This window comes from Diabrotica virgifera, chromosome 1 (genome assembly GCF_917563875.1).
Source record: "Diabrotica virgifera virgifera chromosome 1, PGI_DIABVI_V3a".
Lineage (NCBI taxonomy): Eukaryota > Metazoa > Arthropoda > Insecta > Coleoptera > Chrysomelidae > Diabrotica > Diabrotica virgifera.
The window spans coordinates 291,989,565-292,133,743 of record NC_065443.1 but is presented as its reverse complement, the minus strand read 5'-3'; the positions used below and the strand labels follow the sequence as shown (position 1 = coordinate 292,133,743).

General features: G+C 33.1%; 2 protein-coding genes across 2 annotated transcripts; one reads left to right on the top strand and one right to left on the bottom strand.

The window, feature by feature from the left end:
* The first annotated feature begins 38,478 nt into the window (after window positions 1–38,478).
* LOC114328935 (uncharacterized) lies at window positions 38,479–43,535 on the top strand. The gene is made up of 2 exons (XM_028277921.2): window positions 38,479–38,740; window positions 43,314–43,535. The coding sequence occupies exons 1-2, from the start codon at window positions 38,518–38,520 to the stop codon at window positions 43,529–43,531; spliced, it is 441 nt and encodes a 146-aa protein (XP_028133722.2). The 5' UTR covers window positions 38,479–38,517; the 3' UTR covers window positions 43,532–43,535.
* A 13,232-nt stretch (window positions 43,536–56,767) lies between these two features.
* LOC114328957 (uncharacterized) lies at window positions 56,768–141,180 on the bottom strand. Its single transcript, XM_028277952.2, has 7 exons — window positions 140,908–141,180; window positions 91,762–92,210; window positions 87,127–87,746; window positions 86,333–86,600; window positions 73,209–73,507; window positions 70,366–70,690; window positions 56,768–57,217 (listed from the first exon to the last, which is right to left on the bottom strand). The coding sequence occupies exons 1-7, from the start codon at window positions 140,920–140,922 to the stop codon at window positions 57,091–57,093; spliced, it is 2,103 nt and encodes a 700-aa protein (XP_028133753.2). The 5' UTR covers window positions 140,923–141,180; the 3' UTR covers window positions 56,768–57,090.
* Window positions 141,181–144,179: the final 2,999 nt, after the last annotated feature.

Genomic DNA, 144,179 nt, shown 5'->3' with positions numbered 1-144,179 from the left:
ATGTTTTTGAAAAGCACTATTGATGAAGCATATGCCCATATGGATTAAAAAGCAAAAAACAAAAAAAAATTTTAACCCCCCATTTTATTTATTGTTTTTGGCTACAGGGGTTGCACTAGGAAATCGCTTTTAGTGTCCATGCATGGGTAATAATAACTTGCACAAAATGATATAAGAAGCATATTAATGAAGGGAATTGTGTGTGAAGGATTCCAAGAAAATCACTTTATTTATTAATTCTTCTTTTTTTTTGGGTGGTTCCGGGGAAAAAATGGGGGTGCATTATACAAATTTGTAAATAACACCAGTACATGGGTAATCGCTGAAAGTCTTTTTACTCTAGCATAAACGGTTCAGATGGTATAAAAAGGGGTTTTTTAAAATGTAACACCCTGTAATTAAAAAAAGGGCAATTACCCTTAAGTGAAACCTTTACCAAAAAATCAATCATCTATTTGTGAATAATTTTCGCAGCATTTCTTTTTAATTTCCGTTACAGTTAGGGAAACATATATATTTTTTAAAAACATCTTTTTTAAAAACTTGTCAACTTTGGGGCGCCACTCTTGCTAAAGGGTGGATGATAGAGAGATGCTGTTGGAAATAAATCGTAGAAAATATAGTCCTCTTCATATTTCCATAAAAGAAATTTTTTGTAAAAGGTACAGGAAGGGCTACATTCTGCAAAAACCATAAATTACCTCCTTTAAAGGGGTGAAAAGGGGGGTTCCGGGGCGAAATTTTTTCAGAAAAAGTTAGTCGTATAATAAGCACCCCTTGATATGCCAGAAAAAAAATAAAACCGGACTTGTGTCCATTTTGCAAGGTTCAACCTCTGTTTCCTACACTAATTCAGAATATATGTTGTATAGTTACGGTGATAGTATGAAGACGGTGATAGTATGCAGCTCTGTATAGTAGAGTAGTCAGATTTACGGTTCCTAAATCTTAAAGTCATAAAAACGTAAACGACGTTATTTCTATACTGCAGGAATTTTACTATGGGGTGCTATGGTTTTTTTTCTTTTCTTTTTCTTTTATGTCCTTTGGGAACTGCGCCCATTTAGCCAGCAACACTTCTTGGCCTCACCATTCACCAAGACCATTACGAATCCATCTCCGAATCCATTACAAAAACAATCCAGGGTAGGTAAGGGAAAAAAAACTTTTCGCACCCAGATCGTTCAGTGTGACTAACCACATACTAAGTAGGGATACGGGGTATTATTAATTTACACGACTAATTTTATAGTGCTATCGGTTACTGGTTAGGTCTTTTGATTTTAATAACATACTTCTCGTAGGGGAGTCCAAATTGGGATTTTGCGCGTTACTCGACCGCGTCAGAAAATCATACTTGAAGAAACCTTTTACCCTGTAAATGTACCCTACCATGTATGGGCTCTTAATACAGAGGCGTGCGTTGGGGGCAGCCGTAAAAAATATATCTTTAAAAAATTCGAAAACTTCAGATTAGGACAAGTAGAGTTGCACAAGTTTGACTTGAATGTTTGAACTTGACTTGAGTTTGACTTAATTTCAAGTCAAACTCAAGTCAATCCTTCTCACAAATATTTCAAGTCAAGTCAAACTGGTTAATCGTACAGGTTTAAAAATTCAAACTGTTTGTCAAACTAGTTTGAAAGAGTTTGAAAAATAATTTATTTAGTATTAGATATACTTTTTTGTCGAGATAGACATGTTAGTTGCCAATTAAGATAAGAAAATTAATAATACAATGAGTGCCACATAAAATTCAAAATTTTCAATGTGTTTTAATTTAAAACTTTTAAATGTAGATATTTATTTTTTTCGAATGCTGAGAAAACTAATAAATATTTTTGAACAATTTAAACGCAGAATGAAAGATTGCGTTATTAGCGAGGGCCGAAAGTCTCTTAGAATAAATAAAAAGTTTCTTTTGAATGAAATATTTGCAGTTAATTATAACACTAAAATTTCCTATTTATGTTCACCCCTGTAACTTATTAAAATAAACATTATAGAAGTTTTCAGGGATGTTCGTCCCTCAGAAATAATGTAATATTTCATGCAGCGTTTATTTTTTTTAAATTCTTATTAGTTTTCTCAGGATTTGAAAAAAATTAATACATTTAAAACACATTGAACATTTTGATAAGCGACATGTTACGCCTATGCCCTTAAAGGTTACAATAAAATAAGACTATTTGGTTTTTCAATGGACAGCTCAAAATAAAATGATTTGGAATTTTTATGACTTTCTTTTATTAAAAAAGGCATTTATTTATCTTAGGGCCAGTTCAAAAAAACATGTGGTACCAAGCTGCTAGTTCACTCGAAAATATGTACCACAATACAAAAGTTAGTGTTGCTGTATATTCTTTGGTATTTCTTTAAAATTCAAAACTAACCATAGGGTTATTAGACCTGGATCCCGCGTACCAAAAAAAATTTAATAATTACAAGCTGAAAATGTGTTAATAGCTTAACGGTGTCTAGTCGGACAAACTTTGGTGTACGGGAACACTGGAACAGGGAAAGTTTTAATTGTGGAACAGTTTAAAAATTCTGAGCGTCGGATTACGAAAACGTCCCATATATTTTGTCGGTCAGAACATCCAATTGATTTGTTACCCTTTCATTAAAATCTCATGCAAAAATCAGACTGCTATTACTAACCAACATGATTACTGTCATTTGACATGTTCTTCGTGTTCCACTAATTAAAATGCCCAGTTGGTGATAAACACCAGTCTGATTTTTGCATGAGAGTTTAATGAAATTGTAACAAATTAATTGGAAGTTCTGTCCGACAAAATACATGGAACGTTTACGTGGTCTAACGTTCCAAATTTTTAACCTTTTCCACAATTAAAACTTCTTCTGTTCCAGTGTTCCCATACATCAAAGTTTGTCTGACTAGACACCGTTAAGCTATTAACAAATTTTCAGCTTGCTATTAATCAACTTTTTTTTTGGTACGCGGGATCCAGGTCTATTTGTTTTATATCTACAATTTAAATTTTTTTCAGATACAAATGTTGGGTTTAAATTTAAAAAAACTTAATGTCTAAATATGCATTAAGCTTTCTTAGGTCAATAACTGGGAAAACACTGAGAGACAGAATACCGAACGACAGAATAAGAGATATCTGTAACATACAAGATATAGTACGGTGGGGAAGACAGAGACGACGAGAGTGGAATCAGCATATGACGAGAATGGACAGCGAGAGAATAGCCCGTATAGCCAGGGATTCGAAGCTAACAGGCAAGAGACCAATAGGAAGGCCCTTTAAAAGGTGACGAGATAACTGGCAGTCAACATCACAGCTACGAATACAAGCTCAAAATCGGTAAGTAACAGGCCAAGAGGCCTATTATAAGAAGAAGAAGAAGCTTTCTTAATAATTATCCCAACTGGCGCGTTTATTGGGTTTTATTTGTCTGTCTGCGGTTTAAATATCGTATCAGCCAATACATTTCTATGTTTATTGAAATTTGCCAAAAACATTTTTTTTACCTTGTTGGAAGAGGGGTTTTTCAAACTTTTTTATACAAAAAGTTTGATTTTCAAGTCAAGTCAAGTTTGTTGAGTAAAATCAAACTAGTTTGACTTGATGCATCTCTAAGGACAAGATAAATGAAGAACAGTGCATATTTCAAAAATCTCACGATTTGAGCGGGGCGGGCGTAAAGAAATGGGTGAGCCACAAAGTTTCACAAAAAAAGCGAATATTTCGCGAAATGAACATCAGATCGAAAAACTGAAAAATACTTGTGCAATATTTTTCAAAGATCTATCGAATGATACCAAAAATGACCCCCACGGAGGTAGGGTGGGGGTTACTTTTAAAATCTTAAACGGGAACCTCCATTTTTTTAATACATATTTGGATTCCTTATGTAAAAATAAGTAACTTTTATTCGAGACATTTTTTCGAATTACGGATAGATAGCGCTATAATCGAAAAAAAAATGATTTTTGGAAATGGAAAATTAAATTAACAAATGGAAAATCCCCACTGAAATGGAAAACTTAACTTAACCTTTTTTTTTGGGTTTAGGACCTAATCTTCACAACCCAATAGGTCCCCATGAGACTTAACTGCAAATTTAGTTTGTACTTAAATAACTTACAAAATGACAAAATGTTAAAATTATTGTTAAATACGAATAAAACGTGAAATATATATTATCTGCGTTCAAGTGGGAATAAATTGATATCAGAAACAAAAAGGCAGAAAAAATTGATTAACTCGGAAGACAAGCAAAGCGGATGTGACGATATCAAATATCTCTCAATCTTTCACTTGATCAGACGCAAAAACTAATTGTTCCAAGTTTTCATTGCCATGGCGTGTAATTCCATTTCGGCCCGAAAAGAAAATTACAACGATTGGAGATTGGAGGAGGCTGCAGAGCTGGAGCTGCTGGTGGCGGTGGTGGATACATATCAGCGTTTCCTCATCTCGATTGTTTCACTTTGAGCGAATCAGGGATGTAAGGCACTCAACCGGGATAGCTTGGAGGCGGTGTTGCCAAAGATATATATCTTTCGCCGAAAGCTTTATCAAACACCGAATAAGGTAAAATTTTTTTTCATTTATTAAATTTACAGGACTGCCTCATTTCATGATAATAATAGATATCATAACCAAAAATTTTTACTTAAAAATTATTATAAATTTAAAATTTTGAGTTATGTCACATTTCTTTTTTTAATATTGGTCGCTTCTCACAATAACTAAAAATAGCTAGGTCACTTTTTGAAATACAACGGTTTCCTTGACGATAGATTCTCAAACGTCAAACGTCAGAGCATAACCTTAAAAGTGTCATTGTTCCAAAATAAAAACATTCCACATTTAACATGTATAAACATTTTCAATTCAATTTCTTTGCAACACGAAAATGCAGCAGCTGCATAATACTCTGGTTAAATCGGAGAGTGCAGGGAGAGTCTATACCGGTTTCGGAGGTTTTTTCCTCCTCATCAGTAGTCCCATATCCTCTTCTCTCCGATTTCCCCAGGCATCATACTTTGGGCCTTTCCGAATTGCAAAGAACGAAATGTCACGGATGTACTAGAGCCATGTACCGAAAAACAAAGTAAGTTATCAATCGAAGTAGTTCTAGTACATCCGTGACATTTCGTTCTTTGCAATTCGAAAAGGCCCAAAGTATGATGCCTGGGGAAATCGGAGAGAAGAGGATATGGGACTACGGATGAGGAGGAAAAACCTTCGAAACCGGTATAGACTCTTCCTGAGTATTATGTAGCTGCTGCATTTTCGTGTTGCAAAGAAATTGAAAATGTTTATACATTTTAATTCATTTACTCTTTTGTTGAGTACTAAGGAATATTTCTTGTTGGAACTTTTACCACGCTGAGCAGATGGATTGTGAATTATTTAAAATTCTCTCATCTTAATTTCCTCGGCATCCTGTATGATTTATAATTTTAAAAATCTCAGGAGGTGTAACCAAAGAAAGTATTCCAGCTGTTGTCAATCTGGTGGTATGGGAAATGGGAACGATATTTATTGTCGTTTTCTGTGCTACTTCGATTGATAACTTACTTTGTCATTCCGCATTTGTTTACCGCCAAGTTAATAATGACACTACCGCCTTCTTACGAATTTGGAAGTAAACATCTATGTGAACCTTTTCTGGTACAAGTATGGGATTTATGGAGTTAATTTAACAAGATGCATAACTAAAATTATGCATTTTTGAGTTATGCCACTTTTCTTCCAGACGAGCGAATTGCTATTTTCATTGCCATGACGTGTAATTCCATTTCGGCCTGAAAAGATTGGAGGCGGCTGCAGAGATGGTGCTGCTGGTCGTGGTGGTGGATACATATCAGCGTTTCCTCATCTCGACTGTTTCACTTTGAACGAATCAGGGATGTAAGGCACTCAACCGGGATAGCTTGGAGGCGCTGCGCTGTTGCCAGAGTTATACGTCTTTCACCAAAAGCTTAATAAAAACAGAGGAGTAGGTAAAATTGAAATTTTATTTTATTTATTAAATTTACGGAATCTCATTTCATGACAATAATATCATATCAAAAATATAAATAAATAGTCTGAGCAGACTTAACGTGGCTCAATGCAGACGTAATAAAAAAGTATGTAAAGATAGAGCATTTACATGTTGATGGAAGCAATATATTGCCATCGACTTTAAGTTACACTATTTTATTGTATTTACTATGTAGTTCGAACATTTAACCCAACCAGTGTTTGGTATTGTGGTTATTTTTCAAGGTTACGAAGTTCACTGATGATGGACTGATAAGTCCGAAAACGTTCTGAGCAATAAATGTAATCTTTTTGGATTTTTTAGAATTTTAATTCTTCATTAAAAATTTAACGTTATGTTATTTAACTAGATGGTATCATATGGTATACAGACAACTTTTGGGAACAATCCCGTTTTATTTAAATAATTTGTTATTAAAATTTTGGAGCTTATCTATGATATTTGTTGCCAAAAGACAAATGTTTGTAAATCATATCGATTTTACATTGATGTTCGGTTAAATACAAGCCTTTTTAATTTCCTCACTTGTAAATATTTAGTGTAATTTGACATAATTTTTTTATATCTAGTAGAAGAGCCTATAATACTTTACATATAAATTTTTAATATATTTTTTCCATAATCAACGGAAAAAATAAACCGATGGCAATGCTGAAATAGCAGACATTAGCCCATTATATCTCATGCGCAATAATAATTTCTATGCTTCTGTTTCAAATCGATGTTTTCATGTTTCAGGCAGTTAATGCTGAAAATTTGTTTTTTTTTTGGTAAACGATACTTTGTACTCCACAAGTGATCTGGAAAATGGCTTTTCAAATTAGCAGCCGAATTTCCATCAGCACTGGATCATATGATATGCTGTTTGATGAATGATACATGATGAAAATTATTTCTTTTTGGCGGATATGTGATAGCGCTATCGTAGCGTTTATCGCAATTTGTGGGTCATTTTTCGAGCTTTATATAATAATATTTAAAAAATGCTAGATCCCTTGTATTTAGAAATGCTCAAGGAACCAGAGAAGCATTATTTGCAGTAAATGTACTAATACAGAGATGTTTAGATGTAAACCAGGACATCTATGTCTGCTTCCTAGATTATAACAAGGCATTCGATACGGTGAAACATAATCCGTTAATAAAACTACTGAGAACAAAAATATCGACACACGAGATATAAGAATAATAAATAATTTGTATTATGAACAAGAAGCTGTCATAAGAATAAATAATTTAAACACCAATAAAATAAAAATCAAAAGAGGCGTTAGACAGGGATGTGTCTTGTCGCCATCACTGTTTAATGCATACTCAGAAGAAATGTTCAAAAAATGATTAAAAGATGAAGTAGCAGGCATAAAAAAAATGGACTACCCATATGTGAAATTAGATACGCCGATGACACGATACTAATAGCAGAAACTATTACAGATCTAAAAAGAATTTTAGATAAGGTTGTTGCAACGAGTGAAGAATTTAGTCTGTCACTAAACACAAAGAAAACGAAATTCATGGTTATATCAAAGAAAAATAGAAACATCAATCTACACGTAAATAATAAGACGATAGAACGAGTTCAGAATTAAAACTAAGTATTTAGGGACAAACATTAGTGAAACAAACGATTATACCAAAGAAATCCGAATTAGAATAGAAAAGGCTAGAAGTGCATTCACTAATATGAAACAAATATTATGTAGTAGAAACCTCAGCCTAAATCTTAGAAAGCGAGTACTAAAATGTTAGGTATTTTCTGTTCTTTTGTATGGTGTGGAGACATGGACTCTCAATAAACAATGCCTCAATAGAAGGAAGCATTTGAGATGTGGACGTATCGAAGAATGCTGAGAATCTCCTGGACAGACAGAATAACCAATGAGGAAGTACTAAGGAGAATACAGAACAGGAGAGAGATACTGGATTCCATCAAAATAAGAAAACTTCAATACTTGGGTCATATAACACGTGGTGACAGATATGAACTCCTAAAATTAATTATGCAGGGAAAGATTCAAGGAAGGCGCAGCATAGGTAGGAGAAAAATGTCCTGGCTGAGAAATCTCAGAGAATGGTTTGAATGCAGCTCAACTGAATTCCTTCGGGCTGTGGTGTCAAAAGTGAGAATAGCAATGATGATTGCCAACCTTCGTCGCGGAGATGGCACGTAAAGAAGAAGATTCCTTGTAAAAGGTATACTTAAAAGTCCCTAAGTGAGGGTTATATTACATCACAGAACATTTTCAGATTAAAAAATCCATTATCAGATTTTTATATTTAAAAGTCCTTAAATAATGTTTACATTACACCACGTGAACAACGTTCTGTGATATGTAACCTTTATTTAGTGACTTTTAAATATACATTTTACAAAGGATCTAATATCTTTGTGGTTTATGGTATACACCCAGCTACAAGAATTTTATTTTCCTCATTAGTCCAGCGAAATAAGATTTTTCTCGTGACACATCAACCTCCAGGCCGAAACCAAATTTTTTTAGTAGTATTGACATCTATATTAATAACCTATATGTTTCCTGTAGCCGATTTTGATGATATACATAGTTATAAACAAATGAAAATCAAAAAACGGTAAATTTTCGCTTTTTTTGTCTATTACTAAAAAGTGAATCATTCTAAACAAATTTGAGAATAAGAAACTCATAAATCGTATAAAATACTTCAATACGGCGTTCGCTGAATATGTCTATCCTTATTTGTTGCTTAGAAAATTGCAAAATAAGTCATAAATTTTGAGATTTTATAAATGTCCATAACTTATGTAAAAATTAAGTTAGAACTTTATTATTACACGGAATGGTGAGATTTCTTGTGATTACATTATATTTTAAATTTTAAAACAATTGGTCACATAGTTTAAAAGTTATTTAAATTTTTTATCACAAATTCATTTTTTTTGCAACACTATAAGTCAGAAAATTGTGAGGTTACAATAATACTTCGGACAGTTTATGAAAGAAGAAAATTTATACTATTAACTTAATTAAAAAAATGACAAAAAGTAATTTTAAACAGTGTAAAATTATTTTGCAAAAATGTCGATTTTTTACTTACTTATAAACAATTAGAATAACTTTTTAACCGTTACCCGTAGAAAAATTATTTTTTATATTTAGAAAGACTGAATTTTTATACACATTTAGAAAGAAAAACAATTGTCCTAGGACAATTAGGGACGAAGTTAGCCCTCTTTTTTTAATTCACATGTTCTTGCAAAATAATTTTGCAATATTTAAAATGATTTATTGTAATTTTTTTAAATTAAATTAATAGTGTAAAATTTCTTCTTTCATGAATTATCCAAAGTATTACTGTAACTTCATCATTTTCTGACTTATAATGTTGCAGAAAAATTAATTTGGGATAAACAAATTAAATAACTTTTAAACTATTTGACCAATTGCTTTGAAATTTAGGTTATGATTTAAGCACCAGAAGTCTCATCATTCCGTGTAATATGAAGGTTCTAAGTTAATTTTTACATAAGTTATGAATATTTATAAAAACCCAAAATTTATGATTTATTTTGCAATTTTCTAAACAACCAATAAGGATAGATATATTCAGCGAACGCCATATTGAAGTTCTTTATACAATTTATGAGTTTCTTGCTCTCAAATTTGTTTAAAATGCTTAACTTTTTGGTAATAGACGAAAACAGCGAAAATTTACCGTTTCTTGATCTTCATTTGTTTATAACTATGTATATCATCAAAATCGGCTGCAGGAAACATATAGGTTATTATTATAGATGTAGATGTCCATACTATTCAAAAAATTTAGTTTCGGCCTGGAGGGGGTTGTGTCACGAACATGATATTTTTTTCCTTATTTCTCTGAACTACATGGATTTTTTAAAAAAATATTTAATCTTAAATTATTATATCGGGTATGCCAAAAGAAGCGGAACAGTCGAATCTTTTGCAAAATTAAAATCAGATTGAAAAATTGGAAAACAAGTGTTCAATATTTTTCAAAAATCTATCAAATAGCACCAAGCATTACCCCCACTCCCACTTGCTGGGGGTGGGGCTGGCATCAACTTTGAAATCTTACATTAGAAAACTGTATCATCACTGAAAGAATTCTGTGATGTCAAAGGTTTTTGAAAAACTACTACTTGACAGTCTACAGCCAATTATTGTGGAACCACCAAGTACCAGTTCCAACCGGTGAATTCAACCACAAGTTTGGATTTAGACAGCAGCATGCTGTTCACATGACCACTAGTGATGTTGATTATAGTTACTTTCGAGTAATCGTTACACATCGTTACTTTTGTATAAAGTAATCATAAAAAGTATTCGTTACTTTGATTACTTTGATTACTTTTGTATTTGAGTACCGGTAATCATATCGAAAATCGTATTTCTCGGTCGATAGGTATTTTGTATAGCTATTCGGATATAACAAGTAATCATTTACACTTTACAGTATTCGTTACTTTGATTACTATGATTACTTTTGTATTTAAGTACCGGTAATCATATCGAAAATCGTATTTCTCGGTAGATAGGTATTTTTTATAGGTATTCGAATATAACGAGTAATAATTTACACTTTACAGTATTCGTTACTTTGATTACTATGATTACTTTTGTATTTGAGTACCGGTAATCATATCGAGAATCGTATTTCTCAGTAGGTAGGTATTTTGTATAGATATTCCGATATAACAAAAGTAATCATTTACAGTATTCGTTACTTTCATTACTATGATAACTTTTGTTACTACGTTTGTATTTGATTACCGGTAATCATATCGAGAATCGTATTTCTCAGTAGGTAGGTATTTTGTATAGGTATTCCTATATAACAATGACCTTCACCGATCTGTTTAATGGATAAAAATGATTTGATATATAAAATAGGAGATGGAATATTTGAAATTTATGGAAATAAAAGGCAGATATCAGATATCAGCTAGTTGCTCGATATTTGCCTTTTATTTCCATAAATTTGATATGTAATTTATAATTTTAAAAATTACAAATAACAACGGGCGCCTGATATAATTTTGACCAAACTTAATTAGTTATCTAATAATTAAAAAATGAGTTTGTTTATAAATTCTAATTAACTTTTTTCGGTCCGTGCAGGTATCTATTAGTAGAGGAACTGGTCCGAATATGGGCTATGTATTTAATATGGGCCACCACACTACCTAGGAAACAAGTAGTGCTATCTGTTAGAAAATGCCCAAATATACTAAAGGGCCCCTCTCTTGTCATATATTTACAGATTCCTCCACCAGTGCATATGTTGTTGTTACACAGTGTAGACCGTTTGATTTTGACTCATAAAAAAATTTTATTGGGTAAGTTTATATAAAGTAATATTTGTGTTTATGGACATTATTTCGGAATTGATATATTTTGCTTGTGCGACAGAAAGAGGGAAGAAAAGGGTGTTAATGTAGATTATGACCAAAAAGTAATTACAAAATCATAAGCTAATATTTTTCTTGAACGTACATATTTTTAAATATGGGCCCCTTGTGTGACGTAAATATGGGCTAGGGGCTCATATTCAGACCGCCCGCATTGATCTAGAAGAACTATTGGAAAAAGCCTTTCTGAAATACCAGACGGCAGAAATAGCTAAGAATGGGTTTAAAGTAACAGGACTAGGGCCAATAAATATAACCATTTTTTTCTGATGCTGATTTCGGTGCTGAGAAACTTGAATCTGAGAAAACTTGTAACTCGACTGGAATTTATTTGGAAGGATTGACAGGTCACCTTGTAGAAACGATTTCTTTAGAAAATATAACAGTTCGTTCAGAAGATCAAGGACCAAGTTATTCTAAAGACCCAGATCGACGATTAAGGAACACAGCGAACGCAACAACTAAGTATGCCAGAACATTTTTCAAAAATATTCATCAGTCCATTCGTTCATTCACCTGTCCCATCAGTTACGAACCAAGCGTTTTTAAGAGAAATTAAAACTTCTCGGTTCTCAAGTTATAACTTTATCTCCGTATAAATTGGTTCTTAAATTATCAATTGAGAATATAAGAAAATCAAAAGAAGGGAAGGAAAAAAGAACAGTATTTTCAGTTGAATTAAAAGAAAATATAACGATAAAGGAAGGAAAGGGGAAGCGAATAGGGAAAAAATATAAAGAAATCCAAGAGAAAAAACAAAACCAAATTTAGTTCGGATGAAGAAGATAAAGAGGAATTTTTGCCCGCCGATGAAGACCTTGACATAGCGCAGATAGGACAGTAATCTCCTGAAAGCAGTGGAGCCACATATCTATTATGTATGTAAAGAAGAGTTTTCTGATGATACTAGATAATGGAGAAGAAACTGGTTCAATGTTTAATGTGCAATCTCTGGGCACATAAACAGTGTTCCGGAGCTGAAAGAGACTCTTATCTACGTTTGCGATTTTTGTAGATAATTTTATTTTATTTTTCAGAGATATTTATTATTCCTTAAGCATGAATTGTTGGCTAAGTTATGTCGTATTTTTATTGTCAAAAGAAAATTTTGATAGTTTTTTAATGGGGCCCATATTTCAGACAGCCTGGCCTGGTTAGAAAAATATGCCCCACTTCATATTATTACCTGTAAAATAAATAAGCTTTATAATAAAAAATACATAGTTAGCAGTTTTATTTCTAAGGTCTTATAGCATGTAGACATGACATTTAAACAGTATTATCAAAATATAATAAGCAAGTTTCAATAAAAAAACAAATGAGGGGCCCATATTCGGACCAGTTCCTCTACCTATTTTAGATTTTTGAATCATTCGAAACAAAAAAGGTGTTTTGTAATTTTTCACACTTTTCTCTTAAGTTTATCATTTTCAAGTTATAAACAAATTAAAACCAAAAAAAAAGAAAAATGACAATTTTTAAGGCTAAAAAACATAGTTAAAATAACATTTTTGAAATTACGAAATACACCCCCTTCCTTCTATCTAGAGAGAAAGTTAAACCCTTTATCCTTTTGTCCATTGAATTTCGATGGTCAAAAAGCACACATATTCATTCGTAGCAACTTATCTCGAACTTCGAAATAATACACAATTGACAAGACAAGACAAATTATTTTATCTATCACACTCACACTACACAATTCAAAAAAAAATACTTCACTTCCTTTGTAAAAAGAAAGGGTACAACTAGATCTGTCGCTCAGTTGAAGTCCATATGTTGTAAGAGAAATTTATGAGTGGCTTTTGAATTTTCAAAATCCGTGTCTTTTGTTAATGCGTAAGAATTGCCATTAAAAGTAGATATAACTCAACACAAGAACCTGTCAAGGAAGTGAAATAAAGCGGTTCGGCAAACTTAATGTCTCGCAATTTCGCGGTACCAAAGTATTTTAACACGTTAACTGCCGATATATTCTGACCGACTTTCACCAAGAGCTGCCTTCTTACTTTTTTTGATTCATAGACTGACATGGATGACATAATATATGAGTCATATATTATGTCATCCAATAAATTCTGTCATATAATATGACAGAATTTATTAATTTTTGGAGAAGTTAGAATAAGGTAATTATTTTAAAACTAAACGTACATAGAGGTATAGAAGAAGGGTTGGTGGTGAATAAGGGTTTTATCTATGGTGAGTGAATCCATACATAAAAATTATAAACAGGTTTTTTTGTTTGTACAAAAGGGTGTACCTATGTATAAATTTGGATTTGTTATCCAGTGATAACAAAAACTCCAATAGTCTCTTAGATTATAGAAATGTGCCTTTAACGCTATTCACTGCACTTCACTTCACTGCTGCTTAGGACCTAAGTACCTATATGGTAGCTCCAATGGTTTTTGGCTCTTCAGTCTCCGAGTCTGCTCATTGCTCACTATTATCTATCAAGATTAGTGCAAGATTGTTTTGGTGGTTTTTCAATTTCACCAAAAATAGTGGCTGCTGTATTCACTTACTACATATTTCCTTAAATGTGCCTACTTGGTATCGTATCGGATTTCCCTGTTTGGTATAAACCAAGGTGCATTTGTTATGGTCCGTAGTACCTTCGACTAAAAGCGTATGAATATGTTTATGAATATATCATAAACTTGACATAGACATTAATGATACGCAATTTGGGTTTCGCGAAGGCCTGGGAACTCATGAAGCTATTTTTCACTTAACATACTTATACAAAGGTGCCTGGACGTCAATCAAGATATATATGCGTGTTTTATTGACTATAGTAAAGCATTCGACAAAGTATGACATTAACAATTAATGCATGTCCTGGAATCAAAGAACATAGACTAAAATGAGCTCAGGATTAGATCAAATTTATACTATAAGCAACGAGCAAAAGTAAGTGTTAACGATCAGCTGTCAGAGAAAATTTAAATCAGACGTGGAGTGAGACAGGGATGCGTGTTGTCGCCAATTCTTTTTAATGCATACTCGGAAGAGTATGCAATACGGGCTAACAATGAATGTTAAGAAGACAAAGTTTATGAGAATATCGAAAACTCAAAGAAATAACGAAAATCTCTTCATAAACGGATCCAATATCGAACGAGTCGACCAATATGCATACCTTGAAACAATTATCAACTCCACAGGAGATTACTTACAGGAAATCAAAGTCAGAATAGAAAAGGTTAGAGCAAATTTTAACAAAATGCGAAAAGTGCTCTGCACAAGACATTTGAAGTTGAAGCTAAAAGTTAGGTTGGATAGGTGCTACGTTTTCTCGACTTTGCTTTATGGAATGGAAGCTTGGACCATGAATACTGCATCAATGAAAAACTAGAACCATTCGATCTGTGAGTGTACAGAAGAATTCTGAAAATATCGTGGACAGAACACGTCACAAACAAAGAGGTTCTGAGAAAGATGAATAAAGACATGGAAATCCTAAATACCATCAAAATAAGAAAATTTGAATATCTCGGACATATTTCACGTGGAGAGAGATACAGCTTGCTTAAATTTATTTTGCAGGGAAAGATTCAAGGAAAGAGAAGCATAGGGAGACGCAGAATATCATGGCTGCGCAACCTGAGAGAGTGGTACGGATGTACACCAAATGAACTTTTCAGAGCAACCGTCTCTAAAATACGAATAGCTATGATGATTGCCGACCTCCGCAGCGGAGATGGCACTTAAAGAAGAAGAAGATCCTAAAAACCCTCGAGTAATCTGTTCGCATCAATTAAGTGGCAAAAGCCCTCTAAACTTTAGATTACGTGTCTTTGAATAACCCTGGGTAACAGAGGTGCTTCGGAGGTCGGTTCTGATTGCATATTCGTGTTCAGTAACCCCAAAAACCCCCTGAATAACAAAATCTGACCGTATAGTGATCTTGACATGTTTATGCACTTTTGGATGCATTTTATACATTTTAAAATGCACTTATGAATTTCTATCCATTTTTCTATTGTAACCTTTTTTTGAGTTCATCCTGAACACAGTGAAAAAAGTTGCAAGTCTCTAGGTGCTCTATTTAAAAATCTATTTATTCCGGTGCTTTTAGTGCTAAATGCCGTGGTCTAATTCTAATAAAACCAATGCAACACATACATAATTAAAGTTGTTGATCATACTGTAGAAACATTATCATTATCATTTCCACATTTTTACGGCCTGTCTAGAAAGTAATCAAGTGTAATGGTTGTAGATACAATATTCGTTACTCTCTCTGATACGATTGGTACGAAGTAATCAGAGTAATCAAAGTAGATACAATAGTCGTTACTCGCTCTGATACGATTGGTACGAAGTAACGAAGTAATCAAAGTAATCAAAGTAGATACAATAGTCGTTACTCGCTCTGATACGATCAAGTAACGAAGTAATCAGAGTAATCAAAGTAATCAGAGTAATCAGAGTAATCAGAGTAATCAAAGTAATCAGAGTAATCAAAGTAATCAGAGTAATCAAAGTAATCAGAGTAATCAAAGTAATCAGAGTAATCAAAGTAATCAGAGTATTCAAAGTAATCAGAGTAATCAAAGTAATCAACGATTGGTACGAAGTAACGAAGTAATCAGAGTAATCAAAGTAACGATTTGTTTCTCTGAATAGTAATCGTTACTTTCGGTATTCGCAAGTAACGAGTACTTTGTAACGAATAGTTACTTTTTCAACATCACTAATGACCACTGAGCAAATTAAACTGCATTTCCATAAACAAAGCCTCCGAAGAGAAGAAATACTGTTCTGCAGCCTTTTTGGATGTCTCGCAGACATTTGCTAAACACTGGCCTAATATACAAAATAAAACAAGTCCTTCTTTTAGCTACTATCTAATCCTTAAGTCCTATCTTTCCGACTGCTGTTTCCTTGTAAAGTAGGAAAGGAATCAGTGCACTGGGTTATATCCAATTAAAGCTGGAGTACCTCAGGGTCGTGTCCTTGGACCTGTTTTTTTACCTACTCTACAATGCAAATCTTGCTACAAGTAACAAAATCATCACAGCCACATATACAGACGACAGAGCAATCCATGCAGTTCACTTAAATCAATAAAACGCCTGGTTAATACTCCAGACCAATCTCGATAAAATAAAGAATTGGTTACAAACATGGCGAATTAAAGTAAACGAAAGCAAGTCAGTACATATTATAACGTTCACTAATCAAAAAGAGACATGCCCAACCGTTTCATTAAATATCCAAGTAATACAACAAAAGGATTATGTAGTATACCTAGGTATACAGATTAAAATGGAAGAAACGCATATTCACAAAATTCGCATATCACAGTTGAGTCTAAAACTCAGTAAAATGTACTAGTTAATAGCAAAAAGGTCACAACTGAATTTGCACAATAAAATTCTAGTACATATACAAGTCAGTGGTAAAGTCAGTATGGAGATACGCAGGGCCCCCGTAACCGGTGCAACGCGTGCGACGCACGCGGGCGCAACCCCGAATGGGCTCCAAACCGAAGGTTTGGCAAATAAGAAATATTTATTTTAATCCTTTTTTTATACAATTTTGATTTTAATTTTTTTATTGACTTCCAGAGAAATCTCAAAAATGCAATATTGTGTTAGGTATTACGGAAAAAATAATTAATATCTTATTTTATTTTTAGTGTTAATAAACAATAATTACTACTATTATTGTATTTAAAAAAACAATATAATATCCGAATATCTGTTTTTCAGTGTTAATGATTTCTAAAGTAAAAAATAATATTTAGGGTATGGTGCATAGTTCCAAATATTATTCAATAATTATGGACTGTATCCCAGATTCAAGTCGTACAAAGCAAATAAACCTAATTTTGCGTTATGTTGCATTAAACGATAATTCTAAAAAAAAAGTTAGAATACAAGAGAGTTTTTTAGCTTCTCGAATAATATTTGACACTATAGGGGAAAAGTTATTTAATTTTGTAGTTGAACTATTACAAAATTTAAATATAAAAACATGAGAGTTCAAGGGTATGATAACGGTTCCAATATGCGTGTATGTAAGGGTAGGATAATCCTCGAGCTTTTTTTGTTCCACGCGCTGCACATAGCTTAAATTTAGTCATGAACGCTGCTGCTAAAGTGTCAAATAAAATAGTAAACTTGTTTAATATAGTACAAGAACTTTACGTATTTTTCTCTTTCTCCACAAAAAGATATTATAAAACTACATGTTCCTGAGTTAAATCTAAAACCCCTAAGTGATGGTCAAGTTGGATAGAAGCTATAAAGCCATATAAATTACATATACCTAAAATTTGTGAAAATCTTACAAATATAACAGATAAGGCCATGGGTACATAATTCGCAAATATTTTACGTGTATCCCTACTTTTTCTGTCTTTACACGGCAAATTACGTGTAGTAAAATTCACACTGGTATGGATATGTAAACATTACTAGAATGTCATTCTACTTGAAAATGTCATCATTAATTTAAAGAGATGGGTTTTGAATGTTCTTAGATAACTGTTATTTTTATAATTGCAAATTATTAATTCAGTTAATAAATGTGATAATTTTTTCACCAACTATGTATTCAGTAATTGTAATAATTTATTTGTACAACAAAGACTAATACTCAATCGAGAAAAGAGGAAAAGTGTTAAAGTGATTCTTTAATAATATATTGTTATGGAACGCTTACAATTTTGAACATCTTTAACAACAAAATACTTGGATCACAGAATATATTATCCTGATGTATTCTCTGCTTGGATCTTTCACAAATAATACACAATAAATAACTTTTTATTAAGTTCACGTCTTAAATCAATTATTTATCAAATATTTCAATAATATTTAATCAATAACTCAACATATATTTCCGATGCAATGTCAAATATTTAAAATTGTCACTGATTGTCAGTGTCTGACTGACAATATATGCTGACAATATTATATTCGGCTGAGTGCGTTGTAAGACAAAGATAGATTTGGAAAATATTGCCACGCATTGTGTTCATTTTTTTCGAATCCTGAAAAAACCAATAAATATTTTTGAAAAATTTAAACGCAGAATGAAAGACTAAATTATGACCGAGGGCCGAAAGTCCCTTAGAATAAATAAAAAGTTTATTTTGAATGATATATTTGAAATTAAAAATCACACTAAATTTTCTCTTAGTTTTTCACCCCTGTAACTTATTAAAATAAACATTATAGAAGTTATCAGGGACTTTCGGCCCTCGCTAATAACGTAATCTTTTATTCTGCGTTTAAATTTTTCAAAAATACTTATTAGTTTTCTCAGGATTCGAAAAAAATGAATCCCCATTTGAATAGCATTGCAGCCGAAAATACGTACCGATCCTCATATATTTATAGTATCATGCTTTAACATATAAATTAGATAGTATTAGAATAATTGATCAAGTCCTAAGTTCGTTAAATAGTAGATTTGATATGATGTTTATTTATGATCATTTTTTGGTTTTTTAGTGATATTATTACACTAAGTGATGATGATATTTAAAAAAAAACTGTCTTGCTCTTCAACAAAAGCTAACTGAACTAAAGTTAAAACTGTACTTACTACTAAAAACTCTTAATAATAAAAATATATTCAAAAATATCTAACTACATCTATACTAAATATCACTTTTTCATTAAGAATCCTCCTCACTTTAACTGTGTCTGTTGCTTCTGGTGGTGAGAGATCATTTTCAAAATTAAAGTTATTAAAAATTACTTGAGTTCTACTGTGGTAGATTAATATTATCTGGTTTGGCAATATTATCTATATAGCAAGAGCTCGTCCATAAAATTTACTTTGAAGATAATCTAAAAGAATTTTCTGCAGTCAAATCTAGAAAAACACCCATTTAATTCAATTTAGATTTTAGCTATCGCTTTCTAGATTTAAGAGCACAGACGCAAAATTTCGGACCAATGTTTTTTAAATGTACTCATTTTTTTCGAATTCTGAGGAAACTAATAAATATTTTTGAAAATTTTAAAAGCAGAATGAAAGATTACATTATTACCAAGGGCTGAAAGTCCATTATAATAAACAAAAAGTTTTTTTTGAATGAAATATTTAAAATTAAAAATCATACTAAATTTTCTCTTTTTTTCAGCCCTGTAACTTATTAAAATAAACATTATAGAAGTTTTCAGGGACTTTCGGCCCTCGGTAATAATGTAATCTTTCATTCTACTTTTAAATTTTTGAAAAATACTTAAGTACGTACATATTAGTTTTCTCGGGATTCTAAAAAATGAATACATTTAAAAAGCATTGGCCCGGAATTTTGCGCTTACGCTCTTAACTAATATATTAATGTTTTATTTGCTTTTTGCTATCATAAGCAAATCAGTTACAAGAAAAATAAAATTTGAGTTCTTGCAATTTCTGTTGTTTTATTACAAGTAAAAAATAAAAATATATAGATTTGTTTCATAAGTGGATATAGTAGATTTAAGGGCGCTAAAATATATGCCGCACGAGGGCGCCGCTCAGCCTTGCGGGGCCCTGGTATTATATTAAGTTTTATTTCAATATCCATCTTTTTCTCTGTAATTATCTTCCTTTTCTTTTGCGACAGCAACATTATTCCAAATATTTTAAGGTTAACATCCTTTATTTCACTTTTTTCTTCTTTCTTTGGACATGTCAAGTCCCTCATAATTTCGCCCTGTCAATTATTATTCCATACTGGAAGACAAGAAAATCCATATACAGATTTTGTTTTCAACACCTTCTTATAGGGCTTTTCATTCACAGTCATTTGTTTCAAGCTTCTGTCATGTGTCACATAATATTACTATATCTACGTCATACGTTATTGGTATATACCAATGATACAAACCAAAGACGTACGACGTAGATATATTAAAATTATGTGACATATGACAGAAGCTCGAAAAAAATGACAATCGATGAAAAGCCCTATTGCCAAATTGTGGTTTTTGCTGATAAGTAAGCACTTTTTTGTTTCTTTAACTTTTCGATGAACGCTCATGTCGTATTGTTTATTTCATTGTGGCTTGATAAGTTTCTTCATCTTAACCCTTTTCCTGAGTTAATGTTGACGAAGAATCCCTCGATACATTGACATACAAATACAATGTAATAAAATTTCAATTTTCTTTTTGTACGGCGTGGCCCCAGCAGCGGGCGAGTGCCCCAGGGAGAGTCATTAGCGATTTGATAACATCTCTGGTTACAGATAGAGGGCGTGCTGCTCCATATGTGCATCCAGAGTGTCGGCCTCAAGTGTTCGCCACTCTCAAAAAAGGGGACACACTCACTGATGATCGGAAATTGAATGCTCTAATGGGGTGGTAGAATAAGCTATTCATGAGGGGCGATGTAACACCTGTTATGTATAATGAATCCTTTAATCGCGTTTTTGATGGACTTGTTATTTGCACATCTATTCTTTTTAGTCCTGGTGACTTTTTGGAAGACTCGAAGAGATGATAAAGTGAACAACAGATAGGCAATATAATATATTATGCAATATATTATGCAATATAAAGCAAAACATTTTTGATATAAAAGTTTTTATTACATATTTAATATAAACAGCTGGTTCCTAAAAAAGCTGATACGACTCTTATACCTGGCTGCACCAACAGATCTTAAGCTCCAGCTTAGCTAAGCTCTACTTATAAATAGGGCCTCCTTGAGTATCACTTACGTTGCACCATAATTTTAGATTATTACCTTATTATCAATATCTATTATTATATTATGGTATTCTTATTATAATATATTATAATTATACTATATTAATTCTTATGATATTCTCGACTTAAGCTTAAGGCCATCGGTACATAGTTCGCAATAATTTTACGGGTATCCCTACTTTTTCTGCCTTTACACGGCAAATTACGTGGAGTAAAATTCACACTGGTATGGATATGTAAACATTACCGTTGATTGAGGTATTAGGGACCCTCCAATACCTTAATCAATGACATTACTAGAATGTCATTCTACTTGAAAATGTCATCATTAATTTAAAGAGATGGCTTTTGAATGTTCTTGGATAACTGTTATTTTTATAATTGCAAATTATTAATTCAGTTAATAAATGTGATAATAATTTTTTCACTAACTATGTAGGTATTCAGTGATTGTAATAATTTATATGTACAACAAAAACTAATACTCAATCTAGAAAAGAGGAAAAGTGTTAAAGTGATTTTTTAATAATATATTGTTACTATGGAACGCTTACAATTTTGAACATCTTTAACTACAAAATACTTGGATCACAGAATATATTATCCTGATGTATTCTCTGCTTGGATCTTCCACAAATAATGCACAATAAATACCTTTTTATTAAGTTCACGTCTTAAATCAATTATTTATCAAATACACTATATATCAATATTATTTAATCAACAACCCAAAATATTCCCGATGCCATGTCAAATATTTAAAATTGTCACTGATTGTCACTGTCTGACTGACAGTATGCTGATAAAATTCTATTCCATTCTATTCGACTGAGTGCGTTGTATGACAAGGATAGATTTGGAAATATTACCACGGACTGTGTGTTTATTTTTTTCGAATCCTGAAAAAACCAATAAATATTTTTGAAAAATGTAAACGCAGAATGAAAGACTATATTATTACCGAGGGCCGAAAGTCCCTTAAAATAAATAAAAAGTTTATTTTGAATGAGATATTTTAAATTAAATATCACACTAAATTTTCTCTTAGTTTTTCACCCCTGCAACTTATTAAAATAAACATTATAGAAGTTCTCAGGGACTTTCGGCATACTCCAACAAGGCAATCTTTCATTCTGCTTTTAAATTTTTAAAAAATACTTATTAGTTTTCTCAGGATTCGAAAAAAATGGACACCCTGTCCGTGGTAATATTTTTTAAATCTATCTTTGTCTTACAACGCACTCAGTCGAATAGAATATTGTCAGCATATTGTCAGTCAGACACTGACAATCAGTGACAATTTTAAATATTTGACATGGCATCGGGAATATTTTGAGTTGTTTATTAAATAATATTGATATATAGTGTATTTGATAAATAATTGATTTAAGACGTGAACTTAATAAAAAGTTATTTATTGTGTATTATTTGTGGAAGATCCAAGCAGAGAATACATCAGGATAATATATTATGTGATCCAAGTATTTTGTTGTTAAAGATGTTCAAAATTGTTAGCGTTCCTTAGTATATTATTAAAAAATCACTTTAACACTTTTCCTCTTTTCTCGATTGAGTATTAGTTTTTGTTGTACATATAAATTATTACAATCACTGAATACATAGTAGTTGGTGAAAAAATTATCACATTTATTAACTGAATTAATAATTTGCAATTATACAAATAACGGTTATCAAAGAACATTAAAAAGCCATCTCTTTAAGTTAATGATGACATTTTCAAGTAGAATGACATTCTAGTAATGTTTACATATCCATACTAGTGAGAATTTTACTACACGTAATTTGCCGTGTAAAGACAGAAAAAGTATAGATAGCCGTAAAATATTTTGCGAATTATGTACCCATAGCCTTAATTCAAAAATTGTAATAATTTTTGAGGTCTAAATTTTGATATTATTTTTAATTCCTGCATTTTATAAAGAGTATATAAATGATAGTTGCATAAAATAGGGTTGTTGTTATTATTTTTATTATTATTAAGGAAAAAAACAAACGACTTAACTCAATGTAACCAAATTAAGAGATAACTGGGCACTATCAGAGGCAGCAAAACATTTTAACATATAAAGAGAACCACAGTTTTTCTATTAATAAAAAATGAAGGGAACAAGAAACTCTCAAAAGAAAGCTAGGGTCTGGAAGACCAAAACTATACTAAATTTAGGAATGTAAAAATAAAATTTTAAAAAAATGAATAACCATCTTCAATTTCGTTGCAAAACGAAAATACAGCCGAACCATATTCTAGTCCAATCAGAGAGTGCAGCAAGCACCTCTACCGGTTTCGAAACTTACTAGTCTCTCATCAGGAGGCACATATGCTGCTCTCCCTGATCCAACTAAAACAAACCCCAGCGTGCAGTCCCGGATTGCAACGAACGAAATGGTATAGATGCCCTAGCGGCAACTGCTAGCAAAAAGACTAAGTGTTCACTCTAATGGCATATAAAACAACATAATGTTATTCTACATTCCACCAGAATGAAAACAATGGGAACGTTCTCTGGTTACACCTCCGAGGCTTCTACAATTTGCAAGCCATACGGATGCTGAGACTAAGGAAGATGAGGGAATTCTACAATTTACAATTCACGTCCCATGTGCTCAGCGCGGTAAAGTTCCAACGAGAATGGTTCTCTTCGTACTCATCCCTCCCTCATCTTCCTTAGTCCCAGCATCCGTATGGCTTGCAAATTGTAGAAGCCTCGGAGTGTAACCAGAGAAGGTTCCCATTGTTTTCATTCTGGTGGGATGTAGAATAGCATTATGTTGTTTTATATGCCATTAGAGTGAAAACTTAGTCTTTTTGGTAGCAGTTGCCGCTAGGGCATCTATGCCATTTCGTTCGTTGCAATCCGGGACTGCACGCTGGGGTTTGTTTTGGTTGGATCAGGGAGAGCAGTATATGTGCCTCCTGATGAGAGACTAATAAGTTTCGAAACCGGTAGAGGTGCTTGCTGCACTCTCTGATTGGACTAGAATATGGTTCGGCTGTATTTTTGTTTTGCAACGAAATTGAAAACGGTTATTCATTTTTGATTTACATTTACTCTGATTAGAGTACGAAGGGAACCATTCTCGTTGGAACTTTACTGCGCTGAGCGGATGGGACGTGAATTGTAAATTGTAGAATTCCCTCATCTTCCTTAGTCTCAGCATCCGTATGGCTTGCAAATTGTAGAAGCCTCGGAGGTGTAACCAGAGAAGGTTCCCATTGTTTTCATTCTGGTGGGATGTAAAATAGCAATGTGTTGTTTTATATGCCATTAGAGTGAAAACTTAGTCTTTTTAGTCTTTTTATAAAATTAATATTTTGTAATATCTCCATCAGCCGTAATAAAATCATTTTTTAGTTAAATTGTGGCTTATTTCCCATTTTGAATAGTTAATTACAAAAATGCCACAAGGAAATAGTTTCCGAACAACACTAAGTCCTTTCTTAAAATTATGTATTCTTACGCATTTCAGATTTACTTTACCTGATTTATAAAGCTCGCATTATACGGTTTGCGCATCCTGGATTTTACTAAAGAAATATTGTTTTTAGAATTTGTGGTTTAGAGATTAACACTCGTTATTAAAGTGATTACAATTATTTGGCGTATAGTTCTTTAATTTTGGACGTTTATAGTGTTTTTGTCGTAAAAATATTAAAGTGATCACGAATTATTGTTATCTAGATCAAAGTATTGTCTTATTTAATCTCCCGAAATTACTAATAGCATGTAATAGAAAGTGTTCTGGTGCTTAGGTCTGAAAGAAAAAACGATCAAATCACCAACCGACGCATAATGTTTATTGTGATAGCAAAAAAAGTGATATTTTCATATTTTCGATTAAAAAATTTGTCAAGAGCCGAAGCGTGAAAAAACAATGGTTTGCAGAACAATGCAGCAATATTATATTTTTTGAAGACACGCCATACATGAAACAATGTGGTTATATAAGATATAAAGCAAAGGATGCGCTCATATTCGATATTAGATGACAAAATGGAACGGTCGTTGTTCATGGTGGTTTTTTGTTGTGCAATGGGTTTTCGTGTATCCGTTGGCGTTATGGGTAATGCCATCGATGATGGTGAATTTAAAGGGAGGTAAGTCAATAATAATTTTCCGTATGTTGTTTTTTAAATAGTAAGACTCTATTTTTATTCCAAAATATTAGTGCTTTTTTAGTTTTTCTTCTTTTCCTTTTTATACTTTAATTTGACTCTTGATCTCTTGAATGTATTTTTGATCTATTAAACTTCTTTTTCGGTCTACAAATGTTCAATTTTTTTTCGATGTTTATCTCTCTTTACTTTTTTTTAACTTGACCATCTACTTAACGAACTATCTTCATTATTTCCTTTGGTTTCATTTTAATTATTTGCTTTATATTCTTGTCCAACATATACTAGTCTGTCTGTGAAAAAATCATTGATTTCGCGTAAAAATCTTATACAGATATTTGAAGATTCTAAAAGGAACATAAAGGATAATTGATCAAAAATCCATAACGATGTAGGTACAGTTGATTTTGCTTTGTTTTTTTTTTGTAACAATCTTAAAAAGCAAAAAGAGTTTGCCTATAGGTACAATGGTTCAAATAAAACTTGTAGATCATCAAAAGTTTAAGAGTATCCAAATGAAAATACATAAGCAATTGACCGAGATAATTGCAAAAAACCCTTATTTTTGCAGTAATTTATAAATGCTAATGACTTTGTTTTTTTTTTGTAGAATGACATAATATAACAACTCAAAATTGTGGCCGTTAATGAGTTTTTAAAGTGTGCTAAGTTTCAAAAACATCAACCAAATAGTTTATAAATTATTCGATTTGTTTATTCCAGAAAGTCATTATTTAAACAACTGTACTTGCCCAAACAATCACTCTAGTGACTTTAATTTAAAATTACCCATTAAAGTTATTGTACTTGTAAAATACCGCGAAGTAACGGAAAATTAAAGAGGTGAAACACTTTAATAACTTTAATTACCATAATTTCAATGTATATTACAATGTATATTACATTTCGTTATTAAAATTTATAAATTTCTGCACAAATAAGGGTTATCTGCAGTTATCTCTGTCAATTGCTTATTCCTTTTAATTCAGAAACTCTCAAAATTAAAGAACTTTTTATAATCAACTACATTTATTTGAACAATTTTTTTCTCCCAAATGTACAAGAAATGATTTATTGACAAAACATTTTTTTTAACTTTTGACCTACGTCTTCACGGAATTGTCATCAGCCCCTCATATAAGGGGTAACTGAATATACCTGTATAAGATTTTTTCAGCTTTTTTCTGCCTTGACTGGGGTAATATTCGATTAAATATTAGTGAAAATAATTAGTCTCCCTTTCTAATACAGTTCATCTTTTTACCTTCATACCACAGGAACCTCATATTTGAATCTGACTCTTTGTTGTGAAACCTTTGTACCTAACTCTGCCGTCTCATTTTGTCTTCTACATGCAAGCCATAAATTTTTTATGCGGGAGAAGTTTAAGAATTTTTGTTGTTATTGCCTACATAGTTCAAATCTACAGTCTAATCTCACCTACTGATCTCTAAAATTGATTGCCCTAATATTTAGGATGTTTAGCGTATTATCTCTGTAACGTTTTAGTGGAGGCACTGAAAGTGGATATGAGCTATTACCTCCGATTTCGTTCAACCTCCATCGATTTGCATGAAAATTGGTGAGTGGTTAGAGGATATCTCAAGAAATAAAGGTAACACGGTGCCAACTTGCGCTTTTACCCTAGGAGTGGAAGCCACCCCTTCTCGGGGTGAAAATTATTTTATTAAAAATAACCCCATAATTAGATAGGGGGACAAATTCTAAGCATGATTTGTTATATAAAGTTATCAAAGTAAAGTAAAGTATGTAAAGTAATCAAAACTTTTTGAGTTATTAAAGATAAAAAATTTTAATTATTTTTCGTAAGAAAAATGCATGCTTTTAACCGATTTTTCATAGATAACTCAAAAATTATAAGTTTTTAAAAAAAGGTATTATTACCAAAATTGAAGCTAATTAAAAATTAAATAAACTCCTTACTAAAAAAACCTTTTGATATTAACTAAAAGTGAGTTATAGGTAATTGAATGCATATTTTTTTCGGCGAGTACCCAAATCTAAGTATTCACGCTTAAATTACGGGAAAATGATGCATTTTATAACATAAACTTATAAAATATTTGTGAAAGTACTTAGAGATATCTATCAAATGAGACACCGAACAAGTTAATAGCATTAAAATTTATGCTCTAAAAATTTTTCAAACTTTATCTTTTAAAAATTTTTCCAAAAAATTTTAATAACTTCGTATATTTTTAATAACGTTTTTTTTAATAACTTCGTTAATTTTTAAGATATCATGTTCACCCAAAAACGGTGTGAAAGGTAATTCCAAAGGCTATTAAAACGCGTTGAATTTAATGTTTTAAACCTATTACTTTTTAAAAAATCAAAGATTAAAATGCCACGGTTAGGCAGGCTGCACATCAAAGAAACATGAAACGTGGAACATTAAACGTGAAACATGAAACAAATAAATTGTAAAAAAAGTAACCGTTTCATGTGATAAGCTAATCGATAAAACAATAATAAAATTTGTATAGTCGGCAATGGATAGTGACGTGGTCGTTGCTGTCGGCGCCGGTCTTTAATTGCTTTTTAATATCCAAGAAACGTGAAACATGAAACAAATAAATTGTGAAGAACGAAACCGTTTTATGTTATATAGTGTAGGAAACAAAGGTTGAACTTCGCAAATAAGTCCGGTTATATTAATTTTCAGTATATCAAGGAGTGCTTTTAATGAGACTAACTTTTTCTTAAAAGATTTCGCCCCAGAACACCCATTTTCATCCCTTTAAAGGGGGTAGTTTGTCGTTTTTGCGAAACGTAGCCCTTCCTGTAAGTCATTGCAAAAAATTCCTCAATAGAAATATAAAGAGGACTATATTTCCTACAATTTATTCCGCGACAACATATATCACACACTGTTTAGCGGAGGTGGCGCCCCAAAGTTGACAAGTTTTTAAAAAAGATGTTTTAAAAAAAAATTATTTTTCCCTAACCGTAATGGGAATCAAGAAGCAACCCAGCGGCAATTAATCACAAATAAATGTCTGATTTTTTGGTATAGGTTACATTTAAGGGCAATTCTCCATTTTTTAATTACAGGGTGTTAAATTTTAAAAAGCTCCTTTTTAAAAATACCATCTGAACCCCTTATGCTAGCGTAAAAAAACTTTCAGCGATTACCCATGTACAAGTATTATTTACAAATTTGTATAATTCACCCCCATATTTTCCCCGAAACCACCCAAAAAAAAAGGAAAATGAATAAAGAAAATATGCAAAAATTGACTCTGGGCCACCACTGTGGCTTCAAGGCGCAAAGAAAGTTAAAATATAGGTCATAGTATGTAGCAGACAGTGTGTTTTTTATTTGTCATAAGTATATTAATAATAAAATGAATAGGTGACGAAAAAAAAAACCAAAACTGGAGCCCGTCGAAGCATTTCTGAGGTTTGCGGCGCCACTGTGTCGTAACGGTTGCTTATACGAAAAAAATGCATAGGACCTTATTTGTAGAGCAAATAGTGATCTTTAATTCTGTATAAGCGTTGTTTCAAAAAAATATATAGGTAATGAGTAGGGAGCGGATTTTATGTTAAATGCATATTGCATGCATATTTCGCATATTTGAGAACTTTACTAAAGTTTGCATATTTTTAAAGAAACATGCATATTTTGTGCCTATCTAAAAACATTTAAGTCCAAAAAAAATTTTTTTAATTCGACACAAAATATCTGTGGCTTGGTTCTAAAAGGGCCAATGTCAATATTTTACTTTTTTGTACAGCTTTATTTAAAATTTAATATTGACCAATCAAAACGCAAAAAATTGACACTGGCCATTTTAACACCAAGCCACAATATCTCATTTGGTGCTAAAATGGCCAATGTCAATTTATTCCGTTTTATTTTGTCAATATTAAATTTTAAATAAAGCTGTACAAAAAAGTAAAATATTGACATTGGCCCTTTTAGAACCAAGCTACAGATATTTCCCCGCACAGGCTGTCCTATCTATTAATTCGAGAACTACCTGAAGAGAGACGGCTTTATTCACTGCCTTTTCATTTTTTCTTAGAAAATACCCGATCTTTACACAAAGTACTTATAGTGCTTATAGTACGCCGTTATAAAATGATTGTAGGATGTTAAAATGATGAAGGATGGTTTACCGGGAAATACGAATTTTATTTACTTTTATTATATTTAGTACAATTTGTATCCCAATTCTATAATTCTGGTGATTCTTTTAAATCCCCTATTGTTAAGAGAATTTACACCTTTAACCATAGTTTTACGATTTTCTAACGGAAATTGAAATATTCATGCTTTAGATCAGATCCCGTCTTTAAACGGCTTTAACACTTTGGAGGACATAATACGCGAAATTTTTAATGGAAATTTTGAAATTGATTTTGGTGCAGAATATTCGGCTTTAACAAGGTATTTTAAATACGCCCCAATTACTTCTCTTGATGTTGGAAGGAGTTTTTCTAGTTATAAAAATATTTTATCTGATCAAAGAAAATGTTTCCTCGTAAAAAATTTGGAAAAACACATTGTAGTGAATTATAATCGAAGATATAATAGTGATATTGTTGTTTTATTTTAAATAGGTAACTATTGGTATCAGTATTTGAAAGATAATAAATAAGATTGCCACCCCCCTTTAAAAGAACCCCCTAGAATAGAATAGAACAGATAATTTGTGGTTTCTCGATATGCGCATTTTTTGAATTTTTGTGCATATCTTGCGCATATTTCGTAATTTTTTACTGCATATATATGCGCATATTTCATCAAAATTGATCGCATATAAATCCGCTCCCTAGTAATGAGATAATCGTAAAAACATGCTCGCCAAACTTATTTTCAGGGATAGGGGTAGTTTCCGCAGGGATGTTGCAATAACCATAATATATAAATGTATTTATAAAAAGCCCTAATGATGGAGTAGGATTTTTCCCTACCCCCTTTAAAGGAATGAAAATGGGTGTTCCGGGGCAAATCTTTTAAAAAAAGTTAGTCTCATAATAAGCACCCCTTGATATACAAGAAAAAAAAATAATACCGGACTTGTGTCGAGTTTGCGAAGTTTATTCTCTATTTCCTACACTAATATACTAATCAAAGAAACAAAAATAAAATTTGTATAGTAAATAATGGAAAGTGATGATGACGAGGTCGTTGCTGTTGTGGCAACTCATTTATTACTGTCCAAAAAGCATAACCATAGTACATAATATTTGGTTGCAAACGAATTAAATAATCATCTTGCTAAATTTCAATCATTTTATAGGATGAGTATTAAACATTTATATTGTTTTATTGTGGGTCCTGGTTTAAAAAAACGATATTTTCTTGTTATTGTCTATTCGAATACCACTTCAGGTTATAATTATTGTACAACTCTTCGTTCTGCTCCACCACAGAATCCAATACAATATTAAATTCTTGGTCGGCATTCATTTTACGCATGTAATTAATTAGTTAAAACAATGAAACTGATATCGAAAAATAGAACATGGCCTATTTCATGAAACACGTTTCAAGAAGATAAAAATGTTTCATGGACATGGGCATGAATCACACTCGTTTCATAGATATGCGGACTTCTATTTGTTTAGCATTGTTTTATTTCATTATTCACATTTTATGTTTCATGTTTTACGTTTCATGTTTCTTTATAAAATTTAAGCTTTAAACGTTTCTATCTCGGTTATTTTTCACCCTACAGAAATGGTAAAAAGGTATAATATTTGATATAGAAAAAACTAAAATTTGGTTATTTGCCATTTTTTACGTATATTGAGTATTTTTATAGTTATTATCAAAAGAAAATGAAAATGACGATCATCTTAAAAATTCTGATTTTTTTAAATTATGTATATCTTTTTTTCAAAAATATGCATTATAAACCGGTGAAAATTGTTAAAATCATTACTTATGCTAATACAAAGAAATTTTTGTAAGGATTACTAAAAATTTTAATTTTTGTGGAAATGGCGTATTTCACTTTTTCCTAAAAAATTGAAAAGGGTTCTCTTAGTTTCATCATAACTTTCTTAATTTTGATGCTATTAACTTCTACTGGAGCTCATTTGTTAGGTATTCTGAAGTACTTTGATAAGTGTTTAGTAGGAATATTTGATAAAATATCTTTAATAACTCAAAAAGTATTGATTTATGTTAATAACTTAATATAACAAATTTTGCTTAGAATTTGTCCCTCTATCGATTTATGGTATTATTTTTAATAAAATAATTTTCACCCCAGAAAAGGGATGGCATCCACCCCCAGGGTAAAAGCGCAAGTTGGCATCATGTCACCTTTGTTCCTTGCGAGGTCCCTCTGCTCACAGATTTTCATGAAAATCGATGGAGGTTCAACGAAATCGGAGGTGAAAAGCTTCAGTGACTGAACTATTTGTGCTGATTATATTGTCTTCCCTTCTATTTCTTGAATTTTCCCTTTGATTCCTTTTCCCTAGAAAAGGTAGATGGTCTAATCCCTCGTAAAAATCTCGAAAGGTACACCAGTCTACATTTGGATTTGGTAAGGTTTTCAGATGTAACCAGTGGCGGATCTAGAAATTGGCTGTGGGAGGGGAAATTTGTCTTAGGGGGGAAACTTCCAATAAAACACCAACCAAAAGACATAAAAAGGTAAACTTAAACTAAAGTATATCAGTGGCGGCTCGTATAACTTTAGGAAGGTAGTGCCAGAATCCGGGCAGCTGCCTAAATTTTTTGTGGCGGTTTTACGATATGGTCAAAAAGGATATAAAATATAAATAAAAAAAAATATCGATTCTTATCTACCTGTTCATTATGTTTAATTAGAGTATCACGATAAGCTGAATTTAATTGGGTTTTTATATTTAACTTACCAAGCATTGAAAAGCTAAAAACGTTATTCATGTGCACTTTAGATTTTTCATGGGATTTCAATTTCTCCCATATATGTACAAGATCATCGGTGCCTTTGTTTGACCAAGTCTCGTCACCTCCAAACAAAACGCATACAAAACAGAAGAGTTTATTAGTTTGTTCGCAACCACACAACCAGCTATTTTTATCATAAATAATTTTATTAAACTTACGACAGCGAAGTTTTTGTCCATTTCCACTTTGTTTTTCAATTTTTAAATCGGGTAAAGGCCGACCGAGTTCTTTAATTTGTAGTTTTTTTTCTAACGAAAAACCACCAAAAGAGTTTTTTAATATACTAATTTGATTCATTGTCAATAAATAAATTAAACGTAGAAAATAATCAAAATATTATTTTTATACCTACGACACCCACGATCACAACGCACTAACTAATAATTACAAATTAAAAAATATAGTAGAGTATAAACACAAATATACAATACAGTAGTAGACAATAAACACAATAGCGTCAAGCGAACGCGTAAAGAAACTAGAAATATGTAGATCTAAAATATTGTATCTTAAGATCCACTAACTTCCTTTTCGAGATTTCGAGCCTGGCACGGAGACTCCAATTTAAACGTATGTTAAAAGTGCAATACCGCTCTCTCTCTGTCACTTACACAGGATGCTCATACAATCTTTCTCTTTTCTCACGAGCCACTATGCCGTTCGGCACTGGGATTTTTATGATTTTCATCCTTTATCCGGTCAGCTGTGGGTGGCCAGAGTCGGTAGATTTGTATTGCGCTACACAGTTGCCAGATTTGATATAATTTATAAAAATAAAGAGAAATATTCACAAAAAAAATAAACAGGCATTAAAATGTTTTTAAGATAAAAAATATGTTTCTGCATAGTTAGCAAGGTAGTGCCATGGCTCTATGGCACTACCTCACGGGCCGCCACTGCGAGTATATATATATATATATATATATATATATATATATATATATATATATATATATATATATATATATATATAAATAATAACTTATTATATATATATATATATATATATATATATATATATATATATATATATATATATATATATATATATATATATATATATAAAAGGTTGTCTACAGCTAATGCCGTTTCCCTTCCGTCAGCCAGGACTTCCATTTTTTTCGATCTTCCCAGTCTCCGTCTTCCAATCCTTTCTTAGACATGGCTTCGTCGACTTCATTTTTCCAAGATCTTCTAGGTCGTCCTCTTCTTCTCGTTCCTCTTGGGCTCCATTCTGCAACCTTGTTTATCCAAGTGTTTTCTGCTCTGCGTACGTGGCCGTACCATTTCAGTCTTCTCTCGTCTATATATTGCAGGGCATCTTTTTCCACTTGCATTCTTCTCCTTATCTCCTCATTTGTTATTCTGTCTCTTCTGGTGAGACCACAGCATCTTCTCCAGTATTCCATTTCGGTTGCCAGAATGCTTTTTTGGGTTTTTTTGTTTATGACCCAAATTTCTGCGGCATATGTCATGATGCTTCTTACTATTGTTTGGTATATCATTCTTTTTGTTTTTCCCTTGATGTTTTTATTCCAGATTACATTATGGAGTTGTCTGATGCAAGATCTTGTTTGTCCCAATCTACTTTTTATTTCTGCTTCTGTTGTTAGAGATGCATCAAGTCAAACTAGTTTGATTTTACTCAACAAACTTGACTTGACTTGAAAATCAAACTTTTTGTATAAAAAAGTTTGACTTGACTTGATTTCGATATCTTTAGGTTTGACTTGAATTCAAACACCTTCAAACAGTTTGAAAAGTTTGAATATTACGCAACGTGTTTTATTTGTTCAGTGGCGGATCAACGGTGGGGGCGGGGAAGTAATGGGTGGGGGAGGGGTAGGGGAAATCCCCCAATCCCAACAAGGTCCAAAAAAACAGAAATGTATTGGCTGATATGATATATAAAACCCAATAAGCGCGCCAGTTAGGATAATAATTATTAAGAAAGCTTATAGCGTTTTATAGTATGATACTATTGATCCAAAGAATGGCATAAACCAGACATCTAAAGTGAAAGATATCATCCAACACCAAATTGTTCTATATGGCCCACATAATGTTCAGAAAAAAGTCACACCATTTTGAGCGTCGGGTTTGAAGGGAAGAGGGGAGAGAAATCGGTAAATTCGTAGTTTTTTACGTTTTTCGTCAATATTTTTAAAACTATGCGATTTAGCATGAACAACCTTTTATACAAAAATGTTCTACATTCAATTTGAAATAAAAAAAGGCCCATTGCATAATCCTTCTAAAATGAACGGTTCCAAAGTTACGGAGGTAGTATAGTATAACTGGTCAAAAAAAGGCCTAACTCAAACATCCAAAGAAAGAGTCTTCCTCCAACATCAAATTGTTCTATATGGTCCACATATTGTGCAGTAAAAAGTTACACCATTTTGAGCGTCCGGGTTGGAGGGGAGATTGGGGAGAAATCGGTAAATTAGTATTTTTTTACGTTTTTCGTCAATATTTCTAAAACTATATTTTAGCGTAAACAATGTTCTATACAATTCTACATAAAATTTAAAACAAAAAAGGTCCTATATATAATTGTTATATAATCAACGCTTCCAGAGTTACGGAGAGTGAAAAGTGGAGGTTTTCGATATTTTTTATATATTTTGGGCAATTGATGATGATTTTGTGTGGTGAGGTTGACGTTTCTTCGAGGGATTATCACTAACATGCCACTGAAATAGCAAATTTTATTTACAAAACACAATCCTGTTAAAGAAAATTTCTTTCATCAGTAATAATATTACAAATTTCCCAAAAAATATAAAAAGTATCGAAAACTTCCACTTTTCATCCTCCGTAACTCTGGAGCCGTTTTTATAACAAATATGTATAGGACCTTTTTGTTTTAAATTTTATGTAGAATCCTTTAGAAACCGCATGGTTTTAGAAAGATTGACAAAAAACGTAAAAATCGCCGAATTTACCGATTTCTTCCCCCTCTCCCCCCAAACCCGAAGCTGAAAATGGTGTGTGTGACTTTTTTCTTACCATTATGTGGACCATATAGAACAATTTGGTGTTGGAGGATAACTTTCACTTTGGATGTCTGGGTTTGGGTCTAGTTATAAGTTATACCATACTATTAATGCATATTTATACATTAATTTTTTAAAAATTTAAACCCAACATTTGTAGCCTGACTCCGAAAGAAATTTAAATTGTAGATAAATGTAGGTAAAACCATATAGACCTGGATCCCGCGTACCAAAAAAAGTTGAATAATAGCAAGCTGAAATTTGTTAATAGATTAACGGTGTCTAGTCAGACAAACTTTCATGTATGGGAACACTGGAACAGGGGAAGTTTTAATTGTGGAACAGGTTAAAAATTTGGAACGTCAGACTACGTAAACGTTCCATGTATTTTGTCGGATAGAACGTCCGATTGATTAACATCCAATTGATTTGTTACCCATTCATTAAACTCTCATGCAAAAATCAGACTGGTGTTTATCACCAACTGGGCATTTTAATGAGTGGAACATGAAGAACATGTCAAATGACAGGAATCATGTTGGTTAGTAATAGCAGTCTGATTTTTGCATGAGAGTTTAATGAAAGGGTAACAAATCAATTGGATGTTATGTCCGACAAAATACATGGGACGTTTTCGTAATCTGACGTTCCAAATTATTAAACTGTTCCACAGTTAAAACTTCCACCGTTCCAGTGTTCCCGTACATCTAAGTTTGTCCGACTAGGCACCGTTAAGCTATTAATAAATTTTCGGCTTGCTATTAATCAACTTTTTTTGGTACGCAGGATCCAGGTCTAATAACCCAATGGTTAGTTTTGAATTTTAAAGAAATACCAATAAATATACAGCAATACGTTTGTATTGTATTTTCGAGTGAACTAGCAGATTGGTATGTAACCAGATGTTTTTCTAACTGGCCCTTAAATGCCTTTTTTAATAAAAGAAAGTCATAAAAATTCCAAATCATTTTATTTTGAGCTGTCCATTGAGACACATGTTACTGTGCTTGACTGCTAAATACAAATTTTAAGATTTTTTCACTTGAATACTATTTTGTCCTATTGTAACATGAGCGGAGGTGAGGGGGCAATATAATACAATCCAGGGGTTCTATGTAAAATATAAACGAAAGTTGAAAAGGTGGAAGATTGTGATTCGGTAGTTTTTTTTATTTAAGTTAAAAAAACAATGTTACGTAATAGTGATGTAACGAATATTCGTATTCGTATTCGCATTCGGGAATATCCGCATCTTTTTGCATATTCGCATTCGCGTTCGCATTCGCAAAATTTGTGGGAATGTTTTGCGAATATGAATATCAGAGAAGAGAAATAATAATTTGAAAATAAAGTTAGATTAATAAAATCAAAATCCATTCTCTTTCTCATCTTTTTTATTAAAAAAAGGTAACTTAAACTCGTATAATCAGATTATCAGCCTTCACGTTGTTTTATTATTTGGCATAATGTAATAAAGCTTAAGATTCATATTGATTTACATTAAATATCAATTAACTTCTCATTACAAATTTAGAAAACATTTCAAAAATAAAAACAAATTAAAAAAAAACTGAGAATTCGCATCCGCATTCGCGAATGTCGTTATTAGATATTCGCATTCGTATTCGCGAATGTTCAAAAAATGACATTTGTTACATCACTATTACGTAATGCGCTGTTCGAACCATCCTACCCCCTCGCCGTGTAACGCGCCGTAACGTTTTACATGACTCCCCCCCCCCAACTTGCGTTACGTAATACTTGAACCTGAATGCTCCCAAAGTAGATTAAATTACACTTTGTATGATAAAAAACTATCCACCGAATTCTTTGTTTTAATCTAGTAACACTCAGATATAAAAAAGTTATATGGATAAAACGAAACTTGCCAGCAAGCAGTTTAAGCATTCAGGAATCATTTTCAAGAAATTTAAATTTACGACCCTATTTTGATTATAATCGCTTCCCGTATTAAGTTACTTTTATGTGGCACTCATTGTATTATTAATTTTCTTATCTTAATTGGCAACTAACTTGTCAATCTCGACAAAAAAGTATATCTACTGTGTTCAAACTCTTTCAAACTAGTTTGACAAACAGTTTGAATTTTCAAACCTGTACGATTGACCAGTTTGACTTGACTTGAAATATTTGTCAGAAGGATTGACTTGAGTTTGACTTGAAATTAAGTCAAACTCAAGTCAAGTTCAAACATTCAAGTCAAACTTGTGCAACTCTATCTGTTGTTCCGCTTTTCGACATTATAAAGCCCAAATATTTAAAATTCTTCGTTCCTTTTATTTCAACTTGTTCTTCTACTTCTAAGTTTTTTACGTCTTCTTCCGATATTACTAAGTATTCCGTTTTCTTCATATTTATTTCCAGGCCCACCTTTTTGTATTCCTCTTTTAGTTTTCTTACCATGTAACTGATATCCTCTTCATCTTGAGCCATCACCACCTGATCGTCTGCGAAACACAATGTGTAGAGATAATCGTCCCTTATCGGTATTCCCATACCCCTACACTTTGTCTTCCAAGTTGTTAGTGCGTGTTCTAAAAATATTTTAAATAGAGTCGGTGACGTTGGGCATCCCTGTAGTAATCCTTTTGTTGTTTTGAAGTTAGCAACTACCTTGTTTCCGATTTTTATATTTACTTCATTTCCACTGTACATGTTTTTGATTGCTTGTGTTAGGTTAGGTGGTATCCCTAACTTATTATGCATTCCCTTAATTTTTATAACTAGCGTGTTTATTGGGTTAAATTTATCTGTCTGTGGTTTAGGTTTCATGCCAGCAAATACATTTTTATGTTTAAAAAATCTTTTTCTTTAATTTTTGACCTTGTTAGGGGGGGATAATTTCCCCATTTTCCCTCCCCGTAGATGCGCCACTGGATGTAACACCTTCCTACTCAGTTTTTACTTCAAGCAAGTCATTTGTTGGAGCTAAAGGACTCTTTTTTAACGAATAGTAAGTGAAAGTTACCCTCCCCGTTATTTGAATTAATGCCTTTTATGCCATTTCTAGTGCTTTTGTTGTGTGGTCCACTTTTTTTTCGTATGCTATCCATTCATACTATCATGACTTTTATTTCTATTCCTTGCCATCTCAAGAATCTCCACATTTTTCCAGTAATCCGTAAAAAATGTTTTAGTTCTTTTTTGAACTTGTTCCATTAATCAGTTTCCTTCCGTCTAACTAGAACATGGGTCTTATTAGGTACTTTATTATATAAAACAACTGAAAACATATAGTTAAACTAATAACTTTCGTCTGTTTTAATGGCGACCACCTGTTTTTTTCCAGAGAGCTCAATGCCAGGAGTATACTCACATCTCTAGCATCTAACTTTATGAGCAGAGGCTTCATTACTACAGGAACAGCGGCAGGTTCTTCCCAAATCGTCTCCCTGAACGTCACAAACCTCCTGGTTCTCTTGCTAGTGAAAGCGCTTATTTTTGCAGCTGGTTCAATCGGTGCTGGTGGATTTAAAGGTGGAGAGTACGCCAGGACTGTGGAGGAGGAGAAATTTTTGACTGATGATGAGATATTGATGTATCTAAGTTTCCTGACAGGTAAGATACAGTAAAACCTGTCAATAACGGCCACTAAAAATGAAAGAACTATTGGCCATTATACACTCACCGGCACAAAATTCCGCCACCCAAAATATTTTATTACCTAAGTTTGACAATTTATAACTTTATTATTTGCACTCCGATTTTCAAGATTTTTCATCAGTTTGTAGGTACATGTATTGATGTCGTTTTTATTATTCCGGTAACAAAAGTTTTTTGCTTAGATGGCATTATACGGGGGTGAATGGAAGCATTGTATTTTCTCCTAACTTTAAATAATTCTGTGGAAAAATTGGAGCGCTGATTTTTGCTTCATACTCCTTTTGTATTATCCTGGAGGTATCACTAAGATTTTGATTTTTGAATTATCCGAATATCTCTTTTCTTGTAAGAGCTGTAAATAAAAATACTGCTTTGAAGGTTTATTTAATTAAAAATATCAAACGCACTAAAATTAACCAAACAAAATTAACAACAAAACAAAATAATTCGATAGCGGGTATGTCCACCTCTTGCGGTAACGACTTCTAGCAATCTGTTTGGCATCGAATATTGATGTGTTTTCCTTGCCTGGGGAATAGCCCGATATTCCTCTACCAGAGCCATCACTGTACCAAATTTTCTGGAGGCCTAGGATGACGGCGAATAGCTATTTTTAATTCATCCCATAAATGCTCAATAGGATTGAGATCTGGACTGCATGCGGGCCATTCTAATCTTATCAATCCAACCTCTATGTTTATGAGTCAGTGTTTTTGACAGTGTATTGACATCAATGCATGTACCTTCAAACTGGTGCAAGAATCTTGAAAATCGGAGTACAAAAAAAAATAAAGTTATAAATTATCAAACTTAATCAAACATTTTGGGTGGCGGAATTTTTTGCCGGTGAGTGTATAAAGGGAACCGTTATTGTCAGGTTTTGCAGTCCACAAATATATTAAAGATATTTGGAACTTTGTTTATTTTATTAATTAAAGCAAAAATAGTTCTACACGTTAACGGAAATCTACTAAAACTACCACAGCTATTTCTCAGTTAGAATTATTTTTTTAATTAGTTGGTTTGATTTAGAGCATGAGACATGACAGTTCAAATAAAACACTAGATAACTATAGAAATATTTAATGTCAACATAAATTTAAGTCCCTTTTTACATACAAATATTACTTTTGATTTCAACAGTTTATAAGAATAAAAGTAGGTAATTAATTAAAAAAAAACAGAACCAGCTGATTCCTTCATATACCTGAATATAAAAACTTGTTATTTTAGTCCCCCTTTTTAGACCCATTTAACCCAACCTAAATTGTACCTTGTCCCTTCTTGTTTTTCTCAAAAAAAAAAAAATAAAATCTCTTACCGTCTTTTTTTTTTCTTCAATAACACATAACTGCATATCTACAATCTTCTTTAAATTTTGAATGTTGAATTTTATGTTAAATGTAAACTTGTTAAATGTCAACTTGTCAAATGTAAATTTGTTAAATGTACTCCTATTATTAATAGCCCCAGGATTGATATGATACGTACATATATAATTGTACTGCCGGAGCACCCTAGCAAAAGAAAAAAAAACTATGAAAATAACTGAACCTCTTAAAACTCAAAACCAATAAACTGACCAAAAATGACTTCAGCTTACCTTTAACATGCAAAAGGGTCCATTAAACAACTCAGCCTGGCCATTAACAAACATCAAATTAATATTTTGAGGTTTTTCCAAAAATTCTTATCGTGCCACAAATTTCCAGCACACCAACGGAAACCTCAACAAAAGAATTTCCAGCACATCGTACCAAAGGATTGAGAAACTACCATTTCCGATTTAATACTGGAAATTCAAATCTCCGGCCAGGCTTCAAAAGTGCTTTCTCAAAATATCTTTATTGAAAAAGAATGAAATTTAAACGCAGAATGAAAGATTACATTATTGCCGAGGGCCTAAAGTCCTTGAAACCCTCTATAATGTTTATTTTAATAAGATACAGGGGTGAAAAAAAAAAAAAGAAAATTGAGTGTGATTTTTAATTTAAATATATTATTCAAAAGAAACTTTTTGTTTATTCTAAGGGAATTTCAGCCCTCGGTAATAATATAATCTTTCATTCTGCGTTTAAATTTTTCAAAAATATTTATTAGTTTTTTCAGGATACGAAAAAAATGAATACACTTAAAGTATTGGCCCGAAATTTTGTGTCTGCGCTCTTAAAAAGGTAATACAAACATGAGTGTGAATAGTAGCGGCATCTAACACCGTTCTCTTAAAACTCGCCGTCCCTACGTAGAAGAGAATTCTGTTTTATTGATTTTTTGGTAGGATTTTAGAATAAATAAGGAAATGAAAAAAAAAAAAGAATTCTGTGAGTGAAAGGATTTTGCCTATCTTATCGGGGGGCACCCTTTACGATAATCATAAAATATGTGAAATATGGAAATATTGAAATATATCAATGAAGTTTGTAAGTTCTTATACGATATGCTGCAAAATAAACAGTAGCTACCTTGTTTTGTTCCTGTCGCCACGGGGGTACAACGGCCTCCTTTATTCAGATGGACTTACCCAAGTATTTTTCATGTATTTTGACCCGTAGAATACGAATTTTTTGGGTAACAGTTGATCCTGATGTCGATAAGATTGTTATAGACAAAGAACTTGAGGAATGACATAACAGCGATTTCTCGCAAAACAAAACACTTTTTTTGGATTTTTTGGGTAATTCTAAGTAAAAACTGTTCTGACAAGTTTTTTCGTAGGATGCATAGTTTTCGAGATAAACGCGGTTGAACTTTCAAAAAATCGAAAAATTGCAATTTTTGAACCCGAATTACTTTTGATTAAAACTAAAATAGCAATTCTGCTAACCGCATTTGAAAGTTCAAGTCAAATTATATTGGTTTTGATTATTTGCATTGCTAAAAATTTATTTTTTTATTGCTAAACAAAGCTATTAACATCTAGTGCGTGAGTGACTTGTCAATAAGTTTTCAGTCGAACGAGTAGGTAGAGTAGATACAAGTGCAAGCGAGGCCATTTCTACGTAGCATGCATTAAAAACGCATGTATTAGGCACGGGAAACACTATGTGTTTATAGCTTTGTTTAACAATAAAAAATAAATTTTTAGCAATGCAAATAATCAAAACCGATATACTTTGAGTTGAACTTTAAAATGCGGCAAGCAGAATTGCTATTTTATTTTTTAATCAAAAGTTATTCGGGTTCGAATTTTGCAATTTTTCGATTTGTTGAAAGTTCGACAGCGGTTATCTCGAAAACTATGCATCCTACGAAAAAACTTGTAGAAACATTTTTTGATTAGAATGATCCAAAAAATACAAATAAATGTTTTGTTTTACAAGAAATCGCTGTTATGTCATTCCTCAAGTTCTTTGTCTATAACAATCTTATCGACATCCGGATCAACTGTTACCCAAAAAATTCGTATTCTACGGGTCAAAATACATGAAAAATACTTGGGTAAGTCCATCTGAATAAAGGAGGCCGTTGTACCCCCTTGGCGACAGGAACAAAACAAGGTAGCTACTGTTTATTTTGCAGCATATCGTATAAGAACTTACAAACTTCATTGATATATTTCAATATTTTTATATTTCACAAAATATTTCTCTGATGTTTGGGAAAAAGGGCTTAAGTCATAAAATCAAAGTTTACAGGGGGAATACTTGAATGTTTCAAAAATTGTTATAAATCGCAGATGTTACCTTTAACGTAACATCTGCGATGTACGGGTCAAAATACATAAAAAAAACTTGGGTAAGACCATCTGAATAAAAGAGGTCTTTGTACCTCCCCCTGGCGACAGGACTACCTACTGAAATGCGTATTCCTCAAACTTGTATGTGTCATGCGCCGAAACGTACTGAGTGGTTTCTGAGCGTCGTTATAATGTAATTGAATGTCATGTTATGTTAGGTACTTCAGGATGGTTCTCAGTTTTGCAGAAAAAATTTTTATCGTGGAGTAATATTTTCGGTCATACGGAAAATCCGCGAAAACGGTCCAAGCATCAATGGTTTCAACAATGGTTTCAGCAGGACGGGACAACCTGTCACACGGCCATGAAGTCTCTTCGCGATCATTTTGGGGATCGTCTTATTTCGCATGGCAGTCATTTTCCATGTCCATCGAACTCACCAGACTTTACTCCACCTGATGCGTACATATGGGGAATGCCGAAGGAAGCAGACCGATCCATCTCTGGCATTCCGGAATTGCTGACCAGAATTAACTATTTTTTCATATCAAAAGGCATCTTTAACATCTGTTTTATCGGAAACATCGTCGTGAACAATGTTTGCAAGGCTCTATCATGTATGCTAAATATATAAATAATCATAAATATTTCAGTATTTATTTCAGTAATGTTTATTTTGCGCCTACTGTATTATTAGAATGCTACTTAAAATTTGTTACTGAGATACTACATTGATGTTTAAATAAATATTGTTAATAAATGTTTCGCGTTCTGGAAAATCGTAAATTCGAAAACGGTTTCAGCCCTTTTTGATTGTCAAATACTTTTCAAAAACTTAAATCGTTATTCCAGGTTCCTCTGGTTGCCTACAAAACATCGCTTGTCAGCAACCATTGAAGGCGAAAAAGTATGCAGCGGCTGGAGACCTCCTCTTGAAGCTTTCAAAGATGTTTTCTTTGACCAGGGATCTCGAATACGATATGGTAGTGCAGGAGCTTGAACAAGCCTCTAACGTGGGCCTGGCAGGAGGTTCGTGCAGCAATTTTGAGTGTGTAACAAGGACTTTCTAGAAGTAGTTAATTAAATTAAGTTATTTTTTTTTAAGTTGAAAAATATTTTAAACATAATATTAAAAGTGCAGACTATAATTATTTCGTTGAAATGTTAATAAAGGCTGTTCGTAATATAATAATGTGTTTAATTTACTTATGGTTGTGTGTTGTGTTGTATTACATTTTTTCCCTCTTCTTCTACGAGAAACTGGATAACTCATCGAAAATGGAGGAACAAAAAATGTTGACAAATGAAGTGAATCAATAATTATTATAATTCTGTATAATAATGTTTATGGAAAAATTATATCCCAAAAATGAGCGGACCGATAAACATCCAGAGATTAGACATGAAAAAACTTCTAATTTCAGTACTGTCTCCGATTATCGTATGGTGGTAATCGTATTGGCAATAATAACTTTATATCTTCTTTTTCAGGTGCCATCTCCGCTACGTAGGTTGGCAATCATCATAGCTATTTTAATTTGTGAGGCAATAGCTCTAAATAGTTGTTTTGAGCTGCATTCAAACCATTCTCTCAGGTTCTTCAGCCATGAAATTCTTCTTCTTCCGATGCTTCTTCTGCCATCTATTTTTCCTTGCATTATGAGTCGCAAGATTCCATACTTCTCGCCCGCATCACATGTCCGAGATAGTGTAGTTTTCTTTCTTTAATTGTAAGTTCAAATTCCTTCTCTTACCTATCCTTCTCAGTACTTCGTTGTTCGTAACTCTATCTACCCAGGAAACCCTCATACTTCTTCTATAGGTCCACATTTCAAAGGCGTTAAGTCGTCTCATTGTTTCTACATTTCCCTAACAACACACAACATTCCAGGAATGTACTACCAAAGTTCTATCAATATTTGAATGTCCTGGACATTTAGGGAACATTCGGTGAACATCTGACTAAATTATTACTGGAATGTTACCATAAGACATTCTGTGAACATACTACCAATGTTCCTATATGTTCATTTACAAATTCACGGCGCATGTATTTGTGCATGGTGCTTAGAGAGGGCATCACGTGACTAAAAACGACCAATGACCTCACTTCAGACTTCGGTGCTTCGGCCATCTTGGCATGCATCTTGGCCTTGGCCACCTTGCCGTGCCGCCGCGCCGTGCGTGATCGTTGTTTGTTTTTATTTGTGCTTTTTAAGAATATTTTTTTAATTCGGATACTTTTATAATAACTTTAATAGTAATATTAATATAGTGCATAAAATCAGTTGGAGTAGCAGAAGCAATGTAGATAAAAAATCTGCAGGAATAATGTTTCAAAGGTTAGTATATGCAAATATGTAAACAAAGGCATGCCCCTACTTCAGAAAATATCCATTTATTATTTTAATAATTGCGAATAAGCCACAAACTTGCTTATTCCTATCTAAAATAGTAAATAGAGATAATAACAAACGGATTATTTGTAAAATTAAAATTTTTTTTGCGTTTTTGCTAATGTATGCGTTTATAAACAGGATGGTAGACCACACACTATAATAGTACCAACTAATGAATACACAGTATGAATAGTATAGTCGGTTCGCTAAACTTAGTCTCAGACACAACTGGCTAGTGATTTTAGTAAATAATTTTGACAATTTCGTAAAATTGGCAAAAAAATAATAACTAAATAGTTAGTAATTTTGGCAAAAATGGCCAAAAACAAAAAAATTACCAACTAAAATCACTAGCCAGTTGTGGCTAGGGAAACGACTATACTAATAAACAATTTCTAAGCTGCTTTTTATAATATTTTGTGAGTTCATTAATCATATTTTTTATTTAAAACTAAAATTTGTTAATAATGCTCAGTAATGCATATATTTTGTATTTTTAGCTTTCCAGAAGATCCTGCGAAGAAGGCATAAAGTATTGATCAGATTTGTTAATAGAGCAGTATGTTCAAAACATTTTTTAGAAAAAGTTATTGACAGAACTTCACTTTCAACTGTTCGTTTGAGAGACTGTGCTGTTCCAATAGCTTATATCACACAGGTAATATGCTTAACCCAATTAATAATACAATTACAATATACAGTTGGAAAAATTAAAGAATAGGGCTTTTCATTTACAGTCATTTGTTTCGAGCTTCTGTCATATGTCGTATAATCCGTGTTGTATTAATATTATACACAGATTATATAACATATGACAGAAGCTCGAAACAAATGACAATCGATGAAAAGCCCTATAGGGCTTTGTTCATTGTCATTTGTTTCGAGCTTCTGTCATGTGTCACATATATTAATATATCTACGTCATACGTCTTTGGTTTGTATCATTGGTTATATCAATAGCATATGACGTAGATATATTAATATTATGTGACACATGACAGAAGCTCGAAACAAATGACTATGAATGACAAGCCCTATAACCATGAACGATCACATCAATCACTTATTTTGTATAGGGCTTTTCATTCACAGTCATTTGTTTCGAGCTTCTGTCATGTGTCACACAATATTACTATATCTACGTCGTAAGTTATTGGCATATACCAATGATACAAACCAAAGACGTATGACGTAGATATATTAATATTATGTGACACATGGCAGAAGCTCGAAACAAATGACAGTCGATGAAAAGCCCTATTTGCTGTCTTTTTCTATAAATCATAAACGTTTGTTATAGAAAAAGATCATCATCATCATTGGCTCGACAGCCCTTTCTGGGTCTTGGCCTGTTCCAGGATTCTTCTCCACTCTGATCTGTTTCGTGCTTTTTTTCTCCAGTTTTTTATTTTTAAGGTTTTTATATCATTTTCTATTTGTTCTAAAATAGAAAAAGATAGCAAATACAAAACAAGTGATTGATGTGATCGTTCATGGGTATAGGGCTTTTCATTCACAGTCATTTGTTTCGAGCTTTTGTCATGTGTCACATAATATTAATATATCTACGACATACGTTATTGGTATATACAATAATACAAACCAAAGACATATGACGTAGATATATTAATATTATGTGACACATGACAGAAGCTCGAAACAAATGACAATCGATGAAAAGCCCTATTCTTTCATTTTTCCAACTGTAGATACTGTTGCTCTTCATTATCTATTCAATTATTCAATTATTGCGAAGTAGATTATACAAGAAAACAGATTAATATTGAATGTAAATAAATAAAAACATCAGAAATAGAAAACAAGAATTAAGTTATAATCTTTAGTTAAAGTAAATAATAAAAACAATAAATATAATAAAACAAAATACTTATTAGTTTGTGAAAAAGCTATTTCTTTGTGGCATTTTTGTAATTATTGTAACTATTTTAATGGGGAAATAAGCCACAATTTACTTGAAAAAATAACTTTATCATGGTTTCTACTTCCACATCGGACGTCGTTGTCAAAATACAAAATGTTTTATTATTTTCTTTATTAAATATTATTTATTATTTATTTAAATATTATTTAATTTATTATTTATTTTATTATTATTATTATTTATGCATATTATTACCTGTAAATATTTCTTCTGATTGTTAATTGTAAAGGATAGAAAAATTACCATTTATTTTATTTTCTTTTAGAATCAGCTGAGAGAAGTGGTCTACAAAAAACCAGGAAGGAAATGGAATATGTGGCTATGAAAGGCAAAAGAAAGGTTTACAAAGCAAATGTGACACATTTTTTTATAGGAATATCAGTAAATTACATTAAAAAAATGTATGAAAAGATTTTTTGCAATAAAAATGTTTATATTTATCAAGGATGTATTATTTGGTATGGCCACATATCGTCAGTGATGTGACAATACCTCCTATCTGTTTTTCATGAGATTTGTAAGATAGACTAAAAACTTGTTTGGGCCACCTCCTGTTTTCATATATTTTTTGACTTGTTTTGCAGTAAATTTAACTATCTATTTACTACAAAACAAGCCAGAACTTACGTATGAAAACAGGAGGTGACCTTAAAAAATGTTTTTCGTCTCCTGCAAACCTCATGAAAAAAGATATAGGAGGTATTGTCACATCACTGACGATATATTTCAGAGAATGTTTAAAAAATATACTGTGAATGTTCAAAGAACGTTCGTAGACATTCATGGAATGTTCCAACAAGACATTTAGTCTAAAAAGTATACTGTGAATGTCCAAAGAACATTCATGGAATGTTCCAACATTCATGGAATGTCCCAACAAGACATTCAGTCTAAAAAATATACTGTGAATGTCCAAAGAACATTCGTATACATTCATGGAATGTTCCAACAAGACATTCAGTCTAAAACATATACTGTGAATGTCCAAAGAACATTCGTAGACATTCATGGAATGTTCCAACAGAACATTCTAAGAATATTTAAAATGCTGACACAGCACTTTCCTGGGACTTTCCAGGGACATTCGTGTGCATTTGGGGACATTCCAGGAATGTTTTCAATGTCCTGTGAGTACATTCTAGGAACATTCCTGGAATGTTTTGTGTTATTAGGGTTAACGTCCATGATTCCACTCCATAGTATAGTACACTGTATACATAACATTTTGTTAGACGTACTATAAGAGCTAATGTTAAATCTTTGCTACATAGGACCTTTTTCATTTTTATAAAATTAGAACGTGCTTTTTCGATTCTGACTTTGATTTCTGCAGTGTAGTCATTATTTTCTGTTATAAGTGTTCCTAGGTAAGTGTACTTTTTTACTCTTTCGATATGCTGGCCCTCTACTATCAAGATTTCGTTATTATTATGGTTGTTTTTACTAATTATCATAAACTTCGTCTTTTTGATATTGCGAGAGAGTCCGTACTCCCTACTACACCTTACTATTTTACTCATGAGTCTTTGCAGGTCTTGTAAACTATCGGCTATTATTACTGTATCATCTGCATATCTGATGTTGTTAACTAAGACTCCATTTACTCTTATGCCGACTGTTTCATCTCCCAGAGTTTCTCGCATTACCTCTTCAGAATAAGCGTTAAATAATAGAGGTGATAGTATGCAGCCTTGCCTGACTCCTCTCTTTATTTCCATTTCTGCAGATGTTTCTTTTTCAATTCTTACTATTGCTCGCTGATTGTAATAGAGGTGTGTTATTAGTCTTAAATCTCTTTCATCTATGTTTTTAGTTTTCAGAATTTCCATGAGTCGATTATGTTTTACTTTTACTTTATCAAACGCTTTATAGTAGTCTATAAAACAGACGTAAAGAGGATGGTTAACATCCAAACATCTGTGTCAGCACGTTGAAGGAGAATAATGCCTCTCTGGTACCCATACCATTGCGGAATAACTTTATATATGGCCGCTCAAAACAGATTTGCGGATGTCTCTTGATAACACTCTCGGAGATTTCGGAGCCATGATGTTCTCCTTTGGTCGGGGCCTCTTCTTCCGGCGATTGTGTCCTTTATTATGAAGTGTACCTATAGAAGAATATCCCTCTCTGGAAAGTACGAAATGACTAAATATTATAATGTTCGAATTTTTATTGTTTTATAGAAATACAACTAAGAAAACTTTAAATCATAGAAGAACAATAATAAGCAAAACAAAAACATTCCAAATAATTGGGAGAATTAGATTACTATCCTCCTTCAAACAAAAGAAGATAAATTAGATCTTGAAGACTCTAATACAGCTCTCTACTTGAATATCGGCAAACAAATTGGAAGTTAAAGTTTCCTATCAGTTAGAAGAAAAAGCACGGTTTCGATCAAGCCACGGAACAAATGGCCATCGCCTTAAAACTGGTCAAAAAGTCTATCGAATATAATAAACCACTTGTTATTATTTTTATTGACTACCACAAAGCATTTGACATAGTGGAAACACTCGCTGTCTTAAATTGACTAAGAAACGAACAGGTTCGTAGACGAACCAAAGTGGAAGACCTCATCGAAAGTATTAAAAGGCAAATATGGAGCCTGAAAGGACATGCTGCAAGAATGAGAGACGACAGATAGACAACAAGCAAGTAAAAATTGCTTGAGTGGAAACCACGCGCAGACAAGCGAAGCCGGGGAAGATGCACAATACGATGGACCGATGAATTGTGACTAATTGGATATCAGAGAAGCAGAACAGAAATATATTAAAATATCTAGAGGAGGCCTAGATATTGATAATGATTCTTAATGTTCAAAGGCTTTCGCGGTTAGTAAAATTGAACGATGAACAGTACACAAGTGAAATGATCTGAAGCTCAGGTGACTGAGACCCCGGAAGCCTGATGAAGACTTCAGAAAGGAAGTCGAAAGTTTGATACACCCAAATTCGAAGCAGTTCAACCCAGAAACTAGGTAAGTTTGATATTAATTTTAATATCTGGATTCTTAGAACAATCAAAAGAAAATACGTTTTGCAAAATTGTTATAACAATTTGCTAAAGTTGGTTATACATTAGTGACAGTGGAGTTACAAACGACAAAAAAAACTTCGTTATTTAGATATATCGTTTTTTATAAATTTTCATAAGTACCTAGTTGGTGTCAATAAAATATTTAACTTATGTAAATTATTGCTGTAAAAAGTAAAAAGTTAGTAAAAAGTAAAACTTCATGGTGTTTGGTAGTTAATATTTTATTATCCTTACAAAAATATATAAAATCACGGTAGAAAAACACTATAATTTTACAAAAATAAACGTATAAAAATATAAATATATTGTATAAATACATATAAAACATTTACAATTACTTCAATATACACAGCAAGAAAACATAAATATAATTATTACATCCTTTCTGTTTTTGAATAGACAAAAACACTTCTTTTCTACACAAAATATAGACACTGATGAGTGTGCTAAAAGCCGTCAAAATAACGTAAAAGATGTAAAACATAATACATTGTAAAATAAAAAGAGATAAAACTAGTAGAGGTGGGAAATTATCAATAGAAACCTATAAATTTACATTAAATTACCAATATTGATAGTTTTCCACCTTTAGACATATCGGAGGAGTATGGCAACTAACACTGTGACAGAAAATTTTTATAAAAAATACACCTCCGATAACTCTAAAAGTAGGAAACTATCGACAGTGGTAATGTAAGGTAAATGTATACGTTTCTATCGATAATTTCCCACGTCTACTAGTTTTATGTCTTTTTATTTCACAACTTATTGTGTTTTTTATCTTTTGCGGTATTTTGCCGGTTCTTATCGCACTCATCACCGCAGGGGCGTCATTTGATAGGGTCAGGGGGGCATTTGCCCCCCCTGACCCTGACAATGACTGAAATTTACAAGAAATAGATCAATTTTGTATTATGTTTGCATATAAATGTATTGTATATATAATGCTTGCCCCCCCCCCACTATCAAAATTTCAAATGACGCTCCTGCATCACTGTATAATAGCGACTGCTCTTGTATATTTAAAAACGAATAAATTGATAAAATATGATAAAGATAATAAACATTTTATAATATAACACATAAATACTCGAAATAAAATAGATTTAACTGTGTGAACACAATTTGTAGAAAAAAATATAATTTTATTCCGTATGGCATGTGTCATCTGTCAATTTAAAAAATGACGTTAGTTTCGGTAATTCATTAATTTCATTTTGCATGTTATCTACTCTATGTCAACATCAATGATGTTTTACAGATCTTCTGTATCAGTTAATTGCCCCAGAGTTAAAGTACCTATGGCATATTCTATGGTTAACAACGTTTTAACAAACATAACTTAGGTACTACTATGTTGATGAAATAATGAAAACCACCCGACAAAAATTGAACTTTTTTTAAAAACAGTTTATAATTTAGTCACAAATTATAGATATCTAGTACCTATAGATATCCACAAATTATATAACCACAAATTCAAGATAAGACGTTAACTTGTATTTTATCGGTTATCAAGGCTTTAGAGAAGAAAGATAATAGTAAAACACAAGACTTTCATGGTCGCAATTAAGAGAAATCCCTGGCTCTGTAAAATGTGGTATTGCTTAGCCCGTCCCCATATAGCACACAACGTCCGATGTACGTCCATATAACGTACATTTAAAGTCCAAACGTCCATGGACCAAAACTGTACGTACTATGTACGTACATTACGGGACGTCCATTGGACGTTTGATTTCAACGTACATTGGACATCCATTTGTGGTCCATGGATATTTTACACAAAACGCGACTATTATATTAAGTCCCAATACAAACTAATAAATGAGAATCTTCTTGACAACGTTGTCGCTCTTCGCGCTATCGGTCGTGAAAGGTAGTTTAGGCAGGTACTTTTAGGGGATTATCGCTGTTAATTGTTGTGGAATACTGAAGGAGGGTTTATTTATGATAATTCACAGAATGGCAAACCAGCTTGTAATATACAACAACCGTACTGACTCTAAAAATAGTTTGGAACAGAAACAGAACAGAGATTAAACCTCTTTTAATGTGCATGCTTCCTAGGGCGTCATTATCTGAATCTCGTCTTTATGAAAATACATCCTGTGATATATTTGTGTTTTCTGTTTATCGTGCAAGTGCAGTCGTGCATTAATGAAGTTCCTAGTTCCTATAATAAAGTATATATTATAATGAAGTTATAGTAAAGAGGAATAAAAAAGGTCTTTTGTGTAATATTTTTAAGTATAAGTTTAGTATTATAAGGAACTATTTCCTATAAAGGCTTTTTGCTATGTATTCACAAAATTATGGATACTAGATTGCTTTCTGAAAAGTGCCCTACAAATGTCCATAAGACGTACATTGAATGTACATAAGGTGTACACTGAAAGCTCCAATACAACGTACAATGTACGTTTGTAGCGGACGTTCTATGGACGTCAAATTTTGTGAACTCTGGACATTCGTTGGACGTCCATCGGATGTCCATTGTACCTTAGCGGGACGTCCATTGGACGTTCCAATGTACACAGATGTACGTCCATTGGATGTCCATAAAACGTACTTGTGCTATCTGGGTCGCTCGTCAGACCTAGGTGGCTGATCCTCTGTAAAAACTACCTTTATCCAAACGTCAGTTATAGTACTTCCACTATAACTTTTCCCATGCATGAAATTATTCACGGATTACTTTTTATACTAGGCCTCTTTTTTACGTACAGAAACTAGTACTTATTCCAAAATTAAGCCGATTGTCCATAGAAATCACAATAAGTTAACCAAGGATAAACAATATAAAAGCCAAAGTTTTCAACCTAATAAAATATATTAAAAATATTTAAAATATTGTCAAATTGAAAACTTATTGGACCATTTTCCTGGTAACACCTCCACGGCTTCTAAAAATTGCAAGCCAGATGGATGCTGAAGCAAAGAAGACACGAGGGAATTCTAAAATTTCCAATTTCCCGTCTGTTCAGCGTGGTAAATTCCAACGGAAAATGGACCATGTTGCTCAATAGGAGTAATACTAATAGAAAATAAAAATGTATATAATTTTTATTCAGTTGCAATGCGAAGCCAAAACTCTCTTACTTCTGACTTAGTTCAGAGAGCGCAACCAGCACTCTAATCGACGATTTCGCCTCTTATTATAGGGGAGTGCATTTAGATTTTCACTTCGGAAAAAATCAAACAAGATAAAACTTTTTGTAATTTCATTAAGAAATGTTTAATAAACAACATATCAAAAAGTTCTACTCGAGAAGTGGGTGCTTCATTTTTTATTAAACAAATGAACAGCGAAGTTAGATGTTTTTTTAAATAACTCCGAAAATATAATTTTTAGAAAAAAACTGACTCGCCCATTGAAAAATTCAGAAAATTTTACAAAAAAAATCTTATATAAAGATTTTTCTAAAATTAAATCTCTAGCTTCTGTAATTTTTTATTTATAACGCTAAAGTCACCCTTCTCATACACATTGGCGCACTGTAAACTAGCGTTGGAAGAAGTGCACGGTTGAGTTTTTTTAATGTAATTATTTAACTAATGGATCAAAAGAAATTTTACAAATTGGACATGAAAGAAGATGAAATAAGCTATCTTATGGTTGTAATAAAAAGAAACAAAATGAATGGACATAAGTACAGTGTGGGAGGAAAGTGAGCCTTACATGAATTTTGTTTAAAAATGATTTAAAAATGTGTAACTAATACAATTTTACTTATAAAACTCTGAAATTTGCACAACTTACCTTTCAATCATCTTACTAAACGATGTTTGATTCAAAAAAAAATCTCAAAAATTTAATTCAAATAATACGCTGCCTCAAAAAATGTATTTTTGAAAACTTCGTAGTTTTACAGAATTTCCACCAATTTAAGACGGTATTACTCAAGTTTGAATAAATCTAATACATTTTTTTGATATTTTTTAAAGCTTAGGATGTAATCTTTAAGAAACACTGAATTATTTTAGTTTAAAAACGAAATAAACAATTTCTTTTTGAGAAAACTAAGAAAGATAACAAAAATGTAATACAAAAACCGAAAATTACCAGCAGAAAAAATGTATATACAGAGTAATCAAAGTTTTTTCTGAAAAACTTACCTAAAATATATTTAATAATAAGCTTCAATAATAATAAATGTTCAACAAAATTTTTTTTTTAGCTCTTATACAGTATGTCTGCGTAACTTGGTATCTATTGTTAACTTTTTTAATATCAGTTTTACGAAAAAAAGTTATTCTTTATAAAATACTCTGCATCGTATATAACATAAGATGCAACCATCAAATATCAAATTTTGTTAATTTTGTACGAGGTATGTCAAAAAATATGAATTTCACTCAAGAGTAAAGTACCTTTATATTTCACAATATCTAAAATTTTTAAAAAGAAAAGTTGTTTGGAATTAAAAACTATGTTCCAATATGTAATTATATCCTTCTAATCGAAAATTTGTTTTTTTTAACTATTGTTTCAAATTAATTATACCCGACATCATTAAATTTTCACTTATTATTTATGATAACTGAGTTATTATTAATTTTATGAAGAAAGTTATTCGTCATAAATAGCTGTGCATGGTCTAACACTTAATATGCAAATATAAAATATTATATTTTATCAATATTATACGAGGTATATGTAAACAGATTATATTTAGCGCAATAAATATATACCTTTATAGTTCACAATATTTCGATTAGAAGAGTGCAATTGCATATTGACACATCGTTTTTAGTTCTGAACAACTTTCCATAATAACAATTTTCAGTATTATGAAAAATATAGCTATTTTACTCCTAACCGAAATGTTTATTTATTGACATATCTTGTACAAAATTGATAAAAATTGATATCTTATGATTGCATTTAAAGTTTTAGAATATGCAGAGCTTTTTACTAAGAATAACTTTTTTATTTATGATCCCATCGCAACAATTTTTTGAATATTGAAGAGATAGATTTTGAATAATTTGTTCTTTCTTTCTAATACATTTTAATTTTTAATATTATTGTGAAAATTATTTGTTTATCTTTTTTTTAAGAATGAAATTCCATATTTGTTTGATTGGATTCTACTTGTTTTTCATTTAAATATCCGCCATTTTGAAATTTAAATTTTTAATCTTTAATTCAGATTCAACAACCTGTTAAAAATACAACATGTTAAAAAAAAGACAATAAATGTTTTAGAAAAATGCTCTTTTTTGTGTTCTTTTTAGAAAATCCGCATTTTGGATCCGCCATTTTATAGTTTATAATGTTAAAATTTAAGTTAGGTTTATCAAAGCTCTCAAAAATAAATATATGTAGAAATAAATACATTTTGTAAAGAAATTATGATTTTACAACTATTTTTTAAGTTATCCGCCATTTTGGATCTGCCATTTTATAACGTAAATTATCAAAATTTGATTCAGGTTCAGCAACCTCTCAAAAATATCCACATATATGTAAACAAACACGTTTTATAAAAAAAAAATCGGATTTTACAACTGCTTTTTAAGGATTTTTAGGAAAAAATCCGCCATTTTGAATCCGCCATTTTGAATTTGAAAATTGTAATGTCAGATTCGGCTTCAGCATAATCAAAACTAAAATAAAAATATTTTTTATCAAAATAAAATGTTGAATTCACCCATATTCTTAACATTATTTATACAAAACAATTGTTATTGTTTAAACAATTAATAAACAATTAGCGGCGAAATTTGTGAGTAGAACTTTTTACTTTAACATATTTATAAACTAACAAAAAAAGTTTTAGAAAAATATAACCTTGTTTGATTTTTTCCGAAACATTGTATCTTTTCGTTCTAATTGCACTCCCCTATTAGGGGCTCATTAGAGAATGCATAGGTTGCTATCTCTGACCCAAGATTAAATTATCCAGTCTATTAGTCCCCGCATTGCAACTAACGTGATGGTAATAGGTATCTAGCGGCATTTGCCGAATGCTCATAGCTGCTTCAGCATTAGGATCCCATCTTATTTCGAGGGTTGGTAACCATCATGCTTATTTGAACTCCGTTCACTGCTGCTCTAAAAGTCTAATTAGGCGAGCAATTAAACCACTCTCTAGGATTGCGCAGGCCTGGTGGTACTTTGCTTATCTGAACACGTGGCCAAGGTATTGCAGTTTTCGTATCTTTATTCTATTATTCAGTTCTGTTTTTGTTTTAGAGCCTTCGTAATACTTCTTCATTCGTAACTGCATCTACGTAAGATCATCTCAGAATTCTTCTGTAAACCATCATATCAAAAACAATTTTTTTATTTTTTTATTTTTTCTCATCATCGCTTCGGTCAGAGTGGCTGTCTCTATACCGTATAGGAGGATACCCAGATCGAACAAAAAGTAAAGAAAAGACTAGATGGTATCTAAGAGCATTAGGAGCAAATAAATAACATAATTTCTTTACCCACAATAGATCTGTTAACGTACATAATAAGCAATGACAAAAAACAGTGACAGAAGCATTAAAAGATGAAAGAAAGAAGGACATCAAAAATATGGACAAATAATGAGAGACAATCAAAAACTAAAAAATGAGAAGAAATATGCCAGTTGTATAGACGGTACGTATTTTTAAATTTCTAACTAAAAGAGTCTATATTTCTCCTTAAGACTATTAAAGTTTTAAGGAAAAATGTAGATGTATAAGAAAACAAGACAAACCTTAAAAAAATCAGATCATTCTTATTTCTTGACTTAAAGAACATGCTGCTTAGAGAACAGTCTTGCATAATTATTTTAATAAACATAATCCACGAATCTGGTATAAACTTATTATCATCGGCTTTTAAAAAAATCTAATTTTTAGCACATTTTCCTGCAAAATAGTTGCAGTCTAACACAACGATGAACAGAAAAAGACTACAAATTTAAAAGACGTAGCCACATTGCAAGAAATTTCATTTTATCAGGTGACTTTGATCATTTCTTCACCCAGTGTATCTTTCTAAAAATCGCAGAAAACAGTTAGCTAAACAAGGTGAGGATTTAACCATGCAGGTTTCATAAATTCGTACTATCCAACCCAAACTATCAGTTTCCAACTACTCGGGAAAGCCCACATGGTTAATACACCAATTCTTATCTGAAATTCCAAAAATTAAAAAGTTTCACAAGAAACTACTTTAATTTTTCCAACATCGCCTCAAAGCGATGCCAGAACTTCACCTAAATGTATAATAAATAATATCCTAGTACGTGGAGTATGTTCAAGCAGCTTTTGGCGACATTAGAATTGGAAATCTGCAGACGTATTGGCTACAGCTTCTCTGTTTGACGGCTTCCATGACTTCTTGGAGGTGATGAGAGGCTTGGAAAGCAACTTCAGGATGTAACCTGGAAAGATACATACGGATTAAAAGAGTCCTTAATATTTAACAGTGCTTAATTAATATTATTCAAGAAATAAACATATCAAGTAACAAAACAATGTTTTTTTTCAAAATAACTTTTTTGAACTGGTTAGGGTACTTTGTACAAAAATCTATTACAAATAAGGAATATATATCAATTTATAACTTATTTTTTCTGGTAGGTACATCATTTATCTGTGATAACTAACAACGCAAGATGCATAGAAGAAATAAATTATAGAATATCAATAGCAAAAAATTCATGTTCAAGTTCTGTGTTAAAGGTTTTGACTGCTTTTTTATATTTTATAATGTTAATCAAAATTACTTGATAAACCAATAATATAAATTCAGATTAAAACAAGACTTACGCCAGTAGTGGCAAGTCTGTAAACGTTTACCGGAAATTTGACATAAATGTCAAAGTGATTAATTTAAAATCAAAATTAAAAACATTAATTATAAAAAATATTAGTTGGTCAAAGCTGTGCTATATATTTTTACCTTAAATATACTTACGTTTTAAATACTGAATTTAAGTTTTTTAATGTTCCGTAATATGTAATTATAAATTAATCTTAGCGCCATCTACACGATAATTGTGAAAGTATCCGAAGTAAGAAATTCATATTTTATCAATAGAACGTCAAGCAAAATCTTAAAAAAATCGACTACAATTTAATTACTTTTTTGCGTTGTAAATATTAAGCGATAACAATTAAATAATAAATTTAAAAATTACCGGTGAAAGTTGAATTAGTAACCGCTAGGAGCGACACCAGCGAAGCTCAGAGCGTATAGGGCTTTTCATCGATTGTCATTTGTTTCGAGCTTCTGTCATATGTTGTATATTCTGTGTATAATATTAATATATACGGATTATACGACATACTGGACAGAGAGCTAAACAGTCAGCTAGACCACTTAAAAGAAATAATTAGAAGACGCATTGAAATAGCAAGATCTTGCTTCATGAACATGCGTAAAATGCTCTGTAACCCCAAACTATCAGTCACAATAAGATTGAGAACACTAAAGTGTTATGTGCGGTCTCTATTACTATATGGCTGTGAGACCTGGACATTAAAACAGTATGACGTCAACAAACTGAATTCATTCGAAATGTGGATGTACCGCCGAATGCTAAGAATAAGCTGGGCCAGCAAAACTACAAATGAAGAAGTACTGGAAATAATGAACACACGTCCTCATCTGGTCAACACAATCAAAATTAGAAAGACGTCGTATCTAGGACACATAATGCGCCATGGGGAACTTGAGCAGCTCCAGGTAATATTAGAAGGCAAAATCAAAGGTAAAAGGGGTATCAGAGATTGGACCCACACAACAGGGAATGACTTAATCCATCAAGCCCAGAACAGAGAGAAATTTGCCATATTGATCGCCAACCTCAATAGAGAAGGCACTTAGGAGGACGGAATGGGACGTTTCGATGCCGCCGGTTCATCGCCGGCCGTTTCGATGCCGCCGGTTCATCGCCAGTCCATTTCATCGCCGTCATATCTCGCATTTCCTAGAATTCCTAATTAGTACTAAAAATAACTAATAATTGTAACTGTCGAAAATTCGGAAATATATCAGATAGCGATTAATTGACTGGCGATGAATCGGCCGGCATCGGCATCAAACTGGCGGCATCGAAACGGCGGCGATGAAACGTCCTAGACCCTAGGAGGAGGATACAACATATGACAGAAGCTCGAAACAAATGACTGTGAATGAAAAGCCCTATAGATTGCTGTGATAATAAGTGATAATAATTAGGAAATGGCTATTATCCCGTGAACGTATTTTATAAAGTTATTTTATTGAAGTTTTTAATTTTTTTCGCTATTGAGGAGATTGATGGACTCAACATTAAACATAAAGATAAGACCTATACCTATAAAGCTAAATAATGATTTCCTGATCAAGCAGAACGGTAATAAATAAATTAAAAAACAGTCATAACAAAAAAGTTAATATTGTTTAGAAGTTGTTTTTAGTACTATGCCATATCAGTGGTTGAAAATAATTAAATTATTTTCAACCACTGATATGGCATAGTGCTAAAAAAATGGTCAACAAAAGAAGCAAAAACGTTTGTATAGAATCTACATCAATCAACGATAGAATAGAACACAAATATGCTTTAATGTCACTGAAAGTTTTACAATTTTATGGACAAAGCTTACAAAGATTAGGAAAAGAACAATAATAAATACAGTTTACTGAAATTACATAAATCGTCAATATTATTACAAAATAAAAGATAATGAAATAAAACAAAACAATACTGGGTGTTACATTAATAATTGGAAATATTTTAACTGTAGATTCCTGGGCCTTAAATATTAAGGGTTAACACAAATCACCTACTCCGAAAATGCTTCCTAAGGGAGCTGGAGTTCTTTAAAGATGGTGTCTTTTAATGAGTTTTTTTTTAAATACCTCTATAACACTTCTATTTAGAAAAACGAAAACTGGTACGTCTATTTATCTTCCAGAGATAAATCGATTTCATGAATTGCGAATTTCTAATACCGGTCATATGCGTCCTCTTTGGGTAGAGCAACGGTTATTTTACCGCATAACTTTTTTGTCTTTGACTTTTAAGCATTTTTGACACTGGATTATTAAATCGTGAGGTATTCTAGTAATAAAAGTTAATCTTACTTTAAGTCGGTAAGATACACCGTTTTATAGAAAAATCGATTTGAAAATGTGTTGTTTTTTGAGTTTGAACAAAATTTGAAAAAATTTTCAAAAAAACGGTGTATTTTACCGACCTAAACCAAGAGTAACTTTTAGAACTAGAACCAGAAATCTATTCATCTCTGGAATAAACGTACCAGTTTTCGTTTTTTGTTTTCATAGATCTTTTTTGGAAATTATTCTCAAAATAAAAACACAAAATTTTCAAATCAACATTTCTAGAAAACGGTGTATCCTATCGGCTTAAATCAAGAGTACCCTTTATTACTAGAATACCTCACAATTTAATACACCAGTGTCAAGAAGGCTTAAAAGTTAAAGACAACAAAGTTATGCGATAAAATAACCGTTGCCCTACCCAAAACGGACGTCTATGACCGGTACTAGAAATTCCCAATTTATGGAGACTATTTATATCTGGAATATAAATTAGAGTAGCAGTTTTCGTTTCTCTAAATAGAAGCGTCCTGGAGGTATTTAAAAAAACTAATTACAAGACTCCTTCTTCAAAGAGCTCTAGCTCCTTTAAGAAGCATTTTCGGACTAGGTGATTTGGGTTAAAATTTAATATTTTGAGCCCAGGAATCTACATCTAAATTATTTACAATTATTAATGAAACACCCTGTATATTGCAAAATTTAAATAAATTGCAAATTCCATAATACAACCTTAGGAACTAATAAGTTCTGCGTATAACACCCAAATATAGATAATAATAATAAACCTAACAAACTCTAATAAACCAAAATCGAAAAATAGATTTGAATTGTTGAGACTCATTGTTTTAAAACAGATTTAGTTTTTTCAAGCCAAAGGTAAATGGACATTGAAAAAAATGAACGTAAACAAAGAAGCTCTGTACTTTAACGTCGAGCGACCGGTAAATACATAGATATACCTAAATACAATTTATAGATAAAAAACAGATTACACAAAAATATAAGCAAACAATACACAGTGTTTCAATGTTTTAAATATTCAAAGGTAAAGCGATTACAAATATTGAAATTTGGCATTATACATTATACAATGTCTCACACACAGCAACGATGAATAGATAATAAAAAGTAGCTTGAAAACAAAAAAGCTCTGTAGTTATAGAAAGGCGAGAGGCAGAAAATACCTTCACATAAATATAGTTTATATATGTATAGATAAATAATCCATTTCACGAAAATGTCAATATCCAAACAATACGTTTGTCAAAGCGTTTTACTAGTGAAGTAATTGTAGAATATTTTGTACAATATTTTGTACAATTTTTTGAATGGAATTTTATTTTGCTCTTTTATAATTGCAATTTTATAATTACATGCCGCTCTGGGGCCCTTGAATGTCGGGGGCCCCTTATAATTGATACGGCTGATACGGCGGTAGCTACGCCTCTGAATTATTGTTTAATATATCGTAACTTTGGGGAAACAATGATACAAGTGCAATTTTTTTTACAATTGAGTTATCAACACTACGATATCTATTACTAATACTCTTCTTTGTCTGGAGACACAAAAGTCACTATTGCAACTCTTCCTCTATTTAACTGAAATATTATATTTATTCTTTATAAATATAAAACCAAATAAACTTTATTGGTAAATAAATAAAACTTTATTGATTTATAAAAACAAATAAACAGTAAATGCAAATAAATCAATAAACTACCACTGTCATTGAAAATTATAAACGTCACAATTCATAAGCTATCAAAGACATTCTGTATTGTTTATCCTTGTTTAACTTATTGTGATTTTTATGGAAAAGCGGTATAATTTTGCGATACTACACTAAGCATCAAAATTAATGCACCGCCTTAAAAATGGGACATATTTGATGTCTCGTATTTCCTAAACCTGTAGTCCGATTTTAGTGATTTTTTAAACATTTTATAGCTTTATTCTTCAAGAATATCGATGTAATAAATATTGTTGCTAAACAGATAAGTGTCATTGCATACCGGGTGTAACAATAATAGTGTGTTTTTTCCTCAAAGTTTGGAACACCCTGTGGAATATTTTAGCGTATATAAAATATTACAATTAAAACTCAACTGTAGCCTTAGGCTTTCTTAACATTCTGCTTTTTGATTCATTGGCTTATGTTGGATAATAAAAAAGTTAAGTACTTTAACAACTAGTAACGTTCATCATCAATACAGGGTGTTTCTAAATAACAAGAGGTAATTGTGCATGAAAAAGTAATGACCTTTTGCTTTATAAACATATGTCCGCAAATCCTTCGTTTCCCAGATACGGGATGTTGAATTTTTTCTTACAAACTGACGATTTATTTATTGTTCTAAAACCGGTTGAGATATATGCAAATGAAATTTAGTAGGTTTTAAGAGGTACATATTGCGCATTTTTTGACATACAATTAAGAATTTTATATTCACCATTGGCGTGCATACGGGTCATATTACCCGTATGTTCAATACCCAATACCCGGGTTCAACCCGCACCTCAATAAAATTCTTAATTGTATGTGAGAAAATGCGCAATAACTACCTCTTAAAACCTAAGAAATTTCATTTGCATATCTCAACCGGTTTTAGAGCAATAAATAAATCGTCAGTTTGTAAGAAAAAATTCAACATCCCGTATCTCGGAACGAAGCATTTGCGGACATATGTTTATAAAACAAACGGTCATTATTTTTTCATGCATAATTACCCCTTAAAGTTTGTCGCACTTATTTGGAAACACCCTGTATTGATGAAGAACGTTGCTAGTTGTTAAAGTACCTAACTTTTATATTATCCAACATAAGCGAATGAGTCAACAAGCAGAGTGTTAATAAAGCATAAGGGTACAGTTGTACATCGCGATGGTTTCCCTTAAATAGGCAGATTGTTTATGTTCCTTCCAGAGTTGTGACTGCATAGCTTCACTGAGGAGGCATGAAGATGCTGAAATAGCTATATGGAGATGGTGGTCCAACTCTGAATCGAATGTAAACAAAAACTGCCTTTATCTTATTAATTTCAATATTTTATATACGCTAGAATCTTCCACAGGGTGTTCCAAACTTTGAGGTAAAAACACACTATCATTGTTACACCCGGTATACAATGACATTTACATGTCCAGCATCAATATTACTACATCGATATTCCTAAAGAATAAGGCTATAACATACTAAAAAAATCACTAAAATCGAACAACACGTTTAGGAAATACGAGATATCAAATATGTCCCATTTTTAAGGTGGTGCGTTAATTTTGATGATTAGTGTATGTAGTTTCGGTGAGTTAAGAAGAGACCTAGTATAAAAAGTAATTCGTGAATAATATTATGCATGGGAAAAGTGAGAGTGAAAATACTCGTACTATAGCAAATATTCACAAGATTAAGAATATCACAAAAATCTTGTGTTACATAAAATATGAAGGACAATGCTTCTACATCAACTAATACAAGAATGGAATTCTAAAATAACGTTCAACCGACAAATGTTTATAACAATAATTGTGTGCTGAAGAGCACACAGTAGCGATCAGCAGGTAGCAACAAACGCGGTCCAAGATTGCGAAACTTCTGCGAACTTTCAAAAGTGAAGCAACAGTGCGTCGGTAATTCGACACTGACAGTGAGGTTAAGACTATCAAAAGCAATAATTTTTATAAACATAGGCGCGAATTGCTGCCAAGTCAGTGACGTTCGATTTCTTGTTATAAAAAAATCGATTTTTAGTAGTTCCAATGTGACACTAAATCTAAGCACGGGATAAAAAAGTTTATTTGAAGAAAGTGTATTTTTTGTCTTCCTTAATGGCGGTACAGGCTCCTTTTTTCAATATTTTATTTAGTTATAGAGTAATTTCCACATACTAACATATTTCTGAAATTGGGCTCTGTACAGCCATTGTTTATTATATTACGAATATGTGTGCCAAATATCTCGACGAAATATTCAAAATTAGAGCCGCAATCTTGGAATGCGTTTGTTGCTACCTGTTGATCGCTACTGTTTGCTCTTAATTATAGTAATTTGTATAAATAAATCACAATAAAATTTTTGTTTTGAACAGTTTTATTCATGAAATAATCTTACCGAATTACACTCGATCTTTTAAAATTACCGATTTGGGTGGCCCTCGTGACAATTTGACATAATTTTAGAGCACTTGTGTAATTATAAGTGAAATTAAAGAGCTACCTCCCGTACTATTATGATTATCCTAATAAATCAATCAAATGCGTTGTATAAAGCGTGAGATTTTTCTAAAGATTCAGCCTAATATTAAGCGATCCACTATCCGTATTTCCAAGTTCTTTAATCGCATCCATCGATTTTACTTTTATAAAACCCACTTTATTACCATAATTTGATTTATAGTTATTACTGAGTCGATGGAAGAGGTCAAGTGTGTTTGGTCTGAACTGACACGGCGTGACCCCTCTGACATAGAAATCTACTACAAAAGAGTCAATAGAGTACTACTATCTGTACTTGTGCATCGATGATGTTATACAATATGCATATAACGACCAGGTGGTGTTGTTGGTTTTTCTACTAGTACGATACATTTTACGGAAAGACTATTTTTGATGAAAAAAAGTCGAATTAAAAAGTTAATTTCTTTTTAATGAATTAATATTATAACAGAAATACTTCAATAAATCAACATAAACGATTTTTCTTTATTTTTCTTACGGACTCTTTCTCAGCACGGAACCAATTTCATTAATTTTCTTTTTATTATTAGGTATCCCATTCTCAAATTACCACTAGTTGTTTATTACTTACATATACCTCGTCCAATTTACTTACCGTTGCACGTCATCCGCGTCATAGCCTGTGACACAATATCAACACGAAATATTTAGGCGGTAGGTGTGTTCTTTTTTAGAATCAAAGTGATTCTAAAGGGGAACGCACCTACCGCCTAGATATTTCGTGTTGGTATCGTGTCACAGGCTATGGCGCGGATGACGTGCAACGGTAAGTAAATTGGACGAGGTATATTTACATATTGAATTGTTTACACCAGTGAATACGACGACCGACGTGTCTATGAAATATTTGGACTTAAGATTTTAAGTTAAAACAAGCTGATAAATATATATTTGTTTAAATGTAGAAAAAGCTCAACTTGGCGTTGGAATTCTTATTTTTAGCTTACGCTCTCTAGGTTTTGAAGGGCGCAAACTTTCTTCAAATGTAATACATCTCTTGTAGGTATAATAAAGAGATCCTGCTGAATATTCTAAAAACAAACATATTATAGCGATATTGCTCAAGAATAAGGCTATACCATATTAAAAAATCACTTAAATCGGACGACAGATTTAGGAAATTCAAGACATCAAAAATGACCCATTATTAAGGTGGTGCGCTAATTTCTTAGAGTAGTGTATTTGTTTTTGAAGGCAGTAGATGTTTTATTATTTTTACACGAACTTTCAAGATTCCTCACTTCTGTTATTTCATGTGTTATCTAATACTATTTTCTACTATTTATGTTGTGTTGTAATTTTTAATTTTCTGTTTGTTCAATAACCAACAATAAAGAAAAACACTTAATATTCTTCACACGGTACGACTATTTCTACGGTACTAACATCAAAGGTGATCGGCCTCGAACTTGTACAGGAGAAAGTATTGTAAAGTCTTCGAACCATTAGTAGCCCAGAGAAAGTTACTGGGTACTCTTCAGTCTGTGTTTACACGGTCTGACGTATTACTATTCGATCGACCGTGAAAAAACTATCCAATTAAGATGGTTTTATTACCAAAAAACGCAGGAACGTCCGCCAAAATTTAGAGTGGCTGCCGGCGCACCCACCATTTTTAAACGAGACAAATGTTTCCGGACTTTTTAAATATTAAATGGAAATGCAAAATATGAATTGTCTGTGTCGACGCCAATAGGATAAAATAACTAAAATGAATAGATAAAGAAAAAAATAACTACAAAAATTAAATCTTTGAGACAAAAGTCGTTGTTAGAAAAAGGAAAAAACAAGCCGCAGAATATAAAGAAATAAATAAAAATATCAGGAATACTATCAAGGAAACTAAAATATGGACATACAAGAATATGAAATCTTTATAACCACATCTATAAAAAATTAGAAAAATATAGATTAACAAAGATGGGGTAGAAACCAACCGTATAAAAGAAAATACACAAAGAATATACGAATATTATTTAATAGGTAATCCCTCACACTCACACCGCCCCCCACTCTCCCCCACCCCTCCGGCGGAAAACAACTTACCAAGAATCTGTACGCTATAGAAAAAATGTAGTTGAGGTAAATTTGAATAAAAATGTTTATTAGCACTTTTGTCTAAATGAATCGTTATCTCAAAAACAGCACTTATCAATCAATTTAAATAAAATTTGTATCAACTTGACGGTAAAAATTCAATATCTTTTGATCAGACTGTTCTATGGACAAAAATATTCAAAAATTAGATGTGTTGTAGAAGGGAAGGGTGCAGATTTTGTATGCAATAGGTACATATTTGTTTTTGCCGCAAATGAAATCAGTTTCTATAGAGCTGTTATAGTTATTAAGGTACCAAGGGTATTATAAGGATAATAACGCTTGAGGTCAATGGTGTATTTATCGAGGGCCTTCGGCCCAAATGATATACCTTGACCGAAAGCGTTATTATTATAATACCCATGGTGCCTTCAACGTTTAATGTCCGACTAAATTATTCTTTATATGCGAAAAATTTGAATGAATTTTGAATTAATTAGTTTTCAAATAAGTACATATTTGCCAGTAACAGTAGTAACGCAATTGTGGTAAATATAGTTTTACTTAGGTTGATATTTTTGTCAACTTGGCAGTATCTAAGTCGTTATTTAAATTTAATGCCCAAGGGCGTTATATCGTACTTAACAGACCTCGAAATAATGTCATTATTTGTCAAATAATACACCAGCCGGACATTATAGTTATTAAGGTACCAAGGGTATTATAAGGATAATAACGCTTGAGGTCAATGATGTATAGACCGAGGGCCTTCGGCCCGAGGTATATACGTTGACCGAAACCGTTATTATTATAATACCCGTGGTGCCTTCAACGTTTAATGTCCGACTAAATTATTCTTTATATGCAAAAAATTTGAATGAATTTTGAATTAATTAGTTTTGAAATAATTACATTTACCAGAAATAGTCTTAACCTAATTGTAGTAACCACAGTTTTACTTAGAGTTTTATTTGTCAACTTGACAGTATTTAACTCGTTATTTAAATTTGATAGGCCCTAGGGCCTTATTTTTCAATAACACGCCCTTGGGCGTTATATCGTACTTAATAGACTTCGAAATAATGTCATTATTTGTCAAATAATAGACCAGTCGGACATTAAATAAATAAACGGTACGCGTTTTTTGCCATTTTTTCCGATTTTGATAAATAAAATTGACCACTTCTATTGACCGTTCGCTATGGAATTTGCATTGTTAGAGTATAATGCAGTCGAACCCGCTTATTGGAATAGCCTTCGTGCCAAGCAAACATATTATTATAACAGGGATATTCTAATAACCGATCATTGGTGACTAGCCGTAATAAGTGTACCGAATATACGTAATAATAGTACATACTATGTTAATAATAATATGTATATGGTTTTAGGTCTTTTTATGTCAATAATACAATAGTGTAACTTATTTATTAAAAAACCAAATATTATGTGGATTCATATAGTAATTAATATGAAATGTATGCAATATATAGGTTATGTAAATATTGTCGTATTAAAATGCATATAAGAAAATAACTTATTTAGTCTTTAAAAATAATCGGTAATTGTAGCTTATTTTTTTGTTACATAAAATACTAGTCACTTGTTGCTCTAAATTATAAAAATTAAAAAAATTTGCATTGGTTTGGCCATCCAGAAAACGTCTTATAACATTACCAGCGATTAGGATGGACGAACTGTTTCTTAATATTTTTTTATAACAGGCAAGTGGGTGGCAATATGTAGACATATAGCTTGTAGACAAAGAAATTATTTTATGACTTGTGAATTTATCGGCGAACGATTGAATTGGTACTCATAGCAAAGTAATGAAATATTTATTACCTGACAAACCCTAATAATATATAAAACAGGACTACAGGCATTCGATGCCCTTAGCGAGAGACCATAATACCGGGTGTCCACTTATATTTTCCCCCATTTTAACTGTCTATAACTTCTAAACGGCTAAAGATAGAAATATGCGGTTTTCGCTGAAATATTTTATTTTAGTAAAAGTTTTGTATGAATGGATTGAATTTTTTATATCGCTTTCAAATACGAAAAAAAAATTGCGGATTTTTGAAAAAAACGTTGTTGACTTTTTTTTAATGGAACACCCAGTATATTTTTTTGTAAGTTGAAAGAAAGGTCATTCACCTATCCAGCTATATAAAGTTTTTCAAAATCGGTTGTCAAATCACTGAGTAATTAATTTTTAAAATGAGAGGTGCAACGTGGATATCACATACCTAAATAACATAACTAAGCAAATTGATATCATGTTTATGTGATTTTCACATTGCATCTCTCATTTTAAAAATTAATTTCTCAGTCATTTGTCAACCGATTTTAAAATTTTTTATATAACTGGTTAGTTAAATGACCGTTTTTTCAAGTTTTTAGGTAAATGTCTATTTTCTATATCGCTTTTAAATAAAAAATGGCGGATTTTTGAAAAAAAAAACGTTGTTGACTTTTTTTTTATTAAAACACCCAGTATATTTTTTTTGTAACTTGAAAAAACGATCATTTACCTATCCAACGATATAAAAAATTTTTAAATCGGTTGTGAAATGACTGAGCGGTTAATTTTTAAAATGAGAGATGCAATGTGGAAATCACTTAACATAACATCATTTTGCTTAGTTATGTTATTGAGGTATGTGATATCCACGCTGTACCTCTAATTTTAAAAATTAATTACTCAGTGATTTGACAACCGATTTTGAAAAACTTTACATCGCTGGATAGGTAAATGACCATTCTATCAATTTATAAAAAAAATATACTGGGTGTTCCATTAAAAAAAAGTCAACAACGTTTTTTCAAATATCCGCCATTTTTTTTTCGTATTTGAAAGCGATATAAAAAATTCAATCCATTCAGACAAAACTTTTACTAAAATAAAATATTTTAGCGAAGACCGCATATTTCTATCTTGAGCCGTTTAGAAGTTATAGGCAGTTAAAATAGGGGAAAATATAAGTGGACACCCGGTACAAGACATAATTTAAATTGTTACGAAATTGTAGGTGACAATTTATTCGTTGAACTGAAAAATATTCTATTAAGCGGTATTATTTTATTAATACCTATTCCAATAAACGGATAAATTTATTAAAGGGTAAATGGAAACGTTTCGGGACCTCGATTTTATATTCCATAAACCGGGATATTCCTATAACCGGTACTTTAATAAGCGGCTTCGACTCTATTCAAAACCTGTAATATGACATTTCGATTTTGCGTTTTGGCAACAAATATAGGAAATTTGAAATTAGTCTAAAAACGCTGAATTTCAAGTTCATATTCCAAATGATCTAATTGATTGAATGTTTCAAATTGATTGAACTGATTATTTTTTTTTGAATTATTGAAGTATTACAAACTTCGAACAAAGTTTTTATATTAATAAAACTGCACAAGTTAAATTCTTTTCAATTGGAAATGGGATCCCTCTCTCTTCTTAGGGGTACTTTATAATATTGACCATAGCTCTGAAGATGGCTTTGTATACCGAAAGCGCTCAGCTAGGATTTAGTAAATTTTACACATTTCAAAAATATTTTTTTCCCAGTCACTCAGATATCAAAAACTAAAAATTGCACTAAATTGTCTTGTATCTCAAGTTTTACATCATGATTTTACTGTATGTAATATTAATAACATCCCTATGAATAATATTTGAATGTACAACTCTGGTTATTGAATAGATTACACCTTACGTTTTACATTCAGCTGTTTGATTTATTTTTTGATTTATTTATTTACCTTTGATTTTGATTTTTTTTAACTAACCTATTCTAAGTCCCTCCACTGGTAATCAACGTCAATTTAACATAAAAAGTGCGTTTAAAAGAGCAACAATTCAAAAAATCGGCTACTAGTAATAGAGGGTGTAAATTATTCAATGACGGTAGCTGTATATATAAGTTAAACAGAATTAAAGAAAGTTTATATTTCATGTGCTGCTAAAAATATTGGTAATTCTTGAAGTATCTTATCTTATCTAATCTTTTCATTAGTCCATGATATCTGTGGTAAAAAGATTATCTAATGCCATCCCCTCTTTGTGAACACACACATATCAGCTCATGATTTTGATAATAATGATGGCATGATAGGAAATACGACAACGATGATTTTTTTTTTAATATTTTTTTCTATGATATAAAAAATTAAAATATTTTCAAAACTTACGACGTAATAAGCTGCTCCATCTTCTTCTCCATAACGATTACCTCGTCAGGGTTCTGCTGAAGCATCACTTCGCAGAATACCTTCTTCGAACAAGGAGTATCTGACCAAATGTTTGTAGAGCTTAACCTTTGCAAATGTTCTTGCTTTTCTAGTCTCGCTGTTAGTTCTTGAAGATATAAATCGTCTTGAAAACCTCTTTTGATTCGCTTGTGGTCTTCAGAGGCATTTTGGGGATCATCCATGAGATAATAGTAGACGTCATCGGACTGAGATCTCTGCAGTTCTATTGGAGTGAAATATCGGCCTACTGCAGCAGCTCCCAGACCTGTAAAATTAGAAAAAGGACAGATATTAAAAAATGATTAGAAATGTATTTGAAATCTTATTATAAGCTAACCAGTACGGTGAATCCGTTGGTAAAATCGAAGTCTTCAAGCGCTTAAACGAAAATAATGCTGCAGTAAGGGAAATACAGGCTATAAAAAATGCTAAAATTATGAAGCTTGTAGTCCAGATGATACACCAACTGAGTTAAATAAATAAATAAATAAATAAATACTTTATTTTCTTTTAGACAGACTGAGTCTGTATAGAATTAGTCAAAAGTAATACATTAAGTAAATATAACAAACAAACAATTTCACTACACAAACTAACAATGAAAATACATTTAAAATTGAAGAAATTCTTCAACCGAATAAAAAATGTGTGTCATCAGAAATTCCTTTAAATTTAGTTTAAAGCTTGCCAGACTCTTACACAATTTTATATGCGTTGGTAATCTATTATAGAGTCTTTGTCCCGTTATACTCGGGGACCTGCAATATATATTTCCCCTACACATTGGGACACGCAAGGTATCTTAGTTGATGAAGCTAATGGATGAAGATAACATAAAAGTAGTAGTAAAACTTTTTAATGAAATATACATATAACACCGGAAGTGATTCCTTCTTCAGTACGTGTTGAATGTGGTTTATTTGGTCCCGTGTTATCCAATAATGAAAACTGGTTTTAAACTTATTGATGGTATAGTGAATTGTGCGTTCGGCAAGCTAATTGGCTTGCCATATTGTGTGGACCATATTGTTACGACACACATTGATCGTGGAATGCCTGTTTTTGTGATACAGTTGAATACTTTCTAGACTATGTTCCGAACTAAATCTTTCCATGATGAAATGTCAAACAATACTGAACAAAAACTCAACGTCAGCTGACACGATTCATGCACGATCTTCCATCAAATCACCATCAAAAAGAGTACGTCTAAACGAATCACCTTTTACATGAAAAATCAAGTCACTCATACTTTTTATATACTCACCAAGAGTGGCAAAGTACATTTACTTAGTTCGTGAAATTAGAATTGGCAGAGATAACCAAACGTGCGAAATAAAAAGAATATTAACTCTTGCTTGGGCAGCCTACGGAGCGTTGAGATACATATTTAGGAGCAGTATACCAATCAGTTTAAAAAGACAAGTGTTTGATCAATGTGTGCTACCGATAATGACATATGGAGTGGCGACACTGACTCTAACCAAGGCAACAGCATCGAAAATGAGGGTTGCTCAAAGGCGTATAGAAAGTTCCATTCTGGGCGTAACCCTACGGGATAAAATACCGGTATCACAGATGTTATAGAACGTGTCACCAAGCTCAAATTGAACTGGGCCGGACAAGTCGCCAGGCTGAAGGACTCAAGATGGACACTAAAGCTAACGAAATGGAGACTAAGACCGTCCGCATGTGGGTCGATCGAAGACACGTCTCGAAATTCGCGCGTCTTGCTGGTCTTGTACGAACCCTGCGTCACAAGCGATTGCCCTCTGCACACTAGTCGATTCTGTTTTTATAAATTAACGCATTTTTTTATATAGTAACCAAAACGACTATTTCGATCTGTGAAGAGTACGGTATTATTACATTTTTATAGAGTTGCATTATACAATTGAGGTTATTTTTCTACTTCCTCAACGAATTTTATAATAAACACCTAGAAACAGAAGTTCAATGTTTTCAGAATTTTACATTACAAACAATATATTTCCACAAAGCTAATAGTAATACAATCAACGAACATAACATTCACCGATCTTTAAAAAGACTAAAATTTAATTTAGGGCAAAAATAAACAAAATAGAAGCAAACAAATAAAATAATGACTGTAAACGTGCGTCTCACTCGAACTTTCTCGTTCGCTTCAGATCGCACGGAACGAGAGTCGTACAAGACGAGGAGATTTGCAATTCTAAACGCTCCGTGTACGGAACTCAATGTCACAACGGAGGAACTTAAGGCCGATGCCACATTATGCGTTTTGACCGGATGCGGTGAAAACGCATCCGTTTCCAACGCAACCGGACCGACCTGTCACACTATGCGTTTAGTCTGGTGCAGTTTGTAAGCGCTTACCGATGACTCAAAACGCATCCGTTTCCAACGCAACCGGACCGATCTGTCACACTATGCGTTTTCACCGGATGCGGCGGAAACGCATCCGGTCAAAACGCATAATCTGACATCGGCCTAAGTGACGGGGAGAGATCTACGCGATTGGAATCGAGTCGATTACTTCGAGCGTCGCTCCATGTGCGGACGGCCTAAGAGAAGATAAACGCAGTAGAGGAAGACCGCTTATACGATAGACATATGATATCAGGCGGATTAGTGGCAACAATAAGCACAAAACCGTGAAATGTGGAAACAATGGGGGAGACCTATGTCCAGCAGTGGACGTAAATTGGTTGGATGATGATGATGATGATAATGATGATGATGATACAATGAATCACCTATTCCATGAAAAATCAAGTCACACATACTTGTTATATACTTACCAAGAGCGGCACCTCCGGCGACTAACCCCAATGCTGGTAGAAACACAGAAACCCCAGCAGGAGCTAGCACACCTACCTTATCCTGCGCGTACCTATTCTGGTTGGAGAGTCCCAAGTTTTGTGAGATTTTGTGGGTAGCTTCAACAAGTGGATCGAAAACTGGTTTGGTAAGCTGTTGCATTTGTTGGAACCCGTTATGGACTTTGTCTCTGATGCTTTCGGTGATCTTTAACCAGAAAGGTTGCTCGGTTTTGGTTTCGATGTAGTAGGTATTGTAGGGGTAGTTCAGGACATCTTTTCTGTAAAACCAATTGAATAAATATCCAAATTTAAACAAAAAAAGTTAAGATAAAGGTGTACATTTATTTAAGTGAGTGTTTAGGAAGTGAAAGGTCCACTTCATACTCACAAGCTAAAACTTTTTTAGTTGAAACTGAATCTGAAGTTCAAATCGCTAGTTTATGATATCAATGTGCTATGTTTAAAAGTTTATCAAAAGTTTTCTACGTTTGTTCGTCTATTTTAAACCCTTTTTTATTCATAAATAATAGTTTTGCTGTAAAACGAAAACTACAGACGTCTTATATTTCAAAATCCACAAGGAAAAATTTCCTGTAACTGGCTGTACACCTGTACTGGCTAAAATACCTTGGAATTACATTGTCAAGTTACGGAGACCTAGACAAAGAAGTGAGAAATCAAGTACAAAAAGCAAATAGATTGGCAGGATGCCTTAATAACACTATATGGCGAAACCGACATATTAACACTGAGATGAAGTCAAGAATTTATAAAGCCGGGAGAGTTGCACAAGTTTGACTTGAATGTTTGAACTTGACTTGAGTTTGACTTAATTTCAAGTCAAACTCAAGTCAATCCTTCTGACAAATATTTCAAGTCAAGTCAAACTGGTCAATCGTACAGGTTTGAAAATTCAAACTGTTTGTCAAACTAGTTTGAAAGAGTTTGAAAAATAATTTATTTAGTAGATATACTTTTTTGTCGAGATAGACATGTTAGTTGCCAATTAAGATAAGAAAATTAATAATACAATGAGTGCCACATAAAAGTCAAAATGTTCAATATGTTTTAATTTAAAAATTTTAAATGTAGATATTTATTTTTTTCGAATCCTGAAAAAACTAGTAATAAGTATTTTTGAAAAATTTAAACGCAGAATGAAAGATTACGTTATTACCGAGGGCCGAAAGTCTCTTAGAATAAATAAAAAGTTTCTTTTGAATGAAATATTTGCAATTAATAATAACACTAAATTTTCCTTTTTATGTTCACCCCTGTAACTTATTAAATAAACATTATAGAAGTTTTCAGGGATGTTCGTCCCTCAGAAATAATGTAATCTTTCATGCTGCTTTTAATTTTTTTTTATATTCCTATTAGTTTTCTCAGGATTTGAAAAAAATTAATGCATTTAAAACACATTGAACATTTTGATAAGCGACATGGTATGCCTATGTCCTTAAGAGTTACAATAAAATAAGACTATTTGGTTTTTCAATGAACAGCTCAAAAAAAAATGATTTGGAATTTTTATGACTTTCTTTTATTAAAAATGGCATTTATTTATCTTAGAGCCAGTTCGAAAAAACATGTGGTACCAAGCTGCTAGTTCACTCGAAAATATGTACCACAATACAAAAGTTAGTATTGCTGTATATTCGTTGATATTTCTTTAAAATTCAAAACTAACCATAGGGTTATTAGACCTGGATCCCGCGTACCAAAAAATAGTTGATTAATAGCAAGCTGATAAATTGTTAATAGCTTAACGGTGTCTTGTCGGACAAACTTTGATGCACGGGAACACTGGAACAGGGGAAATTTTAATTCTGGAACAGTTTAAAAATTTGGAACGTCAGATTACGAAAACGTCCCATGTATTTTGTCGGTCAGAACATCCAATTGATTTGTTACCCTTTCATTAAACTCTCATGCAAAAATCAGACTGCTATTACTAACCAACATGATTCCTGTCATTTGACATGTTCTTCGTGTTCCACTCTTTAATAATTGCGTTACGTAATACTTGAACGCTCCCTAAAATGTCCAGTTGGTGATAAATACCAGTCTGATTTTTGCATGAGAGTTTAATGAAATGGTAACAAATCAATTGGAAGTTCTGTCCGACAAAATACATCGAACGTTTACGTAGTCTGACGTTCCAAATTTTTAACCTTTTCCACAATTAAAACTTCTTCTGTTCCAGTGTTCCCATACATCAAAGTTTGTCTGACTAGACATTGTTAAGCTATTAACAAATTTTCAGCTTGCTATTGATCAACTTTTTTTTGGTAAGAGGGATCCAGGTCTATATGGTTTTATATCTACAATTTAAATTTTTTTCGGATACAGGCTACAAATGTTGGGTTTAAAGTAAAAAAAAAATAATGTATAAATATGCATTAAGCTTTCTTAATAATTATCCTAACTGGCGCGTTTATTGGGTTTTATTTTTCTGTCTGCGGTTTAAATAAAGTATCAGCCAATACATTTCTATGTTTATTGAAATTTGTAAAAAAAAATATTTTTGGACCCTGTTGGGAGGGGGGCATTTCCCCTACCCCTCTCCCCACCCCGTTGATCCACCACTGAACAAATAAAGTCTCATAGTCTCATTTAAAATTGAGAATAAACACGTTGCGTAATATTCAAACTTCTCAAACTGTTTGAAGATGTTTGAATTCAAGTCAAACCTAAAGATATCGAAATCAAGTCAAGTCAAACTTTTTTATACAAAAAGTTTGATTTTCAAGTCAAGTCAAGTTTGTTGAGTAAAATCAAACTAGTTTGACTTGATGCATCTCTAAAAGCCAGTGTAAGACCAATAATGACATATGCATCAGAAACAAGACCCGATACAGCCACAACACAAAGATTACTGGAAACGGCAAATATGAGAGTACTGAGAAGAATTACAGGAAATACACTGAGAGATCGAAAGAGGAACGAAGATATTAGAAGACAATGTAACGTACAGTGTATAAACGAAATGGACACTAAATAGAAAAAAAGAATGGAACAACCACATAACCAGAATGGGGGAGACACGTGTGGTCAAAATAGCACGAGATAAATCACCAATCGGCAGAAGCAGTATCGGCCGACCGCGCAAAAGATGGAGTGACAACCTTCCATAGAGGTATCAATCCGCCAATGAACAAGCAGAATTGCTTATAAAGAGGAAGAAGAAGAAGAAGAAGAAGAAGAAGAAGAAGAAGAACTAGCTGTATACCATTAATTACAAAAATTGAAGAAAATCTTCTGTGTAATAGGTATATTTATTTAAAACCCCAATAAAGGTCTACATTAAAAGATAGAACGTTTTCGCTCTAAAGAGAACATCATCAGTGTTCTAAGCATGCTCTACATGCTAAGCCACCAAAAATACATGGGTTAAAACCCTTAAAACTCCGACCAAAAGTCTTACATTGGCGTGTTATATATTATACCCTGGCGATGGGTGAAATTTAAACAAGATATACCTCAAAGCATGATATGACTATACCACGTGTATGTGGGTGGTTGAGTTGATTTCTCTACATTTCAGAGACATTATGTTGACTACAACATAATTTCGATGTATACCCACCTCTGTACCATTTCCTCCCTACAGGGTGTCTCAAACTGTTGTTTCAGTTAAAACACAAGAATAAAAGCGTCTATTTTCTTTGTTTCTAAAGATATCGGAACATTCAAACAGCAAAATGTTCATAAAACATATAAGACTACAATACGATTTCAATGCATATTCACAATTAGTACCTTATCCTACAGGGTGTCTCAAACTTAACATAAGAAAAGGATTTCTTTTCTTCCACCCGGTATAAATACAAAAACGAAGTTTGAGTAAACCTTTGTCCAAGTATGTAAATACAAAAAAAATCTAAAATAATAAAAAAAATGAGCGAAATCCATTCATCTGTTCATGAAAAAATCAGCTATGAAAATGTGCATAATTTTAGGTGATGCATAACTTATGAAACTATGTTTATTATTATTAACCCTGCTGTCCCGTTCGAGTCAACTACACAAATGTACTGTTCGGGTCAATATGACCCAACTATGGTTTACGCTCCTTAATCGAAATAAAATAAGCTAATGGTGATAAATAAAACTTTACTAACAATAAATTATGGTTAACTAAACAAAAATTATGTTATTAATGTAACTTAAACCTTCTTAACAAAAACAAAAGACATTTTTTCTTTCAAAAAAGCCTAGTAACAAATATCTACAAAAATTTAATTCAGTTTACAACTGGGACATTAATAAAAAGAATGGATTTTACAAATATGTTTGTGATGTAATCCAATATAACAATTTGTCTTGTCATCGTTTTTACGGCAAGTTTACAGCGTGTTCGTTTAGCAGGCGGAGTTAGATTTAATAGACGGTTCACTAGCATTTCCATCTTGTCTACTTGTTCATTCTCGTGTCCTTTTTGCCAGTTCGTAAGAGCCTTTAGTTATTGGTATATTTTTTCTGGAAATGATGACTAGATTCATTAGTTTTTTCCCGATTCCTCAAGAAAAATTCGCCGTTTTCCCAATTGATTGGTATTCCATTGGATATTTATTGATGCCCATAATACGAACGCGTTGTAGGCAGAAATGTCCAGTAGATTATAAAAAACAATCATTGGCCAGCGATTTATCTCTTCTCACATATATAAGTGCCAACAAGCTAATCTAGAGTATCCATTGCTCCCTTATTGGAATTGTAATCTAAAATAATTTGGGGCTTTTTCATTTGATGAAAATGATGCATGATGCCTCGATTCATGATGCAAAGTACTCATAAGAACAACATTTTTATTATTTTTGGGAATATTGTCAAATCTTGCATGAAGCAAAAAAGACGAGCTATGAACTTCTCTATTCGCGATTTTTGCTGAAAGCTCCGGTTTATTTTACTTATAATCCCAGGCGTTGTATCTACTTTGTTTTAGAAGAAATTTTCCCAAATTTTACGATGAAAAAAAGTTATTATACACGTAATATTGTGGCATTTCAAATCACTACTCAAGTCACACATCACACGCATTTCTGTATAGATCTTCAATTTTAGAGCATAAGAAGTTTTACTGTTCATAATTACATAAACCCTAAAGTTTTGTGCCATATTTCGCTGGCTTGCTGGAATATACCATTTGAAGGGAGAGCGGTTGCCTCTAAAGGCAACTAGTTGCTTATCGACGGTAACATTTTTATCAGGGTTAAAAGTTCTGTTTACATTTTCTACCCATGTTTCATAAATTTCACGTATTGCCGCAAGTTTATCAAAACGTCTTCTATCCTGTCTAGTAGTTTTGTTATCAAAACGTATTACTGGCAAACTTTCTGTAAATAGATCAAGCGACATTGTTGATCTAAATATAGTACGACCCGTTTCTTCATTCCATAAACTTTTAGTTGATTCACCATGGGACTTATAAACTCGAGCTAAAAATAAAAAACCAATGTATGCTTGGAAACCAACTTTATTTATGTCTTTCCAGTTGGTTCCAAATACATGCTGTCTGTCCATGTTGGTCATATTTATAATTTGGTTTGCAACATCGTCCAGCTACACTACAGTTGATTTTACAAGTTTTAGCTTGCAGTAACCTGTTTTTATTTACAGACGTATGCGGCTGACAAACACACAGGTACTGCTAATATAGAATACTGCCAACTAAACACACATACACAAGTAATTTTTAACGGTTTAAATACTCGGGTCACATTGACCCGAACGTACCATAGGTAACAATTTCATTTTTATCAAAAAAATCAGGAAGTTGATTGTTTATCTCATATGCAATTGAAAGACCTCATATTAGGTAATAAAGTCACGAAACACCAAATCGTTACGCCGCGTAATAATTTGTAAAATAAGAAATAAATTATTTTTTGGGTCAAATAGACCCGAACAGGACAGCAGGGTTAATGCAATGTAAGAACAACAAAGAGACACTGGCAACGCCTTACATCTTAAAATTAAAATTATAGGTTAGTAAAATATGTATGAAAATATGACTAATACCAATTGTCTTCATTAGAAAAAAAAAATCATTGACGTGGTGATGGCTGCATTTCTCCATTGTCTTATGCTCGTTCTTGTAGTACCATCAATCCTATAATTTAATCTAATGCAGCAAAAGTGAGATTTCTTTTGCATTTTTGAACAATTAGAATAATTATTTTACCGTTTTATATCTAATAAAAAAGAGAATTGTTAATTCTTCTGGTCGCACTTGCGTAAAGAGGTCGGTCGTAATTACTATTTGAAAGTAACTTGCGTTTTCAACTAACAAGGCAAACATGGACGGATTTACATATTTGCTTGTAAAAAAAATGAAAGAAACGTTTTCTAATACTCGGCGTTTGGTCGTTAAATGTTGCATTTTAATGGCATTGTAAATATCTTGATGAAATCATTATTGAGACTGATATTTTCAACTTGGAAACTTTGTTTTATTAACAACTATTTTTATTATTGACACCTGAGATGAATAACATTGTAACCCCACTTACAATGTTTTTCAACTGGCTTAAATGACATTTATAAAGGATAACTCTCATTTTGGTCTAAAAATTTTGGTGGGGTGGTGTTTACGTGAATCATAAAGCGAAGATTAATCCACTTCGCAGAACAAATTATAGGAGAATACCAGGTAGGATTCAGAAAAGGACGGTCTACTATTGACCAGCTATTCAACGTAAAACAAATACTAGCTAAAACCTGGGAGCATAACATAGATATCTACCAATTATTTGTAAATTTTTGACAAGCCTATGATAACAAACATAGAGATAAAATTATATGTAATTATGCAAGAATTTAGTATACCAAGGGAATTGTTAAAGTTAGCTCAATCCACCAATACTCACACAGAAGCGCTAGTACGAGATCAAAATTAATTGACAGACCCCTTCCAGATAACTAAAGGGCTAAAACAGGGAGATGGGCTGACACCGACTCTGTTTAATATACCTACATATGTATGGAATATACAGGGTGTCCCGAGAAGATTGGTCATAAATTATACCACAGATTCTGGGGTCAAAAATATGTTGATTGAACCTCACTTACCTATATACAATAGTGCACACAAAAAAAGTTACAGCCCTTTGAATTTGCAAAATGAAAATCGATTTTTTTTCATATATCGAAAACTCTTAGAGATTTTTTATTGAAAATGGACATGTGGCATTCTTATGGCAGCAACATCTTAAAAAAAATTAAAATGAAATTTGTGCACCCCATAAAAATTTTATGGGGGTTTTGCTCCTTTAAACCCCCCAAACTTTTGTGTACGCTCCAATTAAATTATCATTGTGGCACCATTAGTTAAAATGTTTTTAAAACTTTTTTGCCTCTTAGTACTTTTTCGATAAGCCAGTGTTTATCGACATATTTTGAATATTTGTCGAATCCACCACAGAGACCTGTTAGTTTTTTTATTGGCTTTAGGATTAGACCATGCGGCCAGAAACAAAGTAAATAGTACATACATAAACATAATATATCTTATCTAAACTATCTAATTACTAATCTAAGTTAAGGTTATCTAAGTCTGACCGACCTTTTTGTTAAGAATAGTGAATTTTTGCTAAATTAATTTTAATAAAAATTTTGGGATAAGGACAAGGGTCACACTTTTCTCATTCAAGGGTTTTTCTTTTTTCTTAATAAATATTGATTACCTATATACCCACCCCACACGGTAAGGTAAGCATGTAGGCAATCAAAAGGAAAGACATTTAAGGTTATAAGCCTAATCTAGTCATTTTATAACTTAATTTTACAGTCATATAGGAAAAACAAAATAAAATCAAAAATACGTTTATCACTCAGTGCCAAAAGATACATAACATTATAGGGACCGTAAGCGTTTAAACTTCTTAAATTTTTTGTAAGAATGTCCGACTGATGTGTGTACTTCTTACAATTAAAAAATATATGATCCAAGTTCGCCGTTTCATTGCAAATATCACAGAGATTGTTATTAGTTATTTTTATTTTGTATAAATGTGCCGGATAGCAAGCATGCCCAAATTTCATCCGAGATATAGTTGTTATGGAACTTCTCGGATAATCGTAATTTTTAAACCAGTAATTTTTTCGAATATCGGGTTCTAGCAATGTATATCTTGTGCCTTTTGTCAAAATAAAATGTTTATATAGTTGAGACCATTTTTTATATAAATTATCCTTAGCAATATTTATTCTCTCATCTAATGTTAATAAGGGTGTAACATCTTCTCCCAACTGTATGCTTTCTTTAGCCGCTTTATCAACTTGTTCATTGAATGTGATACCTGAGTGTGCTTTCACCCACACAAAAATAAATTTTCTAGTTTTTTGCATTTGAGAGAGCAAAGTTTTTATTTTGGCTATGTAAGGATATGCGGAGTTGATTTGTAAATGTGATAACCTGTTAGTTAATAATCTGAAAATTTAGTTATAATTTACATTTTTAGGCATATTTTGAAGAAGTCACATCTCGATCAAAGGTGACCTGTCAAAAAAAGACTAGAAGACAAAAAAGGTTTAAAGACACTGTGTTTAACTAATGGTACCACAATAATAGTTTAATTGGAACGTTCACAAACATTTTAAGGGTTTAAAGGAACAAAACCCCCATAAAATTTTTATGTAAATATATTAAAAAGAAGCCGCATCTCGATAAAAACTGGCTTATCGAAAAATACTAAGAGGCAAAAAAGTTCTAAAAACGTTGTGTTTAACTAATGGTACCACAATAATAAATTAATTGGAACGTACACAAAAGTTTAGGGGGGTTTACGGGAACAAAACCCCTATAAACTTTTTATGGGGTGGACAAACTTCACTATAATTTTGTTTCTGTCATAAGAATGATACATGTCCATTTGCAATAAAAAAATCTCTCTCTAGTTTTCGATATATTGAAAAAAATCGATTTTCATTTTGTAACTTCAAATGGCTGTAACTTTTTTTGTGAGCACATTTGTACTAATGTAAGTCTGGTTCAATCGAACTATTTTTGACCCCAGAATGTGTGGTATAATTTATGACTAATATTTTCGGGACACCCTGTATAATAAGAAAAATGTCCGTAAACCCAAAAAATTTACTGTTTAATAAGTCTTAAGCAGACAATGTATGCAGATGATGTAAATTTACATAACAAAATAAAACAAAAAAATTACTGTTTAATAAGTCTAAGCGGATTACAATGTATGCAGATGATGTAAACTTGATGGGAAGAATCACAAGCGACGTCACAGAACTATATGTGGAGCTTGAAGAAAAAGCGAAAGAAATAGGGGGCTGGCCGTCAACGTAGATAAAACTAAAAAATTTCGTAACTCCAGCTATTCTTCTCATGTATTTCATCTCCGTCGCGTTTATCATTGATTTCGTTTGCACAATCCAAGTTTCCACCCCATATGTGGCATTATCGGATCAACTATGCTGTTATATACTCTGAGTTTAGTTTTGTTATCTATTTCTGATTTCCCAAAAATTTTATTATCTAATGAGTAATACCCGTTAGTAGCCTTCTACAGTTTATTACTTATTGCAAGTCCGTTTTCCCATCATTTCCCTCCAAAATTTAAGATAGTAACATTAGTAAAAGAACTTAACAGGCTTTTTCAGTCGATGAGCAGTTGTCTTCTGAAAGTTTTTCTTCTCTTTCCCCTTCTTCATCTGAAGTTTGATGCTTAACACACGTCAAATCTTTGTGCAATCTTTTTACATTTGCAACTGATATTTAGTAGAGAGAGAGAAAGAGTTTTCATTTTGAACTCGCCGATTTACTTTGTGCTCAGCTCGCCGAGGCCATATTGCCCTAGCACCATAACTTTAAAAAATTCTCAAAGCTCTCAAGTTGACCGATTTTAATTTTTCAAAGTCCGTTTGAAAGGTTGAGCCTTGCTTTATATGTCAAAAAATGTTGTTTAAATAAATTTAAAGTGCCCTTTTGGGCCTAGCATAATTGAATTGCAAAATTATTATGAAAAAATTATTAAACCGATTCTAACAAAATTTAGCACACGTTTCAGTCGTATTATAAAGTTTTTCTAAGATGAACATGAAGGCTTTAAGTTGGACGGCGTTATGCAGAAAGCTACCAACCCTCAATAGTGGCAAACTGAGATAATCAAGTTTAAAGTTTTTATTGATTTAAAAAATCTGTAGGATATGTTGCTACTACTTTGTAACTTTTTTTTGACTGTGGATAATTATTTTGGTATTTTCTACATGTTTAAATATTTTAATTGTAAATTAAAAAGATAAATGGCAAATTTTTGTGGATTGGTAGGTTTCTGCATTTTGCAAAGTGGGAAATTAATACCAACAATATTAAATAATAACAAGAGTAAAGTTAGAAAAATTATTTTTATTTACAGGAAATGGGTATGATATGAATATTTAACGTATTAATTTAATAAATTTTAATATTAATCTACTTCATCCACTTAAAAATCTAGATCTTCAACATTGATATTGTATTGCTTCAGCGATAGGCTTTCCGTTAGGCCACAGTGGTATTAAATCGCTAAAGATTTCTTCGTTAGCAGTTCTACCTCAAGAAGATTTTTTGATAGAAATTTTTTCATACGGTTGTGAAAAAACGTGTTGTTGTATCATTAGCCGAAATGGGTCAGACTTTTCTATTTTGATTGACCTAATCTTCAACCAATTAATTTTTTCTTTATCTTCGGTCACTTTGCGATTAGTAATTTTTTTCTCAATGTTTATTACGCCTAAAAAATCTTCTACGTGCATTTGGGTTACCTACTACCAATGGTCTCTGCTTTCTACAAGAACGCATTACCTCGATATAGTCATTTGGGGTATATAATCTTTGCTGTCGTTTAAGAGCCGACTCAATATCACTGAAATCAGTGTTGTTGGGCAAAAAGCTATGACCAGAACAGATATTTTACGGTAATGATTTCTAGGTTTGTGCGTGTCCCATGCAAAATTGATTTAAGCATAAGTATTAACTTAATATTTCGATTTTGTCCACCGCAAGAATCACACCAAAGCGTAAGATGTTTGACTTCTGGAGTTAATTTAGTTTTAACATGTTTTATAAGGCAAGAGTCTATTTCTTGGGCGCCCTTACAGCTGAACCATATACCTAAACGTAGCAGTATCTTCTATTTTCTTTAGCACTGTGTATTCCTGCATTATACACCCACAACTGACGCTTATAAAATACGATGCCTGTAGGTATTCTGGAAAGCGGTGGGATTTTTTCCAAGTCAAAACTTAAACACTTTTGATCTGTTTGTTCAGTCGCTATCTTGAAATCATCTCATCATCTCTTCTCATTTTCTGTGCCTCCTCTGCAACTTACAAATGCTTCGTATGTTCCTGCTTGAACTCTTCTTTTTTTTTCTTCGTCCTTTTCATTCTATTTTCATTTTAAAAGTATCGCAAACATTGCAGGTGTCTTTTTTAATGGCTTTATTTTCAAATTAAATTTCGTGTAGAATATGTTCTTGTATGACATTAAGCTTACGGGATTGGTTTCTTCCTGCTTGTACATGACACCACATTTGTTGTGGTGGTAAATATTTCGCCTCTGTTTGTTCCCGACGGTAGTGTGAAATGTATTTAGGTATTTTATTAATATGACTAACAACTGCATGAATTCGTTCACCTCTAATTTGTTTCTGCCTCCCTGCTTTAAACCTCTTTGATCACTAATAGGAGCCCGACCATGAAATTTCTTTAAAGCAGTGTTTACTCTAAATGTAGTTGCCTTTAGAGTATTTATAAACATTTCTCTACACATTTTTGTGTCCTTTATTTTATAAATTCGAGAGAATTTTCTTTTTTCAATATTTCTACCATAAGACCTTTTTTTAATCTCGGATACACTAGCAGCAATAAAATTGGTTTGATCATATGAATTTAGCGACCAAAACCTCTCAAATTCATATTTTCGACTTTCAACTTCAATGCTGGATTAACTTCTTGGATAGCATCGACTTGGAGATCGTTATCTGCAACAACATGGACGGGAATATTTTTGTCACTGATACCTTCAGGTTGGTCTATTTCTATTTCTGATAAAGAATCTCCCTGTTCAACTTCTTAATGGGATCTGCCACTGAGTCATCACTATCTTCTATAAAATTTTCCTCAGAAATATTATCGCATATATTAAATGTAGAAACACCAACAGATGTAAGAGTTGTTAGACCATTATATTCAGAGACTGTGCCTTCAGTTTAGTAAGCTGTATTGCAAGAGCAGCCTTTAAAATCCTAACACTTCTATTACTGTACATTACGCTAAATAAAAAGTGTACTTTCAACCACTTTTTCACTGTATTCCAATTTTTTTTAACTATCTAGACAATCAAGGCCACTACTAAAACACATTAAACACGCCGGTAATCCAGTAAACCACACGCAAAACAATACATAAAATTATTAGGTTAGGTTATTATAACTGTAGAGTTGTAGAGCCCAATATTTGCAGAAAGCTACCAACCCACTTGGATGCAAGTGGCGCTTTATTAAAATTCTGCCAAGTGGGTTGGAAGGTTTCTGTAAATTAAAAGTATACTACCAAGTGGGTTGGTGGGTTTCTGCAAATTAGAATATCAGATAAATTTAATATGTGGCTTAGCATTTTTATAGTTTTATAGGTTATATAATAATCTAGAGGTGGTAGGTTTTTACAGAATGCAGAACTCGTATTTTGTTGTCCAAATATGCATCCGACCCAATATCTGATATATTGAGGGTTGGTAGCTTTCTGCATAACGCCGTCCAGTTATGTTTAAGGTGTCTAAAAAAATTAAAAGGAAAATTTTAATTTTTTGCACATTTTTCCCCTTTTGCCCATTGCTATATTTTAAACATAATCATTAAATTTTTAATTTACAGCCAGTCAAATAGTACGTAAAATTGACAAATTAAACTATTTCCTTTTATAATTTGTGTGACTATACACTTTTGTAAATATCTTTATATTCTGTATATTCTGTACCCTAATAATGGAATTATCGACCAATGCCGCACTAATAACTCACCCTGTATGTTAATATGAATTTAATTACGGAAAGATCAATATACCCATTCAGTTTTGTACAATGCTATATTTCTTACCTATGGCTATGATACTCCAAACTATTGGGATTGCTGTAATATTGGGAATGTCTTCCCGTATCATAGGAGGGCTGCTGGTTCGTCTGGGTATTTCTTTCACTGTACATCTCTTTGTAGTCATCTTCGGTGGTTGGTTTAGCTGGCTGGACTCCTAGTTCTGGATGAGCATACTGAAGTACTGGAGTTCTAACTCCATCGTTGAAGTTTACCGGACTAAGTTTAGTCGGTTGCGGACTATATAGAGCTGAGTTGGGATAGGTTATATCTACTGCAATAAATAAAATACAAATTTAAAAATAATTGGTACTGTTAATGTACAGTTAATACTTTTGTATGAAATGGAGGTCTGGACACTCAATATATAATACTGATGAATAATTTGTAACTCTTTGAACTTTGGCTTTATAGAAGAATCTTGAAAATATCTTGAACAACCCACACCACGAACGAAAATGTTCTGAGGAGAATAGGAACAGACAGGAAGCTGCTAAAGATTATCAAAGTTAGAAAAGTTAGCTACGCGGGTCACATACTGAGAAACGAAAAGTACCTACCACCTCGCGCAACTTATCGTTCAGGGGAATATTGAAGGAAAAGGGGTCAGGTATGCGCCAGATTTCATGGCTTAAAAATATCAGAGTCTGGACTGCTTGATGCAATATCTTTGTTTAGAGCCGCATTGGACAGAGACAGATTTGCCCGTATAGTCGCTAACCTCCACTAAAGGATACAGCACCTCAAGAAGAAAAAGGTACTTTTACTGGAATAAAAGATATAAAGATTGTTATATTTACCAGGGTATTGTAACATCCTCCGTTGGAACTGCTGTGTTGCACCATTATCTTTGGCTCTGTACTGTCCACTGTAGTAATTCTTCAACGATTCTCTTGAATTAATCTGTTTAATGTACTCTACAAGATCACTGTCTACTGCCCTTACATTACTTATTTTTGGAGTTGTTACTTGTTCACTAGAACTGAACTTGATAAAAGATTTCGCCTTTTCTCTATCCAACTCATCTAAATCGTCATTGTCTTTTACAGTAAAAGGTCCAAAAGAGTTCTTGTTGATGGTACCTGGAGGCTTGAAATTGTCTTCTTTGGTGAATGGTCCAATAGACTTATCTACCGACTTGTCGTTTTCTTCAGCGTTTGGATAGATAAGTTCGCCAACAGCAATAGCCCTTGGTGGTTTATAGCCTTCTTCATATGGTACTAATTTGTTGTTGATGACTCTAGCATTTCTCCAGGTCTTTTTGTCGCTAGGATCGTCTGGTACACGGACACCTTGTATCACTGGGATTCCGTCTTGGTCTACTGTGGTGGGTATGGACCTGCCTCGTTTATTATCTTTGTTTGGTTTGACATATATTTCTTCAGATCTGATGTCTACTGGACTCGGAACGTTGGGTATTCTAAAAGAACCAAAAGTTTAGAAAGAAATATCTAACATAAATATTGAAAGGGTTCCCGTTAAGATGTTCAAAATGCCTTCACTCCCAGAATTCACTTTTTTAAATTATGTCTCCAGACCATAATTTAAATTTTTTTTTGGCTATTTAAATTTTTAAACTATATTTCTAATTTTTTCCAAATTTTTTCGTAAGTTGCGCTACCTCCATAAACCTCGATTCATAATAAACACATAACGCGAGAATTTCAGTGCCACCGTTGCATTTGGTTGTCTTTTTAAAGGCAGATCACATGCTATGATTTTTTGTGGCGGATATTCTTGACTTGGGATTGATTTCATGTAATCGAATGAACTATCTTTTAGTAAAGTCGTCCCAGGAACGCAACTCATCAATATTGGCAATATCATTTTAAAGTCGTCTACTTTAAAATGTATAATACGTGTCTGAATTGCCGATATAAATGAGTCAGATTAAATAAATTATTAGAAGAATTTTTTACTAAGCAACAACATTTTTGTTTATTTAGTATTATTTTGTATCTTGACAACGATACCCGACTTGGGCGTCGAAACGTTAATAAAATCATTTTTAGGTAAAATTGTGGCTTATTTCCCATTTGAATATACTCCATAAACCTATTTATAGGTTACATACAGGGTGGGCCAAAGAAAACAGTCCACCTCGATATTTGGCACTAGGTATTAGATTTTAAGGAAATGCCAAAAGGTCGATTTTTATTTTTAAATGAAAATTTTTTGATATATATTATATTTCATACTAGTGACTTCATCCATCTGGGCATGATGATGTAATCGATGATTTTTTTAAATGGGAATAGGGGTCGTGTGGCAGCTCATTTGAAAGGTAATTTAATTATATATTCAGTAATATAAACATTAACATTATTATTTATACAGGGTTTTTTAAGATATCTTTATTTCAGAAAATATAGAGTGTACCCTTATATGATCTCATATTATTCAATGCTAAGGTATTTCAAAGTCGAAAGACTCTCTGCTAGAAGGGATCGGCAGTCTGTGATGTTCATATATAATATTGTAAATAATTTTAAGTATAAAAGCTGAGGAATGGTTAATTTTGTACATTTTAAGATACCAAAGATTAGGCTGAGAATTATAAATAGGAAACCTTTTTTTGTATGGAACAGTTTATCAGAACTGGATTTTTTCGATTCAAGTTGTAAAGATATTCAGAAACTTCTGGTGGGCTGGGATAATTTTCAGATGCAATTAGAAGTTATATAACATATAGATCTATATCATATATGTGTATATATATATATATATATATATATATATATGTATTTTCTTTTGTTATTGTTAGTCTGTTGTTTTGTTTGTTAGTTTGTAAGTTGCCATCACCTGTGATTACCATTGTAACATTTTTTTGTTTATTACTGGTGTTTGTGATGTGTACCAATAAATAAAATAAAAATAAAATTATTATTTATACAGGGTGGCCAAAAAAATAATTTTTGAATTAAATCAATTGACGCAAAAAGAAGAATGTATGTAATTTATTTAACTCGAAATACATGCTATCAGTGTCAAAAAATAGAAAAAATGTTTATTTAGCAAATAAACATTGCTTTTCGTTTAATTTAAATGTTCAAACTGTCAAGAGGCAGGTGGGAGGCTGTTTGTGATTTAATTTATGCGAAAAGAAATGTTTATTTGTGAAATATATTTTTTTCTATTTTCTGACAGCAGTATTTTCTGACAATGTATTTTGATATGTTTCGGCATTTTGCCAAATAAATGTAGAGGTGAACCGTTTTCTTTAGCCCAACCTGTACCTACTTGAAGTACCTGAGTTCTTTAATATCTTCAAAAAATGAGCTAAAACCACGTTTTCAAGGTTTTAAGGAGTTTAAATCGATATAACTTGAATCAATTTATTCATTTTTTGCGTGTTTTATGTGATTAAAAAATAAGACAGCGCACTTATATCCCGCCATTCCTCTCCTAACCCAAAAAAACGTTATTTTTTTGTTTTTATTTTTTTAGGTGGATTGCAATCAATAGGGCTTTTCATCGATTGACATTTGTTTCGAGCTTCTGTCATGTGTCACATAATATTAATATATCTACGTCATACGTCTTTGGTTTGTATCATTGGTATATACCAATAACGTACGACGTAGATAAATTAATATTATGTGACACATGACAGAAGCTCGAAACAAATGACTGTGAATGAAAAGCCCTATTTAAACATTTTAAACAAAACAGGCATTGTTTCGTCTTCTACAGAACATCTCAATAATTTATTATAGACCCTAGTTGAGTGTACATAACTTCATAATGTATTTTTTTTTCGCAAAAACAGTATAACTTTTTTGGAGATGGCTGCAGGTCTAATTTTATTTTGTGTAATTTATCAAAAACTATATTTCTGCTTCTTTTCATATTTCATAAGGTGCGTTATTTTCAAAAATCAGAAAAAGTGGTTTTTTAGGGGTTTGGGGGATCTTCCCCATTTTATAGATTTCAAATGAGGAATTTTTTAAAGTTTAGAAGTAGCTTAGTACTTATTAGGACATTCAAAATTTTGCCGAAACACGTTTAACCCCCCCCCCCCCCAATAAAAGCCCACGTTTGAACGTTTTTCTTCCATTTCTGTATGTTCTCCAATCATCTCCAAAAAAATTAGACACTTTTTTTCATTTTGAGTACACTTAACCTACGTGTCTATAAATAATAGACATATTTTGTAAAAGCCTCAAATATGCGTGTGATTTTTTTCAAATTTTTAAATTGATTGTACCTACCTATCCATCTAAAAAAACAAGAATGTGTGTGTACTTTGTACGCACCTAAGAAGTTATACTTCTACTACATATTATGTGATTTTTAAGACAATACCAAACATTTTAAAAAATAAAAGAATAAAACGCACACAAACACATTGAAAAATGCCACAAAGAAAAAATGATTTCTGAACAATAATAATTGTTGGCAAAAATTTTAAATACGCATTTTCTGAAAAAAAAATTATATAACAAATATACTTACAATCATAACATGCATAAAAAAAATAAAACAATAAAAACTTGCATCGGGAATTGAACCCGTGAATTTCGTGGCGCTTTGATTCGTAATTGAAGCGTAGACTCACTCGTCCAATTCGACATTATTTGTCATGTGGAAAAATAGGGTAACTGAACGTTTTACTGTTTGACAGTTGTTTTGAAAATTAAATTATGTAGTTTAAATTTTGTGGAAGAAAATATAAAAATATAACAAAACAGTAAGAAAACTATATATTAGATGAAGCTTGGTAGAACTTTTGTTGGTAATCAAATTAAGTATGTAAATCAAAGCATTACATACCTACTAGATAAATAAATCTACGCCAAAAAATTATAATTTAAAAATAAAAATCGAACCTAATTTGGGATTTCTCTCTAAAATCCGCATTCTTGAGAAAATAAATGTACATATTTCAACCTAATCCAAATGTATAATTACAATATGATTATAATAAAAACTACTTACCAAATTAGAATGAGTTTTCCTTGTCCAAAAGTCCAAAAATATAGGTATATGAAAACTATTTAAAAAGGCAGTATAACTATTAACTAACTTTTGTTTGTTGTTTCTTTTCACACAAATTTTAAAACGCAACAACCATAAATAATCTAACTACAGCTGTGCCACAGCCCACAGCCGCCATATTGAATAATTTTTGACATGTCATTTGAACATCCAATCAGAACAAAGTTATAATGCGCATGCGCCCGGTCGCTAGGTTTTACCATATAAAAATTCACCCTCTATCGCCGGTAAAGAAGTATAACTTCAAAAATAAACCTAAAAAATATGTTTTTGGATGGTAGGGAGATAGGGGGAAAGGGAAGGGTGGCGGGTTATAATTGCGCTGACTCTTGATTTTTTAATCGCATAAAACGTAAAAAAATGAAAAAAATTGAATTCTGGGAGTAAGAGCATTTTGCCAGTCTTAACGGGGTACCTATTCCTGGGTAGTTACATACCTGTCACTGACGAACATATTTTTTAGGGACCCCATGGATATAAGTTTACTGCTAGTCAAATTCTTCCAAATTTTTGCAGTGTCCATAGCAACTACTTCAGGCTGATAATACACAGACGAAATAGGTATCCAGTTGGCAACCACACCCTTATTTTCGATCACCTTAGGATTCCTCAGCTCGTCATACACTGGTTTTTCGTCGCTATAATCGTTATAAAAGTTAATTTTATAACTTTCAGCTGGGTTTGGATAGCTACTGGTCTTGGCTTTAGAATCTCTTCGCTTGATGATAAGTTGAGCCACGCCTCCGTCTTTGGTTACCACGTTTAAAGTTTCAGTGGTTTTAGGATCTAAGCTTCGAGATACTTTGAGTTCTGTTCGAGTCATTGTGGTTTTGGGCATTTGGACGCTGTGGCACCTGATAATGATCAACGAAAGCAGCAGCAACGCCTGAAAAAAATAATAAACGTTTACTTTATCTCTAAGACTCTAAGACTTGTTTTAGATTATAACAATTTTAAATCAAAAAAGAGGACAAATAATTCAACTTTAAATGAGCTAAAGGTCAGCAAACGTCTCTCCAGCAAAGTCCATTGCCAACAATTAAAATACTTTAGACATGTTATGAGAGGAGACATAGGAAACATGGAACTTGAAACATGAAACCCACCAAGGTGGACCGACCAAATTACAAGAACATGCAAAAGATCTACGCATGGATTAAAAAAAATAACCAGAGATAGATATCTTTAGAGCAGTGGCGGATCTGGGCATTTGCCTTGGAAGGGGAAATTTGCCTTAGGGGGGAACTTCCAATGAAACACAACCAAAAGACATAAAAACGATAAACTCAAACTACATACAAGACATAAGTAATAACTTATATGAATTTAGTTTCCTTGATTTTCCTAACTAGCGTGTTAATTCGGTTGAATTTGTCGGTCTGTGCTGTAAGTTCCATGTTTTAAAACATTTTTTCTTTAATTTTGGACCATTTAATATATATTATAGGCATACCAGTTCATTTTCATGTGCATATTTTCGAATTTTTTGATTGTTTATTTGCCAAATACAGGGCCGTAACTACGATGTTGGGGGCCCCGGGGCAAACGTCTGGGGGCCCTCCACCGGGGGGTCTGGGGGTTTACCCCCAGCGGAAGGGGGAGATTCGGGAAAAATGTTTGACATTTAACTCCTTGAAAACGCATTTTAATGCATTCCATGACTGAAATTGTTTACACCTTCATATTGCTATTTTACACCAACACAAAAAATTTTGAAATCACCTTATTTTAAGCTAAATAATTTTGTAAATACCATCAATATAACATCTTTTCTGTTTTCATAAAAAAAATACTATAATATTAATTACATTGTTCGGCTACAATGTTCTTACATCTGTTGGCAAATCTGAAACAAAAATGTTACATGGTATGGGCGATTAAATACTCCCCTGAGCATCCCTTCCTAGACTTGTTGAAGCTTAGCCCGGGCCCTCCCTTCCAATGGCATTTTAGGTTTTTTACGCTGAAATAACTAATTTCCTAAGTAATAATTTAACTTTTTATGTTAAGGTCTCAGGGGCTTGCTTCGCCCAGGCCTCAGGGGTCCCTGTTCTATTCCAATTGCATTTTAGTCAAAAATACTAATTTTCCCAGCGAAAAATTAAAACTTTATGTTGAGGTCTAGAGTGTCCCTGTAAGATCTTTTTAAAATTGTGTCAGTTGAAAATATTTCGTTGGGATCGGCTTTTAAAACACATATTTTCATATTCCTTGTTAAAATTTATGCACGGCCAAAGAAAAAGCGGCCCCTGCGGGCCCCCCCCCTTTGCTGGGGGCCCCGGGCCAATGCCTCGGTTGCCCCAATGGTAGTTACGGCCTGGCCAAATATCTGAATGAACAAAACATCCATTTCTATAACATATTTAATTTCGCTTTCCTTATTATACTTTCTAACAAATAATACTAAGTGTCAACCAATTTCATATCTACTCGATATAAATATGTTCACTGATCAAAATCTGGTTAAAAACAAAAAAATCTCTTTTATCGACTTTATTAACGAAGAAATTCTTTAGTGTCATTTACAAAATTCTTTCAATCACATCTTCCACGTTCGTCCTGCTACGCACCTCCTTATTTCGTATAGATAGATGATCTCTCAGAGATACTCATAATATAATTATGTAGCTCGTTCGACAGCTCTCTGCGTTATTCTTAGTATATTGGCTGATAACTCTGCAAGTATCACGGTCACCATTCCATAGGTCATAACTGGTAGAATACAACTGTTGAATACCCTTTTCTAATTGATTGGTTTCTTTTTGTTTTTCAACACATCACTATGTCTTACTACTGCTGCCCAAGTCATTCGGATCCTTCTAGTTATCTCTGCCGTTTGATTCTGTTTGCCTAGTTTGACGGTGCGACCTAGGTATATACTCTTCGACACTTTCGATCTCACTTCCATCTAAGTCAATTATGATATTTTGATTTGTCATCACTTTTGTCTCATTTAAATAATTCATTTTTAAACCTATTTTCGCAGGTTTTTGTTTAAGCTCCTTTAACATATAGATTAATTCCTCTGTAGGTATTGTTGCTTATAAGTACTATGTCATCGGTAAATAATCTTATAGACCGGGCAGTATCGTCGCCCCCGCTAGCGAAATTATTCCGATTCGATTTTTTTGCACAAACTTACTCAAAAAGAGGTCCTTATAACATATCCACAGGGTGCCGGGCGGTGCCGTGGTCGAAAAATTGTTTAAACAATTTTTTTTAAACAAATTCACAAAAATAATTTTTTCACTTCGAACGATTTTTTTTTTTAGATAAATTGGCTTATTCTGAGCAAAAAAGTCTCTTGTCTTTTTTCCTAAAATTGATTTTTGTCGAGTTATAGTACCACATTTTGATTAGTGAACATATGTCGAGTAGATATGAAATTGGTTGAGACTTGGACGACTTGGTATTACATTTGTTAGAAAGTGTAATAAGGAAAGCGAAATTAAAAGGAATATTGTAGATATGAATGTTTTGCTCATTCCGAGACTTGGCAAATAAGCAATCAAAAATTTCGAAAATATGCACATAAATATGAACTGGTATATTTATAATGGTAATACAACTTTTACTTCACAACAAAGAAGACAACCACAAACTCGAAAATTACAGATTATCTGTAATTGCTTACCAACAGACTATCAAATAAATTCGATTATTTCATTCATAGGAGATTCTGACCAATAGAAAGCTACAGAAATCTAAATTAAATCGATAATTTTTGATAATTTCCCGTCGTCAAGTATATTACGTCACATGCCCTTCATTGCTACGAAAAAATACATTCAGTGACGTTAATGGCAATTAATGTTTTAAAAATTATAAAAGTGATGACTTTCGACCGTCAAATATTTATAAAAACTGTGTGTTTAATTGTATTAATTTGTACTTACATAAATAAATTACAATAAAATTTTGGTTTTGAACAGTTTTATTCATGAAATACTCGCAACAAATTGCACTCGATCTCTAAAATTAATATAGAATTTTTGCCCTTGTGACACTTTGAAATAATTTCACTCGCCTTTGGCTCGTGAAATTAAAACTGTCAAAGTGACACTCGGGAAAAATTCAATAATTTTAGAGCTCTTGTGCAATTACTACTGATAATTACCAGCCTGTTGAACAAGCAGGATTCCGTAAAGTTTATGGTATTATGGTATTGTTTAAAAAAATTGTTTAAACAATTTTTCGACCACGGCACCGCCCGGCACCCTGTGGATATGTTATAAGGACCTCTTTTTGAGTAAGTTTGTGCAAAAAAATCGAATCGGAATAATTTCGCTAGCGGGGGCGACGATACTGTCCGGTCTATTAGATGACTTAAAAATCTGTCATCAATTTTAATCCTGCTTCTTCCCAATTTAACTTTTTGGACACATCTTGTAATATGAGAGATAGTGTCTCCTTGTTCGTATTTTAGTTGTTGTTAAATCTTCTGCAACATTTTATTTGCATAGTTGCATTGTCGATTGTCGTATATGTATTTTAGGAGTAGGTACCTATTCTATATCTAAAATCAATCCTTGCATTATTTATTCATTGTAATATGGAGTTCTATGGAATCGAATGTTTTATTGTAATCCACACATGCCAAATGAAGAGGTTCATTGTATTCGTTACACTTTTCAACGAGTGTCTGTATTGTCTGTAGGTGTTCAATGGTAATACCATAAACTTTACGGAATCCTGCTTGTTCAACAGGCTGGTAATTATCAGTAGTAATTGCACAAGAGCTCTAAAATTATTGAATTTTTCCCGAGTGTCACTTTGACAGTTTTAATTTTACGAGCCGAAGGCGAGTGAAATTATTTCAAAGTGTCACAAGGGCAAAAATTCTATATTTAGTTATATTAGTTATATAGTTACTTAGTTAAATATTTTAGAGATCGAGTGCAATTTTGTTGCGATTATTTCATGAATAAAACTGTTCAAAACCAAAATTTTATTGTAATTTATTTATGTAAGTACAAATTAATACAATTAAACACACAGCTTTTATAAATATTTGACGGTCGAAAGTCATCACTTTTATAATTTGTAAAACATTAATTGTCATTAACGTCACTGAATGTATTTTTTCGTAGCAACGAAGGGCATGTGACGTAATATACTTGACGACGGGAAATTATCAAAAATTATCGATTTAATTTAGATTTCTGTAGCTTTCTATTGGGCAGAATCTCCTATGAATGAAATAATCGAATTTATTTGATAGTCTGTTGGTAAGCAATTACAGATAATCTGTAATTTTCGAGTTTGTGGTTGTCTTCTTTGTTGTGAAGTAAAATTTGTATTACCATTATAAATATACCAGTTCATATTTATGTGCATATTTTCGAAATTTTTGATTGCTTATTTGCCAAGTCTCGGAATGAGCAAAACATTCATATCTACAATATTCCTTTTAATTTCGCTTTCCTTATTACACTTTCTAACAAATGTAATACCAAGTCGTCCAAGTCTCAACCAATTTCATATCTACTCGACATATGTTCACTAATCAAAATGTGGTTAAAAACAAAAAAATCTCTTTTATCGACTTTATTAACGAAGAAATTCTTTTCAACGGTTTCTATTTTATGAATAATGAGAAAGTAGGCAGACATTCTTTTATTGGATTTGTTATGGTGTTTTAATAACGACAGCTACGTCTCAACAATCTTGTGAGAGAATAGTTCAGTGAGTCATCTTGATGGATTGTTTTGTATTCATTGTGATAAACAACAAGAAAAGTGTATTCGATTGATGAATATAACGTATCTTAGCATGTCGTTAATCATTATAAAGTATGTTCGAGAATTATATGATAACTACCTAACCTAACATCCTTTCAAATAAATGCCTCAGATTATGTATAGGAGGTTTGATGAGTACTCCAATATCAAACCTAAGCATAGAATGTAATGAACCACCCGGAATGGGACGTTTCATCGCCGCCGGTTCATCGCTAGTTAGTCAGTTGATTTTGTATTATGGAAGATGACACGACACGACGTTAAATTCAGTTCAAAACTTATGACAAATAAAAAGATAAAAAAATATTATTACATTAATTTACTGTTCTATTTCTACTTCCCCTAAATTTGATACTAAATAATATTAAATTTGTAGTGTTAAATTATATTTTATATTATAAAAGTTTAAAAGTCTATTAAAAGATTAAGTATGGCAACAGGAATGGTCACATCTCGTATTTCCTAGAACTCCTAATTAATACTAAACATAAATAATAAATGTAACTGTTGAAAATTGGTCGAAAATTCGGAAATATATCAGTTAGCGATTAACTGACTGGCGACGAACCAGCCGGCGATGAACTGGCGGCATCGAAACGGCGGTGATGAACTGGCGGCGATGAAACGTCCTAGACCCTGAACCACCACTATGGTTAAGAAGGAAAACTATGTGTGAAAAATTTATAACTAAAATGATAACTAAAGAGAGCATAATATGTAACAACTACCACAAACTTTGTATAAATGACCTAACCACTGAATACTGGAGGAAAAAACCAACATTACTACTTGCCGAAAGTTACAATAGACAATAGACTAAGACAATTTAAAAATAAAATACACACATCAACTCTGCCATCCATGTTTCAGATAAATCTAAACAATATACCAAACATACAACCAACCTACATGAGAGATTACTCGAAATTTCCAGTTTACTTAAGGAATGCCATGTTTAATGTGGATATAGAAACTTTATTTCCGGAACATTACCAAATTTATACCGATGTCTCAAAAATGAATTCGAGGGTGGCCGCTGCCGTGTGGGACCCCAGGACAAGGTATAAAGAGGGTATACGACTTAATGAAAATTTTACATTTTCAGCAGAACTTATTGCAATACTGAGAGCAATGCAGTATATAAGCAGCATAAACAAAATAATACACAATAACGAAGAGAAATTTCTAATCCTTACAGACAGCAAAAGTGCTTTACTTAAACTGGAAAGTTTGAAGGACATATCAAACTACATATATATTGACATTATTAAAGCATATATCGCACTTAAGGCTAAGGGCAAACAAATATCATTTTGTTGTGTAAAAGGCCACTCTAGTCTTAAACACAATGAAATAGTAGATACTTTAGCTAAGAAGGCTACCGAACAAGAAATTGAAAGTGAATATAAATTAACATTAAATGATGTTTACGCTAATATTACCAGCAATAAAACCAAAACCTGGCAACAATGATATAACAATTCAACAAAAGGGCTATTCTACAAAAACATACAATTAAATATTCCAGCTAAATCCTGGTTTAATCATTATCACGGCGAAAAAATCGTTGTTTCATACATATGCAGACTTAGATTTGGACACTGCCCAGTTCCAGAAAACAAATTTAAAATAGGTCTTAGTGATAGTAATCTTTGTGAATGTGGTGAGTTAGGATCTGCAGAACACATGATACTAAACTGTAGATTAGAGATAATAGAAATAAATCAATTCATGAATCAAATATATAAAGAAACCAATATTACAAGACCTTTTAATCTAATAACAATATTATCTAGTTTAGACGAACGTGTATATGAGATCCTAATTAAACACATACTTAGTATAAAATTAAAATTGTAAACTATTAATACCTGTGTTTATCCCATTTGTCTACCTATATTTCCGTGGTCTAGTCTTGTGTGTGTGCATTGCTCTGAAAGACCCCTGAGCAGAAGTACTCCTTGTTGAAATTCCTTATAATATAATTAAAAAAAAAACAAAAAAAATAATAACAATAATAAATAAAAAAAGAAAAAAAAAAGAAAGAAAAAAAAAAAGAAAGAAAAAAAAAAGAAAAAGGAAGACAAAAAAGAAAGAAAAAAAAATATATAAAAAAAAATTAAAAAAAAGAAAATAATAATAAAAAAACATACAGTAAATAATAATGTTGAATAATACTAGAATATATTTATGATATAGATATATCTATATAGATGTGTAATATTGTATGATTGTAGCTAAAGATTAAATGATCCATTTATTGTTATAATAGAATCTAGGTATATCTCTAAAATACAAAATATTATTTGAATAGTAATATGTGAGATAAATATCTGTAGAGTAAAAAATAAGTTCGGCTAATGGATTAAGTCCACAGTCAGGAAATTCGATGACACACACACATACCTAACCTAACAAAAGAGGCAATTTTCTGGACAAAAATCATTCTATCTTTTAATACAATTTCCCGATCGGTGAACCTATCCATCACATCACAAGTTAATGCAGGTCCTCAAGGTGCAGTTGTGCTTTTTCCTCTTTTATTTAACATTTATTCGGAAGCCATATTTCAGGAGTCTTTGGAAGATGCAGAGATGGGAATCAAAGTGAATGGAGTATTGATCAACAACATACGATATGCTGATCATGCTGTCTTAATTTGTGACAACATAGCCGATCTTCAACAACTTGTCGCTATAATTGTCACTATATTCGGAGAATAATGTAAGCGAATGGGATTAGAGATTTTAATACCAAAAAGACCAAATTCATGATCATCTCCAGAAACTTGGATGCACTTGTAAACTCCACCATAACATTGAATACCAAGTCCATTGGAAGAGTGAGCAAATTTAAATACCTGGGAATGTGGCTTTTTGAAGACTGGGCGTCGGACAGGGAAGTAAAATGTCGCATTGAGCAGTCTCGACAAGCTTTCGTGAAATTCAGGAAGGTACTGACCTGTTCAGAGTTCGATCTTACACTGAGACTAAGATTTACTAAATGGTACGTATGGTCGGTGCTGATGTATGGCATAGAGGGCTGGACACTCAAAACGAGGGATATAAACAGATTAGAAGCCTTCGAAATGTGGCTTTATCGCCGTGACCTAAAGATATCATGGACGGCGAAAGTCACAAATTAGGTGTCCTTAAAAGAATCAACCAAGAACGCCAACTTTTCGAAAACATCAAGAAAAGGAAGACAACAAATTATTTTTCCAGAAAAATGTTGAAATGTGAAATGAAGTTCAGGAATTGGCTACTTTATTCTACATCTAAAAAGTGTGTATTTTGTATTCCTTGCCGTCTATTTCAGGCACAACCGACTTCTTTCACTACAGGTTTCAATAACTGGAAGAATGCTGGCGCCAGATTAAAACAATATGAAGAATCAAAGGACCACACGGCAAATGTCTTGAGTTTATTCAATCGAGGTAAATTAAAAAGCATAATAGACTGTTCCATAACAAGTACATTGAGAAGTGCAGTACAATACTGGCGCAACGTTTTGCAACATGTTGTTGCAACATGTTGTTGCAACAGTAATTACACTGGCCACAAGGGGACTTGCCATTAGAGGAGATAATTCAGTTATAGGATCAGTTCAAAACTGCAACTTTTTTAGGTTGCTTAGTGCTCATAGCAGAATTTGATCCTTTTTTACGCGAGCATCTTACTAAATTTGGAAATATTGGTCAATGGAACTGTAATTATCTGCCAAACACTATATGTGAGGAACTAATAGTTTTGGTGGAAAGAAAGTAAGAAGAACGATTGTTGGCGAATTAAAGCGAGAAAAATACTATAAATAGTTGATTCGACACAAGACGTGTCTCAAGAAATAAGAAATAGAAAAAGAAAAATTCAATTTGAAGAGGGGGCCGACGAACGAACTTTTCAGCTAGTGATGAGATGAAAATCCACACATTCTATAAATAGACACTCTGATAAGAGATCTGAATATAGGTCTGGAATCTTATCGACTTATTTATCAATGTTTTCGTGTTATAATAGATTTGCCAAAATTAAACAATGAAGAAATTATTAAAGAAGCTGAAAATCTGATAGAAATTTATAAAGACGACCTAGATACATCATTCATACATGAATGCATTCACTTAAAAGGATCATTTGGATACCAGAATAAAATCACCAATAATTGATATATCTAAACCCCCTTTGTGGCTCAGTGGTAAGAGCGCCTACCTTTGGATCGAAAGATCCGAATGGTCGTGAGTTCGAATCTCACCAGGGTCAGGAATTTTTCGTTTATTATAAATTAATAAATGAAAATAGTTTCTGTCCTTGTGGGATCCGGTACTCACCGGAGGGACCGCAGACGTTCGGATACAATTAGCGTCTCTTTGCAAAGACAATGACGTCGACTTTGCAAAGTAAGAAGACACTTATTCAACACACACACTACACATGACACTACCATGCCAAAGGCCATTAGCTGTCGAGGCATTAGCTAAATGAAAAAAAAATTGATATATCTAAATATTTAAAGAAGAGTGGATTGAAAGCTATTTTCCCTAATTTTGACATTGGTTTGCGCATTTATTTGTGCATTCTTGCTGAAAGGTCATTTTCGAAAATGTCTTAACATTTTGTCGATTTTGTCCATAGAAAGTGACGTAACAAAGGCGATAAATTATGACGACATTATAGATGATTTTGCCAAAGAAAATCAAGAAAGAAATCGAACTGGAATGGCAATTTTTTCTGTTATATGTATACAAACATCGTAGTTTAAATTCATTTTTAGTGTATTCATATTTAAATAAAATATTCTGCTTTTTCCCAAAAATGGTATATGTTTGAAGGGCGGCTATTAGAGAATTGCCTAGGGCGTCAACTGACCTACACGCGGCCCTGGTGATGCAGTTTATATATCTAGGCATCACACTATCTAGCTACCGAAAACTCGAAACAGAAGTGGAAGATCAAGTGAATGGAGCAAACAGGAGCACAGGTTGCCTGAATTAAACAATATGGAGATATAAGAATATCGGGAAAGAAATGAAAAGCAGAATTACAAAACAGTGATCAGACCAATAATAATATACCCAGCAGAAATGCGACCTGATACAGAGAAGACCAAAAGAATGCTAAGAAACAGCAGAGATGAAACTCTTCGAAAATCGATGGTAAGACACTACAGGTCAGAGCTAAGAGTACAAATATACGACATAGATGAAAAGCGGAAAACATACATAACGCGATAAGAAACAGAAGAACAGAATGAAACTATCGCACAAGACGAGTGACAAAGAATAGAGTAGTAAAGAAGACGAGATACGGTTCCTTAATAAGAAGACGATCAGTGGGAAGACTACGAAGATGATGGAGCCACGACTTACTAGAGGTAAATTGAAAAAACAGTAAGAGTCATATTCACACAAAAGAATAAGAAGAAGAAGATTATAATATAATAGTTGTCTCTGCTGATAAACATTGGCTAGATTTCAAAAGCAGTCATTCTCTTGTATTTCAATTTTCTTGGATATAATTTATTTTCAAGCCTTTCATATCATCTGTCAGGTGTATGGGTGGTTTTCCCCTATCTCTTTTATCAGTTCTCGGTCACCATTTTACACCCGGTCACCATTTCACACCCGGGCACATAAACGAATGGAGAGGATTGAAGTATACCCAAAAAGTGTTGGACTCCACAGGAAAACGAAAATAAGGAAACAAATACATGGATGAAGGGCATATCCAAGGTGATGTCGTAAAGAAATTTAAGAGACGAAGACTTCCAGTGCCACAACAGTAAGGAGATGCGATTTGGAACGGAAAGGCATATTTAACGCTATAAAACCTATATAATTATATCTTACTAAAGAACTATAACTGTTCTTTAAAGAACAGAAATAAAAATTTAAAAGCCAAAAATGATCAAAAAAAAAAGAAGAAAATGATCTGATTACGAGGAAGCTGATATTTCTTGAATATTTCAGAGCTGAAGTATAAATTCTATCTACTACTGAAGTGTTTTATCCTATTTGCAAACCTTCTGTAGGCGAAATAACATAATTCTCGCAATGTAATATCACCCAATTGTAACGGTTGAACAATCAAACGAAAGTAACAATCCGGTGAGGTAACATTGACATTCGTCGTTTTGTATTTTGGAGGATAGACCATTAAATAATTCTAAAAGAAAGCGGCCAGAGGTCAAATATCTTCCTTATCTTCGATCGGTGTAGTATTTTAGATTTTTGTGGGTGCATTTACATAAATACAAACGCCGTAGGTAGTGGCACCATTAACATACATCGCTAGGAATTTAGAATTATGCGTTTCTCAATAATTCTTCCTTGACCCCCTAGACGTCAGCGGCGCACCTTCACTTCAATCCTACTACCAATACAACACTGGAAATCAAATTATTCCAGCTTACAGCGTGGGTTAAGCTTAATTATTAGATTATTTTGAAAGATATCGTTGTTTTTCTTTTTCTACTGGTTTTTGTCTACGACTACAATTTTCTGGTTTTCTTTTTGGTATTAGACTATTTTTAAATTAAAATTTTCAATCTTTAGTTCTCTTCGCTAGAGACCTAGTAAACATAGATAGAGACATAGATAGTTCGTAGGTGCGAACTGTGTAACAAACAACATATTGAGTTGTGAAATAAAAAGAGATGAAAATAGTAGTGGTGGGAAATTATCGGTATTAACCTATAAAATATTACCACTTTTGTTGGCAACAGCCACAGCAAAAAAAAACAATATTGGACTTTGAGGAACGAATAAAACATAATCACTGTTACAAACTAACGAGTCTCAAATATTCGTAGGAGATCAAAAGACCTACTATATATCAATAGGAATGATTGACGAATTATCGTAGGGATCAGGATAACAGGATGCTGTCGACTCAAGAGGCCCATGAACAAAATAAACTGAAAGAAACCTGGAATTGCACGGAGACGGAACACGGTCTGTGCAACTGTTCAGAGTTGATGGTACTATAAGAGACTTAAACCAACATATTATGCGCAGAGCTCTGCAGTTTTCATCAAACAATTAATATTTTATGGGAAGGAGGAAAACTATGCTGCTTTAATTAGGTTGTTCAATGGCATCAATCTTCGTTTTACGAAGCGTTGTAATGCGACTACCTTTTTTTTTTAAATTGAGGTGCATGAATATTTTCTTTAATAATAATTACGGTATATTGTTTTGTAAATAATTAGGTTATATATTATAGGTAGGGGAGAGTGGGGTAAAATGATCCCTTCGGGTCTAAATGATCCCTCGTTTTCTGGCCGTATTCACAAATCTACCGAAGTACTGAGACATGACAACTATGCAGCTTGCACCACCTTTCAATATGCGGTACAGCCGACCGTGATTTAGTTTCGACCAGACAAGCAACAAGCGAAGGTTAAAATTTTTCCTCCCCGATCTAAGAAAAGCTGTTAAATTAACGATTAATATCTAGTGATTTAATAATTGAAAACTTATTGTGTTGGGCATTACTCGTTGAGGTTAAATAGCTGTATTGAAGTGTAAGTTCATTTATTTTATTAATGTTATAACTTAGGATTTTTGGTGTATAATGGGTTAAAATGATCCCTCTACTGCGGGGTAAAATGATCCTGCTCGCGAGTGGGATCATTTTACCCCGTATCTCATAGAATGTACATTTTTTTTTTAATCAAATCACAGTCGTTAAAGATTTCTTGTGCCACCGATGCTGATTTTTAACAGAAAACGAATGAAGGCAGAGCTAACAGATGGTGCACCTCCAGGTAATGTTTTTACGTGCAATGATAGTGGATGGATGCGAATAGAAGTTTTTACACAGTGGTTTAATCACTTTCTGTCCTTTGTAAAACCCAGTGAGATTGATCCAGTTCTGCTCATATTAGATGGGCATTTGTCGCATACAAGAAATCTTGATGTTATTTTGAAAGCCAGAGCAAATTTTGTGACTATATTATGTCTTTCCCCTCACTGCACACACAAGCTCCAGCCTCTGGATGTTGCAGTTATGGGTCCTATTAGTGCTTATTTAGACCAGGCACTGGAAAAGTGGTTAAATAATCGCCCTGGAAGAACGGTTACCGTGTTTCAAATTAGTCAAATATTCTGCGAAGGTTATCTAAAAGCGCGTATACCAGCCAACGGAATTAACGGATTCCGTAAAACAGGAATTTTTCAATATGAACCTGAAGTTTTCCAGGAAAGTGATTTTTTAGCTGCACAAGTAACCGATGAGACACTTGAAGAACTACATCAACCTGATGATCCATTCAGAAATCCAATACCAGGACCTAGTTCGTATCACGCGGACGAGTTGATTCGAGATGAAGCAAATTTGTCCTTTTCTGTAACACCTCAAGATTGCCATCCGCTTCCAAAAATTAAAGGCAAACGTAACACCACCCAAAGAAAGTCTTATGGAAGTTCAGTTTTAACCAGCACGCCGTATAAAGATGCACTTGAAGATAACATTAAGATGAAAGAAACAAAAGGAAAAAAGAAAAGGGCCATTCAGGTAGCTAAGAAAACAGTGAAGGCGAAGAAACAAAATATTTCTAGTTCTTCAGATACAGAGGATGATGATCAAAATGCAATAGGTCTATATTGCTCCGAGGAGTATTCTAGATCTGCAGGAGGAGAAAGATGGATCCAGTGTTCCACCTGTTCAAAGTGGGCCCTAGATCAGTGCGCTGGAGTCGACGAAAAAGATTCTATAACTGAGTCTATAACTTTTTCTACTTGTATTACTTTAGTGTTTAGCATGTCCTCTTAAATAAAAAGCTTAATGTTCCTTTTTGTACGATTCTTTTTCATAGGGATCATTTTACCCGCACGTTAGGGGTAAAACGATCCATTCGCACTTTTTTGAAAACATGATGTTTTTTGTTGTATTAATAAAACTTCCTCCAAATCATATAGAGTTTTAGGTAGATAAATTGTGTACTTCATCCTGAGTAAAAGGCGGATGTTACAATATTTGCAGATTTTTTTTTACATAATTATTTTCCATAGGGGGATCATTTTGCCCCACCTTCCCCTATACTCACCGGCAAAATCAACCGCCCACCTTAAAATGGGTAATTTTTGATGTCTCGAATTTATATAGCTTTATATAGCTAGAATTTATATACAATATATTATAGCCTTATTCTTAACAATATCGCTGTAATAATATTGTGGTTCATCATCATCATCAATGGCGCTACAACTCTTCGTGAGTCTTTGCCGCGTTTACTATTGCCTTTCATGTTTGTCGGTCCTGTGCCACTAATTCCCATTGTCGCACTCCCATTTTCTCTAGATCTTCTTTGACTGCATCTTTCCACCTTTTTCTAGGCCGCCCTACGGACCTTCTTCCATCTGGCCTTTCCCAACACACGTTACTGCGTATCACAATGTTGTGGCTAAAGAGGTAAATTTTCATTGTATACCGGGTGTACCAATCAAACTGTGTTTTTTTAAGTTCGCATCACCCTGTGGAATATTCTAGTATTTATAAAATGCTGAAATTAAAACCCAACCGTGCAAGTTCGGAAAAGCGACACCTGGTTTCTTCGCTCTGCACTTTTATTCGCACTTTTAATTATATTGACCAATCATATGGTCCTGGTTGCTGGATAATTGTCAAGGCCATAGTCCAAAAAAATAATAAGAAGAAAAAATAAGATTCAGGTTATGTTATTAAAACATAAACAATTGTATGTAGTAAATAAAATTAGTTATTAAAATGCACTAATGCAAGCAAAATAAAATTAATTACATTTACCTTTATATAATAATTGCATATCATATCAATATTGTGGAGCAATATATAATTTTTCTTCTTTATTGACAGTAGATATGAAATATACGTCAATTTGACAATTTCAATTGACAATGAATTATTTAAGAAAGTTACAATATTTCTCCGCTATTCTCGCACGATCGTTTCTCGTATCGCCTCCAAGTACTTGCACCCCGCGGTATATATGCCTCGTATGAGGCATATATATGCCTCATATATATGCCTCATATGCCACCCCGCCTCATATTTTCTCAACATTTTATTTTTTGATTCATTCGCTTATGTTGGACCATAAAAAAGGTAGGTATTTTAACAACTAGCCATGTTTTTCATCAATACAGGGTGTTTTTAAATAAGTATGGCAAACTTTAAAGGGTAATTCTACATGAAAAAATAATGACAGTTTGCTTTTAAACGTATTTAAACGACAACAGGTTTAGGAAACTCGAGACATCAAAAATCACCCATTTTAAGATGAACGGTTAATTTTGCCGGTGAGTGTAATATTTTTTTGTAAATAGTTGGGGCACATTTTTTTTTAATTATTAGCCCCTTTTCACTTTATATTATCTATTTTCCTCCAAATGTTTATTACTCGTGAATAAATATTTTTTCTACAAGTGTTTTCTTGTATTTAATTATTTTGCGAAAATCCTTCAGGAATTTTCGATTCCGATCTATACCACACACCATAATAGAATATAGGGATGGGAAAAACCTACCGGTTTAAACCTAAAACCGGTTTTTTTACTTCGCAATAACCGGTTTTACCGGTTGTTTTTTTCTCCCGGTTATAACCGGTTTTTTCTTTTTAAAGTAAAAACCGATTATTAGGTTTTTACGGTGATTAGGATTAGCTTAGGTATTATTTTGGATCCCAATCATAATTATTACTCTCAAGTAATTATTCCAAACAAAACCATAATTCAAATTTTATTTTATAAATACAGAAGCAAACTGAAAGTGTAAACTGAATGTGCAAACTCACATCAGCCAGAAACAATTAAGTTTTATTATAATATTTCGTTGAAAAGGTATTTGTAATCATAATATTTACATAAGAAGTGATCAGGTTGAAGTAGACGCAAACATCATCTATTTTTCACACTTGACTCTTGACATCGAAAGTGGGTGAATGACTTTTTCTGATTACCAAAATAATGTTCTTAATATGAATATTGAATTACCGATTACGAATACGAATCTCCAAGGATTTCCCTACGTTTTCAAAACGACACACCCATAGAGGAAGTATTAAATGAGTTAAAATGTACCTATTATACAAATATACAAACGTGTTAAAAGAAATACATGATCATTTTTTTTTTGATTGTAGTAAAAATAAAAGATAAATTGCATTATCCAATTTATTTTTAAGTAAAATATTTATGTTGATATTATTTTTTTTAATCCCATTTGAAAGAGTCTGGAAAAATTTTTATAAGTTGAAATAGTTGGGTTAAATCGTATATTAATTATTGCAACATGTATATATTAATCTTACGCTATATTATATTTAATAATAATCAATAAATATATAATAATAATAGAATATTTAATAAATATTATAATTGATAGAATAATATGGTTTTATTAAAAATTGTGTTTTATTTATGATATTGATGATCTTTCGATAGTACTAATTTTCATCATATTGATATCGAGTATCGAGTCGACTGGGGTATAGCAAACTAAAGTGCATTGTAAATGTAACATTGTAACCTATTGGATTAAAAAACTGAAAACCGGTTTTTGGAAAAACCGGTTTTTTTATCCGGTTATAACCGCCAGGTTAAACCGTAAGCAAAAAAAACCGGTATAACCGAAAACCGGTGTTTTGTCAAAAACCGCCATCCCTAATAGAATATGCCATCCTCAGGATAGACCGCATACTATAGTAGCACCAAGAAATCAATCATTGTCGTTAACAATGACGAAGAACCGGTAAATTTATTGATCGCTTCTCCAGATCGAAGAATGGTCGTCCAACTGTTTGACCGTTTCTATTACGTATTTGTCTTCAACAATCTCACGCGTATTAATGAAAGTAATAGCGATGATCGCGGGTCACTTAACTCTGCTGCTATTAAGAGCCGATCGAGCCTAATCCGGATCTGATGGTATTAACTACTTTCCCTTGCATTGACTCACATACACTCGCCGACGAGAACTGTGCATATTTTAGTACGTTTTTATTTGGTGCCCATATCAATATTATTCTTTTAAATTTACACTGCATGACTGAATTTTCTATACAATAATAGTCTCTAGTGATGTTGAAAAAGTAACTATTCGTTACAAAGTACTCGTTACTTACGAATACCAAAAGTAACGATTACTATACAGAGAGGCAAATCGTTACTTTGATTACTCTGATTACTTCGTTACTTCGTACCAATCGTATCAGAGAGAGTAACGACTATTGTATCTACTTTGATTACTTCATTACTTCGTACCAATCGTATTAGAGCGAGTAACGACTATTGTATCTACTTTGATTACTCTGATTACTTCATTACTTCGTACTAATCGTATTAGAGCGAGTAACGGCTGTTGTATCTACTTTGATTACTCTGATTACTTCGTTACTTCGTACCAATCGTATCAGAGAGAGTAACGACTATTGTATCTACTTTGATTACTTCATTACTTCGTACCAATCGTATTAGAGCGAGTAACGACTATTGTATCTACTTTGATTACTTTGATTACTCTGATTACTTCATTACTTCGTACCAATCATATTAGAGCGAGTAACGACTATTGTATCTACTTTGATTACTTCATTACTTCGTACCAATCGTATCAGAGAGAGTAACGACTATTGTATCTACTTTGATTACTTCATTACTTCGTACCAATCGTATTAGAGCGAGTAACGACTATTGTATCTACTTTGATTACTTTGATTACTCTGATTACTTCATTACTTCGTACCAATCATATTAGAGCGAGTAACGACTATTGTATCTACTTTGATTACTTCATTACTTCGTACCAATCGTATTAGAGCGAGTAACGACTATTGTATCTACTTTGATTACTCTGATTACTTCGTTACTTCGTACCAATCGTATCAGAGCGAGTAACGACTATTGTATCTACTCTGATTATTTCATTACTTCGTACCAATCGTATCAGAGCGAGTAACGACTATTTTATCTACAACCAGTACATTTGATTACTTTCTAGACTGACCGGAAAAATGTGAAAATGATAATGTTTTTACAGTATGATCAACAACTTTAATTTTGTATGTATTGCATTGGTTTTATTAGAATTAGACCAGGGCATTTAGGGGGGGGGGCATACAAAATACCTTCCTACTGAGAAATACGATTTTCAATATGATTACCGGTACTCAAATACAAAAGCAAAAAAAAGTAATCATAGTAATCAAAGTAAAGAATACTGTAAATGATTACTTGTTATATCGGAATACCTGTACAAAATACCTACCTACTGAGAAATACGATTTTCGTTAATATCATGATTACCTCATATTATGACTACCGGTACTCAAATACAAAAGTAATCAAAGTAACGAATACTGTAAATGATTACTTTATACAAAAGTAACGATTTGTAACGAATACTCGAAAGTAACTATAATCAACATCACTAATAGTCTCCCTTTTACACCGCTAATGCGACTTTGAAATTATAGCAGAGTAGTCTGCTATATCGAAACCTCAGGAATTTGTACTATAAGGAACGAGCAAAAGTATGTGTTAACGATCAGTTGTCAGAGGAAATTGAAATCAGACGTGGGGTGAGACAGGGATGCGTGTTCTCGCCAATTATTTTTAATTCTTACTCGAAAGAGATCTTTAAAAACAGCTCTTGAGGGTGAAACAGCTGGAATAAAGGTACATTGAGTTCCCATTAACATTAGTTATGCAGATGACACTGTTATCTTAGCCGAAAATATTGGGGATCTTCAGAGGCTGGCAACCAGAATAACGGAGTTTGAACAAGAATATGGTCTAACAATGAACCTCAAGAAGACAAAGTTTATGAGAATATCGAAATACTCAAAGATATAGCGAGAATCTCTTCATACACGGATCCAATGTCGAACGAATCGACCAACAGGGACGCCGCTAGCACGTGTGCTAAGTGTGCATCGCACAGGGGCGGCCAACAATAGGGCGGCCAAAAGCAGGCCACTGATGATAATACTTTTTTTAAAACAAAAATAAATTCAAATAATTAAGTAGTAATGATTCAGATTATTTCATTCATAGGAGATTCTGACCAATAGAAAGCTACAGAAATCTAAATTAAATTGATAACTTTTGATAATTTCCCGTCGTCAAGTATATTACGTCAGATACCCTTCGTTGCTACGAAAAAATAAATTCAGTGACATTAATGACAATAATGTTTTAAGAATTATAAAAATTATTGACTTTCAACCGTCAAATATGTATAACAACTGTGTGTTTAATTGTACTTATTTGTATTTACATAAATAAATTACAATAAAATTTTGGTTTTGAGCAGTTTTATTCATGAAATAATCGCAACAAATTGCACTCGATCTCTAAAATTAATATAGAATTTTAGAGCTCTTGTGCAATTACTACTGATTATTTCATTCATAGGAGATTCTGACCAATAGAAAGCTACAGAAATCTAAATTAAACTGATAATTTTTGATAATTTCCCGTCGTCAAGTATATTACATCAGATGACCTTCGTTGCTACGAAAAAATACATTCAGTGACATTAATGACAATTAATGTTTTAAAAATTATAAAAGTGATGACTCTCAACCGTCAAATATTTATAACAACTGTGTGTTTAATTGTACTAATTTGTACTTACATAAATAAATTACAGTAAAATTTGGGTTTTGAACAGTTTTATTCATGAAATAATCACAACAAATTGCACTCGATCTCTAAAATTAATATAGAATTTTTGCCCTCGTGACACTTTTACATAATTTAACTCGCCTTCCGCTCATGAAATTAAAACTGTCAAAGTGTCACTCGGGAAAAATTCAATAATTTTAGAGCTCTTGTGCAATTACTACTGATAATTCTGTAAACTATTATTATTACCTAATAGTACTAAAATCCATTTTATGTATAATTGATAGTTCTTTATTAGTCATAATCTAAACAAAAATATCAGAAAATATTATTTATGTATGCACTGCTCCTTTGCAAGTATATTCATAAAGCAGTTCCGGGAATACTTTTTCATTCAAAGCGGCTGGCGGCTTTCGGACTTTTAGATATTTTTCTCATCCCTGTGTGGATGCGGGCCGCTCAAGTACAATACCTCCACAGCTTCTCCTGCTCATCGTAAAAGGCAACAAATTGGAGCAGCTGTCCGCTCTCCTCTAGCCAAGCTCTTAACCTGTCCCTGTGTGCTAGTTAATACTCCCAACTATCATACGGCACCCCTACCCATCATACACGTCCCTATACCCAAACCTATACCCGAGGAGTAAACTTCTGAAACCAGTGGAGGAAACCACTGAAAACAAACGGATATGCATAGGGATGACGGCTATGTATCATCCTAATATACCGCCAGCCCAACCTCAAGGTGTAATACCATCATCCGAAGAGGTGATGGACCAGGGGTAACATAGTGGGTTACATGCGATGCTTAAGGGAGATGGCGAACCCGAGTGGAAAACAGCCTTGGAGGAGCAAGGGCGCACTGCCCCACTGAACTGATTAGCACGACCCAACTCGTGGATAGAAAAATGGAACAATAAAAAAACAATAAAATCGGAAAAGAGGGCAGCGTGGGCGAAAGAGAAAACAAAAGAGGGAGGGAAAAAGAAGGGACGAAACGCGATGGGAGAAAAACTGGAGGCGAGAAGTGTAAGAAAAGGAATAAATCGGATCTAGAACCAGCGCAAACAAAAGCAATGGAAAAGACATAGATGATAGGAGAGAAAAGAGGGAAGGAAGAGAGAAACAGCAAACCAAGAGAGAGCAAGAAAGAAATAGAACAGGAAGAGAAAGAAGGAGGAGAGGACAGACAAACATTTCATTTATTAATAATAATAGGTGAAAATAGTTTCTATCCTTGTGGAATTGGTACTCACCGGAGGGACTGCATACGTTCAGATACAATTAGCGTCTCTTTGAAAAGACAATGAAGTCACCTTTTCAAAGTAACAAGACATTTACTCTACACACACACACACTACACATAACTCCCCTGAGCTAGATATAAGTATACTATGTAATTACGTGGCTTAAGGTTCAACACCAAGGCCAGAAAACAAACAAAAAAAGCATTGTCAAAAACGTTGTTAAACATTGTCAACAAGTTTTCCGAAACGAAAGCCCGAAAAGTCCGTTTTAATTTTTTTATGGTTTTATGTTATCTAGTCACGGTTTATTTTAATTAAATGGACGTTTAAATTAGGATATTAGGATACACATGTAATGGACGTTGGATCATGGATATTAGCACGATATTAGTCTAAATGTTCAAGTATTTACCTATTTTCAAATTATTATTGTTATGAATCTTCTGCACATTTCTTTAAATACTAGTATGTACATTTTTGTAAAGTGTTGAAATTGGAAGAGGGCGGCAAATATTAAATTGCACACGGGCGGCCAACACATTAGCGGCGGCCCTGTCGACCAATATGCATATCTTAGAACAATGATCAACTCCACAGGAGATTACTTCCAGGAAATCAAAATCAGAATAGAAAAGGCTAGAGCAAATTTTAACAAAATGAGAAAAGTGCTCTGCACACGAGATTTGAAGTTGGAGCTAAGAGTTAAGTTGGCTAGGTGCTACGTTTTCTCGATTTTGTTTTATGGAATGGAAGCTTGGACTTTGAATGCGGCTCCAATGAAAAACTAGAATCATTTGAGCTGTGGGTGTACAGAAGAATTCTGAAAACATCGTGGACAGAACACGTCACAAACAAGGAGGTTCTGAGGAAAATGAATAAAAAAATGGAAGTCTTAAATACCATCAAAACAAGAAATGTGGACTACCTCGGACATATTACAAGTGGAGAGAGATAAAACTTGCTCCAATTGATTATGCAGGGAAAGATTCAAGGAAAAAGAAGCAAACTTTTCAGAGCAGCCGTCTCTTAAGTCCGAATAGCTATGATGATTGCCGAGCTCCGTTACGGAGATGCCACTTAAAGAAGAAGTCTGGTCTGCTATCTGTAGGGCTGCTGTGTAGAAGAAATAATGTAACACGGTTAGTGCTACGCTTGAACCGCCTATTATTACCCCTGGTTTTACCCTAGGTACTCATTTCATTAAGGCTGAGTCCACCTGGAACCTGTAGACATTTTTAAAAATGTCTAGATGTTCTAGACGGCGCTGGGATTCGATTCCTGGTCTTCTGCGTGGAAGTCAGACGTCCTATCGTCTGAGCTATCCGTCCCGCAAGAGAATTCAAGGATCATAGTTTTAACAAACTTACAATAAAGATCTAATGAACTTCTAATGTTTGACGATATATTTTTTATTAAAATTTTTAAAAAAATCCTCCAAATGGATTATAAGTCTTCAAAATGTTTTCGATCCAAACGGATCATCATCAGTGAAACCTATAAGTAAGTATTTCCACATTTAAAATGACTACAAAAGGATAAAATTTTGACTGGTAAACTTAACATGTGGTAAATATGTACTTACATCCTAGACCAGGACATTTAGAACAAAAAACTGACGCAAAAAGATTACTCGGAGATTTTTGGGGTTGGAGACACAAATACGCCATCAGAACCGACCATTTGAGCTTGGAGCACCTGTGTCCAGAATGAAAGACAACATTATTTAACCATTAAACATATAACAAGCGCTCCAGTATATCGTATCGCTGACTATTCATAAATTTCAAATTTGACTATTTCAAATTTGTTGATAATTTATAAATTTGATTTTCGTGTATTTTTTCAGTAGTTTGTTGACATACGTGATACGTAACAAATAATCTTTTCAAAGAAATTAACAAACTTCCTAAAAAAGCATTTTTCTGTATTAATGTTGTAGGGGTGATAAAAGCCATAAAAATTCTTGGTTGCAATATTTTTAGCAGTAAATGATTGTTTTTGAATATTAATCTTTCTTTGAGTTAAGTATAAATTCTGACTACAGATCGGAATAGTTTTCTTATAATTATTCAATCAATGTCTTAGGAAAAATGTCCAAAGTTAATCTAGCAGAAGATTTAACAACGAGCAAACTAAGAACTAAGAGAAGAGTTAGACAGAGAGACAATATCCCAATGTATATTTTTTAATAGCTTGAAGCTAATGATATTAAACATAACCGTAATTATCTAGATGTGACACTTGACAGAATACTATCATTTAATTGTCATCTTATGAATGTAGCCGGCGAAACGAAGAAAACGAAATAATGTAACCAAAACACTTGCTGAAATGATATGGGTGCTACTTTCAATGCACTACTAATTTCATATTATATTTTTTCAATTTTATATAATTTAATTCTCATCCTTAATAATTAATTCCTCATTAAAATCCTCATCCAATTTAATATGGAACATTAATAATAATAGTATAATAGTAGGAGAGCTGTTAGACATTTTTGTGTAGGTATTTGAGACAATCTGAAAATTTTTCAGGTAACTCTTCCATAATAACCTAATACAAAAACGCAGACATGCAGGAATCTGAGACACCAGGAATGTGCATAAACCGCCTTAAAAATGGTGCAAAAATGCGCACCTGGATGGGTAAACCTATGCCAAGACTACGTCAACAATATATCGTCGAACTATTGGCTGACATCAGGAAAGATATTCACTGAAACGGAAGATTAATTATTACTCGACATTGAGGATCAGGTTATACCAACCAAAAATTACCTGAAATATATTGTCAAAGATCCTCAGGTTCAAAACGACAAATGCGGATATGGATGTCAAGCCCAAGAGACGATTCAACATCTTACCGGGGGATGCCGGACATTTGCTGCAACTGAGTATAAGGAACGGCGTGACTTAGTGGGATAGATCATTCATCAAGAAATATCCATAAAACTAGGACTTCTCCAAATAAACCATCTCCTATACTATCAATATATTCCGGAGAGTATGCTTGAGAATGACAACTACAAGCTATACTGGTACCGCACTGTCTTCACAGCCAAACAGTGGCACATACGAGACCAGATCACGTATTAGTTAATAAATTAACGAGACAAACAACACTCATCGATGTAACGATACCTAATAACAATAACCTGAGTTCTAAATACACTTAAAAGATTGCCAAGTACAGAGATCTGGAAATTCAATGGAGATGCAAAGTACCCCGACAATATCTATTATAGTCTCTACTACTGAAGTCATTCCGAAGAATCTCCTATAAAACATAAAAATGCTGGGTCTGAAAGAACATCTCTATATGAACACCTGTATGAATATGTCTGAATGAACACCTATAAGAACATGCAGAAAGCTGTACTGCTCTCGACGTTCAGATGCACACGCCGGCAAATAGGGCTCGATAACACGGAAAGAGCCCCACCAGAGCTCAGTCCTTTTGATACCGTAGGTATCTGGGATGAGTGAGTTTTCTCCTTCGAGGGAGTGAGGGCCTAGTGGCTATAAATTTCATGCCCAGGTACTTGTATTCATCACGGCGTTTATGGGCATGAAGACAACTCAAGATGGAACACTCGATGCTGCTATAAACGACAGAAGCATACAGGATAGAAAAGCCATATCCATGATGAACGGCATTCTGTGGGACCAAACACTATTTTACAGCTCAAATACCATACTTAAAAGTGTAATCACATATGGCAGTGAAGTTTGGCCAATGAAACAAAGAAGAGAGAAAATGTTACTAGTAACAGAAATGGACTTCTGGAGAAGTGAAACAGGCAAATCAAGAAGAGATCGGATACCAAATGAGAGAATACGAGAAATGATGGGAGTCGCAGATACAATAATTGATGACACAAAAACAAAACAACTGATATGGTGCGGCCATGTACAGAGAATGCCAGATGACAGGATTCCTAAACAGATTTTGACGGGGACGCCACATGGGAGAAGGAAAAGAGAAAGGCCGACAAGAAGCTGGATTTATAAAGAACTAAAAGGCAGGGCCGGCGATAACGGGCCTGCAAGGGATGCAGTGCAGGCGGCCGTCCCTGTTTGGGGGGCGCCAGAATAAGCTTTTTTTCTGCTGGTGTTATGCAAAATACTAAAATAGAAAAATTCATTTTTTTTAATGTGGTTTAAATTCGTCATACTACCCTAATCAGTGTTTGTTAGTTTTGCAAATCACTCATGTAAAATATACAAAAATATGCAATGCCGCATAGAATTCTTACCATGTAGTAATATAATTTATTGGTCAAAGATATTATATTTCAACCAAACAACTTTGCTCTAAATGAGAATGCTTTGTTTATTTTCTTAAAATTTCTTGCAAGTTTTAAGTTTTGTATCAGCAGTTATGAGAGGAAATGAATGATTTCTAGTAAAATAAACACATCTAGAATGATAGGTATCGAGTAATAATCCCATAAAAACATAATATTTAAAATAAACATTTTACATAAAGTTTAGTTAGAGATTTTCAAATTTAGATTTAGTATTATTTCATGTGATTATACCTATACTAATACAGAATAGTTTGTCAGTTTTACTCTGCAGTTAAAGAATCTAATGTTGCATTCAATTAATATAAAATTATATTTGTTAATACTCGGTACTATCATTGTTTATCTACACAATTGGTCTAGTTATACAATGGTACTATTATTAAATTACGGTTTCATATTACTGCAGAAACATAATCTTGAGGTTTTAAAATTATTATTTTTATTTAGTTAAATAAAAATGGATATAAAAAAAATTATCTGGGGCACGAACCGAAGAAGAAAAGCCGAAAAAGAAGAAATGACAAAAACAATCTTAGTTCTCTTAGCCAATTTCTTAAAAAAATTAAAATGAAGTTATTCTGTCAGATCATGGATCCAATAAAACTGTAACCGAACTTTATTTACCGGGGACATTTGCAGATAGGGGAACACCGACTAAGTTGATGCCTCTCTGCCTGTAACACACATTTTTAGGACACAAGTCCAAAATCAAGTCATTAATATGGAGAAAAGCTTTTCTAGCTACCCCTAAAATCAGGTGGTGTAACCACATAAAGTAATACAGAGGATATCCCATTACCCAGGGCATCCAAGGAAACGTTCATTACAAAGCCTCCTCATTCGTTATGTACTGCCATGGGGTGGGGTGGTGTTATAGCTTGGGAGTCAGATAGATACCACTCCAGGTTATGGGCGGTCAGATAGGTAGGTCAGTGACCGGTTTGATCTTCGGAAATGTTGGTCTCACTGTTTCATTAAAACACACATAATGTCCCCAAGGCTGGGGTTGTACGAGTATCTGCATGAGCGCCCATGCAGGCACGCTGTCAGGGAGGCCGTGCCACCCCCTAGATTTTCGGGTGCTTTAAACTATATATTGTCATCCAAAGTATACAAAATGTAATGTGCAACATCTTTACGTCTGACCCCACCCTAAAATTTTTTATATGGGCGCCCATAAGAATGTGTGTGTGTGGGGGGGGGGCGCCTGTGCTAGTGTTGCAGGTGGGCACCTTATACCCTAGCGCCGGCACTGCTAAAAGGAATAGAAATCCCTCCAGGTCTATGGTTAAACAGTAAGAATGTCGGTTAGTAAACTATAATAGTAGTAAACCGATAATAGTAGTAGTATACAATGACAAATTTATAGAAGAATAATAAAAATAATAGGAGTAGAGGTAGACCAAGATTGAAATGAAGGGACGGTGTGGAATAGGACAAGAAGAAGAAATTGGTAACGGTTGGCGGTGATCAGAAACCACGGGCGAAATATATTAGGGAAAGTCGAAGCTTAACTAAAAAAAAATAAAAATAGAACTGTAGCACCACTGATGACTAAAAATGTGCTGGCTATACACAATATCAAATTTAAAATACTCAGAAAAGTGAAAATGACGGGAATTGTAATGAATGTAAAAGATATTGATCTAATTCGAAAATTTTGATCTGTCAATCTATAATAAGAATGGGCTAATTCTAAATATTGCTTGGAACTTGTATTGAAACAAAAGAGACTGTATTGTAATCATTTTGTCAAAAAATGTACGATTTCTTTGTTAAAAGACACAATTACCGATTACCGAACAATTCTAGTTAATATTTAATGTTTGTCCAATGGCGGCTGTTTACATAGAGAGTCAAAAGCTTTCTTTTAATTACAATATTAACAGAGATATAATAAAATATTCTTCTGCGGAAGCTAACATTTAACAAAACATGTGTAAGATGACAAACAAATTCGGTGGATTTTGTAACTTGCTTGTTTATGTTCACACAGTTAATTGGAATCTCAATCAAATATCCGCTTAAAAAAAATGGCGAAACTCTCGCCGGTCTCATCAATTCTCTCGATAGTATGCGATCCAGTGGCGTATTACACAAACAAAGTAATAACAGTATAATTACTAAAATATGTTTAAATGACAATATTTGGCCTTTCTTTAATTAGTCTTCATCAGTTAGTTTAATATATAGATTTTTTGGGAATAGACATGAAAACTTATTATCTTCATGTCTCTTAATCCGACAAACCTATTAGTAAGATGTTGCAACATATTATTATATCTAAAGGACATCGCACACATCTTATGGAAAATATAATGTCACTCAAATTCAATAAAATTTATACGATTAGATTCGTTTTAATATAACGATCAATTCTTATCATTGCGCCAACTCTTAATTATGATTAATTACGGCGCAAATTGCAATTAAAGTTTATCGAAATCACATTTTTGGAGTCCATAAAATGTTAGTTTACAATCATTATTGCTCTGACTGCTATTCATAACAGCCTAAATCCCGCTGGGCCTAAGCGGATTAGTGAAACTAATCCGCTGATTTATGGAGTACCGAAAATCTGGGTATTTTAAAATATTTTTTCTCTCTCTAACTTATGTACCTACCCATTTGATTTCAGATTTATTTATATCAATTTCTGCTCTTATTTTTGAAAATAGAGAGTTGGCGCAATGATAAGATTTGATCGTTAATTTAAAACGAATCTATTGGTATAAATTTTATTGAATTTGAGTGACATTATATTTTCCATAAGATGTGTGCGATGTCCTTTACATTGAAAACATTAACTTCAAAACTTTTTTTTGGTATAAGTTATTTTTTCGTCGCAGCTGAACTCGTCGTAAATTTTAGGTGGGTTAGGTTAGTTTAAAGTATTTTTAAATTCCAGTATAATCCCCACTATTCAGCTATTCCTGCTGCTTCTGGTAAAATTTCGGAACACGAATTTCTCATTTCTCGAAGATTATCACGAGTTTTTTCAAAAAGTTGAAGGACCTTAACTCTGCCCTTTTAGATTGCTTAGAATGTTTTGATGTTAGATGAATAAAATTAAGTATTTTCGATTGAATAGTAATGTTAACGACAAGTTCAAAATTATTCATATTATGCTGTAATAATGCATTAACGTCTAATTTTTCATAGTTTTTTGATAGCAACGACATTTTCGTTAAAGATTTCATTACTTGTCGGAAAACTCGACGCAAAGCCATAACGCATCATATCTGGATGACCACCGGGTTTCACATAACCTTTTTAAGTATTAGGCAAACGCGATGAATGTAATAGTATACAGTACTAATATTAGTCATAATAGTATACAGTACATTCCATATTTTAATACTTGCACTAAAAATATAATCTCTTAATTATGTCGTAAAAAACCAACTCCTGTACAGTACAGCAACGGCATCATTCAACACTAGGTTCAGATTATGGGATGCACATGATGAACATAGGAAACTGTTTTTTCAATGTCAGTTATACGCCTTTGTACGCCTAAATATACACCACTCAACGCTTGCCCCATCATTCCCCTTTCCTCTGCAGTTGTGTACAAAAAGGTGCTTTGATTGTATAAATATTATAGGAGGGATCTTCAGCAGGATTGCAGGATCTTCTGCACTTTGGTCTAATATGCGAAAAAATCTCAAAAAACTTTTAACAACTTCTGCTTTGGAAGTTATTTTCATCGCAAGTTATTTTTACATGCCAAAAAATAAAACTAAGTTGATCGTATTTTGAAATATCTTGAGTGTTTTCAAGAATAATTGAATAAAAACAACTTTTTTAATTAAATTAATCAATTTTTTGTCAGTTTCTTCAGCCAGGAAATTTATAACTTCGTTTTGTATTTGGGGGCTCAAATAATTTGTTTGAGTTATTGTTTTTGTCGATTAATTTAGCTAAAACAGGATCATATTTAGCTAGTAAAAGAACCACCGACAAAAAATTCCCTTTTTTGAATTTTCTTTCATCTAAACGACCAACATGTCCACAAAACGCTAAATTGCACCCGGAAAGAATAACAGTTACGCCAATTACCCGCTTCATTACTTCCCTAATTCCCTATTTTGATGCTTATTAGGAAAATATGTTTTGGTTCCCAATGAAAGAAAGTAGAAGTATTAAGCTTGAAGGCTAAGGGGCCCCTCCTGATGTCGGACCCCAGCCTTGCGGGCCCTGCGGGCCTGTCAGCTACGCCACTGATGCGATCATGACCAACATTCCGATACCGATGTCCCGAAGATTTCAGAAATCGAATTCCACGCCAGTGTTACTTTCTGCTGCTAATAATTGCATAATACGTCGGCTTCGGCTAAATTCAAGTCCATTTTTGACCAGCTAATAGAGAAAGTGCGTTCGTTTAAATTCTAAACTCATTATTGATGGGTGAATCATTTATACTTAAAGCAGAGGAAAGAAATTTAATTATATTCCAGGGGTGGCCAAACTGTGGCTCGCGAGCCACATGCCGCTCTTTGAATGATAATTTGTGGCTCTTTGTATGGATAGAATGTACCAGAATTACTTTTAATTTTTGTGTTTCAAAATGTCTTCAATTACTGACAATAAATATAAAAGACTATGTAAGTATAACATCAGGACTTAGACAAGAAGACCCCTTATCACCGTTGCTATTCAATTTGGCCTTAGAATATGTACCTAATAAGTAAAATATCATCTGAGCTGACAGGGGATTTGTGAATTGAGGATCAAAACTATTGTTGGCCTTTGCTGATGATATAGGTGCATTCACTCATTCTACAAAAGACGTGAGAGAGGTGTTTTCACAACTCGAAGAAGAAACAGGTAGTTTGGGCCTTTGAATAAATGAAGAGAAGACGAAATACATGCTAATAACTAAAAATCCAAAACGAAGAGTTATGCAGAACATAACTATTAATGGCCACAACTTCGAAGTAGTAAAAGAGTTGAAATGGGGTAGTAGAGTAGAGAGTAGAGTATCTAGGGGTGGTAATCACGTATGACAACCGCATATAAAAAGAGGTCTCAGCAAGGACAGCTGCGTGAAATAGAACATTATACTCCCTACCATCATTGTTAAGATCTAAGCTGTCAAAAATACAATATAAATTAAGACTGTACATGCCAATTATTCGCCCAATTGTTACATATGGAAATGAAACATGGACTCTACATCAGCGGGAAATAAATAAGTTGCTGATATTTGAAAGGAAAGGCTCTCAGAATGGTATTTGGTCCTCAAAGAAATGAATTGACAGGAGAGTGGAGAAGGCGCCGCAAAGATGAATTGGTGACTGTGTGTGGTGGATGTATCATCAGACATATCAAAGCTAAGATACAATGGGCAGGTCATGTGGTAAGATCAAAGGAAGACAGAGTGTTAAAGACAGTGTCTTTGGAACACTTTTTTTGTAAATATGGAAGGATGATGAAGAATTGAAGTATCCTGAAATAGTAGTCTGCTTGCAGAATTATTTGCATATTTGAAACAACGATGTGAACCATTTTATTTCACTTTAAAATTCGTGAAATCCAAATACTGAGAGAAAAATTGAATACCTTTTTACACTTTTTAAATAATTGTTTAGTTGCGGCTCGCGAAAATTCCAAATTTTGAAAAATGGCTCGGATTATAAAGGAGTTTGGCCCCCTGTATATTCAATGGAAAATGTTGGCGTGTCGCTTCTGTGAGCCTGTCTTTGTGTCATTAACCCTTTAGTATACTCAACAAACCGGCATATTTATGTTTCGTGGACCTTAAGAAAGCATTTGACAGGGTCAAATTAACTCTTTGGGGCCTAGTGGCTCCACCGTGGAACTACCTTTAAACAAATTTTTTCATACATTTAATACATAATACATTTGGCACGCTAACAAGTGAATGACAGTGAGGTTATTTTATTGCTGTAAATAAGCAAAAATGTTGCTACTGATAAAAGATATGTATGTTAATTTGTTGATAAATAGATGTATTTATATATTACCGTATTGAGACTTTATGAACTGCGAAGATAACTTAGTAAATTTTGATATTTTATTTGGTGGTTCCAATCGGTGCCACTAGGCTATCGGTAACTAGTAGGTATGTTTTGCTATAGAATTCCAAAATGAAAAGACGTCTTGATTTGAGTAAAATAACAAGTAATGACGCTTATAATTTACTAAGAAATATCCCATCGGATGGATCTGAATCATTCTATTTCAAGCTAAATCATTTTTTCGTTTGTGGCCTAGTGGTTCCACAATAATTACAAAAATATAATACAACAAACTTTTATTTTGTCTATTTTTTGTCCTAATATGTCTTAAAAACAAATTATTCACCATCTATTATAAATAAAAAAAAAGTCCATCCACAAAGGGTTAAAGGACGTTATCCATTTGTTATAATCAAGAGAGGCACCTCTAGGAATAATTAAAACGATCGAAAACATCTACCAGAACAACACAATAAAAGAAAAAGTAGAAGATGAACTAACTGACCCAATTGAAGCTGACAATGGGATAAGATAGGGGGATTCATCAAGTCCTTTATTGTTCAACCTAATCATGGATGAAATAATAAAAAAAGTAAGAACTAAAAAAGGATATATACCAAATGGGAGAAAAACAACTTACAATAATCTGCTATGCGGACGATGCAATACTAATCTCTCAAAGTGAAGATGATTTACAACGTATGCTGCACCAATTTAATATAACCGCCAGAAAATTTAACATGTTAATTTCCCCAAAAGAGACAAAATTCAGGGTTATAACAGAAAATCCCATAAGGTGTAAATTGGAGCTGGAGGGTCAGATAATAGAACAAGTGATGAAGTTTAAATATCTAGGCATCACACTATCCATCTACGGAAGGCTCGAAACAGAAGTGGAGGATCAAGTGAATAGAGCAAACAGAGCTGCAGGTTACCTGAATGACACAAAATGGAGAAATAAAAATATCGGAAAAGAAACGAAAGGCAGAATTTACAAAACAGTCATCAGACCAATAATGACATACGCAGCAGAAACACGACATGACACAGAGAGGACAAAAATATTGCTCGAAACATACTTTGGGGCAGAGCTAGAAGTACATATATACGACGGAGATGCAAGGTGGAAAACATTAATAACTGGGTAAGAAACAGAAGAGTAGAATGGAATGACCACATAAGCCGAATGACAACAAATAGAGTAAAAGGACAGCGAGAGACGGTTCCCCAATAGGAAGACGATCAGTGGGAAGACCACGAAAACGATGGAACGACAACTTACTAGAGGCACATTGAAAAAACAGACAAAGTCATGTCTATATAAAAAGAAGAAGGTGAAGTATACGCAACCGGAAATTATATTTATAAATAATCTACTCGAAAAATCAACACGTCTTAGTTTTATCAAAGATATCTATCTCATTAGAAAAAAATATGCAATATAAACAGCAGATTAGAAAACAGAGCACCTACATTTTTTAAGTGATTAAAAAATCTAATCGAAAGGTAACGATACGTTTTTATTATTTGCCAAGAGTCAAAGATGACATCGCATTGAGATTAGCAGATGACATCGTCCTTATAGCCGATCGTATGGATGATGCAATAATAATGTTGAACAAGTTATATCACGCTTCCTTAGAGGTGGGACTAAAGATTAACGTCAACAAGACGCAAATAATGACTAATGTGGTGCTAAATCGTAATATTGTTGTTGATGGAATGGATACTGAGCAGACTGCATCTCATAAGTACTTGAACTCCCACGTCGCATAGGATTAGCCTGGGCAGCATTTGGTAAACTGAACTATGTATTTAAATCGGATTTACCCATATGCCTGAAAAGGATAATCTTTGACCAGTGTGTGTTGCCTGTACTCACTTATGGAGCGGAAACATTAACACTCAAAAAAAGGTAGGGAATAAGATTCGCATGATTCGCATGCCTCAGAGGGCTATGGAGCTCCAGATGTTTGGTGTCTCCCTGAGGGACCGAATTAAAAACGAAGAGATACATCGTAGAACAAAAACAACAGACGCTGTCGAAAAAATTGTGTCGCTAAAGTGGAATTGGGCAGGACACGTCGCCATATTGTCTGACAACCGATGGATAAAACGTATTGTCGAGTGGAGGCCACGACAAGAAGCACCACGGAGCAGAGGACGCCCACCAATCAGATGAGCCGACGATCTGAAGCATGTTATCGGTAACTGGATGCAAGCCGCGCAAGACGATGAGTAGAATTAAACGACCAAATAAGCCGAACGACAGCAAATAGAGTAGTAAGGATTGCAAGAGACGGTTCCCCAATGGGAATAGGATCAGTGGGACGACCACGAGAACGATGTGACGACAACTTATTGGAGGCACATGAAAAAACAGACCGAGTCATGTCTACACCAAAAAAAGATATAATTAAAATAATCATAAATGAGTGCAATAATTTGATGAATTAAATAGTGGAAATGCGTTGGTTAAACAGATATGTATATTATATTTATTTATTAAGCGCAATAGGCCTTGTGGGCCTAGGGCTTAAACAGATATGACATTTCCTATATCAACGAAATTCGCCAAGAGCTATTTATCTCTATGGCATCTTGCTATGTCAATCTTTAATAGGAACAATCCTACATAAATAAGGAAAATAAAATCTTCATGAAGTTGTCTCTCTCGTTTAATAACTGATGAAAAATGATGATGAGAAACAGATGGAAAGAGCTGAGGGAGATCTATGTCCAGCAGACCAATGTCCCCTTTGGATCGGGAGATTAAAATTATCAAAGTGTCAGTCGAGATACAAATCGGTAATTTTAGAACTCTTGTGTAATTACAAGTGAAAATTCTGTTGAATTTGGCCCAGAAGATTGACCCAATCTATTTTCTTTCTGTCTATGAAACATTGAACTTTTGCATTTTATACGTTACCACATATTCGCTATATTTTAATCGAGATCAGTGAGTCAATGGAATAATCTGAATTTATAAATTATTAGATTTAAGGTCGCCAAACAGGTGTTATGAGTTCAGTACATACTTTGCCTCACTATACCCATTTCCTTTAAATAGAAACTTACCCATAGTTACAACATCAATATCTAAGCATCGAAGTAACAAAGAAAATAAATAGATGCTGCTACGATTGGCAAATTACAACGTTCGAGAGGAATATTCTTCTTGAAAAGAGAAAGTTGTGACAATGGATAGTTTTGGTTATGTAACGAGAATATTTGGGTTTATTTGAAGAACACAAAATGACAATTAGTGTATCTTGGAGAGCGGATAATAAAGAATGATATCAACAGGTGTTGTTTACGTAAATCAAAGTCAATACAGAGGCGTGGGAAATAGTCAATTATTCAACAAGCATGTACCCGTGTGCAACTTAATATTTGCCGCCCCCCTTTTAACACTTTTGTCGTTTCAACATAGGTACTAGTATTTAAAGAAATGTGCAGGAGATACATCGTAACCCTAACGGGTATTCGCTGTGTGCAAATACTTGGAAGGGATACGTGAAACGATCGTGCGCAAATAACGGAGAAATATTGCAACTTTCTTAAATAATTCATATTGTCAATTGAAAATGTCAAATTGACGTACATTTCATATCTATTATCATTGAAGAATAAAATTATATGTTGCTCCACAATATTGATATGATATGCAATTATTATATAAAGGTAAATTTAATTAATTGTGTTTTGCTTGCAGTACTGCATTTTAATGACTAATTTTATTTACTACATACAATTGTTTACATTTTAATAACATAACCTGAATCTTATTTTTTCTTCTTATTATTTTTTTGGGCCTTGACAATTATCCAGTAACCAGGACTAATATAATTGGCCAATATAATTAAAAGTGCGAATAAAGTTGCAGAGCGTAGAAATAGGTGTCGCTTTGCCGAACTTGCACGGTCCCAATATGAAAAATGTATTTTGTCGGACATAACTTCCAATTGATTTGTTACCATTTCATTAAACTCTCATGCAAAAATCAGACTGGTGTCTATGACCAACTGGGCATTTTAATGAGTGAAACACGAAGAACATGTCAAATGACAGGAATCATGTCGGTTAATAATAGCAGTCTGATTTTTGCATGAGAGTTTAATGAAAGGGTAACAAATCAATTGGATGTTCTGTCCGACAAAATACATGGGACGTTTTCGTAATCTGACGTTCCAAATTTTTAAACTGTTCCACAATTAAAACTTCCACGGTTCCAGTGTTCCCGTACATTAAAGTTTGCACGACTAGACACCGTTAAGTTATTAACAAATTTTCAGCTTGGTATTAATCGACTTTTTTTGGCAAGCGGGTTTCAGGCCTATTTGAAATACAGTAGTGTGCAAAAGAAACGGGCACACTACTATACATCTATTACAAACAAAATCGTTTATCAAAAGCGTGTCTAAAATCATCAAATTCTCAACTTAGACTGAACTATAACCCATCTATAACCATACATAAGCATAAAAGAACAATATTATAACAGAGCAACCATCGAGTAATAAAAAAGATTTTTTAAACCATCGAGTAATAAAAAAGACTTTTTTATTACTCAATGAGAGCAACTTAACAAGCACTTATCTAAATTCTCGGAAAGTATCCTATTGTCGTGTCGTACTTTCTTAACAAATCATAAATGTTCAGAATTTGAAAAATTCCCATATGGACCACGTAGATAAAAATATTCTTAAGTCCGAAAACCGCCAGCCACTTTGAATTAAAAAGCATTCCCAGAACTACTTTATGACTACAGCTGCAAAATGGCAGTTCATATAATAAATAACATTTTCTGGCATTTTTGTTTAGATTGTTTGGAATAATAAAGTTTATAGAAATATCTGAATCATTACTATTTGTTTTTTAAATTTATTTTCGTTTAAAAAAAATTATCATCAGTGGACTGCTTTTGGCCGCCCCTATAATCGGCCGCCCGTGTGCGATGCATACTTTGCACACATGGTAGCGGCGGCCCTGGGCCGAAGGCAAGTGTCTTTTTGCGTTATTCTTAAAAAATTACCCAAATTTTACTAAAAAAATGATTTTATTAACGTTTCGACGTCCAAATCGGATGCCGTTGTCAAAATACAAAAAATATTAATGAATTAAACAAAAATATTGTTGCTAAGTAAAAAATTCTTCTAATAATTTATGTAATCTGACTCATTTATATCGGCAATTCAGACATGTATTATATATTTTAAAGTAGAAGACTTTAAAATGATATTACCAATATTTATGAGTTGCGTTTCTGGGACGACTTTACTGAAAGATAGTTCATTCGATTACATGAAATCAACCCCAACTCAAGAATATCCGTCACAACAAATTATAACATTTGATCTGTCTTTAAAAAGACATAAAGTTTTAATTTCACAACCCGAAGGGGAGTGAAATTATGTCAAAGTCTTTTGACATAATGACTCTCTAATAGAGAGTGATATAATAATATAATTGATATAATTTCACTCCCCTTCGGGTCGTGAAATTAAAACTGTAAACGTGTCACTCGGGAAAAATTCGATAATTTTAGAGCTCTTGTGCAATTACTACTGATTTATATCATTCATAGGAGATTCTGACCAATAGAAAGCTACCTACATAAATCAAAATTAAACTGATAATTTTTGATCATATCCCGTCGTCAAGTATATTACGTCAGATGCCCTTCGTTCCTACGAAAAAATATATTCAGTGACATTAATGACAATTAATGTTTTAAAAATTATATGACTTTCAACCGTCAAATATTTATAACAACTGTGTGTTTAATTGTACTAATTTGTACTAACATAAATAAATTACAATAAAATTTTGGTTTTGAACAGTTTTATTCATGAAATAATCGCAGCAAATTGCACTCGATCTCTAAAATTATTATCGAATTTTTGCCCTCGTGACACTTTGACATAATTTCACTCCCCTTTAATTTCACTCCCCTTCGGGTCGTGAAATTAAAACTGTCAAAGTGTCACTGGGGACACAAATCGATAATTTTAGAGCTCTCGTGCAATTACTACTAATAGCCACTTTACACCATGCAACTAATTGCGCAATTAATTGCACAATTTCTTGCAGCAATAGAAATTGCATCGTGTCATACGCGAATTGCACAGAAAAGCTGCAACTCCTTGCTGCAAGAATAAGTTGCAGCTAAATAGAACATGTCCTATTTTTCATGCAATTTTTTCTGCAATTTGGTTATATTTTTAGTAACTTTTAAGGCTACAGTGTTTGTTTTTACTTTTATGCTGTCAACAAATAAAAGATTTTGATGACATTGAACTTCTGTCATCTTAAATTTCAAACCAAACAATTTATTAACAAAACTAGAGGAACTTTTTACCAATTTCACGCTTCACAGATAATATTATTCAGGTGAATAACTTTGATTATGCAACATAGGGATTAAAAAAAACTATTTTATTTCTTACAACTTGTTTCCTTTTGTAAATGAATAATATGTATTACATACTTGGATTAGGTATTAATTGATTTTGTTATACTTAATACATAATATTATAATTTTCTCAAATTATAATCTAACATCATCTAATATCTGATAATTCTACTCAAAAAATTACATTTAATTTGTAAAAACAAACATAACCTAAAATTTATGCTATTTTGTCAAAGTTTCTGTCTATTTCATGTCGTTTGCACCGTGTAATCACTTTATTGCAGAAAGTTAGTTGCAACTTATTGCACAAGTTCTTGCGCAAGAAATTGTGCAATTAATTGCGCAATTACTTGCATCGTGTAAAGTGGCTATAATAATTCCTGATAATATCCTGTCGTCAAGTAGTACGTCAGGTGCCCTTCGTTGCTACGAAAAAATGAACATTCATTGACCTTAATGACAATAATTCATGTTTTAGGTAGGTACAACTTGTCAAAGAGAACACCAGGAACAGGTTTAGCAAATATTCAGGCGAATATATCAATAAAATATTAGTTAAAATGATTTAAAAAACAGTTTTATTCATGAAATAATCTCAGCGAATTACACTCGACCTCTAAAATTATTATCGACTTGTTGCCCTTGTGACACTTTGACATAATTTGACATAATTAAAACTGTCAAAGTGTCGGGAAACAAATCGATAATTTTAGAGCTCTCGTGCAATTAGGAAAATCTGTAAAACATTTTTGCTATAAATTAAGTTCTCTATCGATTTCGGGAGTTATTTAAACTTCAATATTTTCACACTCGAGAAAAGGTTGCGTTCACCCCTGGGGTAATACACATCGGCACTATAATTTTTTTTCTTTGACATGTTTCCTATGTGTATTTCAAATTGCATGTCAATTGAAACGGTTGTTTAAAAATCTGGGCAAAAACCGTGCCAGAATAGTCTAACGCTCGAAACACACACTAAGAATTTTGAACATACGATGCATCGTAGGTAGTTGAAATCGCGATGGTTGAAATCTACATGGTGGCTCGGGCAATCATATGGAATCTTTCTCCCTTCACCGAACATTTCAAGCGGTGAAGGGAGAAAGGATCCATATGATTTCTCGAGCCACTATGTAGATTTCAATCATCACACGGTCAAAATTTTTAGTGTGTGAAAAAAGCGTTAAAGCTGATCTAAGTGCCCCTGAAGACACTTCTTATAAGAAGTTATTATAGTCTTATAAGTCAATCTTATAAGATGTTATAAGATTACAAAGAATTATTGAAAATAAACTAGTGCCCAATCATCAGTTTGGGTTTAGATCCAAGCATTCAACTGCATAGGGTGAACAATATGATAGAAAATGCTCTAGAAGAAAAAAGGCTGTTCTGCTATTTTCCTGGATATAGCTCAAGCATTTGATAGGGTATGACATGAAGGATTACATCGAAAATTGAGATCTATTAGATCCTGGGGCCGGTTCCCTATTTACTATTCACAAGTGACATACCTACCAGGTATGTTTGATGGCAACACTATAGCCACTTTCGCTCGTGACACTGCCATCCTGGCAGTTGGTAAAAATAATACAGACTCAACTCAGCTCAACAAAATGCAGTCAATAAATTCCATATATTGCAGTCGCTGAAGGTGGATATGAGATATTACCTCCGATTTCGTTCAACCTCCATCGATTTGCATAAATATTGGTTAGTGGTTAGAGGATATCTCAAGGAACAAAGGTGACATGGTGCCAACTTGCGCTTTTACCCTGCGGGTGAATGCCACCCCTTCTCAAGGGTGAAAATTATTTTTTTAATAACTCCATAAATCGATAGAGGGACAAATTCTAAGCAAAATTTGTTGTATAAAGTTATTAAAATAAATCAAAACTTTTTTAATTATTAAAGATCAAAATATTTAATTTTTCGTGAGAAAAATGCATGTTTTTAACCGATTTTTCATATATAACTCAAAAACTATAAGTTTTTACAAAAAAGTTATTATTAGCAAAATTGAAGCTAATAAAAACTAAAATAAACTCCTTACTAGAAAACCTTCCAATGTTAACTAGAAGTGAGTTATAGGTAATTGAATGTATATTTTTTTCGGCGAGTACTTAAATCTAAGTATTCAAGCTTATATAACGGGAAAATGGTGCATTTTATAACATAAACTTATTAAACATTTGTCAAAGCACTTAGAAATATCTATCGAACGAGCCCCCGAACAGGTTAATAACATTAAAATTTATGCTCAAACATTTTTCAAAATTTATCTTTTAAAATTTTTTCCAAAAATTTAAATTATTTTTGCTAAATAACTCCGTTAATTTTTACGATATTAGGTTCACTTAAAAACTATTTGAAATCAAATTCCAAGGGCTATTAAATCACGTTAAACTTAGTCTTATACACCCCTTAATTTTTTTAAAATGAAAGGTTAAATTGCCCCGGTTACATGGTTCTCGCAGCTAAATTTAAGCTTTAAACGTTTATATCTCGGTTATTTCTTACCCTACAGAAATAGTAAAAAGGCAAAATATTTGGTACAGAAAAAACTAAAATTTGGTTTTGTGTCATTTTTACATATATTAAGTATTTTTGGAGGTATTATCAAAAGAAAATGAAAAATACGATACTTTTAAAAGTTCTGAATTTTTAAAATTATACCTTTTTTTCAAAAATATGCCTTCTAAATCGGTCAAAATTGTTGTAAGAATTACTATAAATTTTAATTTTTGTGGAAATGGCGTATGTTTTATTTTTTACTTTTTCCTAAAAAAAATCGAAAAGATTCTCTTATTTTCATCATAACTTGCTTAATTTTGATGCTATTAACTTCTTCTGGAGCTTATTTGATAGGTATTCCAAAGTATTTTGACACAAGTGTTTAGCAGATATATTTTACAAAATGCATCGTTGTCCCGTTATTTAAGCTTGAATACTTAGATTTTAGTACTCGTCGAAAAAAATAATATAGCTACATTTAATTACCCCTAACTCACTTTGAATTATTATTAGCTTAGTTCTTTAAGTGAGAAGTGGATTAAATTTTTTATTATCTTCAATTTTGGTAATTATAACTTTTTTGTAAAAGCTTAGGTACAGTTTTTGAGTTATACGTGAAAAACAGATTTAAAACATGCGTTTTTTTACGAAGGAATAAAATGGTTGATCCTTAATAACTCAAAAAACATTGATTTATATTAATAACTTTATATAACAAATTTTGATTAGAATTTGTCCCTCTATCGATTTGTGGTATGTATTATTTTTAATAAAATAATTTTCACCCCCGAGAAGGGATGGCATCCACCCCCAGGGTAAAAGCGCAAGTTGGCATCATGTCACCTTTGTTCCTTGAGGTATCCTCTAACTACTCACCAATTTTCATGAAAATCGATGGAGGTTCAACAAAAGCGGAGGTAAAAACCTTCAGTAACTGCACTAATAACTGGATCAGAAATTGGAAAATCTCACTAAATGAAATTAAATTGGTTCATGTAGAATTTAGTAGAATTTACTAACAAACGAGAGGAACACAAACAAACCTGTAATAATATAAACGGACATGAAATTCCAAATGCTAATACAGACAAATATCTAGTTCTAACCTAACCCTAGATGCAAATTTGAATTGGAAAGCACAAGGAAAGAAAAAACGGGAGGAATTCGGTATCAGATTCAAAAAGATGTATTGGATTCTGAAAAGACACTCAGCCTTGTTAATTCATAATAGTAAGGGAACCCAAGCAGAAATTTGTACGTGAAAAACGTTGTACCCTGTAGTGTACCCCTACGATATATGGACTCTTAATACAGGGGCGTGGGTTGAAGGCAGTCCGTCAGATTCAGATTAGTAAAAAAATCTACCCTCAGGAAATCTCGAGCGCGTCAATATTGTTTAGACGAAGCAACGAAGCATTAAACCTAAGAATTTTGTGCAGTAAGATGAATCGTCATGCAACTTTTTGCATTCGATTAGAGAGAGTGTCAGGCAACTTTGTGAACTAAATTCATCTATGGCAAAAAATTGTGTGCATAAGAAAATGCATTTTAAAAGTGCATCTCGAAGAGGTGAAAATGAAAAATTTAGAACTCGGGAAATATTGATGGAAATGAGTTGAATTTTTATAATCGGGGGTTTGTGGATCGCTGAGCACGAATTTCATATCGGCGATGGTCTCCAAGGTACTTGGTGCTCACGGTGGAACTCGTCGCCTAGAGTTTTATGTTATAAGTATTAAAAATCAGTCAATTTCCATTACTCGGGGGGTTTTTGAGGTCGCCGGCCACGAATTTAATGTTGGCGATGGTCTCCAAGATACTTGGTGCCCAAGGTGGAACTCGTCGCCTGGAGTTTTATGTTATAATCATTCAAAATCAGTCAATAACCATTACTCTGAGGGTTTTTGGGGGTTGCTGAACAAGAATTTCATGTGGTCGATGATCTTCAAGGTACATGGTGCCCAGGGTGGACCTCGTCGTCTGGAGTATTATGTTATAATTATTCCAAATCATTAAAAATCATTACGGGGGGGTTTTGGGGTCTCTGAGCACGAATTTCATGACGGCGATGGTCTCCTGGGTACTTGGTGCCCAGGGAGAAACTCGTCGCCTGAAGTTTTATGGTATAATCATACAAAATCAGGAATAACCATTACTATGAAGGTTTTAGGGGCCGCTGGGCACCAATTTCATGTTGGCGATGGTCTTCAGGATACCTGGAGCCCAGGGTGGAACTCGTCGTCTTGAGTTTTATGTTATAATCATTCAAAATCAATCAATAACTATTACTCTGAAGGGTTTAGGGTATAATTAAAATTCCTTCCAATCTTAAACGGCTTTATATTATAATATTATTATTTGTTCTGTAATTAACAAAACTAATAAGTATAAAATATATGACTTTTTCAAAACACCAACATTAAAAACTTACTTTGCTTTAAATACGGTATCACTTTTTAGATTTTTTTTATAATTAATTAAAAATTTTTAAATGAACATAACTACATAAAAGTGTAGCTTGGAGGTATTCACATATAGACTATGCTTTGTTTTTAAACCGGGAGCAGTAAAATAAAAAGACAGATTCACACCCAAGAAAGTCAATAGAAAAATCACCAGATACATCTTCTTTTTTGGTTGATCATATCGGCCTTCGACGGTAATCCATAAACAATATATTATACTAATACGTCGCTAAAGAGTTCTAAAAACCACTGTTTTTTTTTATATAAAAGCAGACTAGAAATCTAAAAATTAAAGGAATACCGCAGAAAACACAAAAAATCGCTGATATAACTTATTACCCTTGAAATGCCAATAATGTCAAAATTTCATAAATGTCATTAGTGTCAAAATTTAACGACAACTGCTCTAAAAGCGATAAAATTTTAAACTAATTTTTAAATAAGTAGGTAATTTTTTAGGATATAATATAAAAGTGTTTTAAGAAAAATTATTAATGAAATATATATTTAGCGACCCCCAAAACACCGAAGTAATGGATATTGACTGATTTTGAATGAATATAACATAAAACTGCAGGCGACGAGTTCCACCCTAGGCACCAGGTACCTTGGAGACCATCACCGACATGAAATTCGTACTCAGAGACCCCAAAACCCCCGAGTAATGGTTATTGACTGGTTATAACATAAAACTACAGGCGACGAGTTTCACCGTGGACACCAGGCAACTTAAGAGACCATCGCTGACATGAAATTCGTACTAAGCGACCCCCACAACCCCCAGATTAATGGTTTTTCACTGATTTTGAATAATTATAACATAAAACTCCAGGCGACGAGTTGCACCCTGGGAACCAGGTACCTTGAGACCACCTCCAACATTAAATTGTGCTTAGCGACTCAAAAAACCCCACGAGTAATGGTTATTGACTGATTTTTGAATGGTTATAACATAAAACGATAGGCGACGAGTTCCAACCCTTGGCACCAGGTACCTTGGGCACTATCGCCGACATGAAATTCGTACTAAGGGACCCCCAAAACCCCCAGGGTAATAGTTTTGACTAATTTTGAATAATTATAACTAAAAACTCCTGGCGATGAGTTCCACTTTGGGCACCAGGTATCTTGGAGACCATTGCCGAAATTAAATTCGTGGTCAGCGACCCCAAAAACCGCCGTGTAATGGATATTGACTGATTTTTAATTATTATAACATAAAATTCCAGGCGACGAGTTCCACACTGGGTACCAGGTACTTTGGAGACCATCGCCGATATAAAATTCGTACTCAGCGATCCCCAAAACCCCCGAGTATAAAAATTAAACTCATTTCCGTCAACATTTCCCGAGTTCTAAATTTTTCATTTTCACCTCTTCGAGATGCACTTTTAAAATGCATTTTCTTATGCACAAAAATTTTTGCCATAGATGAATTTGGCAAATGCCATAGATGAATTTAGTTCACAAAGTTGGCTGACACTCTCTCTAATAGAATGCAAAATGTTCCATGACGATTCATCTTACTGCACAAAATTCCTAGATTTTGGGCTTTTTAGTGCTTCGTTGCTTCGTCTAGTTTTTCATGTACTTAACTTACCTTGTCTTAATCTGACGCGCTCGAGTTTTTCTGAAGATAGATTTTTTTTACTAATCTTGTAATATGCTAGGAGTACATTACAGGGTCCAAGGTTTCTCTCCATGTGATTTTCTGACCCGCTCTGGTAACGCGCAAAATCCCCGCTTGGGCTCTCCTATGATAACAAACTGTTACTCTACATGCAGATTCTATACGTATGGCATCCAACTGTGAGGTTATACCAAAAAAACTAATATTAAAATAATCCAGACTTTCGAAAATAAAGTATTAAGGTGCATTGTTAACGCACCTTGGTACATCCGTGACCAAGATACCTACAGAGACTTAGTGTAGTGGTGGAGTATGTTGATGAAGAAATGCAAAAAAATCGCCTGCAGGCACGAAGAAAAGATTTCACAGCACCAAAACGTGGAGGCCATTCAGCTTCTGGATAACTCTAGCCAAAAAAGAAGACTCAGGAGGACAAAGCCTTACTAGTTAGAGTAGTGCATAGTGCAAGTTAAGTAAAAAAGCTACTTAGACTGGTGCACAAGAAAAAAGTGCTTTAAAATGTGAACAAGCTAAGAATACACCACTGAGTGATTTTTAGATTAAATTAGATAGTAAGTTACGATCTATAAAAAAGTTACTGATCGGTCTTTGACTAGATTGTAGCATTAAATAATCATCATCATCATTCAACCCGGATCCATCCACTGTTGGATATAATCTCTCTCAGTATATTTCATGTATTTCTATTTTGTGCTGTTTGTATCTAATTTTTGTCGATCCATTTTATGTCATCAGACCATCTTATTGGTGGATGACGTCTAATTCGATATGCTTCTTGTCTTGGTCTCCAGTGTACTATTCGCTGTGTCCATCTGTTATCTGACACTCTAGCTATGTGCCCTGCCCAGTTCCACTTTAGGCTCATAATGAATTCTATGGCATCTGTCACTCCTGTTCTTCGTCTTATTTCCTTGTTTGTAACAGTGGCGGCCCGTGAGGTAGTGCCATAGAGCCATGGCACTACCTTGCTAACTATGCAGAAACATATTTTTTATCTTAAAAACATTTTAATGCCTGTTTATTTTTTTTGTGAATATTTCTCTTTATTTTTATAAATTATATCAAATCTGGCAACTGTGTAGCGCAATGCAAATCTACCGACTCTGGCCACCCACAGCTGACCGGATAAAGGATGAAAATCATAAAAATCCCAGGGCCGAACGGCATAGTGGCTCGTGAGAAAAGAGAAAGATTGTATGAGCATCCTGTGTAAGTGACAGAGAGAGAGCGGTATTGCACTTTTAACATACGTTTAAATTGGAGACTCCGTGCCAGGCTCGAAATCTCGAAAAGGAAGTTAGTGGATCTTAAGATACAATGTTTTAGATCTGCATATTTCTAGTTTCTTTACGCGTTCGCTTGACGCTATTGTGTTTATTTTCTACTACTGTGTTGTATATTTGTGTTTATACTCTACTATATTTTTTAATTTGTAATTATTAGTTAGTGCGTTGTGATCGTGGGTGTCGTAGGTATAAAAATAATATTTTGATTATTTTCTACGTTTAATTTATTTATTGACAATGAATCAAATTAGTATATTAAAAAACTGTTTTGGTGGTTTTTCGTTAGAAAAAAAACTACAAATTAAAGAACTCGGTCGGCCTTTACCCGATTTAAAAATTGAAAAACAAAGTGGAAATGGACAAAAACTTCGCTGTCGTAAGTTTAATAAAATTATTTATGATAAAAATAGCTGGTTGTGTGGTTGCGAAAAAACTAATAAACTCTTCTGTTTTGTATGCGTTTTGTTTGGAGGTGACGAGACTTGGTCAAACAAAGGCACCGATGATCTTGTACATATATGGGAGAAATTGAAATCCCATGAAAAATCTAAAGTGCACATGAATAACGTTTTTAGCTTTTCAATGCTTGGTAAGTTAAATATAAAAACCCAATTAAATTCAGCTTATCGTGATACTCTATTTATATTTTATATCCTTTTTGACCATATCGTAAAACCGCCACAAAAAATTTAGGCAGCTGCCCGGATTCTGGCACTACCTTCCTAAAGTTATACGAGCCGCCACTGGTTTGTAATTAGATCCCTAATAGAAATGCCTAACATTGAGAGTTCCATGCGGCTCTTTGAGTAACACAAATTTTATTTCTCACTTTTTTGGTTATTGTTAAAATTTCTGCACCATATGATGTATGTAAGTACTAGCAACACGCACTGATCACATACTTTTCTTTTGAGGCACAGGCATTTCTGACTTACGCTCGATTTCATAATAAAGTTAAAGTGGACTTTAAATTGTAAGTTGGTACCTTCATCAATGGAATTGTAATAGGTAAAGGAAACTTGAAATTTAAAGTTCACTTTAACTTTATTATGAAACTGAGCGTTAAGGACATAGCTCAGCTTGCTGAATCCCACCCACTTGAGTACTGTGCGGCGTCTTAGTACACACGTTTGATTATCTCTTTCTATTCGTATCTCATGCCCTAATAGTACTTATAAGAGGTGGTTTCTTCAATAGGCATGCCATTTACTGAAATCTTTTCGCTTAGCACAAGATTTGTCATGATCTGTATAATTGTTTGGTTGATTTTTAATCCGATTTGTAAGGAGGCTAGGTATACATTCTCCAGTTGCGATACTGCATCATCGATGCTGTCAGCAAAAAGATGTCAGCACAATATCGTCAGCGAACCTTAAATGACTAAGTATTTCTCCGTTGACATTAATTCCTTTTTCACTCAGATTTCCGTTCTTAAAGATGTGTTCTCAGGGCCTATTTTACCACTAGGCCCGTGAGGTACCTTCCTCGGGCCCGGAAAGATCACCAAAACAATTTTTTATTGCAATAACAAAATAAATTTTTCAATTTATTTCATTTTACCAACAGAAAATGATTAATGATGACTCCACTGTTCATTTCCAAGCGACTTCACCTGTCACAAATACATCTCCGTCATCTATAGAAAACGACAATGTCAATAATTTTTTTCCAAGCCATATAGGGGATTTGCCAAAACATTTATATCAGGAAATTCAACAATATTTTATAAATAATCGGCCGAATCAATATATTGATAAAATTAGTGAATGTGTTATGTGTTACAGAACTGGATAAAAAAACCAGTCATTTGCAAAGTGCGATTTTTTATAAAACAAAAGCTAATGGGGAAAATTCTTCGCGAGTGGATAGTGTCCTTACAGTCCTAAATGTAGCCGTATTTATTGTTACGTTTGTAAACTGATTTCCATAAAAATTATTGTTCTAACTTTCGATGCGTATAATGACTGGAAAAATATCAATAGAACAGTTATTCAACATGAGCGATATCCTGAACATATTTTCATCAATTGGTACGTTAGTTAAGAGAAGTAGTACAGCAGGACAAATTGTAACAATAATGGAAAAAAGTTATTTAGAGGAAGAGGAACATTGGAGAAACGAAAGGAAATTTAAATATTACATAGTGTCACATCAGTTCGATGTTTTGGTTATCAAAATAAATACAGATTTGAAGTTTTGCACGGTCATACAGGTTGATGGTTCACATTTTTTAAGATACTCAGCTAAAATTTAAATTTTAAACGTAGCCGGTAGCCTAATCTACTACAAATCCACAGTAAGAGTAAATCTTTGATAGTTTGCTTCGCGTTAGAGATATCAAAAACAGTTATTTGAAAAAGTGGTTCCAAATATTATTCCAACCCCACATACCAAATTTCATGACTAAATTCGCACTTTTAGTTTTTTCATTATTTGCAGTCAGGATCCTAAAACTTAAAATTGGCTGGCCCGAGATTCATCTCGGGACAGCTGAGATGAATTTTAGGGTCCTGATTACAAATACTAAAAAAAACTAAAAGTGCGAATTTTGTCATGCAATTCGGTATGTGGGGTTAGAATAAGATTTGGAAGTACTTTTTTAAATAACTTTTTCCGATATCTCTAACTTGAAGCAAAATATAGAAAATTTACCCTCTTGTGCCGCGTGTGCCTACAGACCGTGATTAAAATTAAAATTTCTGTTGAGTATCTTAAAAAGTGTGAACCTTCAACCTGTATGACTGTGCAAAACTTCAAATCTGTATTTATTTTGATAGCGGAAATATAAACCTGGCTTCATCTTAAATGCGACACACTGTATTTAAACAATGTTTATTTGTTTAAATATAAATTTTATTTATTGTTAATAAAAAGTTAAATTTCTGGTGCAGCTATATTGCTATTAAATAATTAATTTATTTAAAAAAGTTATTCTTATTATTATTAAATCATATTTAGGGGCCCGAAAATTGTGTAGTGCCTCGGGCCTGATTTGAAGTAAAATAGGCTCTGTGTGTTCTAATAGTGTTGTAAACAATTTTGGCGAAATTGTGTGGCAAAATTGTGTCTCCCTGTCGCACTCCCAGTGTGCGCATTAAATAAACAACATAAAAAAACATTTTATTAACAATTATCTTTTTCAATTTAATTTTAAATTAAAAGTCCCATTTTCATGATATACTTTTAAATCTTAATTCTGAAGAAAATGGTTACGACTGTTGTCTTCTTTCGTCTCTCTGACAAGCTTTCACTGATTTTCTCTGCAAATAATCTCGAATGACACACAAACCGATCAGCTTTTCTTTGTTTTTCATAGAAATAAATAAAAAATATCGTCAAATATATAAAAAAAAAATTAACGCAAGTACTCACCCCTATCAACTTCATCTCGAAGTTGAAGAAAGATTAAGGTACTACAAAATGTTCAACAACACTAAAAGGCAAAAGGTCACTCGAAAATATCAGCCACTGATTGACGAATGTCACGCGGTTTGAAATTTGTGGTTCGCCGGTACTATACCACCGATTATTAGTACTACTAAAGACTGCGGTACTGCGGTAGTACTAGTCTGGTCCACGGATCGCTGGTGGTTCACTGAATGAAAATCCAAACAGCTGTGATAGCCGTGAATTTCACCTCCGGTTCCAGGTCCGCATCGAGGTGGTACCGCTGAATAAAAAAGAGCTTTCGACTTTCTTATCGCACGGCCACAACTAACGAAATAGCGACATTGCCTTATGTAAATGTTTGTTGAGTTTTATAACAAATTTAATATGTAATAGAAAGTCATATATGTAATATGAAATGTAGAAAAGACAACATTTTAGACAGAAGGAAAAGTGTATTGTTTATGTGCAGGTATTACAAATAGTACATTGTTTACCGGGTAGGAAAAGCTTAACATTCCTGGACGACTGTGAAGATTGCTAAGTCGAGGCGCAAGCCGAGACTTAGCAACACAGAGTCCAGGAATGTGGCTTTTCCTACGAGGTAAACATACTATTTTTCCGCAAATCGTTTAAAATTCGACAGATATTGATTGATTTAAAAAAAACGCGATAATTTTATTCCCAAATAAATGGTGCTTTGAAATTCCTAATAAAATTACTTGGGTTACTATGGAAACGTATTGAGGTTGAATTTTGTGTTTTCTATCATTTATGTAGAACACTAACAACTGTACGGAAATATCATTTCCTTACAGTAAGGAAATGACATTTCCTTACAGTAAGGAAGTCCTGACTTTTTCTTCAAGAAATTTTGACAGGAATGTCAAAATTTCCTGGCGATTTGCGGAAAAAGTATTTTTTAATATTATCGACCAAACTTATTTTACTTTATCGTTTCCGGACACGCCATTCATATAATTTCTGTCCAGTATCGAGCTAAGTCGATTCCATCTTTGTTGACGAACCACACATCTTCGAAAGTATACCGATGAGGACAGTTTCTGCATGTAAGAGGATGTTCCATATTCTGTATTTCTCCACAGTCACAGTTCACATCATCTTGGTCTATTTTCCCCCATTTTACCATGTTTGATTTTACTGCAGCGACCCCTTCTTATCATATTCATAGTTTTCCACGTCTTAATGTCCAGAGATTGGCCGGTCCATTGAACCTGAAGAACAGGAAAATACTCAGGCGGTTCTTCCTGCACTTTAAGCTTTTCCTAGATTTTAGTCGCTTTCGTAGTGTTCTGACTTTGTATACGTCCGAGATCTGCTTAATTTTCTCTGTGTGCTCTGCAACACCTCTGCGTCTTGAGGGTTCTACAAAAGTCGCTGCTTTATATAGATTTGAGAGTGGAGTCGGTTTCATGCACCCGTTACTGTCTCATTTAGCGCAGTATCAACCTGTTTGCAGTATCAAACGTGGAGCTTATATTCAGCAGTTGAAAAACACAGTGCCTGTGCCGTTGTTCTTAAGACACCAGGAGATGCATTACATTTACTCCCCGTTAGATTTCTGAGTTTGCTGTTCCTATTTGTTACTTTCCCTCTTGTTTTTATGCAACGTTATCTGTAGAAGAGGGACCGGTCCAGAGTTACTCAGAATTACTAAGATATATAGGTTGATCTGCGTGTTCTAATGAATTGCCATTCCACGCAATTTGGAGTTTCCGTTTGGCTTCTTTCACGCGAACATGGCAAGGGCAGTCTTGGGTTTTGGAAGGATTGTTTCTTAGTGAATTCTGCAGGTAGTACGCCTTCATTGTTTATAAGGCAGCTTCGAGTTTCTCCTCCAACTCTTCAAAACTTTTTCATTGAGCACATATTGCGAAATCGTCAGCATAGAGGAAGAGATTGGTTTCAGGCGTCGTGGGTTGGTCGTTTATATATCAATTGAAAAGCATTGGTGCTAAAACAAGGAAATAATACAAGGAAAAGTGGAGGGAAAAAGATGGATTGGTCTACAGAAACTTTCATGGTTGCGTAATATTAGACAATGGTGTGGTTCTACGGTAGAAGAATTATTTCGCGCAGCAGCCGATAGAGAGAGGTTTCAGGAACTTATAAACATTATGACGGCCAACGTCTGAATACGGACACAGCACCTGAAGAAGAAGAAGAAAAGAAGAAGAAGAAGAAGAAGAAGAAGAAGAAGAAGAAGAAGAAGAAGAAGAAGGTGCTAAAATGCTTCCCTGTGGAGGGCCGTTCTTTTAAACTCTTCACCTACTTGCTTTGCCCTCCAGCATGGCGAAAAAACGACTGTTTTGCAATAAGAAATATACAACCTTACCGAGATGGTGGTCATTGTGAGTGTCGTACAATTTGTGGAGTAATATCTTGTGCCTTATTGTGTCATAGTAAGTGTCGCAACGTTTCCAACGCTTTTCTTTTTTTTTTAGATGCCGCACTTGTAAAACTATCCAGCTTTGTCTTCAAAATGGGCTTCAGTTTCAGTTTTTAAAAAAATGCACGGAGCATTTTTTAGATCGGAAAGAAAGGTGGTAGTCACTAAGGGTCAGAACTGGATTATACGGTGGGTGCACAAGCAATTTAAAATCAAATAAGGCTCCAATAAAATAATGTGGTAGTCGCTGTCTCTCCGTGTTTCAAATAGTCAATGAAAATAATTCCTTGCGGGTTCCGAAAATACGATGCCATGACCTTTCCAGTGATTGGTTACGTTCTTGGCCACCCTGGACGGCTTTCTCCGGGATCTGTAGGTACACTCAGATGATGGCAGATTTGATTTCGGAATGAAGTGATGAATCCACGTTTTATTCATTATTGTGTGATAACGACACAAAAACTTCGACTTATTCCGAATAAACTTGTCCAAACAGTGCCAAACTCATCAATTATTTGTTGTTTTTGATCTGTGAGAAAACGCGGAACCCATAACTTTAATAACTTTATAGTGTCACTAGTGTCAGCTATCTGTTGCAACTTAACTTTGTGGTTTTCGATAACAATTTTCAGCCCCATTTAGCTTTCCAGAGCACTCAGCATCATTCGTGTTGGTGCAGCAAACAATCGTTTAATAGTTGCAATCGATAGGTCAGAGTCCTGGTAACACGTTTTAAGCCATTTGATCAGTTTGAATGGTATTTTTCCGATCAAACAATCGTGATAATTCAACACACGAAATAACTTTAAATCCATTGTTTATAAAACTCACAAATCACAAAAGTAGC

Bases quoted from the DNA above. Each gene is read 5' to 3' on its own strand.
- LOC114328935 (XM_028277921.2), top strand. From the start codon at position 38,518: ATGAGCAGAGGCTTCATTACTACAGGAACAGCGGCAGGTTCTTCCCAA. The intron at 38,741-43,313 runs GTAAGATACAGT...TCGTTATTCCAG, and splicing joins GTATCTAAGTTTCCTGACAG to GTTCCTCTGGTTGCCTACAA.
- LOC114328957 (XM_028277952.2), bottom strand. The intron at 70,691-73,208 runs GTAAGTATATAA...CTAATTTTACAG, and splicing joins CGCCGGAGGTGCCGCTCTTG to GTCTGGGAGCTGCTGCAGTA. The intron at 57,218-70,365 runs GTAAGTTTTGAA...GTATCTTTCCAG, and splicing joins ATGGAGCAGCTTATTACGTC to GTTACATCCTGAAGTTGCTT.